Source organism: Microcaecilia unicolor, chromosome 1 (genome assembly GCF_901765095.1).
Source record: "Microcaecilia unicolor chromosome 1, aMicUni1.1, whole genome shotgun sequence".
In the NCBI taxonomy this organism is placed as follows: domain Eukaryota; kingdom Metazoa; phylum Chordata; class Amphibia; order Gymnophiona; family Siphonopidae; genus Microcaecilia; species Microcaecilia unicolor.
The window spans coordinates 760,355,912-760,500,090 of NC_044031.1; the positions used below are offsets into that span (position 1 = coordinate 760,355,912).

The 144,179-nt window shown below is 45.9% G+C and overlaps 2 protein-coding genes across 4 annotated transcripts in view; both read left to right on the forward strand.

Annotated features, from left to right (window-relative positions):
• Window positions 1-9,089: 9,089 nt before the first annotated feature.
• On the forward strand, window positions 9,090-94,529 carry PLEKHO2 (pleckstrin homology domain containing O2). Of its 3 annotated transcripts, XM_030189755.1 has the most exons (7): window positions 9,090-9,223; window positions 36,788-36,937; window positions 44,055-44,171; window positions 71,674-71,778; window positions 75,904-76,002; window positions 92,887-93,279; window positions 93,385-94,529. In XM_030189755.1, the coding sequence occupies exons 1-7, from the start codon at window positions 9,215-9,217 to the stop codon at window positions 94,234-94,236; spliced, it is 1,725 nt and encodes a 574-aa protein (XP_030045615.1). In that variant the 5' UTR covers window positions 9,090-9,214; the 3' UTR covers window positions 94,237-94,529. The 3 variants fall into 3 exon arrangements, with proteins under 3 accessions (XP_030045615.1, XP_030045613.1, XP_030045614.1); XM_030189753.1 differs by having other exon boundaries at window positions 92,887-94,529; XM_030189754.1 differs by lacking the exon at window positions 9,090-9,223 and adding an exon at window positions 36,571-36,653 and having other exon boundaries at window positions 92,887-94,529.
• A 33,709-nt stretch (window positions 94,530-128,238) lies between these two features.
• ANKDD1A (ankyrin repeat and death domain containing 1A) overlaps window positions 128,239-144,179 on the forward strand; it is a 118,832-nt gene continuing 102,891 nt past the window's right edge. The window contains exon 1 of the mRNA XM_030190448.1: window positions 128,239-128,352. Coding sequence (XP_030046308.1) covers window positions 128,313-128,352 — 40 coding nt within the window. The 5' untranslated portion in view covers window positions 128,239-128,312. The remainder of the gene's footprint in view (window positions 128,353-144,179) is intronic.

Below are 144,179 nucleotides of genomic sequence, written 5' to 3' on the forward strand. Positions count from 1 at the left end.
CCATGTAGAAGGCTGCGCAGGCTTCTGTTTCTGTGAGTCTGACGTCCTGCACGTACGTGCAGGACGTCAGACTCACAGAAGCAGAAGCCTGCGCGGCCACATTGGTGATCCGCAAGGGCCGACTTCTACATGGAATGTTGCTAGTGGAATAGCAACATTCCATGTAGAATCTATAGAAATCAAACCAAATAAAACATGGAAAAGAAAATAAGATGATACCTTTTTTATTGGACATAACTTAATACATTTCTTGATTAGCTTTCGAAGGTTGCCCTTCTTCCTCAGATCGGAAATAAGCAAATGTGGTAGCCCTGAAGAGAGGAAGTGGAATTCAAACCCGACTTACCTGGAGAATCTGGGCCTAAGTTCTCCTAAGCATCCTGTTCAGCTTTCAAAGCGTGGTGCTTAATGAAAGGGTCCCTCACCGGATCGCAAAGGAGCCGCAACGGGAACCAAACCCAGCTGTCAACGAGCGACACTTCTTTGAAGCCCGGTACGCCAGGGGGGAATCGTGCATTTCTTTTTTTGTGGGGAAGCAATGTGCATATTAAACAAGACCCCTGATGACACTAAGCATGCCCCACCCTTAGGGCTTCCTGGCCCAATTACGCTAACCATCATCATCAGGGGAGGAAGAGCCCAAAGGAACCAACCCCGTCGGTCCCTCCTGCCCTTGCAGACTGTGCACGCACGAGACCATGCACAAGCAGCTGCTCCGAGTTCACAGAAAGCTGCAGATCTGGGGTTTCAAATCCGAGCCCGGGTCAATCAGAGTCCGGTAGACCACCGCCGTTGAAACCACTGGCAAATACAGCAGTGCGGCAACAGTACTACAGTACACAGCTCCCCTGGGAAAGAGTTTAGATATGAACGGAAAAACCACACACATCTCGACAAACTCAGAGCAAGTTGTGTCCGAGCAGCAGAAAGAATCCTGGTCCTCGGAGGGGGCCATCCTTGTATCGTTGCTGCTAAACCCGCCCCTCACCTCTGGGAGATGCTCCCATTGGCAGGCGACTCCCGTCGGTACAGTTTTAACGTTTCAGCCCCCATAAGGGCTAAGCACATAATCTCACCTGGGCAGCGCCCTGGGGAAGGCTGACCTCCCTTCCTGCCACCGGAAGGCCTGGAGCCCCGGAAAAGGTGGGTTGGCTTATCCCCCATTAAGGTCGGGCTCCGTACAAGCCGTTTGGTGTCAATACTTAGCATCCAGGACTTGTACAAAATTAATGCGGGAGCACTTACAGCATCTAATTTAAGAAGCGCTAACTGCCCGCTTGTCAGCGTTCTCCAGTTTTGCTAATCCGAACATATTACGTAGATAACGCTTCCACGCCATGGCAAACTTCCTCCTGAAAAATGACGACAAAAATAAATACCGAAACGATTAATCTGTACCTACAGGCAAATTACCCCAAAACACTTTCATGTTTTTTTTTCAGAAGCCTTTTTTGGTGCGCTAATCATGTTTTAGGGCTTAACACCCTTTAGTAAAAGGACCACTAAGTTTGGCTATCTGAGGCAATGGGAATTAGGTGACTATGAGGCATATTTTCAAAGCACTTAGCCTTCCAAAGTTCCATAGGTTTCTATGGAACTTTGGAAGGCTAAGTGCTTTGAAAATATGCCTCTAACCTGCTTATTTTCGAAGGAGATCGCCGGCCATCTTCCGACACAAATCGGGAGATGGCCGGCCATCTCCTGAACCCGGCCAAATTGGTATAATGTAAAGCTGATTTTGACTGTCTCCAACTGCTTTCCGTTGCAGAGCCGGCCAAAGTTAAAGGGGGCGTTTCGGAAGGGTATGGAAGGCGGGCGGGGGCGTGGTTATGAGATGGCCAGCTTCGGCCTATAATGGAAAAAAGAAGGCCGGCTCTGACGAGCATTTTGCCGGCTTCACCTGGTCCATTTATTTTTAGGACCAAGCCTCCAAAAAGTGCCCCAATTGACCAGATGACCACCGGAGGGAATCGAGGATCACCTCCCCTCACTCCCCCTGTGGTCACCAACCCCCACCCCCCCCCAAAAAAAAAAATTAAAAAACATTTTTTTGCCAGCCTGAAATGTCATACCCAGCTCCACGACAGCAGTATGCAGGTACCTGGAGCAGTTTTATGTGGGTGCAGTGCACTTCAGGCAGGTGGACCCAGGCCCATCCCCCCTCTACCTGTTACACTTGTGGTGGTAAAGGGGAGCCCTCCAACCCCCCACCAAAACCCACTCTCCACAACTCTAAACCACTACCATAGCCCTAAGGAGTGAAGGGGGGCACCTACATGTGGGTACAGTGGGTTTTTTTTTTTTGGGGGGGGGGGCTCAGCACCCATGGTAAGGGAGCTATGCACCTGGAAGCAATTTTTGAAGTCCATTGCAGTGCCCCCTAGGGTGCCCGGTTGGTGTCCTGGCATGTCAGGGGGACCAGTGCACTACAAATGCTGGCCCCTCCCACAACCAAATACCTTGTATTTGGCCGGGTTTGAGATGGCCGGCATTACTTTCCATTATCGCCGGAAACCGATGCCGGCCATCTCTAAAGCCGGCCCAAATGCTGAGATTTGGCCGGCTCCAACCGTATTATCGAAACAAAAGATAGCCGGCTATCTCTTTTCGATAATACGGTTGGGGCGCTGCTTCACGGCGCTGGCCATATAGATGGCCGGCGCCATTCGATTATGCCCCTCCACATGGCCCTTTCACTACAGTGCATTAAGCTCTTAGGTGCCCTTTTACTAAGCTCTGGTAAAAAGTAGCCTGCGGTAGCGTGGATGCGTGAAATTGGTGCGTACTGGGCCATTTCTTACCGTGGCTGGGAAAAAAGGCTTTTTTCCAAGGGGGCAGTAAATGGCTGTGCGGTAGAATTAAATGAAGCACGCAGCTGTTTACCGCCTGAGCTCTTACCTGTTGACCTAGCGGTACGCACTCGCACTACTCGCACAGTAATCATGCAGCATGTGCAAATGTAGCCTCACTGCTGAGTACCGCCAGGAACGCCCCCCTACTGCAGGAAACAGCGTGTGCCAATGTCAGAATTACTGCCAGGCGCTTGTGCTGAATATATGCGTGCTACCTGTGCGTTAGCCCTACCGTTGCTTAGTAAAAGGGCCCCTTAACCTGCGGTTAATGCGCAGAAACAGAAACCACGTGTTACGGCCGTCGTAACCACTGAGAATGGAAGGCTTGGCCGCCTGGGTGGGGGGCAGAAAGGAACAGAGAGCCATGATTATAGGTTGACAAAGTGAGGAGCCGGCGCCACGAGTGGGGGGTGGATGCCGGAGAGGAGAGGAAGATACAATTTTGTTTTTCAAGGAGGAGGCAGCCAGGGGAAGGTCACGGTTGGGCTAAGCCTCCCCCAAGCCTCTTATACAGGGCACCTATGAGCCCTATGATGGTGCTGGGCAGACTTCTACAGTCTGTGCCCTGAGAATGGCAAGGACAAATCAAACTTGGGTATAAAGCAGTGGTGTGCTGGAGCAGGCTCTCAAGGCTCGCAAGAGCCGGTTGTTAAGTTTTTAAGAATTTTGGGAGCCGGTTGTTAAAGTAGGACCCTCCATGGCTACTTTAACAACTGGCTCCCAAAATGTGGGCTTGGGCCCCCTGCTGAATTCTCTTTTACTTTGCTGGTGGGGATGCTGAGCCCTGCCAGCCAAGTAAATAGACTACTGCTGCTCCCCGCTCCTTGTTTCCAGCTCTGGGCAGCAGGCTGGGACTTCTGGAGCATGTGAGAGAAGTTCCAGCATGCTGCTCAGAGCAAGACGTTGGGAGTGGTGGCAGTCCATTTATTGGCTGCCAGCAAAGGTATGCCTAGCGTGCCCGCACGAAGGGAGGGAGGAGAGAGAGGCAAGTGTTGCTCCCCCCTCCACCCCTGGCCCTTCCAACTGCAGAGCTGGCTACGTCCAGAGAAAGAGCCTGTTGTTAAAAATTTACCAGCACACCCCTGGTATAAAGTATCACATACCATGTAAATAAGTTTATCTTTATTTTCTTGCTCAAACCTTTTTCAGTAGTAGCTCAAGGTGAGTTACATTCAGGAACTCTGGATATTTCTCTGTCCCAGGAGGGCTCAACAATCTAAGTTTGCACCTGAGGAAATGGAGAATTAATTGATTTGCCCAAGATCATAAGGAGCAGCAGTGGGATTTGAACCAGCCACCTCTGGATTACAAGGCTGGTACTCTAACCACTAGGTCACTCCTGTTGGGCAGACTGGATGGACCATTCAAGTCTTTATCTGCCATCATTTACTATGTTACTCTTTGGGGTTCTACATGGAATGTTGCTAATAACTGGGATTCCAGAATCTTGTAACTCTTTATTATTATTATTTATTGCATTTGTATCCCACATTTCCCACATATTTGCAGGCTCAATGTGGCTTACAGAGTGTGGTTATGACATAATCATTTCATGATAACAGGTACAATTATTAATGTTTGAAGGTTAGGTAAGGGAAGATCAACAGAATCATTTCATGATGTTTGAAGGTTAGGTAAGGGAAGATAGACGGATGGTGTTAGGTAGGATAGAGGTGAACTGTAATAACTGTGTGGATTGTTGAGGTAGTTTTGTAGGCTATGTATTTTCTTTGTAGGCCTTTTGGAAGAGATGTGTCTTCAGAGAGTTGCGGAAGTTAGTTATTTCGTCGGTAGCTTTCAGGTCTGTAGGTAGAGCATTCCACAGCTGCGTGCTCAAGTAGGAGAAGGTGGTGGCGTGTATCAGCTTGTATTTTATTCCTTTACAGCTGGGGAAATGTAGATTGAGAAATTTGCGGGATGATCTTACAGCGTTTCTGGGAGGCAAGTCCACAAGGTTTAGCATGTAGATTGGGGCGTCTGCATGAATGATTTTGTGTACAATCGTGCAAATCTTGAACGTAACGTGCTCTTTGAGTGGGAGCCAATGAAGTTTCTCTCTTAGGGGTTTTGCACTTTCATATTTATTTTTTCCAAATATGAGTCTGGCGGCGGTATTCTGGGCTGTTTGGAGTTTTTTGATGGTCTGTTCTTTGCAGCCGGCGTAAAGTGCATTACAGTAGTCCAGGTGACTTATTACCATTGACTGTACCAGGATGCGGAAGATATATCTCGGGAAGAAAGGTTTTACTCTTTTGAGTTTCCACATGGAGTAGAACATTTTCTTTGTTGTATTCTTCACATGAGTATCGAGTGTGAGATTTCGGTCGATGGTCACTCAAAGAATTTTTAGGTTTTGTGCAACGGGAAGAGAACAGTATGGTGTGGTTATTTTGGAGTAGTTGTTTTTGTTGTGTTGTGAGGTTAGTACAAGACATTGTGTTTTCTCTGCGTTGAGTTTCAGTTTGAACGCATCCGCCCAGGAATGCATGGTTTGGAGGCTTTGGTTGATCTCGTTGGTGATTTTGTTTAGATCATGTTTGAATGGGATGTAAATCGTGGCGTCGTCTGCATATATATAGGGATTGAGGTTTTGATTGGCCAGAAGTTTGGCTAGCGGTATCATCATTAGGTTGAAGAGAGTTGGTGATAGGGGGGATCCTTGGGGAACTCCGCATTCAGGTATCCATGGGGGTGATATGTCCGCATTGGTTGTAACTTGGTATGATCTTGTGGTCAGGAATCCTTTGAACCATTTGAGAACTGTGCCTCCTACACCGAAGTATTCTAGTATATGTAATAGTATTTCATGGTTAACCATGTCGAAGGTGCTGGACATGTCGAATTGTAGGAGGAGTATGTTGTTACCGGTTGCAATTGCTTGTTTGAATGAGTTCATTGCAGATACTAGTACCGTTTCGGTGCTGTGATTTGACCGGAATCCTGATTGAGATTCGTGCAGAATTGAGTGTTTAGTTAGGTAGTCAGAGAGTTGTTTCGTCACTATGCCCTCCATGAGTTTAGTTATGAGTGGAATAGATGCTACTGGGCGATAGTTGGTTAGATCCATTGTGCTTTTCTTAGCATCTTTTGGCAATGGAGTAAGTAAGATGTTTCCTTTCTCCATGGGAAAGAGACCGTTTTGAATCCTGTGGTTTATGTGCTTCGTGAGGTCTTTTTTGAATTGTTTGGGGGCAGATCTTATTAGGCTATTGGGGCAAATGCCTAATTTGCATTGTGACTTAGCGTATTTTCCGAGCCATTTTGAGAATTCAGCTGAAGATATCGTGTCAAACTTGGTCCATGATCGATCTGCTGGGCATTCCCCAGGTTTTGAGTCTAGGCATTCAAGGATGCTTGTGTACTCAGTTATGTTAGTAGGTATCATGAGTCGAAGCTTTATAATGTTTTCGTTGAAGTACTTCGCGAGATTGGTTGCAGATGGGTATGCCTGTGGTGTTAGAGGTGACCGGTGTAGTGTTTAGGAGTTTGTTTATGAGTGTGAAGAGTTTGTGTGTGTCCTTGTAGTTTGGTCCTATTGTGGTTTTGTAGTATGTTCTTTTAGTTTGTCTGATAGCGTATTTGTATTTCCTTTGTAGCTTTTTCCAGTCTTTGAGTGTATGTTCGTCTTTTTTTCTTGATCCATGCTCATTCTAATCTTCTGACTTGTGTTTTTAGATCTTTCAATTCTTCGTTAAACCATGGTATTGAGTTTATTCTATGTGAGGTTCTGGTTTGTAGTGGTGCTATGTTGTTTAGTACTGTTCTGCATCTGTTGTCCCATTCTTGGAGAAATTGGGGGGAGTCTGTGGGTATTGTCCATTCGTCTGTATTGAATTGCTGCCAGAATGTTGGCGGGTCTATTTTACCTCTCGTAGTATAGGTTTTTTTCTCTTGTTTTTGTTTTCCATCGGAGGGAGAGGTTTGTTATGTAGTGATCGGACCATGGCGTGGCTGTCAATTTTGTGTCTGTAAGTGTGAGATTGGGTTCTGATAGGAATTTGTGGGTGATAATATCTAATGTGTGTCCTTTGTTGTGGGTGGGTTGCATGTCTGGCCAGTGGAGTTCCCATAGTTGGAGGAATTCTTTGCATTCCAGTACATTGCTTGAGTTGGTATCCTCCAGATGGAGATTGATGTCTCCTGTTATGAGAAGGTCCTGGGTAAAAACGCAAGTGTTCGATATGAAGTCCATAAAGTGCGTTTGTGAGTCTTGCCATTTGCCCGGGGGTCTATAGAATAGGATTAGGTTTAGGTGATCACGTAATTTGGGGTGGTTAATTCTGACTGAGGCTATTTCGAGTTGGGGCAGCATAGATTCTGCTGTTGTTGTAACTGTGAATTGAGATTTATAAATTATTGCTATGCCGCCTCCTCTTTTTCCTTCTCTTGTCCAGTGGGTAATTTTGTAACCTGGAGGACGGAGTGGAGGAGTGGCCTAGTGGTTAGGGTGGTGGACGTTTGGTCCTGGGGAACTGAGGAACTGAGTTTGATTCCCACTTCAGGCACAGGCAGCTCCTTGTGACTCTGGGCAAGTCACTTAACCCTCCATTGCCCCATGTAAGCCGCATTGAGCCTGCCATGAGTGGGAAAGCGCAGGGTACAAATGTAACAAAAAAAAAAAAATCTAAGATTATTGGATCTTTAGAGTCATGGATCCAGGTTTTGCTAATAAGTAGGAAATCGAGGTGTTCATCCGTAATCCAGTTGGTTATAGTTGTGGTTTTATTAACTGCTGATCTGACATTGATGTAGCCTATTTGTATTAGTTGGTGGTGTTCAATTGGGTTCAGGGGTAGTGGAAATTTCTATCAGTTGTTTATCTTCTTGGTATTTGATTTTGTTAAGTTCTTTAGGATTCCAGAATCTTCAGAACCTATAGTACAAGAACAGTACTGGGTAGACGTCTATGGTCTGTGCCCTGAGAATGTCAAGGACAAATCAAACTTGGGTATAAACTAAGTATCACATACCAGGTAAAATGAGTTTTATCTTGATGGGCAGACTGGATGGACCGTTCAGGTCTTTATCTGCTGTCATTTACTATGTTATCTCTGCCAGGGGGTGAAGCGTGGAAGTGTTATCCAGGTAGCGTACTGCACATACCGTACACCAACTGGCTGTTAATGTGGGACCACGTACAGTCCGCAGAGGAGTAAAGGCTCCTGTGTGCTAACGGGAACATGAACCCGTGACCTGAGTACAAAAATACCAGAACCACTAGTTGCTGCTTTAGGATTTGCAACTTTGTCCCATATTAAGCTGCTGTAATTGCAAATCTTTAGCCAAGGAAGTTGCTTCTTCTGAGGCAGCCATAGGAGCCAACTTTTCAAAATGACTGAGGGTGCAAAACCCCAATGAATATTACCCCTGGACACAGTCAAAGAGTTTGCTCTATATTGAGATTATTCACAGAGCTGGCTCCTATGGAAGCAGCCTAATTAGGGATTATCTCTCTCTATAAAACGCACCTTCAACATTCTAATGAAGCCTCAAGTTTCCCAACATTCTAAATGTGTCATGGTGTAGATCGCTTTTTCTCCATGAGTGTCTGCCCCGCCCTCGCGTCACAACATGACCCCTTGGGATCTCCTGCTTCTTTTCAAAAACACCTTGACGGAGGGGGGCCCCCTGCCGCACACTCTCATTCTTTCTCACACTCTCACTCAGGCAGCCTCAAACTATGTCACACACACCTACACTCGCACATTCACTCCGTCTCTCTCTCTCACACACTCTCTCAAACATACACACCCCGCTGAAAACCTTGCTAGCGCCCGTTTCATCGGTCTCAGAAACGGGCCTTCTTTACTAGTGTCCAATAAAAAAAGGTATCATCTTATTTTCTTTTCCATGTTTTATTTTGTTTGATTTTTATTGATAACCTTTAAGAGTGGACTAACACGGCTACCACACCTCTCTACTTAGTTTCTCTACAAATGTCTTTGGCTATCATCGTGTCACTTTGCCCCTTTTTTTTTTTTTTTTACGGTACACGTTTTTAACATTTTCTGAGGTTGTTTTTAGCACTCTTCTTGTCGGCAATCGTCGATTTAGTGACTTTTGCCCATGATCACAAGGAGCCGCAGCGGGATTTGAACCCAGCCTTGTCTGCCCATTCCATTACTCGTCCGCTATGGTTGTTGGGGCTAGGGAGGGGCAGAGAGGAGAGAAGGGGTTGGGCTGATCCTCCTCGCGTATGGGGGCAGATCTTGGGCGGGGAGGGGGCTGGCCCGCTACAGCCGCTTCGGGCTCGGGCTCTGGGGGTGCTGAGCTCCCGCAGGCGCCTCCTCCTCCCCACCCGCCCCGCGTCATGCTGTCCGGAGCCGGGGACTGGCAGCCGGACGGAGCCCGGTCTCATCACCATGGGAGATGTGAGTACAGGGACCGGGACTCGGGGGTGGGGGGCTCCTGAATCCGAATTAATGCAGGATTCGCAGTTCCGGCGTTAGTTTTACCCCGATTAGAGGCGGTGCCAGTGCTGCTGCTGTAGCATCCGGTGCTGCTCCTCCGGACGACTTCAGTCGCAGAAGTTCCGAAAGCGCGTTTCAGGTCGCTTAAGAGCACAAAGTAGCTTGGAACACTGCGAGATCGCACGTTCGTACATAGCGGCCACTTGTCCGTATAGGGAATAGAGCGCTTATCTTTATACGCAGCCTTGTAGGAGAGATGAGCCGTGCCCAGAAGTTGTAAAGGGAGCGGAGAACTAAAGCGGGGTCGTGAAGGGGGGGGGGGGAGAGCTTTAACATCCTGTAATGTTCATAGAGTTCTGTCCCCTAAAGTGCCGGCCGTCGTCCACAACCGGCAAGTGGTTGGGGTCATGTGCCGGTCCCTGACGGCTTCATTTAAGTCCATCAGTAAAATGGCCTGAACAGTGCCTTCCCTCAAGAGCTTACAGTGAGTGAGGAAGATATATCATGCAAAAGGGAGGGAGGGGGGGGGTAGCAGAAGGAGCTTGATGTGCTACTGGGGTGGGGTGGGAAGAATAGGAAGAAGTAAAACAGGGCAGTGAGGAAATGTCAGAGGAAGGAAGATGACAGTGATCTTGACTGGGCCCATGTGGAGGAAAATCAGGTCACATTATAGCAGCATCCCTGCCTTGCTGGGGGGGGGGGGGGGGGGGGGGGGGAGCTCCGTATGCCAGACCAGCATTTATTGCAGCACATTACCAGATCATTAGGGTGTCCCCAACCCGTGAAACTATAGATTTACAGTGAATCAGGAAGGGCCAGATAGACAAGGGACAACTGAGCACCATCACTATGAAAAACTATTAAATCTCAAATTTCCTACCTACTTAATTGAGGGGAGCAGGTAACTCATCTTTTAGGCTGAGCTGGGAAAGGCAGGGGGTAGGGGAGCACATTGCCCCACCAGCCCAGCATTGTCAGTGTGATCTCAATTGTAGTACAGATGTTTGAGGCTACCTGCTCTCTTTAATGGGGCTATACCCAGCTCTCAGCATTTTAAAACGTCCGCACGTGGTCAGCTATCGCTTTTTGTGTGTTTGAGCATCTCCAACAGTCTGACAGGCGTTGTCGACTGGATGGAGTACAGACCAGCTTGTGCAAAGAGCACGCCTCGCATTTTCCTGGGACATCGGTGTGACATGTCCTACAGGTGAACGCTGACAGTGGGCTAAGGAGACTGGCTGTGCACTGCGATTAAACTCTCAAAACCAAGACACTGAAGAACCGGGAGTAGAAAGGAATACAAACAGAAAGATAACCCTAAAGGGAGTGCAGTGGGGGGGTTCTATTATTTTTGGCTGGAAAGGGTTTTTACTCCCTAGATTTCCGATTCTAGTAAGTTGAATAAATAGAGTGTTACACATTTTATTTATTTATTAGGATTTATTTACCGCCTTTTTGAAGGAGTTCACTCAAGGCAGTGTACAGTAAGAATAGATCAAACATGAGCAATAGGCAATTACAGCAGTAAAAATATTTGAACAATAACACAAAGTATGGCATGGTCTACTACTTGCAATGACAACACAATATGTACTAGAACATTATAATTGGTAGTGAAGGATAAGGCAAAGTTGTAACATATAGATGAGTAACACTAAGCGCCATGGAAAGAAAAGATGTGCCGGATCTACCCACACCAAAAGGTGAAAAATATCTCCAATGGTGGATACCCTTCTTGAACACATTAACATCACGAGCACGCAGTAGAGTCTTAAATGGCTAAATAAATAACACGTAGTAATCTGGTATGGAAGAGAGGAGGGAGGGGGGAAGGGAAGGGATGGGAAGAGGGAAGGAAGGGAGGGGAGGAGAGGTTGGGGGGGGGGAATGAAAATACATGATGACGAATATATAATTGTATAGAGTTTAAGAAATGTGAAGAGTTGAATTGGATGTTATATAGATGAGTAAGAGAGTAGGATGAATTAGAAAGTAAGGTGATTGATTTGAAGAAAGTTGCAGGTGAGGTCAGAGAGATGGTTAAATATTATCTCAGTTAGGCTAGGAGTGGAAAAACATGTCCCACTGTAGTATGTGCAGCCCAAGTCAATCCTTGTGTATGTGAGTGAGCCTAACAAGTTAGTTACTTCTTCCATTAAAGGCTTGGTTGAAGAGCCAAGCTTTCACTTGCTTCCTGAAGTAGAGATAGTCTTGTGTTAAGCGGAGCTTTTCAGGCTATGCATTCCAGAGTGTGGGGGCTACTCCGGAGAAGGCTCGCTTGCGGGTATCACACTGTGTAATGTCTTTTGGAGAGGGTGTAGTTAGTGAAAGTCCTTGGGAGGACCTTAGTGTCCTTGGCGGTGTGTGGAGGATCATCCTATTCTTCAGGTACTCGGGGCCATTTCCTTTCAGGGCCTGGACGATCAGACATAGAGTTTTAAATTTAGCCCTGTATTGTACTGGTAGCCAATGAAGTTTTTGCAAAAATGGTGTGATATGGTCACGTTGCTTGCAACCTTCTGTGAGTCTTGCTGCTGCATTCTGGCTCAACTGGAGCTGGTGCAGGCCCTTTGTAGTCAGACCATTGTATAGTGCATTGCAGTAATCCAGTCTTGATGTTACCATGGCATGCACAACTGGGATAAGATTTACTTTCTCGATGTAAGGAGAGAGGCAGTGTAGCTCTTGAAGGTTGCTGGATTTGGGGAATCAGAGTAAGTGTTGAATCTAGCTGTATTCCAAGGTTCCTGACTTGTGATTTGAGGGGGAGTTCATACTTCCCAAAAGAGATTTTGATGTCAGGTATGTACCTACTTGTGTTAGGGACCCAGAGAAGCTTGGTTTTACTTGGGTTCAGGCAAAGTTTGTTGTGTTTAGCCCATTGTTGAATTGATGTTGGACAGGTAATCAGTATATTCAAGGCTGTAGGCAAGTCAGGTTCAATGGGTATGAGTAACTGCACATCAACCGCATAGATGTAGAACTGAGTATCCATTGACTGAATCAGCTCAGCTAGTGGCTTGAATTTGAATCTTGTGATTTCAAATGGCTTCCAAACCCCAGACTCCAGCCTTTACTCGGGTGGTGGGCATGAAGGGGTAGTGCCTAGCATTCTGGGTTTCCAAATCATTTTGTGCTCATTTTATCTCCCCCCCCTCCCTTTCCTTCCCCCCTAGAAGTAGCAGCTGAAAACATTCAGATTTGACAAGGAAGTGTGTGTGTGTGTGTGTTTGGGGAGGGTGTTTTTTGCAGCTTCTATGTTCTGGCACTTGACTAAAGATTCAAATGAGTGTCTTTCCTGTCTGTAGCTTAAAATGGAATAATAAAGCTTTTCATGTTTAATGTGAGCAAGTGCACTGCAAAGTGATGCATGTGGGAAAGAGGAACCTGAGCTATAGCTATGTAATGCAAGGTTCTATATCACCGACCAGGAAAGGGATCTAGGTGTCATTGTTCATGCTGTGCTCAGTGTGTGTTGGCGACTAAGAAAGCAAAATAGAATGTAAGGTATTATTAGGAAAGGAATGGAAAACAAAAAGAGAGGACGTTATAATGCCTTTGTATCGCTCCATGGTGCAGTATAAAATGTTTTGTACTTTTTTGGGATCTTGCCAGGTATTTGTGACCTGGATTGGCCACTGTTGGAAACAGGATGCTGGCTGGGCTTGATGGACCTTTGGTCTGTCCCAGTATGGCAATACTTGTGTATTTATGACCACACCTCAAATACTGTTTGCAATTCTGGTCACTGCATCTCAAAAAAGATATAGTGGAATTAGAAAAGGTAGAGAAGGTCAATGAAAATGATACTGGAGTCTTCCCTATGAGGAAAGGCTAAAGCGGCCAGGGCTCTTCAGCTTGCAGAAAAGATGACTGAGAGGAGATATGATAGAGGTCTATAAAATAATGAGTGAGTTGAATGGGTAGACGTGAATCACTTGTTTACTCTTTGTAAGAATACTAGGACTAGGGGGCATGCATAAAGTTAGAAAGTCGTAAATTTGCAACGAATTGGAGAAAATATTTCTTCAGTCAACGTGTAATTAAACTGTGGAATTCATTGCCAGAGAATGTAGTTAAAGCAGTTAGCTTAGCGGGGTTTAAAAAAGGTTTGGCTAGCTTCCTAAAAGAAAAGTCCATAAAATCCACTGATTATTTCTAGGATAAGCAACATAAAATGTATTTACTGTTTTGGGATCTTGCCAGGTACTTGTAACCTAGATTACCCACTGTTGGAATCAGGATGCTACGGTTTTGGTTGTTGAGAAGAGTCTCTTGTACTGTGGCAACTTGAAAAGAAATATTTAGTTCCCTTTATTAATCCATACTTTCTGTCATTTTAAAATTTCCTATAAGCTTTCACCTAATTTCCATAAATCACACAATTGAGAAGTTGATCATAATCTCCCACCCTCCCAGAGAACAGAGAAAGGTCATTTGCAGTAAAAAAAAAAACAAAAAACCCCAAATCCACTTCCATCTTGTGCGACTCTGGAAGACGTCCCCAGCATATACCACAGCAAAGAGTTCTTTGTTAAGGCAGATTTGCTAATGGCATAAAGAAAAAGGACTTTTCAAATAGAGATCACAAGAGTGGAACTTTTGCCCCTCAGTGGTAAAACCTTGTCTTTTGTCCTTCAATTGAGGTAGCAAAGCACAGAATGTGGGATATTTTTCAAAACCCAATGCAGAACAGAAGAGCGTTTCATTATTCTTTTGGAATTACTTTACTGCTTATTTCACTTGCATGATCTGGTATCTGCCCTCAGTTGCTGAACAGCTGAAGACAGCGAGTACAGCACAACCCCACCCTCCCTTCACACATGACGTGAGAGATTGTTTCCCCGAATTCATTTCCTGTTCTCAGATTGGCTGTGTGTTACTCATTTCTGCCTCTTCAAGGTTCAGTCATTGGATTTAGAGCCTGCCCAGATAAGAAGACAAATTGTTACCCAACATGTTAACACTGTTTACTGTACGGTACATCACTTCTGCAGTGGTGATGCTTGTTCAGGAATTCATTCTACTATTTTAAGGACGTCAAGTTCTGGTAGCTCATAACTGAATAATAGAAACCTACCTGAAGCAAGATTAGCACACATGGGGGCCCATGGGGGGCCCCTTTAAGACGCATAGGCGCCTACATGCGTACAGCACACATCAAATTAGAACTACCGTCCGGCTACCGTGTGCCCCTGGCGGTAATTCTAATTTTTACCTGCGTCCAAAACGCGCAGCAGGAAATAATTTCTGTGTTCTGCCGCGTGGTGCTAACCGGGCGGTAATCATCAGTGTGTGCACGCTGACGATTAGAAACATGACGGCAGGTAAAGGCCGTATGACCCATCCAGTCTGCCCATCCTCTGTAACCCCTAATTCTTCCTGTTCCTAAGCGATCCCACATGCTTATCCCATGCCTTTTTAAATTCTGGAACAGTCCTCGACTCCATCACCTCCACCGGGAGGCCATTCCACACCTCCACCACCCTTTCTGTGAAATAATACTTCCTTAGGTTATTCCTAAACCTATTCCCATTATGACATCACAATATGAGCTCTGGTTACCAGAGACTGAAACTCTTCACACTAAGGGGGGAAAGTAAGCCAAGAATAGGACAATTGAGCCATTGTGACATCACTAATGAGGTTGGCTCAGGCATTGGTGGAATGAGGCATTATGACATCACAATATCAGCTCTGGTTAACAGAGACTGAAACACACTAAGGGGGGAAAGTAAGCCAAGAATAGGACAATTGAGCCATTGTGACATCACTGATGAGGTTGGCTCTTAGGCATTGGTGGAATAGAAACATAGAAACATGACGGCAGATAAAACCCATATGACCCATCCAGTCTGCCCATCCTCTGTAACCCCTAATTCTTCCTGTTCCTAAGCGATCCCACATGCTTATCCCATGCCTTTTAAAATTCTGGAACAGACCTCGACTCCACCACCTCCACCGGGAGGCCATTCCATGCTGTGAAATAATACTTCCTTAGGTTACTCCTAAGCCTATTCCCTCTTAACTGTGTCATATGCCCCCTCGTTCCAGAGCTCTCCTTCATTTCAAAAAGGCTCTCTTCCTGTACATAAATGCCCTTGAGATATTTAAACGTTTCTATCATGTCTCCTCTCTCCCTCCTCTCTTCCAGCGTATACATGTTGAGGTTCATAAGCCTGTCCCTATAATTTTTGCATTCAAGACCGCTTACTAATTTCGTAGCCGCCCTCTGGACCAACTTCATCCTGTTTATATCTTTCCGTAGGTGCGGTCTCCAGAACTGCACGCAGTACTCCAAATGAGGCCTCACCAGAGACTTATACAACGGCACTATCACCTCCTCTTTCCTGCTGGTCATGCCTCTCTTTATGCACCCAAGCATCCTTCTGGCTTTGGCTGTCGCTGTTTCTACCTGTTTGAAAGCTTTAAGGTCGTCCGACACAATCACCCCTAAGTCCCACTCTTCCTTCGCACACTGAAGCACTACACCCCCTATACTGTAGAGTTCCCTCGGATTTGTGCGACCCAAGTGCATGACCCTGCATTTTTTGGGATTAAACCCTAGTTGCCAAATATCGGTCCATTCCTTTAGCTTCGCTAAGTCCTTCCTCATGTCATTCATACCCTCCACGGTGTCCACCCTGTTGCAGAGTTTAGTATCATCCACGAAGAGACAAACCTTACCAGACAGCCCTTCTGCAATATCGCTCACAAAGACGTTAAAAAGAGCTGGTCTTAGGACCGATCCCTGCGGTACTCCACTGACGACCTCCTTTTCCTCAGAGCAAGCTCCATTTACCACCACCCTCTTTCTCCTACCATTCAACCAATTTTTAACCCAATCCGTTACTCTAGGTCCCATACCGAGGGCACTCAATTTATTTATCAGTCGCATGTGCGGAACCGTGTCAAAGGCTAATGCATGAGACCTTACCGTTAAGTCAGTGGGTGACGGTAAGGTCTCAAGCCCAAAATGGATGCGTGCTGGTTTTTTATTTTATATCCATTTTCAGCAACAACAAAAAAAAAGGCCTTTTTTGCAGGTGCGCTGAAAAATTGACCTGCGTGCGTCCAGTACACGCGTCTACACCAGCGCAGGCTATTTTTCAGCACACCTTAGTAAAAGGGCCCCATGGTGTTAGACACTGAGGACTCGATTCTATTTATCATGCCTAAAAAATTGGCGCTGAAAATGAAGTACACCTTCATTTAGGCGCATTTTTTTAGAATAAGCCTAAATTTCCATTTGGTATATAGAATACGGCGAGCGCCAGTCCACGCAACTAAATTTAGTCACGGGCAGTTCCGTAAATCCCAATGCCTAAATTAGGCACGGTCCAGGTTTATTCTATAACAACGCGCATAGATTTTAGAAACACCCATGAACTGCCCATTCCACATCATGGCCAGGTCCCCTTTTCAACTATGCGACTCGCAGCACGTTATAGAATACGCTTAGACAGTGCTTCACGTAAATTCTAAATTAATGTCAATTAGTGTCGATAATTGCTTGTTAATTAGCAATAATCAGCACCGATTGTCTTGTTAACTAATTAAGTTGAGCGTGCAAATACAAAATACGATGTTAGTCGTGCTACATAGAATCCTGGGGAAAGGACAGATTTCTCAGCATTTGCCCCACTTCTCCTTGAAAATAGTAGTAGAATTTCATATACAGATCTAGAGCAAATTTTGCACTGAAGCAAAACAGCAGCCGAAGTTTGCTAAAATTTGCCCCAAATGTACTCATGGTTTACTTTTCAGTGTAATGCACAAATTAGAATTCTCCTGGACCCTCTTGTTTTGTCCAGGGCTCTGTGTTTTCAGTGCAGGGTTATGTATCCACAACACTCTAGACACTGCTGTGGAGTAGAATATTAAAACTCTACTGAACAGGGCTGGAAAACTTCCAGCGCCTGAGTCACAGTGGGAATATCAGAGGGAGAAGCGGAATCTGAATCCTGGCTTCCCTGGTTTTCAGCCTGCTGCTCTATTGAGTAGGCCTCTTCAAGAAAAAGAACTAAAACCCACGGTCGAAGAAAAAAAGAGAAGGTAACCAAAATCAAAAAGTGAAACAAATGAATTTCCTTCACTGCTGAAGAGTTAGTCCAAAACCTACTGTAAGTTTTCTAAATCTTTTCCCACCTCTGCTGCTCAAATCTTGCTAAGCAACAGAAGTGTGGTGGTCTTGTCCTGGGGTCTTTGAAGACTGAGGCCTTTTTTTTTTTTTTAGAACCCAGGAGTTTCTGCTAGTTTACACTTCCAGTTCAGCTAAAACCAGGCCTGGGATTTGACGCTCTTGAGTATTTGCATATATCTGGGGGTTTTTTTTCTCATCTGTTTTATGTCATTCTCCTACACATGTAGTCTGCTCATTGCAGTGACTGTTCTTGGCCAGGGGCCATTCTCTGAATTTGGCCTTTTCCTCAGGGGGTTCTGGAATTCTGCAACATTCCCAGCCGACTCAGGGTGTAGCAGAACTCTCACCCAGGTGGTTCAGCTCTTCCTATTGAACCACCTGGGCAGCCTTTGTGACCCTTTTAAAGGCCTAGATGAGAGGGTTTGTTATTTTCCCCATTTTTAGGACTGGGATGGGAGGATCATTCCTGCCTCTGTTGAGCTTTTGGTTCTAGGGATGTAAACTTCTGTCTAGGAATGTAAACTGCCCTCCTCCACAGTAACTCATTTCAATGCCTGCAGAGCCTTTCCTTCGGCAGGGACCCTGGCCACCTCAATATCTGCAGACTCTTTCCTTCAGCAGGGACATAAGAGTAGCCATACTGGGTCAGACCAATGGTCCATCTAGCCTAGTATCCTGTTTTCCATACAGTGGCCAAGCCAGGTCACAAGTACCTGGCAGAAACCCAAATTGTGGCAACACTCCATACTATAAATCCCAGGGCAAGCAGTTGTTTCCCATGTCTGTCTCAATAACGGACTATGGACTTTTCCTCCAGGAATTTGTCCAAACCTTTTTTAAACTAACCTCCGTTACCACATCCTCCAGCAAAGAGTTCCAGAGCTTAACTATTCGTTGAGTGAAAAAATATTTCCTCCTATTTGTTTTAATAGTATCTAGTCAGTAAAAAATCGATTTATTTCTACTCGTTCTACACCACTCAGGATTTTGTAGACCTCAATCGTATCTCCCCTTGTCTGTCTCTCTTTTCCAAGCTGAAGAGCCCTAACCTCTTTACCCTTTCCTCATATGAGAGGAGTTCCATCCCCTTTATCATTTTGGTCGCTCTTCTTTGAACCTTTTCTAATTCCGCTATATGTTTTTTGAGATACAGCGAACAAAACTGAATGCAATACTCAAGGTGTGGATGCACCATGGAGCGGTACAAAGGTATTATAGTATTTTCAGTCTTATTCGTCTTCCCTTTCCTACTAATTCCTAGCACCCTGTTTGCCTTTTTGGCTGCTGCCGCACACTGAGCAGAATATTTCAGTGTATTAGCTACAACGGCACCTAGATCTTTTACTTGAGTGCTGACCCCCCCCCCCCCCCCCCCCCCAGGTGGACCCCAGCATCAGGTAACTATGATTTGGATTATTCTTTCCAATGTGCATCACCTTGGATTTGTCCACATTAAATTTCATCTGCCATTTGGATGCCCGGTCTTCCTGCAATATTTCACAGTCCGCATGATTTGAATAGTTTTGTATCATCTGCAGACTTAATCACTCATCGTTCCGCTTTCCGTATCATTTATAAATATGTTAAATAGCACTGGGCTCGATATCTGCAGAATCCTTTCCTTGCCTCAGAACCTGTAGAATCCTTTCCTTTGGTAGGGACCCTGGCCATCTCAATACCTGCAGAATCCTTTTCTTCGGCAGGGACCCTGACTACCTCAGTACATAAGTACATAGGTATTGCCACACTGGGACAGACCAAAAGTCCATCAAGCCCAGCATCCTGTTTCCAGCAGTGGCCAATCCAGGTCACAAGTACACAATAGTAGCAACATTCTACGTAGAACCCCAAAGAATAGCAAGATTCTAGAATTCTAAAGAATAACAAGATTCCATGCAGAATTTCAAAGTGTAGCAACATTCCATGTGGAACCCCAAAGAGTAGCAAGATTCCATTCAGAATCCCAAGCACATAAGAACATAAGTGTTGCCACACTGGGACAGACCAAAGGTCCATCAAGCCCAGCATCCTATTTCCAACAGTGGCCAATCCAGGTCACAAATACCTGGCAAGATCCCATAAAAGTTCAATACATTTTATGCTGCTTATCCCAGAAATAAGCAGTGGATTTTCCCCAAGTCATTTTAATAATGGTCCATGGACTTTTCATTTAGGAAGCCATCCACATTCTCTGGCAACAAATTCCAGATTTTGATTACATGTTGAGTGAAGAAAAATTTTCTCCGATTCGTTTTAAATTTACTGCTTTGTAGCTTCATTGCGTGCCCCCTAGTCCTAGTATTTTTGGAAAGAGTAAACAAACGAGTCACGTCTACCCGTTCCACTCTACTCATTATTTTATAGACCTCTATCATATCTCCCCTCAGCCATCTTTTCTGCAAACTGAAGAGCCCTAGCTGCTTCAGCCTTTCCTCATAGGGAAGTCGTCCCATCCCCTTTCTCATTTTCGTCGCCCTTCTCTGTACCCTATATCTTTTTTGAGATGTGTGACAAGAATTGAACACAATATTCGAGGTGCGGTTGCACCATGGTCTGATACAAAGGCATTATATCGTCCTCATTTATGTTTTCAATTCTTTTCATAATAATACCTAACATTCTATTTGCTTGTTAGCCGCTGCCGCACACTGAGCAGAGGGTTTCAACGTTCTTCTGCTTTAGGTTCTTTCGGGTATATCTTTTGTCAGACATATACTACAGAGGCGGTCAAAGGTTATTATATAAACTTTATTCAAGTAAGTAAATCATAAATTGTACATCACCGCTTGAGTTGCAGACAACATCTTCGCCAGCAACTGGGAGGTTCCGGTTGCAGTCAGGCAGAGAGTCTCAGCGGGCACAATGGGCCTGGGCAACACGACTGCTCCCAGTATGAAACCTCTATCTGTCTGACCTTAGCTCCCATCTTTTATATTGACCAATAAACATGATTGATTTATTTGTTACATTTGTATCCCACATTTTCCCACCTATTTGCAGGCTCAATGTGGCTTACATGGTACCGTAAAGGCGATCGCCTTTAATTGACTAAGGCTGATGTGTATTTAAGGATGTGACAGTTTCTTAATGCATCCCCAGGAACTGGCCAGGTTTCCAGAGATTCATGTGAAATGTCATCCTTAGCCCTATTCCATTTAGTACAAATCACTTCATCGTTTAATATGATAATGCTATCAATTCCTGTCCTGGGAGTTCATTATTTACTTTCAAGAGAGCATTAACTATGATAACAATACTTCATTATGTACCTTCAAGGAAACATTAAATATGATAACAATACTTAGGCAGAACTCAATGTCAAGCACAAACGTTTCCATTACAAACGTATCATCAACGACGACACCTAGATCCCTTTCTTGCTCTGTGACTCCTAACGTGGAACCTTGCATGACGTAGCTATAATTCGGGTTCCTCTTTCCCCACATGCATCACTTTGCACTTGCTCACATTAAACGTCATCTGCCATTTAGATGCCCAGTCTCCCAGTCTCGTAAGGTCCTCTTGTAATTTTTCACAATCCTCCCTCGATTTAACGACTTTGAATAACTTTGTGTTATCAGCAAATTTAATTACCTCACTAGTTACTCCCATCTCTAGGTCATTTATAAATATGTTTAAAAAGCAGCGGTCCCAGCACAGACCCCTGGGGAACCCCACTAACTACCCTTCTCCATTGAGAATACTGACCATTTAATCCTACTCTGTTTTCTGTCTTTTAACCATAATCTTTTCCTTCAAAGCAACTATTTCAGAAAGGGCCCCCATAACAAGGGGGGGGGGGGTCTTTGCCAAATTCCAGGGCAACTGGGATCAGTAGTAGGGAATCTTGCTACTCTTTGGGATCCTGCCCAAGGGCTTGTGACCTAGATTGGCCACTGTTGGAAGCAGACATTTGGTCTAACTCTGTATGGCTGGCTATTCTTGTTTTCTTACGTAGCCCCCTTCTTCCTCAGGCCCCGTGCACTTGATTGGAATTTACATCACTGTCCTTACATAAAATGCTTTAAGCTTCTAATTCCACCAAGTCATTCTCTCCTTATTTCTGAACAAGTGCGTTTTAGAAATCGTGTGCTGGCATGTCATTTGTAAACCTTGGTGGCAGAGCACATGATACCTTTTGACCAGCGTGGTGTACACTCAGAAAGCTGCTACGTTCTGGGATTAGGACAGCAGACTCTCGGTACACGTGCTCCTGGATCCTGCAAACAGATTCTCAAGCAGTAGAGCACTGGAGGACTGCAGCCCTCTGTTATGATTGGGGTCTGAACCCCTCTCAAACTTACCTCTTTCCTGGGGGTCAGCTTCTTAGCTGGCTTCTGTTTCTTTTCTCTGTCCTTTCTGAGCTGGCTCTGTCTCTCTGTGCTGGCAGCTTCCAGCAGCAGGGCTCTAATTGTTTCACTATACTGCACCTGTGTGGGTAGTCTGAGTTGCTCTAACTCTCTTTGGGTGTACTGGCTTCAAGTGTTTCACGGTTTTGCATTGGTGTGGGTTGGGCCTCTCTGGGTCAGTATGCTTTTGCCTAGGTCTAGGGAGTGTGACATCATCAGGGAGGGCCTTGATAAGGAAGTGGTGTTGTTTCCTTCAGGGCCTTTGCAACAGTGGTGTTTGCTTTAGGTAGGGTGGTGCAGTGTGCACTTCTGACTTTGTGTCTAGTTTCCCTGCTTGCTTTTGCTAAGGTCCAGGTTAGTGTTAGTGCAGTGTGCACTGGTGTTTGTGTGTTTAGCTTTCCTGCTTTTTCCTCTTGGTTTTGGAAGCATTGCTATGTGTAGGGCTTTAGAAGCTCTGTTGCTGATAGAAGTACTTCAGGGCAGGGGCGTATCTGCGTGGGGCCTCAGGGGCCTGGGCCCCCGCAGATTTCGCCCTGGACCCCCCTACCGCTGCCAACCCTCCCCCTCCGTTGCTCGCCTACCTTCGCTGGCGGGGGACCCCAACCCCCGCCAGCCGAGGTCCGCGTCCTCCTGCCGCTGCCGGCTGCCTTTGGTCCTTTAATTCTTCCATTGAAGCTGGCGCCGACGAAAGTTTCTTTTGAGTCTGACGTCGCTGCACGTTGTACGTGCAGGACGTCAGACTCAGAAATTGTTTCTGAGTCTGACGTCCTGCACGTACAACGTGCAACGTGCAGCGACGTCAGATTCAAAAGAAACTTTTTCGTCGGCGCCAGCTTCAATGGAAGAATGAAAGGACCAAAGGCAGCCGGCAGCGGCAGGAGGACGCGGACCTCGGCTGGCGGGGGTTGGGGTCCCCCGCCAGCGAAGGTAGGCGAGCAACGGAGGGGGAGGGTTAGCAATGGCAGCGGCTGGGGGGAGGGGGATCGGCAATGGCGGCGGCGGCGGCGGCGGGGGGGGGGGGGGCTATAATGTGCCCCCCCTCTCTGGCCCTGGCCCCCCCTACCGCCGCAGTTCAGATACGCCCCTGCTTCAGGGTTTGGTGTTGTTAGGAACACTGCAGAGTTTGCTGTTAGAAATACTTCTGGTGTTTGTGCTATTGGGAGCATTGCAGTCTTTGCTGTTGGTGTTTGGTGATTTAGAATCACTTTTGGCTTATGTGTTAGCTTCCCTGCTTTTTCCTTGTGGCTCCCCTGTCTTCCCTTTTAGTGCTAGGAGCTCTTCTGGTTGCTTGCCAGAGTAGTGCTTAGGAAGCACCTTGTTAGTTGTATCTAGCTTGCTAGAGCAGTGCTTAGGTAGCTGGTTAGCTTTGTGTTTAGCTTATTAATGTAGAGCTCTGCTTGTAGCTTGGTGCTTAGTAGCACCTGTGTTAGCTTTGTGTTTAGTTCCCTGCTCTGTTAGTTTAGGGCTTAGGAAGTCCCTTTCTTGAGCAGGGCTTAGGGGCTCCTGTTTAGTATAGGGCTTAGGAAGTCCTTTTGTCAGTTTACTGTTAGGAACACTCCTGCTGGTTTAGGGCTTGGGAGCACGTAGATCAGTTTAGGTTTAGGAGCACTTCTGTTTCCAGTCCTGGTCCCTGTGTCATCCGGTACCCAGTAAGTCCTGCCGGCTACTCGAACCCAGGAGCTCAACTTCTGGGGGGCTTAGTAGCTAAGCGCAGGTGAAGCTGTGCGGACCAGTCCAGTGTGTTCCGGTCCGGTGTGTCCTCTAGTCCGGGGGATTCCAGTCCAGTGTTCCAGTCCGGGGAATTCCAGTCCAGTGTTCCAGTCCATGTGTTCCGGCTCGCTGGGCGGTGCCTGCAGTCCCTGCCGGTGTCGGTGTGCTTGCCCAGCGTTGGTTGGTGGGTTTTGCCTGCTGCTGTCGCTCCTCGTCAGCAGCCCAAGGGCTCACGTTTGCTCCAGAGCCCAGCCCCGCGGGCTCTGAACCTGAGAACCTGACACCCTCTTCTCCTCGGCTTCCATCTTTCTATTGCTTTTCTTGAGCAGGTGACCTGGAGACCTTTCTGGATTTGGTACTAGGATGTGATATTTATTTGCTACACTTGTATCCCGCACTTTCCCACTCATAGCAGGTTCAATGCGGCTTACATAGTAATAGGAATACAAAGTACAGTGCAGAGAAAACAGGCTAAGCTTAGCATAGTAATGGGGAAGTGTATATAGGTAATATAATAAGGGAGAAGGAGAGGGAGTGGAGGAGGTACAAAGAGGGGCTGGTTTTAGGTTAGATTGAGATAATCAAGGGATAGGGTCAGGGTGAACATAGGGAAAAGAAATTGGAGGAGGCGTAATCTGAATCATTGTCGTAGGATCAGGTGATGAATAGGCGGTTTCGTAGAATTAGGGTATGGCGTTTGGATAAGCGTTCTTGAATAGATGGGTTTTCAGCGATTTTCTGAAGAATAGGTGGTTTTTAATAGAGCGAATGGGTCTGGGTAGGAGGGCGTTCTAGAGTTGACTGCCTTTGAAGGAGAAGTTGGAATCATACAAGGATTTATACTTGAGCCCTTTGCAGCTAGGGTAGCGCAGGTTGAGGTAATTCCAAGAGGATTCCGAAGTGTTTCCGGTGGGTAGGTCGATCAAGTTGGTCATGTAGCTCGGAGGTTCTCCGTGGTTGATCTTGTGAATCAGTGTATGAACCTTGAAGTTTATTCGTCCTTTAATAGGGAGCCAATGAAGCTTATTTAAAAGCACGGGGCCAGATTCATTAAACGACACTGTCCCGGCTGAGTGCCAGTTCCCGCACTCAAATTTGGCCACTAGTGTTTATGTCAGCAGAAACCTGGTGTAAATATCGGTGCCCAACTTGTGGCTTTTGGGTGTATAAATTGCGCTATTCTATCACACTGCATGCAAATGATCAGAATGCCCCTGAACTGCCCATGTCCCTCCCATGGCCACACCCCCTTTCATTTAGTAGACCATACGAGGATTTGGGAGTTGCTGGTAATGTGTTAAGTGGTTACATTTACCCAAGGATTTATCTTTTAATTGAATTAATATGTGTGGAATCCCGCAGGACTTTCTCCTTTCTCTGGTATTATTCAATGTTTTTCTGCAATCTTTAAGTTCTTTGTTAGATAAAAAAATGGTTAACTAAGGCTGTTTGCATGGAATGGGAAAAGTTTCCATTTGTTCTTCCTGCCTTGTGATGACGTTTTGTTAATTAGCTGAGAAATGCATCATGGTGGCAGGAACAATGTACTCAATAGAAAACAAAGAAAGAAAACAGCAAGAAATGTGAAGAGATGACCTCGGCAGGGAAGCAAAGTGGATACAGAGCTTCTTAGCAGTGGAAAAAGTCATTCCAGAGGAGTTTTTAGAGGTGAGCCAAAATCTTTGGTTTTTGTCATAACTAAAGGGAAATTTTCCTACCTCACACATTGCACTTAATGTTAGCATAGCTCTCCCACCTAGCTGATTTAGGATGAACTATTTTCTTAAGACTATTCAGTAATTTTCTCTGTAATTTGGGGTTTGGTGTGTATGTAGCGTGTCTGTGTTGGCAGCCATAGGCCTTCTGGAGGGAGTGGCAAAAAAGAAAAAAAAGTCAGGATTTTTTGACACATATCTCTGCTGGGTTCTGGTCATGGGCAAGGAATCAGTTGACCTCACTAGTCCTTTCTCCTCGGTCTGGCCACGTCTGTCTGCTGCTTATTGCCTTGTTTGGTAGACTGACCCTAGTGTGTGTCGGAATGCACTGCTAAGGGTCAGGTGCCGCCATGTTGAATAATAACACAGATACTTATTGTTCACTGCTTACCAATAGGCTTAGAGCAAATTACAAAAAAAAAAAAAATATATATATATACAAGGAAAAACCAATAATCATATACATCAAAAATAAACCACATCACTTTCAGGCTCATTTTCGAAAGAGAAGGACGCCCATCTTTCGACACAAATCGCAAGATGGGCGTCCTTCTCACAGGGTCGCCCAAATCGGTATAATCGAAAGCCAATTTTGGGCATCCCCAACTGCTTTCCGTTGCGGGGATGACCAAAGTTCCCGGGGGGCGTGTCGGAGGTGTAGCGAAGGCGGGATTTGGGCGTGCCTAACACATGAGCGTCCTCGACCCATAATGGAAAAAAAAGGGCGTCCCTGATGAACACTGTCCTATTTTTCTTACAACCAAGGCACACTGGAGGGACCAGATGACCACCGGAGGGAATCGGGGATGACCTCCGCGTACTCCCCCAGTGGTCACTAACCCCCTCCCACCCTCAAAAAAGAACTTTAAAAATATTTTTTGCCAGCCTCAAATGCCATACCCAGCTCCCTGACAGCAGTATGCAGGTCCCTGGAGCAGTTTTACTGGGTGCAGTGCACTTCAGACAGGCGGACCCAGGCCCATTCCCCCCCCCCCCCCACCTGTTAATTTTTGTGGTGGTAAATGTGAGCTCTCCAAAACCCACCACAAACCCACTGTACCCACATCTAGGTGCCCCCCCTTCACCCTTAAGGGCTATGGTAGTGGTGTACAGTTGGGGGTTTTGGGGGGGGGGGCTCAGCACACAAGGGAGCTATGTTCCTGGGAGCATTTTATGAAGTCCACTGCAGTGCCCCTTAGGGTGCCTGGTTGGTCTCCTGGCATGTCAGGGGACCAGGGCACTATGAATGTTGGCTCCTCCCACGACCAAAGGGCTTCCATTTGGTCGTTTCTGAGATGGGCGTCCTTGGTTTCCATTATCACTGAAAATCAGAAACGACCAAGTCTAGGGACGACCATCTCTAAGGAAGACCTACATTTCCAAATTTGGGCGTCCCCGACCGTATTATCGAAATGAAAGATGGACACCTATCTTGTTTCGATAATACGGTTTTCCCTGCCCCTTCGCTGGGACGTTTTGAGAGGACGTCCTCAGCAAAACTTGGATATCCCCTTCAATTATGCCCCTCTTTATGTCACAATAAAAATTGCTTAAATAAAAAAGCTTGCATAATCTCTCTAAATTTAAGATAAGAGGGCTCCTGTCAAATCTCAGGTGGTAACGCATTCCAACATTTGACAGCCTGATATGAAAAAGAAGTGAAAACTCTAGTGTATCGAATATTCTTAATGGCAGGAATGTGTTATAGAAGAGAGTTATTACTGCGTAAAGTTTTAAGAGTGTTTGAAGAAAGAACTGGTCTGAGCTTATAACCAGGCACCAGACTATATAGTATTCTGATAACAGTGGTACAGATTTTGAAAAAACATCGAGCGTGGACTGAGAGCCAATGGAGTCTAATTAGAAATGGGGAAGCGCGCTCCATATGATATGCATGGTAATTTAGCTGCTGTGTTCTGCGGAATCTGCAAGCGGGTGAGAGAGATTTTAGTACATCCTAAGTATAGAAGGTTGCAGTTGTCTAAAGAGGATAGGATCAAGGCCTGGGTAAGAAGTTTCAAGTGATCAAAAGAGAGAGAGTTTTTTTTTTTTACAAGCTTCAGTAATTTTAATTTATTAAAAAAAATCCTGAGTAACTTTTTTTTTAAATATCATCTTTATTAAAGATCAGCTCAAGAAACCAACAGATAAACAATATTACAATAAACCCCATCCTCAACACCCCCACCCAACATCCCAACCCAATACAAAATAAATCCAGACCTGGTGTGTTCTTATCCAGGCCTAGAAGTCCAAGTGTACAAAATGAGTGTAATTACCAATCACTTCAACTGTAAATAGTATACAAGTGTCTGCTTATTCATGGTAACCAGTTTAGTACAGAGTTCCTCTTTTTGGAGAGCTAACTCAGAAGAGACCTTTACCAAACCACAGTGGGATTAAGTTCAACAAAAATATTCATGAATCAGTGCCTAAAGACTTGCTTGAATCACTTGCACCTGGAGTGGGCTGCAGGTCTTAAAAGAAAAGGAAGATTCTATTACTGAAGCACATCCTTTCTAGATATTATGAAAAAAAATCAACGTTTGATGCATATACCACAGTCTGGATCCAGAGTAGGTAGGAGCAAACATTACCGAGATGAACAGACCTTTTTCCTACACTGACTGATCTGGTGGCATCTACCTTGATCAACTCCGGTGCCTTCAAATCTTATATCTATATAAATAAAATCCCCCTCAGACATTCTGAATCCCCCTCAGACGTTCTGAAGCTCACCTCTCTCCAACTGTGGCTCCTGACCTAGGCTATTCGGACTCCCGCACTCAGCCACGCCCATCTGCGCCCTAGGCCACGCCCCATCTGGACATAAAAAGCACTCTCAATGTTCCATTGACCACTGACGTCAATGAAGCCAGTTCGTTTGTTCGAAGCTCTGTAGCAGCAGATGTGGGCCCCGCCCTCGCGTCAAACGTAATGACGTTGAGGGCGGAGCACATTCAAGGAGCCAATCAGTAGCCGAAAGCAGGAGAGAGGCCAGGTTCACACTCTCGCACAGGACGAAGAGGGAGGGCGGCAACACGGCGAGCAAATGGCTGCGGCGAGTGTCCAATGTGGAGGAGGCGGGTGAGGGCTCGGGGTCGAGGACCACTGGCGACTCGGAAGCGGGGGGGAGGGGGGGGAGGAAACAGCACTGGCTACGACTCCAGCGCAGCCGTCATCCCATTCACTGAAAACAAAAGAAGCAAACCTATGACATGCTTCAGGACGTTTAATACACAGGAGTGGAAGTGACCCAAGCAAGTGTACGGTAAGGAAGGAAGCCCATTGGTTAATCTCTGTTTCAACTCCCCCACGCAGCCGTCATTGCTATACACTCACAAACAAGCAAACCTAGGAGGTGCTGCTTCACATTGTCGTTTTTAAATTGAGGACAAAAGGAGAGGGGACACAGACAGACCCTGCAACTGGGAGGGGGGACCCTGCAACTGGGAAAAAGGGACGGGGGGAACCCCCCTGGAACTGGGAGGGAGGGGGGAATCCCCCTGCAACTGCAACTGGGAGACAGACCGGGGGGGGGGGGGGGGGACCCTTATATAGATATAAGATTTGAAGGCACCGGAGTTGATCAAGGTAGATGCCACCAGATCAGTCAGTGTAGGAAAAAGGTCTGTTCATCTCGGTAATGTTTGCTCCTACCTACTCTGGATCCAGACTGTGGTATATGCATCAAAAGTTGATTTTTTTTTCATAATATCTAGAAATAAAATCTTCCTTTTCTCATTCTCACACACACACTCGCACCCAGTCTCACTCTCCCTCTGTCACACACGCGCGCACATTCACTCTCTCTCACACACTCACTCTCTCAAACATACACACTCCGAGGAAAACTTTGCTAGCGCCCGTTTCATTTCTGTACGAAACAGGTCTTTTTTACTAGTATAGTATATTTCAAGCAGACACAATACTTTCCCATTTGGATTATCTGATTTCGATGTTGTCTCCATGCTCTTTCCAATGTTACAGGGAAGAGTGGATTACAGTTTCTTGATTTCAGAACCGCTTAGAGACGGTTACATCATGCTCTGAACTGGCGTTTCATGGATGAAAAATGCTGCAGTTGTTATAGAACGAGAGATGACATATAGTATAAAGATGAGAAGGGAACTTTTATTATCTATAATATATAACGTTTACATAATGCTGAAGCTTACCTAAGGAAGGGAATCCTTGTTGACAATGATTCCTGATGAATTAACGAAGATGAAGCAATGGGAGAATTTGGAGATGACCTTTTAAATAAAACTGGTATAAATTGAAAGAATTATTTAAAACCATATGTACAAAGAATTCAAGGTGGACCTGCCCAAAGCTGATTATTTTCTTGGCATTTAACAAATGAGAAATGTACTTTCATAAACAGCTCGAAAAATGGCAGAACAAAACTGATTTAGAAAGTTTGAGTCTGGGGGAACCTTGGATGTAGAAACTTCCTAAAGCTGAACAGCAACGGGAGGAGACCCTGCAAGTACGAGATTGGGACACCTTAGAAATTGATGAAAAGGCCTCCATCCATCTCTCTGTGTGGTCTATTGTAGAATTTATTGCATTCCAGTAAGATCATAAAACATGGAAAGAAAAGAAAATTTGTGTTACAAATATGAAAAGCTTTCTGGAATACATCAACATAACATGGATACATGATAAAATGAACACCACCTGATTTGGTGGGGGACGGATTTCCTCAGTCCTCATAAAATAATGCAAACATCTCTCGAATGTTGTCTATTACAGCCATGAGATTCAATAGCTGACAGATCAAATGAAAGGGTTTCTATATCTGGAATTGTGGATTTTTCCCCAAGTCCATTTAGTAGTGGTTTATGGACTTGTCCTTTAGGAAACCGTCCAACCCCTTTTTAAACTGTGCTTTAATTATGTGTTGGGTGAAGAAAAATTTTCTCCGATTTGTTTTAAATTTACTACACTGTAGTTTAATCGCATGCCCCCTAGTCCTAGTATTTTTGGAAAGTGTGAACAGACGCTTCACATCCACCTGTTCCACTCCATTCATTATTTTATATACCTCTATCATGTCTCACCTCAGCCGTCTCTTCTCCAAGCTGAATAGCCCTAGCCTCCTTAGTCTTTCTTCATAGGGAAGTCGTCCCATCCCCGCTATCATTTTAGTCGCCCTTCGCTGCACCTTTTCCAAATCTACTATATCTTTCTTGAGATGCGGCGACCAGAATTGAACACAATACTCAAGGTGCGGTCACACCATGGAGCGATACAACGGCATTAGAACATCCTCACACCTGTTTTCCATACCTTTCCTAATAATAGCCAACATTCTATTCGCTTTCTTAGCCGCAGCAGCACACTGAGCAGAAGGTTTCAGTGTATTATCGACGACGACACCCAAGTATAAAAGTATAAAAATAGATTTCTAGCGCCGGAAATGGTACGTGGTGGGGGCAGCTCCTGCGGTAGCGCTGAATTGGCGCACGGCAGGCCCACGGTAGGCTTTGCCACGCTTTTGTAAAAGGGCCCCTAAGAGTCATTCATAAGTTTTTCAATTTAACAGTAAACTAGACTATCGTAACTCCATATATATTGGTTGTTCAAAGACGTTGAAGACAAAATTGCAGAGTACAGAATGCTGTGGCAAGAGTTACCCCTCTTCTATTACGATTACATTGGTTACTTGTAGAGGCCAGAACTCAATTCAAGGAAAGTGTTTTAGCCTTTATGGCGATGCATGGTCAACGTACCACTTATTTGATTATATTTTTCTCTTTTCTAAATGGGAGTGCTTTTAGATCGACCAGGAATTAATATTTGCTAAGGTTTCCTTTGGTCCAAAAAATTAAAGCTACACAAATATTTCAAGCTTCTCTTTCATATCAGGCAGCAACTATTTTATTTATTGCATTTGTATCCCACATTTTCCCACCTCTTTGCAGGCTCAATGTGGCTTATGAATAGTGGAAATATATAAAAAAAACAGACATTTAGTATTACAGAACAATCTTGGGTAACATGATAATGAAAAAGCATGATAGTATTACAAGCAAATACTATAGGACAATTCTGGATGTATGTGGAGGAGTTCACATTTGTTGATCTTTGTGGTATGCCTTGTTGAAGAGATGGGTCTTCAGTAGTTTGCGGAAGTTAGATCATTCTGGAATTGTCTTCCTCTTTCTCTTAGACGAATAGCTAATTATTGTAAATTCAGAAGGTTGCTAAAGATGTTTCTTTATAAAAAAAAAAAACTAGTGGAACCCAGCCCTTTTCCTCAACAATGAAACGGGCCCTAGAAAGGCTTTCTTGTAAGCAATTTTTTGTCTCTCCCTGCCCCTCCCCTCCTCTCCATGTCCGGCGATTCTCTTCTCTCCTGTCCTCTCCTCCCATCCCATCCATGTCCATTGATTCTGCTCTGCTCTGCCCTTGATGTGCCGCAATTTTTTCTTCCTTTGTACCTCATCGTTTTCTGGTTGGCCTGGCTGGCTTCCCTTCCGTTGGTAACATCCTGACGTCAGCTCGCCTCCAGCGTTCCCTTCCCTCTCACTGTTCCGCTCTCCGACGTCATTACATTTTCACGCGAGGGTGGGGCAGTGAGAGGAAATGGAACGCTGGAGGCTGGCTGACATCATGAGATGTTACAAACCCAGACAGCGATGGAATGTTGGAGGTGCAAATTATTATATAGGATATTTCATAGGTCTGCGTTAATGATTTTTCATTGTTTTTTGGTTAGAGGTTGTAATGCAGTGTAAATCTTTGAAATATGCTTCAAAGGTTTATTGTTACCCGCATTGAACTTGATGGCTTTTGCAGGATATAAGACCATAAAGTAACGGACCCAAACTGATCAGGCAAACATCCAAACACCAAGCAGAAACAAGTAGAGCAATGAAACCTCTCACAGATGGTGTTCAAAAAAACATTTATTAAAAAGTTCTTCTAAAACAGCAAAGATGACCTGACACGACTAGTGTTTTGGCCTGAATCAGGGGTCTAGGAATCTGTCATTTTTTTTATTTTTGTTACATTTGTACCCCGCGCTTTCCCACTCATGGCAGGCTCAATGCGGCTTACATGGGGCAATGGAGGGTTAAGTGACTTGCCCAGAGTCACAAGGAGCTGCCTGTGCCTGAAGTGGGAATCAAACTCAGTTCCTCAGGACCAAAGTCCACCACCCTAACCACTAGGCCACTCCTCCACTGTTGCTACTATTTGAGATTCTACATGGAATGTTGCTATTCCACTAGAAGTCGGCCCTTGCGGATCACCAATGTGGCCGCGCAGGCTTCTGCTTCTGTGAGTCTGACGTCCTGCACGTATGACTCACAGAAACAGAAGCCTGCGCAGCCTTCTACATGGAATGTTGCTAGTGGAATAGCAACATTCCATGTAGAATCTCCAATAGTATCTATTTTATTTTTGTTACATTTGTACCCTGCGCTTTCCCACTCATGGCAGGCTCAATGCGGCTTACATGGGGCAATGGAGGGTTAAGTGACTTGCCCAGAGTCACAAGGAGCTGCCTGTGCCTGAAGTGGGATTCGAACTCAGTTCCCCAGGACCAAAGTCCACCACCCTAACCACTAGGCCACTCCTCCACTCAATACGTATTCCTAGATTTAGTCGTCAGGGGGTTAAACTTCCACTCGTTCATTCAGAAGAAGATTACAAGGAAACTTTGGACACAAATGCAGTGAAAAATGCTGTATCTGTACTCAAAACATCCAAACACACCACTGCAAGACTACAGTGTGAAGGGAAAGGAAAGGGGGAGGGATTTGATATTCTGTTTTTCTGTGGTACAAAAAGAAAGCGGTTTTCATATTAAATACAGGTATTTTTTTCTGTTCCTATTGGGCTCACAATCCATTTTTTTATTTTTGTACCCGAACGTCTTTGAGTATCTCCCTAGTGTCTAAACAACTATCCTGCTATCTTCCGACACAAATCGGGAGATGGCCGGCCATCTCCTAAACCCGGCCAAATCGGCTTAATCGAAAGCCGAATTTGGCCGACTCCAACTGCTTTCCGTCACAGGGCTGGCCAAAGTTAAAGGGGGCGTTTTGGCAGGGTACGGAAGGCGGGACGTGGGCGTGGTTATGAGATGGCCAGCTTCGGCTGATAATGGAAAAAAGAAGGCCGGCTCTGACGAGCACTTGGCTGGCTTCACTTGGTCCATTTATTTTTAGGACCAAGCCTCCAAAAAGTGCCCCAACTGACTAGATGACCACCGGAGAGAATCGGAGATCACCTCCCCTTACTCTCCCAGTGGTCAGCAACCCCCTCCCACCCAAAAAAAAATTAAAAATCATTTTTTTGCCAGCCTCTATGCCAGCCTGAAATGTCATACCCAACTCCATCACAGCACTATGCAGGTCCCTGGAGCAGTTTTTAGTGGGTGCAGTGCACTTCAGACAGGCGGACCCAGGCCCATCCCCCCCTACCTGTTACACTTGTGGTGGTAAATGGGAGCCCTCCAACCCCCCCCCCAAAACCCACTGTACCCACATCTAGGTGTCCCCCTTCATCCCTAAGTGCTATGGTAGTGGTGTACAGTTGTGGGGAGTGGGTTTGGGGGGGATTTGGGGGGCTCAGCACACAAGGTAAGGGAGGTATGCACCTGGGAGCAATTTTTGAAGTCCACTGCAGTGCCCCCTAGGGTGCCCGGTTGGTGTCCTGGCATTTGAGGGGGACCAGTGCACTATGAATGCTGGCTCCTCCCACGACCAAATGCCTTGGATTTGGCTGGGTTTGAGATGGCCGCCATTAGTTTCCATTATCGCTGAAAACCAATGGCGGCCATCTCTAAAGCCGGCCCAAATGTTGAGATTTGGCCGGCTCCGACCGTATTATAGAAACGAAAGATGGCCGGCCATCTTGTTTCGATAATATGGTCAGGACGCCGCTTTACGTGGCCGGCCATTTAGATGGCCAGCCCCGTTCGATTATGCCCCTCTATGGCACTTATTTTTGAAGCAGATGGACGACTCAAAATTGCTGAACGTGTCCAAATTGCAATTTTCAAAAGGCTTTACACCGCAGTTCGTCCAAACAGCAAGGGGACGTGAAGTAAGTGTATTTTGGGCCGGACTTGGACAGGCCCAAAATTAGGACGTCTTTCAGCAATAATGGAATGGGAAGAAACATCAAAGGCAAAAAAGAAGGGCATTTTGTTTTTTAATCTAAACCTGTTTCAATCATGTCTAGGGTACAAAAAGGTGCCCTGATTGGGCAGCTGACCACTGGAGGGATGAGGGCATGACCCCTCCTTCATTTCCCAGTGGTTATTGACCCCTCTCCCTCCCACCCACCCCTAAGAAGTGAAAGCAACAGTGGATACCAGGCTCTTTGACCGCTTCAGGTATTGTGGCCGTTCCTAATAGAGCAGTAAGGAAGTGTAAGGAGTAGCCTAGTGGTCAGTGCAGTGGATTTTGAATAACGGAACCAGGTGTACAGATATATGAGCCCTCCTGGACCAGAGAAATACCTACTGAATCTAAATTTATAAGACACCTGCAAGTGTGACAGCTGTTGTATTGGTGGACCTTGCTGGTCCTGGAGGGTTCACAATAACATATAAAGGCATTAAGGAAGGATTTGTACCTGGGTCCCACCTCACTGACCACTAGGCTTCCCCTCTGCTCTGCAGGGACGTCTGTGTGGCCAGTTTTGTACAAATGATGTCGTTCAGACGTTTTTTGTGCCCGGTTGTTTGACGTTTCATTTTGAAAAATAGCTGTTCATTTTGGACACTTTCGGCGCAAGAGCGTCCTTCTCATGTATTTTCGAACACGGAATCCCAACATTTTTCCTGTTTAAAAATGGCTGTGAGATGGACGGGTTTTTTTGACCGTCATGAGCAGGGTGTCCCAGTTCTGACATGGACATTCTTTCGAAAATGTTGTGTTCCGTCTCACAGGTAACTATTAGCTCTGGTCACTAGGTGGCAGCCAAGTGTATCCTAGCTGAGAGCATTCTCTTACCTGTCTTTACCTGTACTTGCGGGAAGGTCTTAGCTCCTGAATAGGGTTACCATATGTCCGGTTTTACCCGGACATGTCCTCTTTTTGAGGACATGGCCGGGCAACCGGGCGAGTTTTGCCAGTCTGCCAAGCAGGCTGGTGGGTGGGCCTAATGGTGTCCTATCCTAATCCCCTCTCCTTACCTTACTCTACTGCCTTGGTGGTCTAGTGACCTCTTCGGGGCAGGAAAGAGCCTCCTCTTTCCTGCCCGGAATGCTGCCCTGCATACTGTTCCCCTTGCTGAGGGTGCCAGCGCTGATTCAAAATGGCCGCCGAGAGTTGAAGCAGCCAGAAGTCTCGCAAGGCTGCTTCAATTCTCGGCGGCCATTTTGAATCGGCGCCAGGACCGTCAGCAAGGGGAACAGTATGCAGGCACTCCAGGCAGGAAAGAGGGGGCTCTTTCCTGCCCTGAAGAGGTCATTAGACCACCAGGGCAGTAGAGTAGGGTAAGGGTAGGGGAGGATAGGACATCCTTGGGGGTATGTGAAAGGGGTGGGGCAATGTGATGGGGGTGTGTGAAATGGATGTGTGTGAAATGGGTGGGGTGTGGCAGAGGGTGGGGCATGTGTCCTCTTATTGGGGGGACCGAATACGGTAACCCTACTCCTGAATGAACCAGCAGCACTTTCATACCTTCTGCCCAGGGCCTGATTTAAGATTTTGGACTTTGTAGGCAAGATGAGACAGTAGATCCCAGAGAGTTTGGGGGGGGGGGGGGGGGGAGAGGGTCAGAGATTTCAACGATCGGAGAAGCAGAAGAGGAGCAGAGGAAGGCCATAGCGCATGTACCGGGCCCTAAAGTTAGAAGGACCAGGCTTCCCTTTTGGGCATTTGGCACCTTCAAAATTTGGTACCCTAGACTGTTGCCCTGCCTGAATCTAGGCCTTCCTCTGCCCCCTCCCCCCCCCCCCTTTACTCTTGGCGATGGCACAACAGATTTGTTTCCTTCAGCGGGTGCATCAGTGCCTTGTGGAGGCTCCTGGTGTGGGGAGTAGGCTTAGTTTTGTCCTTCTAGATCATCCTCCCGCGGCCTCAGCAGAGAGCAGGAAGGCACCTGGCCAGGGCGACAGATGGTTTCAGAGGAGGCTGGTTGTGTTCATCTCTTACCTTGCTTTTGGAAGCTTTATATTTGCTAAGGAAAACGTGCGGACCTCATCCCAGGAAAAGTTGCTTTGCTCAAGTAAAAATTGGATCCTTTGATCAGTTTTATTTCCTTAATACTTTAAACAACGTGGGTTGTTCTTTTCTTTCACAAAACTGAAAGTGAATGGGGAGGGCCGGCCGTGCGGTTTCCTGTCTTACTGCAATCCTGTGATCACAAGAGGGGGGAAAAAAAAACGTCTGAAAATGTCTCTCATTGTCACTAGTTGAAGCACTTGCACAGGCTAAGCCTGGATCCCCTCGGGACGAGGACCCGGCAGCACTCACGGGGACCCAGACCAGGAGCCGACTGGAATGGTATTTTAAAACCAACAGATCCTTGTTTAAACTGGTTTCTGGTGTCCAGGGTTCACGAAATGTGCTGGATCGCTTTCGATGTGTTTAGTAATATTTATGGCTTATTCTGTACTGTTGTCATTCTGTCATTTTAGGGTCTACAAGAGGATGGTGAAAAGCCAAAAAGTGCCCACCCTGCAGACAGGGCCGGCTGGCTTAAAAAGAGCGCAGGAGGGCTGCTGGGCTTGTGGAAAGAACGCTACATCCTGCTATGTAAAACCCAGCTGCTAGTGTATGAAAATGAGGTAAGTTCGGCACCAACCTTTGTGGGGACTGGATAGCTTTAGGCAGGGCTTTTTTTGAGGGGGTACTTGGGGGTACTGAGTACCGGCACCTTTTCCATTGTCTGCTAAAATTGACCTATGATCCCCAAGTTTTAATGAAAGAGCTCAGGTTCTACACACCAATTCTGCCTTGTCATAGATTCTGTGACTGGTTGCAGGGGGCCTGGCTATTATGGGGTTGATCCCTCAGTGATCACCCCACCCCTGAAGGGTGACCTTGCACTTGAGTACCGGCACCTTTTTTGCTAGTAAAAACGTACTGGCTTTAGGGAGTCATTACAAGGTTAGTTTTACCTGTTCAAATCCAGTTTAGACCAGTAGGTGGCCTATAGTGAAGTGAGTTATTTTTATTTTTGTTACATTTGTACCCTGCGCTTTCCCACTCATGGCAGGCTCAATGCGGCTTACATGGGGCAATGGAGGGTTAAGTGACTTGCCCAGAGTCACAAGGAGCTGCCTGTGCCTGAAGTGGGAATCGAACTCAGTTCCTCAGGACCAAAGTCCACCACCCTAACCACTAGGCCACTCCTCCACTGTTGCTACTATTTGAGATTCTACATGGAATGTTGCTATTCCACTAGCAACATTCCATGTAGAAGTCGGCCCTTGCAGATCACCAATGTGGCCGCGCAGGCTTCTGCTTCTGTGAGTCTGACGTCCTGCACATACGTGCAGGACGTCAGACTCACAGAAACAGAAGCCTGCGCAGCCTTCTACATGGAATGTTGCTAGTGGAATAGCAACATTCCATGTAGAATCTCCAATAGTAGCAACATTCCATGTAGAATCTCAAATAGTATCTATTTTATTTTTGTTACATTTGTACTCCGCACTTTCCCACTCATGGCAGGCTCAATGCGGCAATGGAGGGTTAAGTGACTTGCCCAGAGTCACAAGGAGCTGCCTGTGCCTGAAGTGGGAATCGAACTCAGTTCCTCAGTTCCCCAGGACCAAAGTCCACCACCCTAACCACTAGGCCACTCCTCCACTTTCCAAGAGTTGGTAGTCTTGGTCTAGTTCTAGGGATCAGAGCATGGGTTTAACTCCGTGTGGCTTCTGGCTACTGGACAGAGAGAGCAGCAGCCTTTGTCTGGTCAGGTGATAGTGTCAAGGCTGGAGACGCCTGTGAAGAGCTGGCATTTGCTGATGCCCGGATGCCAGAAGAGGACGTCCGGGCACCGCCCAGGAGTTTTAAACCCCTTATACTCCCTCCCTTCCCAGCGGGGTGCCTCTGAGGGGCGGGAACGTGCCCGCCGCGCGCCCCGCTCGCACCCCGCTGGCCTTGGGGGAGCATGCCCGTCGGGGCACGGCGCCATGGCGGCTCCGTGCACCTGGTGGGGCACTGCGCCTGCTTTTTTCTGTTCACTCCACAGAGCCACAGGCTGTTTCCCCAGCTGTAGCTTTCGCCATTTAAGCCTGTACCCCTTCTGCTTCCAACAAGGAGCTCCCCCTCCACCCTCCCACAGCTGAACTGTGTCGGTCCAGGTGCTCAAATCAAACCCCCCTATCACTCCGTCCTGTCACAGCATTCCATCTTGTGATTTTCTATAGTATTCTGTGCTTCATCACGTTCATAAGCTGGGCTGAGAGAGCAATTCACAGTCTGCACTTGGCCCTCATTCGTTCTGGTGGGAGAAAGTTGGCCAATTGACAAATGGATGTTTAGGGTTGGGTTTTTTTTTTTTTTAAAGCTCATTTGGAAAATGAACTGTACAAGCCAGGGCAGTTTCACAGCTGTTCTATCTGTTTTGGAATGGGTGGGCTGCAGTTTTTAATGTCCTCTCTGAAGAGGGGGAGATGACGTTTTAACTTTCTCCCCAGGCGTATCCTGTGTACATTCGTGGGGCATCGGATAACATTTGAAAAGAACAGGAAATGTTCTACTAGATAATCTCTGCCAAAAAGGATTTTAAACACCAAAAAACATGTGGCACGAAAGCGCTGAAAATAGTTTGACCCGAGCATTACAGTCCCCTTTTTTGTCCCCAGCCCCGTGGTGTGCGGAGGCAGCGAGGACACGTTTGATGTGAAGGAGAAGTGATTCAGAGCCCAGCTCTGTGAAGCAACCTCAGAGATTCCCTTTTTTTCGTTTCAGCTCTGTTTTGTTTGAGTCTCTTGTTGCTGCTGGCTGGGTGAGGAAGGAGGGAAATGAAATTACCTTAAGGAAGTTCGCTGCTGATCACAGGGGGATGCGTAAATCCACAGGCCCCAGATGTTGCAGCCCTGGCAGATGTGTATCTGCCTATTAGCACATTCTAAAATCTGCACAGCTGGTGGAAACTCAGTGGGCCTGAAACCAAACCCTGGCTTTTCTGGCTAATGCCCACACTTGTACAACAACCTGGTTACTTGCTTGAAGAATACAGTTCTCTATCAAGGACTTGCAAGTATTTCACGCTCAAAACAATTTAGTTAAATGGGGAGGAAAAGACTTCAGATGCTCGGCAACCACATACACCTCTCTTGTTGTGGATACCTCGCTGCTCAGAGTTTACTTTTGAAAATGAGTTTTTTTGGATGTAAACTACTGGCGAGCGTCGTCGTGAGTCAAAAAACCTCTCCGTATGTGCCTCATTTAATTTTTATTTTTTAGATTTTTTTTTTAAAAAGATTAGAGATACAAAAAGGCACTTTATTTATTTATTTATTTGCCTGAACATGTATACCCTGGAGGAAAGGAGAAACAGGGGTGATATGATACAGACGTTCAAATATTTGAAAGGTATTAATCCGCAAACGAATCTTTTCCGGAGATACGAAGGTGGTAGAACGAGAGGGCATGAAATGAGATTGAAGGGGGGCAGACTCAAGAAAAATGTCAGGAAGTATTTTTTCACGGGGAGAGTAGTGGATGCTTGGAATGCCCTCCCGCGGGAGGTGGTGGAGATGAAAATGGTAACGGAATTCAAACATGCGTGGGATAAACATAAAGGAATCCTGTGCAGAAGGAAGGGATCCTCAGGAGCTTAGCCTAGAATGGGTGGCAGAGCTGGTGGTTGGGAGGCAGGGCTAGTGCTGGGCAGACTTATACGGTCTGTGCTGGGGCTGGTGGTTGGGAGGCGGGACTAGTGCTGGGCAGACTTATACGGTCTGTGCCAGAGCCGGTGGTGGGAGGCGGGGATAGTGCTGGGCAGACTTATACGGTCTGTGCCAGAGCTGGTGGTGGGAGGCGGGACTGGTAGTTGGGAGGCGGGGATAGTGCTGGGCAGACTTATAGGGTCTGTGCCAGAGCTGGTGGTGGGAGGCGGGACTGGTAGTTGGGAGGCGGGGATAGTGCTGGGCAGACTTATACGGTCTGTGCCAGAGCTGGTGGTGGGAGGCGGGACTGGTAGTTGGGAGGCGGGGATAGTGCTGGCCAGACTTATACGGTCTGTGCCCTGGAGAGGACAGTACAAATAAAAAAAGTAGCACATATGAATTTATCTTCTTGGGCAGACTGGATGGACCGTGCAGGTCTTTTTCTGCCGTCATCTACTATGTTACTATATTACTATTGCATTTGTATCCCACATTTTCCCACCTATTTGCAAGCTCAATGTGGCTTACATGATGCCGTAATAGCGATCGCCATTTCAGGATTGAAAAATACAGAGTGGTATTGCGTTAAGGATCGTAAGTGACTGGAGTAAATTAAGCAGTCACGTATAAAGAGTTCAGTTTTGGTCAGTCCTGGTATAAGTTTCGTTGTCTGGTGTTTAGGATGGATCATTGTGGTATGCTTTTTTGAACAGATAGGTTTTTAGTGATTTCTGGAAGTTTGCTAGTTCGTGTGTTGTGTTCTTGACGTTTGGTAGTGCATTCCATAGTTGCGTACTTATGTAGGAGAAGCTGGTACTTATCTGGTATGTGGCTCAAACTGCTGGGTACGCTCTGCAGCGAGCCCCTGTTTCACTGATGCTTCATTAGGAGCTTGACCCGTAGCCACTTTGAGTACCCTTTTAATATGTCTGCTTCTGTTCTTTTTGGCAATTTGTACTTTTTTAACTCCTGGCTCTCCCTCCAATAAAACTGGGCTGGGTTAAACATACGAAGCAATAATTATTATTATTGTTTGTTACATTTGTATCCCACATTTTCCCACCTTTTTGCAGGCTCAATGTGGCTTACATATAACCGTTAACGGCGTTAGCCGATTACGGTCTGAACAAATACATGGTATGAATGAATACAAAGTGATATCGTGGTATAATGAGGTACATGTATGATAGGAACAGTTGGGGGGAACTTAGAGAGGGAAAGGGGGAAGAAGAGTCAGGTAATGTCCGTTACAGTCTTTGGTTATATTGTGTCGCAAGTGACCGGTATTTTTATGTTGGGTAAGTGGGGTAGGCTCTTCTGAACAGGTCTGTCTTTAGTGCTTTCTGAAGATTTAGGTGGTCGAGCGTAGTTTTTACTGCTTTTGGCAATGCGTTCCATAGTTGTGCGCTTAGGTAGGAAAAGCTGGTTGCATAGGTGGATTTGTATTTGAGTCCTTTGCTGCTTGGGTAGTGGAGGTTTAGGTATGATTGTGTAGATTTTGTAGTGTTTCTGGTTGGCAGGTCGATGAGGTCTGTCATGTATCCCGGTGTCTCGCCGTAAATAATTTTATGAACAGTCGTGCAGATTTTGAAAGTGATGCGTTCTTTGATTGGTAGCCAGTGCAATTTTTCTCTGAGTGGTTTGGCGCTGTCAAAACGTGTTTTTCCAAATATAAGCCTGGCTGCTGTGTTTTGAGCGGTCTGGAGTTTCTTTATGATTTGATCCTTGCATCCCACATAGATTCCATTACTGTAATCTGCGTGGCTTAGTACCATGGACTGTACCAGGTTACGAAATATTTCACTCGGGAAGAATGGTTTTACGCGTTTGAGTTTCCACATTCAACAGTGTCTTGAACCACAGATGGAAAAGCAAGGCAGAGTCCAAATTCAAGGGAAGCACTTTATTGTAAGACTCGACATGGCCCATGTTTCAGTGAATGCTTGCATCAAGGGTCACATTGAGTTGCAGCTGTAGGGCTGTAAACACTTCGGGAGGGGGCGCATTGTAAGCAGACATTTTGTTGTGTATGGTGCTGTGTACACTAACAACTTTGTTCATAGAAGGCCCTCACGCTCCAGTCACCCTGTGGGGGGAGGAGGGTGGGAATGCCTGAGAGACTCGTTCTGCTCTCTTCCCACCGTGGATGGATAATAATACTAATAACCAATATTAACGTAATCTCCACCATTTACCACTGACCTCGCTAGTTTTAATTTTGGTGCGGAGAGGCCACGTGGGTTTGTCTTGACTAAACTGTAAGCTCTGTGGAGCAGGGACTGCCTCGTGTGTGTGTGTCTGGATACATCTAGTCATGCTTTAGAAATGAGACCTAGTGGCAGGAGAAACCGGATGGAGATTTGAGGATGGGGATAGGAGGCTGAGAGCTGAGAATGGTGGGATGAGCTGCAGAAAGAAAATACTTTCAGGCTGTCTAGTAGTACTTTCTCTCGTCAGATTTTATTAAAAGAAGGTATAAATGATGGGAAGAAAATAAAGGGGTCAACCCCCCTTCCTTTACAGGGAGCATAAAAAGCTGCAGAGGAGGAGTAGCTTAATGGTTAGTGCAGCGGGCTTTGATCCTAGGGACCTTGGGTGTCACTTAACCCTCCATTACCCCAGGTACAAAAAACTTAGATTGTGAGCCCCCTAGGGACAGAGAGAGTAGTTGTATATAATGTGAACAGCACTGTGTACATCTAGTAGTGCTATAGAAATGATTAGTAATAGTAATAAGGTTTAAGCAGAAGCAGTGTGAGGGGTGGAGGCAAAATAAGATGGGTGAAATGACTGGGGGGGGGGGGGGAGGCTAAGGGGAATGAAATTGGATAGGGAAGAGATGATGAGAGGAAAGGGAACGGAGGGGCTGCCTGAAGGCTGAGGAGTGACAGGGGGGCTGAGTTAGTACGTTTAGGTGGGATTCTAGATATTTTTTTTCTTACATTTGTACCCCGCACTTTCCATCTCATGGCAGGTTCAATGCGGCTTACATGGGGCAATGGAGGGTTAAGTGGCTTGCCCAGAGTCACAAGGAGCTGCCTGTGCCTGAAGTGGGAATCCAACTCAGTTCCCCAGGACCAAAGTCCACCACCCTAACCACTAGGCCACTCCTCCACTGTTGCTACTATTTGAGATTCTACATGGAATGTTGCTATTCCACTAGCAACATTCCATGTAGAAGTCGGCCCTTGCAGATCACCAATGTGGCCGCGCAGGCTTCTGCTTCTGTGAGTCTGACGTCCTGCACGTATGTGCAGGACGTCAGACTCACAGAAACAGAAGCCTGCGCAGCCTTCTACATGGAATGTTGCTAGTGGAATAGCAACATTCCATGTAGAATCTCCAACAGTAGCAACATTCCATGTAGAATCTCCAATAGTATCTATTTTATTTTTGTTACATTTGTATCCTGCACTTTCCCACTCATGGTAGGCTCAGTGTGGCTTACAGGTACTTATTTGTACCTGGGGCAATGGAGGGTTAAGTGACTTGCCCAGAGTCACAAGGAGCTGCTTGTGCCTGAAGTGGGAATCGAGCCCAGTTCCCCAGGACCAAAGTCCACCACTCTAACCACCAGGCCACTCCTCCACTGCTTCTGGTCTGTGAAAGAGGAGAGAAAATAATTTGAGTTCTGTTACCTTTGGGCATGTCAGATTTATTTATTTATTAACATTTGTACCCCGCGCTTTCCCACACATTGCAGGCTCAATGCGGCTTACATAGTAAATATAATTACAATTACAAAGTCTTGAAGGAGAATATTATAAGCAGTAAGTGGGGTTTTGAGGATGAAAAAGTTGAACATGTAGAGGCAAACAAAGGAAAGGATAATCAAAAGGAAAAGAGATTGGGAGAGGAGAGGAGGGATGGAGAGGAGAAGATAAAGGGTTAAGGATAGAGAGGGAACGAAAAGGGTATAAGGAGATTGAGGAAGGGTTTAAACGTTAAGTAGGGTTATTCGGGTAAGCTGTCTTGAAAAGCTGGGTCTTCAGCATTTTCCTGAATGGTAGATGGTTGTTGATAGATTGTAAATCTGTTTTTTTTCCCCCCCCTTGCACAGGACGATCAGAAGTGTGTTGAAACTGTAGAGCTAGGGAGTTACGAGGCCTGTCAGGATCTACGATCTGTCTTGATGAAGAAAAACCGCTTCATTTTACTTCGATCCCCGGGGAACAAGGTAGGCTGCTCCGTCTATATGATTCTGAATCTGTGCACTGAAGGGTTGCCACCAGGAGTTTATCTCTCTGCCAGTAGGGGGTAATTGTGGATGGAGTTGGTGGTAGGGAGTCTATTCTGTAATGGAACTTAGACACCCAGGTTCCGTTATCAAATACCAGTGTAACCCAGTATTGACCCATCTAACGTTTACACACTTGTAACTACAGCAGCTGTGGAGCCAGTGTAAGCGGAGGTACCTAAATGGGGCAGGAACGTGCGTGATGCACAATATTCTGTAAATTACACGCACCCCGTACCTATGTCCCACCCATGCTGCGCCCCTGTGCCTGCTCCCTTGCAGACCCACACTGTGTAAGTTGCAGGATAGTGCGTAGACACCCTGCTAGCTTTTTTGTTTGTTTATTTCTTTATATCCCACCTTTATCCAAGGCAGGTAACAACGCAACATATATAATAGCAAAAAAACCGACAACCCCAAAACAAAAATACAGACTCCTAATCGATACAATAACATCAGTCCCGCACAAATACAACAGCAAAGGACACCAGAAGGCATTATTTATTTATTTAATTGTTGCATTTGTATCCCACATTTTCCCATCTATTTGCAGACTCAAAGTGGCTTACAATGATACATCCTGACAATCGCCAATCTAGAGTAGATAAAACAATTGGTTATATAAAGAACAAGTGTAACATAATGGATATAATCAATTCGATAAGTCAGAAAACAGACAGATTATCTAGTAAGTAGTGATGTGTTGGCGTTTCGATTATTGATTATTATGGTAAGTCTTGTTACAAAGGTAGGTCTTTAGTGATTTTCGAAAGTTGATAAGGTCGTGAATATTTTTTAGGTCAAGTGGTAATGTATTCCACAGCTGCGTGGCAATGTAAGAAAAGCAGGACGCGTGAACTAATTTGTATTTTAAACCTTTACAACTAGGGAAGTGGAGTCCCAAGAATGTATTTGCTGATTTTTTTAGCATTTCTGGGAGGTAAATCAATAAGGTCTGATAGCATTTTTTTTCTCGTTTATTGATTTACTAGACTGTCACTTAAATGATGCAGTTATTCTGTTGTGATTTCAAACAAAAAAAGGCAATTTATTCCAGGCCTGAGGTCCAGCCACAGAGAGAGAACCAGTTCTAGTGAGTTGTAATCGCAGATGCCTCAGGTCTGGTATTGCAAGTAAACCAGCATCCGCTGAATGCAATGACCTTGATGGTACATAGCGCTGGAAAGTAGGACGCAAGTAACAGGGAGAGTCATGATATCAACTCTGATGGACCAGTAACAACAATTTGAATTTGATCCACTGCGTCACGTATAGCCAGCGCAGTTGGTGATACATGATCAAACTGTGCAAGGCCAGTTATGTGGGAATCTGCGTACATATGCGCCTAAGTGCTGGTATTCTAAACATTTACATGTACATCTTAACGCTCAGTTTATAGTCTTGAAATGTCTTTTCCAGCTGCAGGGGCATAATCACAGGTGAGCCTGGGTAGGCTTTAGGATCAGGGCCCAGACCAATCAATGGCAGCAGCACAGATGAATGAGGGAGAGGCATCTGCATTCACATTGCCAAGTGCCCACCCAAGAGAACTTGAGGCCCCCACCAAAGACTCAGTCCTGGCTACATCGATGACCTTTTCTCTAAAACTTCTCCTGCTTTTTCAGGATATCCCTAATGATATGCGCGAGAGAAATTTGCAAGCCTGCCACCTCCATTATATGCAAATCTCTCTCATGCATATTCATTAGGGATATCTTGAAAACCCAACCGGCTGGTTGTCCTCCAGGACAGGTTTGAGTATTACTGATGTAGAAGACCCAAGGTCAATTTCTGGGCCAGAACCAGGGGGGTTTGAGGGAGGCAGCTAGAAAGGAGATTGGTGGTTTGGGCCAAACAATATTTAAAACATGTAAAAGTGGCAACTGAGCAAAATGTGACACAAACGTATGAGTTTAGGTGTTTAAAAATGATTAATTATCAAGTGAGTAGAAGATACGACAAGGTTGGCTTTATGAAGTCTTTAGTGTAGGAGACACAAATACAGTGGCGATCCTTGGTCGGCTGCCACCTGGGATGGATCGCTGCTGCGCACCCCCTCCCCCCACTGGGTGCAGCGGCGTCCCCCCTCCACCCCACCCCCGGGGTGCATTCTTACCTGCTGGGAGCAGCCGTGCGGCTGTTGGTTCAGCTGGTTCCCTGCTCCCTCTGCCCCAGAACAGGAAGTAACATGTTCCGGGGCAGAGGGAGCAGGGAACCAGTGGAGCCGACAGCCGCGCAGCTGCTTTCTGCACCCCTCCAGCGGCAGCGGACCGCTCCCACCGCCCCACCCTCAGTATGCCACTGCACAAATAATTTAGGGTCATTTTTACTAAACTGTGATGTAATTTGCAGTTACCGCAGCTTAATGTGGGACTTTACTGTGCGGTAGATGCAACTTTAATGCGTCGCCCATTGGGGCGCTCCCAGCATTTGCCGTTATAGGCGCTGCATTAAATTTGCCAATTGTGCTTGGTACTGCGCTTGAAGTTAGCGCGAGACACTTAGCACCTCCCGCTTAGGAGGCAATAAGTGATCCCACGCTAACTGCAGCGCGCTAATCACAAAACGCCATTCAGCCTATTCTCCGCCCCCTAACACATAAAGCATTTATATCTGGGGGATCCAAGATGGCCAAACCTTTTTAAAACCCCGCTAAGCTAATCACTTTTACTACATTCTCTGCCAACGAATTCCAGAGTTTAATTATTTTCTCTGATTCGTTTTTTAATTTACTACTGTCTAGCTTCATTGTGTGCCCCCCTTGGTCCTAGTATTTTTTGGAAAGAGTAAACAAGTGATTCACGTCTACCTGTTCCACTCTACTCATTATTTTATAGACCTCTTCTCTCCGAGCTGTAGAGCTCTAGCCACTTTAGCCTTTCCTCATAGGGAAGTTGACCCATCCCCTTTATCATTTTCATTGCCATTTCTAATTCCACAATGTCTTTTTTGAGATGCAGTGACCAGAATTGAACGCAATAAGATAAACTCATAGCATAAGTGAATTATCTGGATAATGCAGTGAAAATCATTACTGACTGCCCCAGCACTTTCTGGATAACATCTGGGTAGTACCTGTACCTGGATAACTATTTGAATAAGTGAGGACAGCAACATTTAAAAATAGTCGTTCTATTATAGGCTACTACTAATTATCATTTCTATAGCGCTACAAGGCATGCGCAGCGCTGTACACCATACACAAAAGACAGTCCCTGCTGAAGGCTCTGGCTACAATGGGAGAGGGAGGGCATTGGGTGTGATTAGGGGAAAGGGAGGAAGGTTAACATTTAGTGGAGATGAGAATGACATGTCTGTATTAGGAAAATTTGGTTGTCACTTGGCGGAATATGGAATTTTTGGTTTGTGTTTTTTGGTGATTTATCAATAGTGCAGGCAGGGGCGTAGCCAGACCTTGCCAGGAGCGGGGGCCACAGCCCTAGGTGGGGGGGGCATTGTTTAGCCCCCCTCCCGCCGACGCCCCCACAGCCAATGCCACATTGCACCCCCCTCCCCGACGATCCCCTTGAACCCCCCTCCCGCCACCAACCCTCCCCCGCCGTCGCCGCCTGCCACGCTGCTTCAAATACCTTGTTGTTTGCTGGCCCCGCCAAAAAGAATCTAGTTCTTCAGCGCCGGAGTAGCGCCTTCATTCAATGCAGTTCCTGGCGTGATCAGCTGTTTCTGACGCCATACGTCACGTACGGCGTCAGAAACAGCTGATCACACCAGGAACTGCATTGAATGAAGGCGCTACTCCGGCGCCGAAGAACTAGATTCTCAGCTAGCGGGGCCAGCAAACAGCAAGGTATCTGAAGCGGCGGGGCGGGCGGCGACGGCGGGAGGGGGATTCAAGGGGGATTCAGGCCCCACGTAGCTACGCTACTGAGTGCAGGTGGAAGACAAAGAAGCTATTACTTTTTTTTTTTTAATTTTTATTTTTGCAATTTTACATTTTAATGCAAGATTATAATCTTGATTCAGCAAAGTGTTAAGATAAATCCAAATTTCAAAGAAATAATGTAATAAGCAAAGTTCTAACACTTAAGTCCACTATTAAATAAATCCAAGATTCCAATTACAGGAAATTCAAAAGGAAACAATTACTAAGGTCAATGAGCATATAATACAGGACAGAAAATAATATTTATTTAAACTCCAACTGTTCTTTTAGAGGATATGAATGATGTCAAATGTGAAGGAGCCACAAAAACATACTTAAATGAATTAAGTCGAATAATGCATTTACAGGGGAACCTTTAAGTAAAATACTCCTCCAAGTTGGAGGACGGTGGGTTTTAGTAGCAAAAATTGTTTACACCTTTTCTGGGTCTCCTTTGAAATATCTGGAAACAAGTTTATTCTTACCAAAGGAAAGACTTTTCCCGGTTCCTAAAAAACAATCGTAGAAGCCAATGTTTATCAGGAATTAGGACAACAGTACTACTTACTACTACTACTACTTAGCATTTCTATAGCGCTACAAGGGTTACGCAGCGCTGTACAAGTTAAAACATGGGGAAGGACAGTCCCTGCTCAAGAGAGCTTACAATCTAAAGGTAACAAGCTATGTAGTCAGTGTAGGTATCATGAATGAGGAAGGTGGTTAGGCGCCAAAAGCAAGGGAGAAGAGATGGGCTTTGAGTAAGGACTTGAAGATGGGCAGGGAGGGCGCATGGCGTATGGGCTCGGGGAGTCTGTTCCAGGCATAAGGTGATGCGAGGCAGAAGGGGCGGAGTCTGGAGTTAGCGGTGGTGGAGAAGGGTACAGATAGGAGTGATTTGTCCTGAGAGCGGGGGACATAGGGGGAGAGGAGGGAAGAGAGGTAATGGGGGGCTGCAGATTGAGTGCATTTGAAGGTCATTAGGAGAAGCTTGAACGGTATACGGTAGCGGATCGGGAGCCAGTGAAGCGACTTGAGGAGAGGGGTGATATGAGAGTATCGGTTCGCGTGGTAGATAAGACGTGCGGCGGAATTTTGGACAGATTGAAGGGGGGATAGGTGGCTAAGCGGGAGACCAGCGAGGAGAAGGTTGCAATAGTCAAGACGAGAGGTGACGAGCGAGTGGACGAGGGTTCGGGTGGTCTGTACAGAGAGGAATGGGCGGATTTTGCTAATATTATAGAGGAAGAAGCGACAGGTCTTAGCTGTCTGCTGGATATGGGCAGAGAAGGAGAGGGAGGAGTTGAAAATGACTCCGAGAATGCGGGCTGACGAGACGGGGAGGATGAGGGCGTTGTCAACAGAGACGGAGAGTGGGGGAAGAGGAGAAGAGGGTTTGGGTGGAAAGACAAGGAGCTCAGTCTAAAGTAGCCGCTTGAGCTTGATCTATTTCAGAGGTTTCCAGAAGTCTAAGGATTCTTTTCTCTCTTGTTCAGGCAATTCCTTCTGTGGTGTGTAATACACTAGACCAAAAGGTGGTAAACTTTCTTCAGGAATTTCACGAAGATATCTCTTTAACATATCAATTGGCTTTATCATTTTTATCTTGGGGAAATTTATAAATCTTAGGTTATTATTCCTCATGAAATTATCATATATTTCCATTTTTCTCCTTAAATTAGTAACAGGGGCGTATCTGAGGTTCGGCGGTAGGGGGGGCAGGGGCTAGAGTGAGGAGGCACATCATAATGGCCCCCCCCCTGGCCGCCGCCCCCCTACCGCCGTCAACCCTTTCCCTGCCTACCACCGTCACCTACCCCCGAGGTCCGCTTCCTCCTGCCGGTTTTTTAAAAATATTACTTCAGCTGGCGGGGGACCCCAACCCCCGCCAGCCCAGCCGAGGTCTTGTTTTAAGTTCTTCTTCCTCGTGCTGTTGAAAGCTGCAGCCTGCAGCACGTTGACGTCCTGCACGTACAATGTGCTGCGATGTCAGACTCCGTCCAACTGGAAGGCTGCAGCTTTCACAGCACGAGGATGAAGAACTTAAACAAGACCTCGGCTGGGCTGGCGGGGGTTGGGGTCCCCTGCCAGCTGAAGTAATATTTTAAAAAAACGGCGGGAGGAAGCGGACCTCGGGGGTAGGTGACGGTGGTAGGCGGGGAAAGGGTTGACGGCGGTAGGCGGGGGAGGGTTAACGGCGGTAGGGGGGTCCAGGGCGAAATCTGCGGGGGCCCAGGCCCCTGTGGCCCCACGCAGATACGCCCCTGATTAGTAATATCTTTCAGCTATTACTTTTCATTACTGAGATGGGAAGGGATATGGGGACACAACTTGCTAAAAGTTGAGTGTTTGTGGTTTTTGCACATAATTTGCATATGAAAAAGTTGTATAAATACTCTGCGGATGTATGTGCTTTGAATTATCGTCAATGAAATTGTTGAAACATAAAAATAGTTGTTCTAACTAATCTGGATAGTCATGTGCTCAACAATGCTGAATAGTAACATAGTAGATGACGTAAAAGGTCAACAGCTTTTGTAAGGGCTTATAAGCCGCCCGGAAGGTTTCCCACAGGGCGGGATAATAAAAAAATTAAATGAACTTGAAATTTGACAACATCAGTTCAGAACTACAACAATATAACTCAAAATATAAATTACTATAGTTCCCTAGCAAACATTTTGAGAACAGATATGATTTCAACCAGGGGCGTAGCTACGGGTGGGCCTGGGTGGGCCTAGGTCCATCCAGTCTTTGTTCAGGCCCACCCAGAAGCGCTACACCCAAACCAAAACATTCCCTCCAACCTCACTCCCACATATCCAGCACAGCGCCTCTTCCCTTCCCTCCACCCTCGCATGTCCGACGCCTCTCTCCCCTCCCACAGTTCTGGCACCACCACCTCCATGTCTTCCTTACCCACCCCCATCCTTGCCGTGGCGCTTGCTCGCCTCTATCATCGCCGCCCATCAGGAACTTCAAACAGCGCGTCAGCACTGTGTCAGAGCCTTCCTCTCTGCCGCATCTTACGCAACTTCCTGTTTACGCAGGCTGGGTGGGACGCAGCAGAGAGAAAGGCTCTGACACAGCGCTGACGCGCTGTTTGAAGTTCCTGCTGGGCGGCGATGATAGAGGCGAGCAAGCGCCACGGCAAGGATGGAGGGTGGGTAAGGAAGACACAGAGGTGGCGCCGTGGCGGTGCCGGAACTGTGGGAGGGGAGAGAGACGCTGGACATGGGGGTTGGAGGGGAGGGAAGGGGCCCTGGACATTTTTCATTATTATATACTAGTAAAAAAGGCCCGTTTCTGACACAAATGAAACGGGCGCTAGCAAGGGTTTCCTCGGAGTGTGTATGTTTGGGAGAGTGTATGTGAGAGTGACTGTTTGAGAGTCAGAGTGAAAGTGTGAGTGTGTGTGTGTGTGAGAGAGAGAGTGAGTCTGGGTGTGAGTGTGTTTGTGAGAGAGTGTGTGTGTGAGAATGAGAGTGTGTGCAAGTGTGTATGTGAGACAGTGTGAGAGAGAGTGTGTGTGTGTGGGCGAGAGAGAGAGTGTGTGTGAGACACAGATTCTCTGTGAGAGTGAGTGTATGAGACCAAGCGAGTGTGTGAGTGACTGTGTGGCACATAGAGAGTGAATGTGATACAGTGTGAGACAGAGTGTGTGAGAGTGAGAGTCAGAAAGACATTGTATATGAGAGAGAGAGTGTGAGCCCTGCCCTCCCAATCCATGCCCATCTGTCCCCTGCCCCCTCCATTCATCCTTTTCCAGCAATTCCCCTCTCTCCCTGAGCCCTGCCCTCCCAATCCATACCCATCCATGCTCCTCTGTCACCTGCCCCCTCCATTCATCCCTATGCAGCAATTCCCCTCTCTCCCTGAGCCCTGCCCTGCAATCCATATCCATCCATGCCCATCTGTCCCCTCCATTCATCCCTATCCAGCAATTCCCCTCTCTCCCTGAGCCCTGCCCTCCCAATCCATGCCCATCCATGCTCCTCTGTCCCCTGCCCCCTCCATTCATCCCTTTCCAGCAATTCCTCTCTCTCCCTGAGCCCTGCTCTCCCAATCCATGCCCATCCATGCTCCTCTGTCCCCTGCCCCCTCCATTCATCCTTTTCCAGCAATTCCCCTCTCTCCCTGAGCCCTGCCCTCCCAATCCATGCCCATCCATGCTCCTGTCACCTGCCCCCTCCATTCATCCCTATCCAGCAATTCCCCTCTCTCCCTGAGCCCTGCCCTGCAATCCATATCCATCCATGCCCATCTGTCCCCTCCATTCATCCCTATCCAGCAATTCCCCTCTCCCTGAGCCCTGCTCTCCCAATCCATGCCCATCCATGCTCCTCTGTCACCTGCCCCCTCCATTCATCCCTATCCAGCAATTCCCCTCTCTCCCTGAGCCCTGCCCTGCAATCCATATCCATCCATGCCCATCTGTCCCCTCCATTCATCCCTATCCAGCAATTCCCCTCTCTCCCTGAGCCCTGCCCTCCCAATCCATGCCCATCCATGCTCCTCTGTCCCCTGCCCCCTCCATTCATCCCTTTCCAGCAATTCCCCTCTCTCCCTGAGCCCTGCCCTGCAATCCATATCCATCCATGCCCATCTGTCCCCCTCCATTCATCCCTATCCAGCAATTCCCCTCTCCCTGAGCCCTGCCCTCCCAATCCATGCTCCTCTGTCCCCTGCCCCCTCCATTCATCCCTTTCCAGCAATTCCCCTCTCTCCCTGAGCCCTGCCCTCCCAATCCATGCCCATCCATGCTCCTCTGTCCCCTGCCCCCTCCATTCATCCCTTTCCAGCAATTCCCCTCTCTCCCTGAGCCCTGCCCTGCAATCCATATCCATCCATGCCCATCTGTCTCCTCCATTCATCCCTATCCAGCAATTCCCCTCTCCCCTCTCCCTGCCCTCCCAATCCATGCCCATCCATGCTCCTCTGTCCCCTGCCGCCTCCATTCATCCTTTTCCAGCAAGTCCCCTCTCTCCCTTCCATGACCCCCCCTCGCATCAATGCTCCTCTCTCTCCCATGTCCCAGCCTAGCCCGCCCTCTTCTCCCCCCCCCTTCGCATCCATGCCCCCCCCTTCACATCCATGCTGTCGTTTCTCCCCTGCCCTCCCGATCCCATTGTTCAACTTTACTGCCCACCCTCTTCTCTCCCCCCAACATCCCTTTTTTTTTTTCTTCTTTTTAAAATTACCTCCGTGGTGGTTCCGGCAGCGCAGCGTCAGGGAAGGAGGCGGCGCTCCCGATGTCTAGCCTTCCCTTCGCTGTGTTCCGCCTTCTTCTGACGTCATCCTTGACGTCAGAAGAAGGCGGAACACAGCGAAGGGAAGGCTAGAGACGTCGGGAGCGCCGCCTCCTTCCCTGACGCTGCGCTGCCGGAATTGTTTGGTTTTTTTTTCCGCCCTCGACGTCATGACGTTTGACGCGAGGACGGGGCAGAGACGGCTGGGTGGCGTCACACCATGAATCCACGAACCCTACAGCCAGGGAGTGTTTGAGTGGCTTCAGAACGTTGTCTTCAGAACGTTCACGGTGCGTTTTATTATATTAGATTTTGATATTTCATTTGTTTGGTAGATGTTATAAATGAGAATTAAAGTTTTGATATTTATTAAATCTATCAAACAGTTTTTGGAGGTTTTTCTAGACGGATGATTTATGTTTTTGACCGATCACATTGTGAAGCGGCTACATTCAATTTGAGCCTCAATATTGTTGATCTTTCATGGCGAAGCCCCAGCCTACATGTCAGACCTGATCGACTTACCACCCAGGAATGCTAAAAAAATCATCTCGCACATTCCTTAACCTTCACTTCCCCAACTGTAAAGGTCTAAAATACAAACTAACGCACGCATCAACCTTTCCCTACATGAGTACACAATTCTGGAACGCGCTACTGCGCAACCTAAGAACAATCTATGATCTAACCAACTTCCGCAAACTACTGAAGACCCATCTTTTTAACAAGACAAACCACAAAGATCAACACATGTGAACTCCCCCACATGTATCCAGAATTGTCTCATAATGTTTTCTTGGTATATTACTATCATGTTCAAACATTATCATGTAACCCAAAATCCTTCTGTAATACCAAATGTCTATTCTCTTCTATTTCCACTATTCATGATATATTGTGAGCCACATTGAGCCTGCAAAGAGGTGGGAAAATGTGGGATACAAATGCAATAAATAAATAAAATAAATGAGGTATTTTCCTCCTTATTTTTGAAAATAGTTATTGAGACTCCTGTATTTCCCACATATTTACCATTGTTTGTTTTTATGAAAAATAAGCCTAGCTGTTGTATTCTGAGTCAACCGCATCTCTGTAGTTGCGTTTGAGTAATTCCGGTATATCAGGAATTCCAGTAGTCCAATTGTGATAGAATTAATAACAGCACAAACACTTTGAATTGATTAGGAATAAAGTTGTTTGAACTTAAAAAAAAAAACAGCCTTCTGAAATAAATGTTTAATATGAGCATTCATCATTAAAGCAAAGTCTAGAATAACCCCTCAAACTCTTGAAGTTCTGTTCACTACCAATTGAGTACCATCAGAACAGGTGATATAAGTGGGAATATTATCCATGTTTAAACTGAACCAAAGAACATTTGTCTACTGGAATCAATGTAAAAATATCAGCAGTAAGAGTTTCACACCCAGTGCATTTTTTCTAGCAAAAAAGGTGCCGGTACTCAAATACTAGGCCACTCTTCAGGGGTGGGGTGATCACCGAGGGACCCACCCCACAATAGCCAGGACCCCTGCAACCAGTCACAGAACCTACGACAAGGCTGAATTGGTGTGTACAGCCTGAGCATTTTCATTATAACTTAGGGGTCTATGGGTCAATTTTAGCAGACAATAGAAAAGGTGCCGGTACTCAGTACCCCCTCAAAAAAAGCCCTGTTCACACCAGTCTACAATGTAAGATTTCCAAGTGAGCTCATGTAGATATTATATAGAAGCAGAGAAATAGGAGGCCTCTGTGGAACCCCACAGGGAAATCTCAAAAAAGAAGATACACCATCCTTAACAACAGAATATTGCCTATTAAAAAAAAAACAAAAAAAGAGCTGAAACGTTGAAGCACCGTAGCAGTGAAACCTAGTTCTGATAACTTAACAAATAATTTATTATGATTAACTGTGTCAAAGGTTGCAGATATATCAGACTGTAGATGCACCTTGCCAGTCCTACTCACCTTACTAAAGGCCTACCTGTTTGATGCTGCCTTCGACTCCTGACTTGTCACTTTTATCTTATCCTTGTGTCCGTCTGTCCTTCCCTTATCCTTATTGATCCTGTCTGTTTGTCCTGATTTCGATTGTAAGCTCTTTTGAGCAGGGACTGTCTTTCTTCGTGTTCAATTGTAAAGCGCTGCGTACGACTGGTAGCGCTATAGAAATGATTTATAGTAGTAGTAGTAGAAGCCTGCCCTTGCAGATCAGCAACGCGGCCGCGCAGGCTTCTGTTTCTGTGAGTCTGACGTCCTGCACGTACGTGCAGGACGTCAGACTCACAGAAACAGAAGCCTGCGCGGCCGCGTTGCTGATCTGCAAGGGCAGGCTTCTACATGGAATGCTGCTAGCGGATTAGCAACATTAACATTCCATGTAGAATCTCCAATAGTAGCAACATTCCATTTAGAATCATTCCTATGTGTCCTATCTGTCTGTCCTACCCTTATCCCTTATTGTTCCTGTCCGTCTGTCCTGCTTTCGATTGTAAGCTCTTTTGAGCAGGGACTGTCTTTCTTCGTGTTCAATTGTAAAGCGCTGCGTACGACTGGTAGCGCTATAGAAATGATTTATAGTAGTAGTAGTAGAAGCCTGCCCTTGCAGATCAGCAACGCGGCCGCGCAGGCTTCTGTTTCTGTGAGTCTGACGTCCTGCACGTACGTGCAGGACGTCAGACTCACAGAAACAGAAGCCTGCGCGGCCGCATTGCTGATCTGCAAGGGCAGGCTTCTACATGGAATGCTGCTAGCGGATTAGCAACATTAACATTCCATGTAGAATCTCCAATAGTAGCAACATTCCATTTAGAATCATTCCTATGTGTCCTATCTGTCTGTCCTACCCTTATCCCTTATTGTTCCTGTCCGTCTGTCCTGATTTCGATTGTAAGCTCTTTTGAGCAGGGACTGTCTTTCTTCGTGTTCAATTGTAAAGCGCTGCGTACGACTGGTAGCGCTATAGAAATGATTTATAGTAGTAGTAGTAGAAGCCTGCCCTTGCAGATCAGCAACGCGGCCGCGCAGGCTTCTGTTTCTGTGAGTCTGACGTCCTGCACGTACGTGCAGGACGTCAGACTCACAGAAACAGAAGCCTGCGCGGCCGCATTGCTGATCTGCAAGGGCAGGCTTCTACATGGAATGCTGCTAGCGGATTAGCAACATTAACATTCCATGTAGAATCTCCAATAGTAGCAACATTCCATTTAGAATCATTCCTATGTGTCCTATCTGTCTGTCCTACCCTTATCCCTTATTGTTCCTGTCCGTCTGTCCTGATTTCGATTGTAAGCTCTTTTGAGCAGGGACTGTCTTTCTTCGTGTTCAATTGTAAAGCGCTGCGTACGACTGGTAGTGCTGTAGAAGTGATTTATAGTAGTAGTAGTAGTACTGAGGAGAGGCAGATGGACCTCTCGCATTACTAAGCTGTGCCTTGGTACCTCCTGCTGCTGGACTCTTTCAGACTGGCTCCCTGGCACTCCTTTCCTGAAACTTCAGCATTTAGATGTTTGTAAGTCTATCTGGCTCAGGGATAATGGCATCCCCTGGCGTTGAATGGCCTAGTCAGCCATGAGAAGAGCTGCCCTTCAATGCTCCCTTTGGGCTCCTGCGGCTTTTCCCCTTTTACGGACTCCTTTTATAGGGGCACAGGAAGATGCGTGGCCCCTGGATACAGGGATTTTAATCCTTCCCTCTAAAAGCAGTGAAGGACATTCTCCCCTCCTCCCCTTCTGAGCAGTGACTGGCAGGCAGCCTGTTCCTGTGTTACCTCACTCTGGAGGCAGGTCAGGAGCAGAGACTCCAGAAAGTTGCTTTGTTTAGGGTTACCATATTTGCCCTGACAAAAAAAAAAAAGGACACCAATAGCCACACCTCCACCCCACCATGCCCCTTCCCCTCCACACCCCCACACCACGTGGAGGGGCATAATCAAACACGAACGCCCTTCTCCATGGGCGTCTATCTCCGAGAACGGGTACGTGAAGGGGCGGGACAAACCGTATTTTCGAAAAAATGGGCGTCCATCTTTTTTCCGATAATACGGTTTGTGCCAGCCAAATACATCGGATTTGTGCGGATTTCAGCTGGGTGGTTTCGTTTTTCAGCGATAATGGAAACCAAAGGCGCCCAGCTCAAAAACAACCAAATCCAAGGCATTGGGTTGTGGAAGGGGCCAGGATTCGTAGTGCACTGGTCCCCCTGACATCCCAGGACACCAACCGGGCACCCTAGGGGGCACTTGTAACAATTAAAAAAAAACAAAGCAAGCTACCTCTAAAGTCCATAGCTCCCTTCCCTTGGGTGCTGAGCCCCCCCAATCCCCCCCAAAACCCACTCCCCACAACTCTACACCATTACCATAGCACTTATGGCCAAAGGGGGGCACCTAGATGTGGGTTTTGGGGGCGGTTTGGAGCGCTTCCATTTACCACCACAAGTGTAACAGGTAGGGGGGGGGGGTGGGCCTGGGTCCACCTGGCTGAAGTCCACTGCACCCACTAACAACTGCTCCAGGGACCTGCATACTGCTGTGATGGAGCTGGGTATGACATTTGAGGCTGGCATACAATCTGGGAAAAAAAGTTTTGAAAATTTTTTTTTTTGGGTGGGAGGGGGTTAGTGACCACTGGGGGAGTCAGGGGTGGTCATCCCCGATTCCCTTCGGTGGTCATCTGGTCATTTAGGGCACTTTTTTGGGACTTGTTTGTGAAAAAAAAAGGGTCCAAAAAAAGTGACCCAAATTCGCGCTAAAAACGCCTTTCTTTTTTCGATTATCGGCCGAGGACGCTCATCTCTCCTCGGCTGATAAACATGCCCCAGTCCCGCCTTCACCACGCCTCCGACACGCCCCCGTCAACTTTGGCCATTTCCGCGACAGAGTTTAGTTGAAGACGCCCAAAATTGGCTTTCGATTATACCGATTTGGGCACCCATACGAAAAAGACGCCCATCTCCCGATTTGGGTCGCTTTTTGGACGCCTTTGACTTTCGATTATGAGGCGGATAGTCACCTTGATTTGACCCCCCCCAAAAGAAAGCCACCCCCTTCTATATATTTCCTTCCCCCAAATCTTTACCAGTCTCCCTCCATCCACCTTTTTTTTTTTTTTACAGCTCCCTCACCCCCCTACCCTCTACCCACATTCCACATCCCTATCCCTCCCCTACCTTACCGACTCATTCCCTGGTGGTCTAGTGGCCTCTTCCGGGCAGGAAAGGAGCCCACTCTTTCCTGCCTAGCGATGCCTCTTCAAAATGGCTGCCGATACTTCAAGAGGTGACCTCACAAGACATCTGGAAGTCTTGCGAGGCCGCCACTTGACGTCTAGGCAGCCATTTTGAAGTGGCGCTGGTAGCAAGCGGGAGACTTGTTCTCTTTTTGAGGACACTGTGGGATGTCTGATTCCAGTCTGCCCGATTGTCCACAATAAAATTCAACAGAATTCAAACACGCGTGGGATAAACATAGAGGAATCCTGTTCAGAAGGAATGGATCCTCAGGAGCTTAGCCGAGATTGGGTGGCAGAGCCGGTGGCGGGAGGCGGGGATAGTGCTGGGCAGACTTATACGGTCAGTGCTAGAGCCGGTGGTGGGAGGCGGGGCTGGTGGTTGGAAGGCGGGGATAGTGCTGGGCAGACTTATACGGTCTGTGCCAGAACCGGTAGTGGGAGGCGGGGCTGGTGGTTGGGAGGCGGGGATAGTGCTGGGCAGACTTATACAGTCTGTGCCAGAGCCGGTGGTGGGAGGCGGGGCTGGTGGTTGGGAGGCGGGGATAGTGCTGGGCAGACTTATACGGTCTGTGCCAGTGCCGGTGGTGGGAGGCGGGGCAGACTTATACGGTCTGTACCAGAGCTGGTGGTGGAAGGCGGGGCTGGTGGTTGGGAGGCGGGGATAGTGCTGGGCAGACTTATACAGTCTGTGCTAGAGCTGGTGGTTGGGAGGCGGGGATAGTGCTGGGCAGACTTATACGGTCTGTGTCCTGAAAATGACAGGTACAAATCAAAGTAGGGTATACACAAAAAGTAGCACACATGAGTTTATCTTGTTGGGCAGACTGGATGGACCGTGCAGGTCTTTTTCTGCCGTCATTTACTATGTTACTATGTTACTATGATTGTCCACAAACCCGGACAGACTGAAAAACCCACCCGGACGTCCCACAATTGTCCTCAAAAGGAGGACATGTCAGGGTAAAACCGTACATATGGTAACCCTACATTTGTTTGAACATAAAGGAAATGTTTGCTGCTTCTTCTACATATCAATTGCTGCATTTGATTGGCAATCAGGGTGCCTGTTTTACTAGGAATGGTTAGTGTTATAACCTAGCGCTGGGGATGCAAACTCCGCTTCCCTAAAAGTATCCCAAGCATGCATCAGTTTCCGCAGCGGGTTGCCTCAGCCTCCGAATTGCAACTGTCTCTAGGTGTTGCTTACAGCTGCAGGGTCAGAGCTGTGTTCACAGGACAGATCTAAGCATTCTATCAGATTACAGTTTCCTCTGCTGCTCTAGTTATAAGCTGACAAAGCAGTGGAAAGATGAGGTGATCTCTATTTTTGACAGTCACTTCAACTTTCATGTATCTCACTCAAAAGGAAAACCAATCACCCCATGTCACTGACTACAGCAAGCATACATCCTGGTGTTTGATATCTCTGCCCCCAGTGTGAAGTGGTTAATCTTATTTTATTGTTTTGTTACCTGGTGGTTTCCTCCTGTTGCTTTGGGCTCCAGCTCAGTTGGAGCCAGAGCTGGGATTTGGCACCAGGAGTTTCTTTCACATTTAGCAGGGAAGTTTTACCTGCTTGTATCCTCTCCCAGCATAAACATACAAACATATGTATAGCCATACTGGGTCAGACCAGTGGTCCATCTAGCCCAGTATCCTGTTTTCCAAACAGTGGCCAAGCCAGGTCACAAGTACCTGGCAGAAACCCAATTAGTAGCAACATTCCAGAACCCCAAAGAGTAACAAGATTCTAGAATCCCCAAGAATAGCAAGATTCCATGTAGAACCCCAAAGAGTAGCAACATTCCATGCTACAAATCCCAGGGCAAGGAGTTGTTTCCCCATGTCTGTCTTCTCTTCTCCCTTGCTTTTGGCGCCTAACCACCTTCTCCATTCATGATACCTATACTGACTACATAGCTTGTTACCTTTAGATTGTAAGCTCTCTTGAGCAGGGACTGTCCTTCCCCATGTTTAAACTTGTACAGCGCTGCGTAACCCTGGCAGCGCTATAGAAATGCTAAGTAGTAGTAGTAATAGCAGACTATGGACTTTTCCTCCAGGAACTTGTCCAAACCTTTTTTAAACCCATATACACTAACTGCTGTTATCACATCCTCCGATAGTGAGTTCCAGAGCTTAACTATTCTTTGAGTGAAAAAAATATTTCCTCCTATTTGTCTTTAAAGTATTTCCGTGCAGTTTCATCGAGATTCCCCTGGTCTTTGTACTTTTTGAAAGAGTGAAAAATCGATTCACTTTTACTCGTTCTACACCACTCAGGATTTTATAGACCTACAAATGCACTCGATCTGCAGCCCCTCCTTACCTCTCTACCCTCATTTCCCCTTAAGTCCCTACCCGTAACCTCCGCTCTCAAGATAAATCCCTCCTTTCAGTACCCTTCTCCACCACCGCCAACTCTAGGCTCCGCCCTTTCTGCCTCGCCTCACCCTATGCTTGGAATAAACTCCCTGAGCCCATTCGCCAGGCCCCCTCCCTATCCATCTTCAAATCATTGCTCAAAGCCCACCTCTTCAATGTCGCCTTCGGCACCTAACCACTATCTCTATTCAAGAAATCTAGACTGCCCCAACTTGACATTTCGTCCTTTAGATTGTAAGCTCTTCTGAGCAGGGACCATCCTTAGTTATTAATTTGTACAGCGCCGTGTAACCCTAGTAGCGCTCTAGAAATGTTAAGTAGTAGTAGTAGTAGTAGGATTTTAAAGACCTCAACTATATCCCCCCTCAGCCATCTCTTTTTTTTTTCTTTTCAAGCTGAAGAGCCCTAACCTCTTTAACCTTTCCTCATACGAGAGGAGTTCCATCCCCTTTATCATTTTGGTCGCTCTTCTTTGAACCTTTTCTAATTCTGCTATATCTTTTTTGAGATATGGCGACCAGAATTAAATGCCACAGCCGCATACAGAGCAGAGTTTATTGTCTGCAATGACACCTATATCTTTTTCTTAAGTGCTGACTCCTAAGGTAGACCCTAGAATCAGGTAACTATGATTCGGATTATTCTTTCCAAAGTGCATCACTTTGCATTTGTCCACATTAAATTCATCTGCGATTTGGATGCCCAGTCTTCCAGTTTCCTAAGGTCTTCCTGCAGTTTTTCACAATCTGCGTGTGTTTTGTCAACTTTGAATAGTTTTGTGTCTTCTGCAAATGTAATCACCTCACCAGTGCCGTAGCGAGGGCTAATGGCACCCGGGGCGGGTTGCCGCTGCGCACCCCCCTACCGGGTGCAGCGCAGCACGGCGCAACCCCCCCCCCCGGACCGCATTCTTACCTGCGGGAGGGCCGATCCGGCCCGAGTGCACGTCACTCGGAGATGCGTCGGCCCCGCTGGTTCCCTGTTCCGGGGCAGAGAGAGCAGGGAACCAGCGGGGCTGGCACCCCCCGAGCGTGTGCACCCGGGGCAGACCACCCCTCCTGCCCCCCCCCTTCCTACGCCACTGCACCTCACTCATTGTTCTGTTTTCCAGATCACTTATATATATGTTAAATAGCACTGGTCCCAGTATAGATCCTGCAGCACTCCACTATTCACCCTCCTCCATTGAGAGAAATGACCATTTAGCCCTACACTCTGTTTTCTGTCCAATAACCAGTTCCTACATAAGTACATAAGTAATGCCACACTGGGAAAAGACCAAGGGTCCATTGAGCCCAGCATCCTGTCCACGACAGCGGCCAATCCAGGCCAAGGGCACCTGGCAAGCTTCCCAAACGTACACACATTCTATACATGTTATTCCTGGAATTGTGGATTTTTCCCAAGTCCATTTAGTAGTGGTTTATGGACTTGTCCTTTAAGAAACCGTCCAACCCCTTTTTAAACTCTGCTAAGCTAACCGCCTTCACCACATTCTCCGGCAACGAATTCCAGAGTTTAATTATGCGTTGGGTGAAGAAACATTTTCTCCAATTTGTTTTAAATTTACTACACTGTAGTTTCATCGCATGCCCCCTAGTCCTAGTATTTTTGGGAGACATCAGACTCACCGGTCTATAATTTCCCGGATCTCCTCTGGAACCTTTTTTAAAAATTGGCGTTACAAAGAGAGATTTTGAATGGAAACATTGCGTTGGAGGCAAAAACACATAGTAAAACCTTTTTTTAGGTATGTTAGAAGCAGGAAGCCAGAACAAGAATCGGATGGACCATTAGATGACCGAGGGGTAAAAGGGGCAGTCAGGGAAGAAAAGACCACAGCGGACAGATTAAATTAATTCTTTGCTTCATTGTTCACCGAGGACGATATGGGGGAGATACTAGTGCCTGAAATGGTATTCAATGCTGATGAGTCAGAGAAACTGAATGAAATCTCTGTAAACCTGGAAGATGTAATAGGGTAATTTGACAAATTAAAGAGTAGCAAATTGCCTGGACTGGATGGTATACATCCAAGAGTACTGACAGAATTGAAAAATGAATTTGTAGAGCTATTGGTAATATGTAATTTGTCTTTAAAATCCAGCGTGGTACTGGAAGATTGCAGGGTGGCCAATGTAACACCAGTTTTTAAACAGCGTTCCAAAGGTGACCCAGGAAATTATAGACTGGCGAGCCTGATGCTGGTGCCAGGCAAAATGGTAGAGACTATTTTAAAGAACAAAATTACAAATCATATACATAGGCATGGATTAATGAGACAAAACCAACACGGATTTAGTCAAAGGAAATCTTGCTTCACCAATCTATTAACATTTTTTGAAGGGGCTAGAAAACGTGTGAATAAAGATGAGCCAGTCGATATTGTGTATCAGAGCACCTCACGATCGACTGTTGAGGAAATTAGAAAGTCATGGGATAGGTGGAAATCTCCTATTGTGGATTAAGAACTGGTTAAAAGATAGAAACAGAGAGTAGAGTTAAATGGTCAGTATTCTCAATGGAGAAGGGTAGATAGTAGGGTTCCCCATGGGACTGTGCTGGGAACGCTGCTTTTTAACATATTTGTAAGTGATCTAAAGATGGGAATAACTAGTGAGGTAATTAAATTTGCTGATCATACAAAGTTATTCAAAGACTAGTGAGAAATGACCGTTTCGGATAAAAATGAAACGGGCGCTAGCAAGGTAATCCCCCCCCCCCAGCATCCTCCCTCCCTCCTGAGTTCCAGACCCCCCCTCCGTCCCTCCCTTCCAATTTCCACACACCCTCCCTCTGTCCGTCAGTCACTTGGTTGCGAGTTTGTGATTAAAAGTTCGCAGCGCTCTCCCCGCTGCTGTCACTGAATCTGTGGAACTCGTGCGTTGTGCCTTCCCCGCCCCGCCCTCTGCGTCATCGCGTTTTGACGCGAGGGCGGAGGTACAGTGACTGCAGGCCCACCCCGCCCTCTATGTCATCGCGTTTTGACGCGAGGGCGGAGCTACATTGACTGCAGGCCAAACCGGATATCTCTGGCGCTTGAGGCTTCATTGGAACGTTGGAGGTGCCTTTTATATATATACTAGTAAAAAAGGCCCGTTTCTGAAACAAATGAAACGGGCGCTAGCCAGGTTTTCCTTGTAGTGTGTATGTTTGTGTGTGTGTGATAGTGACTGTGTGAGAGAGAGAGAGTGTGACTGTGGGATTGTGTGTCAGAGAGAGATTGAGAGTTGGTGCTTGTGTATCTGTGAGTGTGTGTGGTTAAGAATGAGAGTGCGCGAGTGCGTATGTGAGACAGTTCTGGGTGCTTCTGTATCTGTGAGTGTGTGTGTGTGTTTCAGAATGAGTGTGTGCGAGTAGGTATGTGCGACACAGCGAGTGTTTTGCCACCGTTCTCCCTTCCCCCACCCCTAGTGTTCCCGTTTGCCCCCATGTCCTGTTCCTCCCTTTCGCCCCCTCTCCCTTCCTCCCCCCACAATTGGCATCCTGCAAAGTTTGTGGCAGATTTGGAACCATGCGACCGTACCATAGCGAAACGTCGCTCAGAGAAAGGGTGACAGCGAGTCCTGACACGTGCAATGTGGCGAACTGTAAGGCTTGTTTGTTAGATGTGTTCACGCTGCACGCAACTTTCTGCCCTCCCTCTGACTGAAAAAGTTGAGAGCAGCCTTACGTCATGCGGGAGCGGGGAATAGCCGCTGCCTGGCGAAGAGGCAAGTGGTGCTATGCCCCGTGGAGCAAGGACAACAGCTATGGCTGCAGCAGTTGCTGACTCGCACGTCCTTGTTTGTGTCAGCGCAGGTACCGGAAATGACGCTCCCAGCTGATGGTGTCGGCACGCACACACACCTCCCATCCGGCGCTCGTGATTGGCCGCCTTTATTTCCCTCAGCTTTCCGCAAAAGCCGCTGCTGCACCTCCTTCGCAACCCTGATGGAGGAGGTCGGGAAGAAAGGGGAAGGGCTAGCAGGAGGAAGAAGGGTTTACTAAGCTCCATGGCTGGGAGGGTTGACGCGCAAACTCAGACGGTGGCGCTTGCGGCGTCTTCGAGTGGTTGGAGGTCGGTCCTGTAGCCAGGCCGCTGCGGCCAGAGCGTGCGGGCACTGAACATCGGGGAGGAGGGTGAGTGAGGGAGGGCTGAGGGCGGGGTGATGTGCAGTGGCGCCGGCGACTTGGGAGAGGAGGGGGCCTGGGGGGAGGGAGAGAGCGTGCTGCGGGTCCAAGGGCAGGGCTGGAAGTTGGAGGGGAGAGAGGGAGGGTGCTCCAGGGAGCGGCAGGAGGCAATCATAGCCAATCGGAGAGGGAGTGTGAGCGCTGCGCCCTCGTCAATGGCGTTTCCTGGAGTGTCAGTATCAGTGCTCTGCCCTCGTCGTCATCACGTTGTGACGCGAGGGCGGGGCACACAGTAATGGGCAAAAAGTGGTCTTGACGCCTCAACTTCCGGTTGGAGGCTTCATTTAGAACGTTGGGGTTGCGAATTATGTCCGGAAGGGGCGTTGCTGAGGGCGGGTCTATGAGTGAGAGTGAGTGGTGCATGAGTGTGAGTGAGTGTTGCTGACAGCCTAGCCTTCAGTGTTTCCCTCCCACAGAGTGAGCTTCAGAATGTTGCAGGTGAGAATTATTTATATAGATATAGATGTTAAATCACAAGAGGATTGTAAAAAATTGCAAGAGGACCTTATGAGACTGGGCATCCAAATGGCAGATGACATTTAATGTGAGCAAGTGCAAAGTGATGCATGCGGGAAAGAGGAACCCAAACTATAGCTACGTGATGCAAGGCTCCACAATAGGAGTCACCGCCCAGGAAAAGAATCTAGGTGTCATCGTTGATGATATGTTGAAACCCTCTGCTCAGTGTGCAGCAGCGGCAAAGAAAGCAAATAGAATGTTAGAAATTATTAGGAAAGGAATGGCAAAGGAAAATGTTATTATACCTTTTTTATCGCTCCACGGCGCAGCTGCAATTCGAATACTGTGTGCTTTCTGGTCACTGCATCTCATAAAAGAATATAGTGGAATTAGAAAAGGTACAGAGAAGGGCAACGAAAATGATAAAGGGGATGGGACGACTTCCCTATGAGGAAAGGCTAAAGCAGCTAGGGCTCTTCGGCTTGGAGAAGAGACGGCTGAGGGGAAATATGACAGAAGTCTATAAAATACTGAGTGGAGTGGAATGGGTAGACGTGAAGTATCTGTTTATTTCTTGTTACATTTGTACCCCGCACTTTTTCCCACTCATGGCAGGCTCAATGCGGCAGGCAATGGAGGGTTAAGTGATTTGCCCAGAGTCACAAGGAGCTGCCTGGGCCGGGAATTGAACTCAGTTCCTCAGGACCAAAGTCCACCACCCTAACCACTAGGCCACTCCTCCACTTTTTCCAAAAACTGGGACTAGGGGGCATGCAATGAAGCTACTAAGAAGTAAATTTAAAAAAAACTAGAGAAAATATTTCTTTACTCAGCAGGTAATTCAATTAAACTCTGGAATTTGTTGCCAGAGAATGTGGTGAAAGCAGTTAGCTTAGCAGGGTTAAAGAAAGGTTTGGATAAGTTCCTAAAAGAAAAGTCAATAAGCCATTATTAAGATAGAGTTGGGAAAATTCACTGCTTATTTCTAGGATAAGCAGTATATAATCTGTTTTACTGATCTGGGATCTTGCCAGGTACTTGTGACTTGGATTGGCCACTGTTGGAAACAGGATACTGGGCTAGATGGACCGTTGGACTGTTCCAGAATGGCAACACTTATGTTCTTACGTTTCTATGTTATGTCTGTACCTAAATGTAACTCACCTTGAGCTACTAGTGAAAAGGCGTGAGCTAAATCCAAATTCCCCCTCCCCCTTCCTTGTGACTCCTCATCTGTTTTTCAGCCTCCTTTCTTTATTGTCACTGACTGGTCCCCGTACTCTGTTTCTCTCTGTCCAGTCTCCTGATGCCTTTTCTTCTTCAATCCCATTCCCATGTCACCATCTGTTTGCAGACTCCTTTCGGTGCCCACAGTGACCCCTTAGTTCTCTCTCCTAGCACTTCTGTAATCACCCCTTTTTTGTGCCTCTCACTTCTCCTTCTCATGGTTCCACTTTCCTTCTGAATCTTACAGCTCGATGCGGGGTGGGCTGCCTGTGTGAAGGACCAGGGTGCAGAATTTAGGACATCGCATTATGATGACATTCACACTCGATACAGTCTCAGGCTGTCCATGATGAGATATCAAACATTTTGTGCAAGCCTGTCCTAAGGGTTGCCATGCTGGCATTGAGAACAGCTGGTCCACTGAGTTGGAACAGGTTACCAGGGCCTTTGCATTTGTGCAGAGATAGGGTACAGTTTAAAAAATGATTAAAAACAACGCTTTTCATGGAATCCTTCCTTTGAAGGAGGTGAACCTTGTTCCGGTTATTAGCTCTGTCCTGAAGCCTGAAATTTTAGGGTAAATGTGGCTATGTTTTGCATGGGTTTTGTGATCTTTTTGATTATGTATAGTAACATAGTAACATAGTAGATGACGGCAGAAAAAGACCTGCACGGTCCATCCAGTCTGCCCAACAAGATAAACTCATATGTGCTACTTTTTGTGTATACCTTACCTTGATTTGTACCTGTCCTTTTCAGGGCACAGACCGTATAAGTCTGCCCAGCATTATCCCCGCCTCCAAACCACCAGTCCCGCCTCCCACCACCGGCTCTGGCACAGACCGTATAAGTCTGCCCAACACCATCTCCGTCTCCCGCCACCAGCTTTGCCACCCAATCTCGTCTAATATCCTTAGGATCCATTCCTTCTGAGCAGGATTCCTTTATGCTTATCCCACGCATGTTTGAATTCCGTTACCATTTTCGTTTCCACCACCTCCCGCGGGAGGGCATTCCAAGCATCCACTACTCTCTCCGTGAAAAAATACTTCCTGAAATTTTTCTTGAGTCTGCCCCCCTTCAATCTCATTTCATGTCCTCTCGTTCTACTGCCTTCGCATCTCCGGAAAAGGTTAGTTTGCAGATTAATACCTTTCAAATATTTGAACGTCTGTATGTTTTATGCAGTGGAGTGGAGGAGTAGCCTAGTGGTTAGTGCAGCGGACTTTGATCCTGGGGAACCAGGGCCAGTCTTAGCAAGTGCGGGGCCCTATGCAGACCAATTTGGTGGAGCCCCATCCTAGCCCCGCCCTAGCCCCACCCCACCCTAGCTCCACCCCATTGAAAAGATGATTCCATTTTTAGAAAATTTTTTATTTATGAAACTTCAAATAAAGACAAATGAAACTAAACTTGTACAAAAAAAACTGATGGACTCCTCGTGCCACAGGGGACCCCAAATTTGCATGAATTAGCAAGGTAGGTGCCCTGGGTCCCAGAATGTCTAACACCAGCCCTGTCCCAAAGAGGGATATAGGGAGAGAGAGGAGAGGTAATGAGTCACAGACTTAAAGATGTTGTAGGTGAGCAAGAAAAGTTTGAAGTGTATCCAGAAATGTGAACAAGCCACTGAAGTGACTTGAGAAGGAGAATTATGTTAATACTAGTAAACAAAGGCCCGTTTCTGAGCGCAATGAAACGGGCGCTAGCAAGGGTTTTCATGGCTGCATGGCTCGTCGCTGTTTTACCTGGTTCGTGGCGCGCACCGCTGCTGTTTCCGTTGTAGCTCTGTGTGGGTGGCGGTTTTCGTGCCCCGCCCTCGACATCATCGCGTTTTGACGCGAGGGCGGAGCAGAGCTACAGTGTGGAAATCCGGAGTTTGTGGCCTGAGTATTACGTTGGAGGTGAGAATGTGCTCCGCCCTCAACGTCATAACGTTTGACGCGAGGGCGGGGCCCAGAGACTGAGATTTTCGTGGCTTCAGAGCTTCGAACATACGAAGCTTGGCTTCAGTGACGTCAGCAGACAATAGAACGTTGAGGGTGAGTTTTATATAGATAGATAGAGAGACTAGTGGAAGATGATTTGCACAACTGAATTTTGAATAGATGGAAGTAGAGAGAGATGGTTCAGTAGGAGACCTGTGAACAGCAGGTTGCAATAGTCTAGTGCTGTTGATCCTGGACTGGGAATATTAGTGTTTCCTCCACAAACCTCTTTTATGCACTTTTTCTCTCACTTAAACTGAAAGCAGCGGGCTATATAACTGTGTATTAATATCATTAGGTCCCTAGCCCCCCTGACCTCAGAGCCCCCTACTTTTGACCCCTCTATGCTACCTGTCGGTACTCCTGCCACTTTTTAGCAGAACAAGGTGAATACACTTTAGTCCTCCTTAATTAGCTCTTCTCCCCTTTCTCATCCCCCCCACTCAACTCCTTCATTCACCCCCCTCTCTCCCCCTCCAGAGAGCGCTGCCCAACTTCAGTCTTCCTGGTGCTCTTTCAGTGCTATCGTCCTCTTCTCCCTCAAAACTCTACACCAGGACATAAGTGGAGGAGTGGCCTAGTGGTTAGGGTGGTGGACTTTGGTCCTGAGGAACTGAGTTTGATTCCCACTTCAGGCACAGGCAGCTCCTTGTGACTCTGGGCAAGTCACTTAACCCTCCATTGCCCCATGTAAGCCGCATTGAGCCTGCCATGAGTGGGAAAGCGCAGGATACAAATGTAACAAAAATAAAATAGATACTATTGGAGATTCTACATGGAATGTTGCTACTATTGGAGATTCTACATGGAATGTTGCTATTCCACTAGCAACATTCCATGTAGAAGGCTGCGCAGGCTTCTGTTTCTGTGAGTCTGACGTCCTGCACGTATGTGCAGGACGTCAGACTCACAGAAGCAGAAGCCTGCGCGGCCACATTGGTGATCTGCAAGGGCCAACTGAGGAACTGAGTTCAATTCCCACTTCAGGCACAGGCAGCTCCTTGTGACTCTGGGCAAGTCACTTAACCCTCCATTGCCCCATGTAAGCCACATTGAGCCTGCCATGAGTGGGAAAGGGCGGGGTACAAATAAAAAAAAAATAAACTCTCCTCTTGATCCCTGGCACACTCACTTATTCAAGCATCTAGCACCTCATGTGTTCCCCTTATTTTTACCCATCCTTCAAATCTCTTTAACCAACAGCAGTGTTCCAAGTGCCTGAAACCCACCCTTGACTCCTCTGACCCTGCAAACCTCTGACCCATCTCAAACCTTCCATTCATTGCCATAATTGTTCACTACCAACTTTGTGACTTCTTGGACTAGACCTTTGTTTTACACCCCTACCAGACCAGTTTTAGGAAGAATGATAGCCTGGAGCATCTAAGACCAGCCCTGGGCACAAATTTGCTCCAGCTCCTCCACTTGACTTTATTTTAAGTCGCACAGCACTTGCACACCAGCGATGGCTCACCTGCACAAATGAACCACCCGATCCATTCTCAAATCAACAAGAGCACTTTGGTTCCTTTATAAGAAAAGCTATCATCATTCATACCTTGCCTTTGAATGGCACTGGCAGTGGCACAAATGTGCTCCAGGCGCTCCACTTGACTTTATTTTTTAAGTCGCACTCGCACTGGCACCAGCGAATCGATGGTAGGCTCACCTCCGACCACGCTCCAGTTCCTTTTCCCTTCCCACTCAATGACTCCTGCCCGCCCTCACGGAAACAGAAAATACCTCATCAGAAGGAGGCGGGACATTGAGCGGGAAGGCGGAAGGGAAAAGCTGGGGTGAGCCATCATGCCTGCAACTGTCTGTTGGGGCCGGGCCGTCGCTGCAACTGTCATTGTCCTGGGACTGGGAGGCGCCGGGAGCTGACGGGGGGGGGGGGATACCGGTGTCGAGAGCGGAGCGATCATGATGCGGTCCGGAGCGAGCGGGATCATGATGATGATGCGGTCTGAGCGAGCGGGGGTCAGAGGGAGAGGCAGAGTTGAGGCGCGCCGCCCCTTAAGCACAGGGCCCTATGCGGCCACCTTGGTCGCCTCTGCCTAAGACCGGCCCTGTGGGGAACTGAGTTCGATTCCCACTGCAGCTCCTTGTGACTCTGGGCAAGTCACTTAACCCTCCATTGCCCTTGGTACAAAATAAGTGCCTGAATATATGTAAACCACTTTGAATGTAGTTGCAAAAACCTCAGAAAGGCAGTATATCAAGTCCCATTTCCCTTTCCCTTATGACATCACAATATCAGAAGTGAGCCAAGTATCGGGCAATCAAGCCATTGTGACATCACTGATGCGGTTGGCTCTTATTGGTGGAATGAGTGGAGGCGTAGCCTAGTGGTTAGTGCAGTGGACTCTGATTCTGGGGAACTGGGTTTGATTCCCACTGCAGCTCCTTGTGACTCTGGGCAAGTCACTTAACCCTCCATTGCCCTTGGTACAAAATAAGTGCCTGAATATATGTAAACCGCTTTGAATGTAGGTTGCAAAAACCACAGAAAGGCGGCATGTCAAGTCCCAGTTCCCTTTCCCTATAAAATTTCCGCTTTAAAGACCAGCCTCGAGGTCCAGCTTAGTTTAGTTGGGTTGTGGGGAGAATTATAGTTAGTACCTTCCACCATCTTTCACTGTGAGGTGATACAAAAATAGAGGAAAATAATTCCCCTCTTAATTGCAGACCAAGTTGTTCTGAGTGAGCTGGAAGCCAATGCATGGATTCCCAAGTGTTTGATTGTAATTTAATATCAAGCTTTCACAGATGGAAAAATGTTGTGCTTATGTGTAACCTTTTCATTTATTCCACTGGAAACACAATTCCCACCTCTCATTGCAGGTACAAAACATAAAATTTCAGGCAAAAAGTCCTGAAGAAAAGGAAGGTTGGATAAAGGCACTCAATGAAGGAATTAGCAAAGGGAAAAACAGAGTCTTTGATGAGGTAAGGAAAACATGTTATTTTAATCTGTGAGGTCTCTGGTGGGTTTGGAAGTGGAGGTGTCCTGACCAAGATTGCTGCTAGGTTCCATCCTTCTCAGGCAGATGGGCATAAGTACATAAGTGTAAAATAATGAGTGGAGTTGAACGGGTAGATGTGAACCGTCTATTCATGCTTTCCAAAAATACTAGGGGGCATGCGATGAAGCTACAATGTAGTAAATTTAAAACGAATCGGAGAAAATGTTTCTTCACTCAACTTGTAATTAAACTCTGGAATTCGTTGCCAGAGAATGTGGTAAAGGCGGTTAGCTTAGCGGAGTTTAAAAAAGAAGGTTTGGACGGCTTCCTAAAGGAAAAGTCCATAGACCGTTATTAAATGGACTTGGGGAAAATCCACTATTTCTGGGATAAGCAGTATAAAATGTTTTGTACATTTTTGGGATCTTGCCGGGTATTTGTGACCTGGATTGGCTACTGTTGGAAACAGGATGCTGGGCTTGATGGACCTTTGGCCTTTCCCAGTATGGCAATTCTTATGTACTTATGTTGCCATACTGGAACAAGACCAAAGGTCCATCAAGCCCAGCATCCTGTTTCCAACAGTGGCCAATCCAGATCCTTTAGGAAGCTGTCCAAACCTTTTTTAAACTCCGCTAAGCTAACCGCCTTTACCACATTCTCTGGCAATGAATTCCAGAGTTTAATTACACGTTGAGTGAAGAAAACTATTCTCTGATTCGTTTTAAATTTACTACATTGTAGCTTCATCGCATGCCCCTAGTCCTAGTATTTTTGGAAAGCGTGAACAGACGCTTCACATCTGCTGCGGCTAGGAAAGCGAATAGAATGTTGGGTATTATTAGGAAAGGTATGGAAAACAGTATTGTGTTCAATTCTGGTCGCCGCATCTCAAGAAAGATATAGTAGAATTGGAAAAGGTGCAGCGAAGGGCGACTAAAATGATAGCGGGGATGGGACGACTTCCCCATGAAGAAAGACTAAGGAGGCTAGGGCTATTCAGCTTGGAGAAGAGACGGCTGAGGGGAGACATGATAGAGGTATATAAAATAATGAGTGGAGTGGAACAGGTGGATGTGAAGCGTCTGTTCACGCTTTCCAAAAATACTAGGACTAGGGGGCATGCGATTAAACTACAGTGTAGTAAATTTAAAACAAATCGGAGAAAATTTTTCTTCACCCAACGTGTAATTAAACTCTGGAATTCATTGCCGGAAAATGTGGTGAAGGTGGTTAGCTTAGCAGAGTTTAAAAAGGGGTTGGACGGTTTCCTAAAGGACAAGTCCATAAACCGCTACTAAACGGACTTGGAAAAATCCAAAATCCCAGGAATAACATGTGTAGAATGTTTGTACGTTTGGGAAGCTTGCCAGGTGCCCTTGGCCTGGATTGGCCGCTGTCGTGGACAAGATGCTGGGCTCGATGGACCCTTGGTCTTTTCCCAGTATGGCATTACTTATGTACTTATGTACCCGTTCAACTCCACTCACTATTTTATTGACCTCTATCATATCTCACCTCAGCCGCCTTTTCTCCAAGCTGAAGAGCCCTAGCCGCTTTAGCCTTTCCTCGTAGGGAAGTTGTCCCATCCCCTTTATCATTTTCGTCGCCCTTCTCTGCACCTTTTCTAATTCGACGCTATGTTTGGTGGTCCTAACCAGTTAAGTGCTGCTGAAAGTTAGTGGTTAGCCCTGAACTGGTAATTTAACTGGGCAGGAGCTGTTTCTGGCTAGTTAATCGCTTTGAATATTGACCCATTTGTATTTACTGCTACCAGAATCAGAACAGTGCCGATGTGACAACAGCTTGCAAAATACAGGTACAGAAACTGTGAGACAGAAACAGTGGTTTCTACTTTACTCAGCTGGAGCTCATGGTCTGACTGAGGTCGGAGTTTCTCTTCCCACATCAGGGAAGAGACAAACTATTGAGTATTTCAAAGTTTAGTGGTGCTGCACAGCAAAAACTGCCCCCCCCCCCCCACACACACCTTTTTATGTTATGCTTAAATTCTTTTATTGCAAACAAACGACACAGACCTCAAACGGCACATTAACGAACTTCACTGCACCCACTTTGTAATGTTTGAAATTTCCCCAGTTCTCCTCCCTGTCAAGGTAATCTGCAAGCGAGTTCTGCAGTATCCACCAGCACCTTGAACCCAGTCTAATACCATTAGCTCCCCATGTACTTATTATACCTTGGGGTCCCATAAAAGGTCAATGGCGCTGACCATTTTGCTTTTAGGTGTAGTACCAATGACATTAGATTCAAAACTACATAAAGAGGAAAAGGTCCCACTGAACTTTCTTTCTGAGAAGTTCTGAGAGAAGAGGACATTTCTCTGGTAAGTGAACACTATTTTGCTTTGTGCTTTGGGAACTTAAAGATTGGGGTTTAAAGGAGGAATTGTAGGTTAGTGTTAGGCAAAATAAAAATATTAAAAAAGCACATTTTATCAACTAATCTCCATAGTCTTTTCCACTTAGTTTTAAAAACTTTGTACCACAGCATTAACAGATAGAATCTAGCAGGCACTGCAGGATCTAGTTCAGTCTTCCTGCCCATGTTGGAAAAGGTGGATTTTTAAACCTGCCTTAAACTTTTCATAAGATTGCTCAGAAGGTGTTGATTTCACAAAGTGGGTGACAGGAAAAAGAAAATACTTTGGTCAAAAGTAAATATTCAGAGTCAGTACCTGGCTCCTTCCTAAGTTTAATCAATCATGATCAACGTTGAAATAATGACTGTCTGACCCTGACACAGCTAGACGAAATGCTAGCGGACGGAGGGCGAAAAGTGTTCAGCTAAGTACAATGAGCTGCTTGAAGTTCTAATTCTCTTTAAAGGAATTGTAAATAATTAATTTTGAGTACTGTTACAGTTTTGTATTCTTATCCAACGGAGGTTTTTTGCCAATGACGAAGCAGCCCTGCTCCCGCGGCATTTAGCCGGGAGCTTCTTGAGGCTTTTTCCTCCGTATTTTTGAATACAATTTATTAACTGCTCAGTAAGCATTATATATATAATCTTGTTGATTTGTGGTTTCGGGTCCACAGTGGTCATGGTGACTGCTGCCAACTGAATATTGCCACAATATGGACACAGTAGATCTACAGAAATCTCCTTCATACGTTAGTCTTTTTTCATTTGTTTTTATTTTATTGTTTTTTCTTGTTTTGTTTCTTTTCTGCAGTGTGGTGTGTATTGATTTGTTTAGCGCAGGGGCGTAGCCAGACAGCCAATTTTGGGTGGGCCTGAGTCCAAGGTGGGTGGGTATGGAATTCATGCCCTCCCCCCCCCCCCCCCCCCGTCCCTAGCCCCTCTCTGCTCTTCAACCATCCCTCCACCTGCAAGCCCACAATATTAAATACCTGAGCAGGAGGAAATCTTCAGCAGGCGGGGTTTGTCATCCCCTCCTGTTCACAGACAGCACTCTTCCAAACAAGCCAGCAGCACTTTCCTTGAGCTGATGCCACGGCCAGCAGGCTGTGCATGCGTGAAAACTAAGCATGTGAAGAGGGGCTGCTGTTGGTTTCAGCTCGAGACAAATGCTGCCTGAGAAGGAGGAAATCTTCAGCTGACGGGGTTTGAGGACCTCTGCAAGCCATAGCAAGAGTGCACAGTTTTGGGTGCGCCAGAGTCCAAATAGGGTGGGCCCTGGCCCACCCATGGCCACGCCACTGGTTTAGCGTGCATGAGATTGGTGAAGGTGTTTTGCATGGATTTGGAATGGGAACAACCCAGCAAAATGACATTGTCACCAGTGTTGTCAGTCTCATTTTAATAACTGCATTTCCCTACTAAAGGCACAGATCTGTGGTTGAGCAGTTCCCTTTCTTTCCCGAGGGTCGCAGCAGCCCCCCCCCCCCTCCCCCCGACGTTCTGACTTTGGATGAAGCGTCCGTTCTTTCTTCCGGCATGTTATCTTTTCATCATTAACTTACACTCCAGGTTTTCCTCTTCTATTTTTTTTTCTTTCTCTTGTTTTCTTGCAGTGTCACGTTTCCTTCATTCATCTTCCCTACCTTTAGTTTATGCTCCTGGGTGGTTTGGAACAAACTGCAGCAGTGAATAGCTAAAAAAAATCCCAACTTTGTATTTACAGGTCACAGTGGACAAGAGTCTTGCTTTGGAACATGTAACCCGTGACAGGGTAAAGGTCGGCCAAGGGCGCAGGCCCCCAACCCGAATTCATCTGAAGGAGGTAAGAGCTTGCCTGTGTGTCTACGTCAGTGTTTAGAATATCTTCCAGCCTCTAAGAATCAGGAAACAGAAAGTGGGTTCTGAGTTTTCAAAGCTCCTGATTTTTTTTCCAACTCTTTTTATTACGTTTTGGAAATTTAACCATCATAATCAGAGATAAATAATATTTCCCAACCATAGAAATCTTTAACAACATTCATACTTTTTGATCCTGGCTCTGCCACAGACTCTCTGTGTGTCTCTGGGGAGTCATTTTATCTGCTAGGCCTAGTTCCAACTCTGCCATGGACTCTCTGTGTGTCCCTGAGGAGTCATTTTATTTGCCTGGGCCTCAGATCTAGTTCCAGCTCTCCCACAAACTCTCTGTGTGGCTCTGGGGAGTTGTTTTATGTGCTGGGCCTCAGATCTAGTTCCAGCTCTCCCACAAACTCTCTGTGTGGCTCTGGGGAGTTGTTTTATGTGCTGGGCCTCAGTTCTAGTTCCAGCTCTGCTACAGACTCTCTGAGTGTCCCTGGGGAGTCATTGTATTTGCCTGGTCCTCAGATCTAGTTCCAGCTCTGTCCGGGACTCTCTGTGTGTCTCTGAGGAGTCGTTTTATCTGCCCGGGCTCATTTCTAGTTCCAGCTCTACCACAGAGAGCATGTATGAAAGGGCAGGTCACTTTGGAGGTAGTTTGGAATGTATGGAACTGGCTGGTACAGTCCTTAAGTGGATTACTTTATTTTCAACTGGAAGGAGACAGGCCAAGGTATCGGCCTGTTTATCCGACATTGCGGCATGGATGTCCACCTGAAGCTGAACATGTCCAAGACCGAGCTCCTCGTCTTTCCTCCTAAACCCACCTCTCCTCTTCCTCCACTCTCTATCTCTGTTGATAACACCCTCATCCTCCCCGTCCCATCTGCCCGCAACCTCGGAGTCATCTTCGACTCCTCCCTCTCCTTCTCTGCGCATATCCAACAGACTGCCAAGACCTGTCGCTTCTTCCTCTTCAACATCAGCAAAATTCGCCCTTTCCTCTGAGCATACCACCAGAACTCTCGTCCACGCTCTCATTACCTCTCGCCTTGATTACTGCAACTTACTCCTCACCGGCCTCCCACTCGGCCACCTATCCCCCCCTTCAATCCGTTCAGAACGCTGCTGCACGTCTTATATTCCGCCAAAACCGATATACTCATATCACCCCTCTCCTCAAATCACTTCTTTGGCTTCCGATCAGATATCGCATACAATTCAAGCTCCTCCTCCTTACCTACAAATGCACTCAGTCTGCGGCTCCTCACTACCTCTCCACCCTCATCTCCCCCTATGTTCCCTCCCGCAACCTCCGCTCACAGGACAAAGCCCTTCTCTCAGTACCCTTCTCCACTACTGCCAACTCCAGGCTCCGCTCATTCTGCCTTGCCTCACCCTATGCCTGGAACAATCTTCCTTTACCCATACGCCATGCCCCCTCCCTACCCATCTTCAAATCTCTGCTTAAAACTCACCTTTTCAATGCTGCCTTCGGCGCCTAACCGCTCTAGAAATATGAAATGGCCCAATCTATCCACCCTATCAGATTAACTGTTCACTCGTCCTCTAGATTGTTCACTTGTCTTTAAATTGTTCTCTTGTCTTTTAGATTGTAAGCTCTTTGAGCAGGGACTGTCCTTCTATGTTTAAATTGTACAGCGCTGCGTAACCCTAGTAGCGCTTTAGAAATGTTAGTTAGCTTTGAGTAAGAGTCTTTATCTACCAGCTGTCCTCTTTAAACCGTGGCTCTCCTTGGCTTGGCACTCTGCTTTTCAACTTATGTTTGTCTTCCATTTGAAGCTTGCTACCTAGTGTGGGTGGTTTTGAAAATCAGTTTTATGCTGATACATTCAGCTTTTTCCCAGTTATGGATTTTGTAGAAGAGGTGTAGATTAATGTTCCCAAATACATATCTATAATAGCAGAAGATAGATACAGTGTCAATACATTGGCTATGAAGGAGTTGCCTAGTGGTTAAAGCACTAAGCTTGACATCCAGGAGCTCCCAGTTGAAATCCCACTGCTGCTCCTTGTGATCTGGGGCAAGTCATCTAGCCCTCCAAGAACAGGGAAATACCCTGTGTACCTGAATGTAACTCAGATTGAGCTACTACTGAAAAAAGTGTGAGTAAAATCCAAATAAATAAATATGAATAAAATAGGCTGCAGTAGGTCGAAGGTTTGTAATTTTCCTAGGCAGATAAAGACGGGTTGGGGGGTCTGGGTGTGAACAGAAGAACAGCCATACTGGGTCAGACCAATGGCCAATCTAGTCCAGTATCCTGTTTCCAGCAGTGGCCAATCCAGGTCACAAGTACCTGGCAGAAACCCAAAGAGTAGCAACATTCCATGCTACAAATCTCAGGGCAAGCAGTGGCTTCCCCAATGTCCATCTCAATAATAGACTATGGATTTTTCCTCCAGGAACGTTTTAAAACCCAGATACGCTAACCACTGATACTATAGGCTAAAAAGGTTAGGGCTATTCAGCTTGAAAAAGAGATGGATGAGGGAAGGTATGATTGAGCGCTTCAAAATCCTGAATGGTGTAGTACAACTAAAAGTAAATCGATTTTTCACTTGTTCCAAAAGTATAAAGACTAGGGGACACTCAAGGAAGTTACATGGAAATACTTTTAAAACAAATAGGAGGAAATACTTTTTCACTCAGTGAATAGTTAATCTCTGGAACTCTTTGCTGGAAGAGGTGGTTAACGCGGTTAGCGTATCTGGGTTTAAAAAAGGTTTGGACAAGGGGAAGGGTAAAAGTTTAATAAAAACTGAAGTTTTGGAATGTTTATTCTTGCATAGTTAAAGCAGTAAACCTGTAGAATATGCTGGGTCCAATTAGTCCGTCATGGGAGGTTCATAGTGTTTTTTGTTGATCAAACTGTTAACTGTGACTTGTGTTAGGATGCTGTGAGCCGGATTGTGAGGCTCAATATGTCTTGAGCTATTGGACAAATGTGTCCTCTGTTAATAAAGACTTCATGCAAATAAAAAAAAAAGGTTTGGACAAATTCCTGGGGGAAAAGTTCATAGTCTGTTATTGAGACAGCCATGGGGAAGCCACTGCTTGCCCTGGGATTTGTAGTCTGGAGTGTTGCAACGATTTGGGTTTCTGCCAGGTACTTGTGACCTGGCTTGGCCACTGCTGGAAACAGGATACTGGACTAGATTGGCCATTGGTCTGACCCAGTATGGCTACTCTTATGTTCTTATGTACATCCTCCAGCAAAGAGTTCCAGAGCTTAACTATTCATTGAGTGAAAACATATTTTCTTCTATTTGTTGTAAAAGTAATGCCATGAAACTTCCTTGAGTGTCCCTTAGTCTTTGTACTTTTGGAATGAGTAAAACAATTGATTTACTTCTGGTCGTTCTACACCACTCAGGATTTTATAGACCTCATCCTTCTCTTTTCTAAGCTGAAGAGCCCTAACCTCTTTAGCCTTTCCTCATACGAGAGGAGTTCCATCCCCTTTATCATTTTGGTCGCTCTTATTTGAACCTTTTCTGATTCTGCTATATCTTTTTTGAGATACAGCGACCAGAACTGAACGCAATACTGAGGAAGCTAGAAGAATGGTCTGAGGTTTGGCAATTAAAATTCAATGCGAAGAAATGCAAAGTGATGCACTTAGGGAATAGAAACCCTCGGGAGATGTATGTGTTAGGCGGGGAGAATCTGATAGGTACGGACGGGGAGAGGGATCTTGGGGTGATAGTATCTGAGGATCTGAAGGCGACGAAACAGTGTGACAAGGCGGTGGCCATAGCTAGAAGGTTGTTAGGCTGTATAGAGAGAGGAGTGACCAGCAGAAGAAAGGGGGTTTTAATGCCCCTGTATAAGACGTTGGTGAGGCCCCACCTGGAGTATTGTGTTCAGTTTTGGAGGCCGAACCTTGCGAAGGATGTAAAAAGAATTGAAGCGGTGCAAAGAAAAGCTATGAGAATGGTAAGGGATTTGCGTTACAAGACGTATGAGGAGAGACTTGATGACCTGAACATGTATACTCTGGAAGAAAGGAGAAACAGGGGTGATATGATACAGACGTTCAAATATTTGAAAAGTATTAATCCGCAAACGAACCTTTTCCGGAGGTGGGAAGGCGGTAGAACGAGAGGACAAGAAATGAGATTGAAGGGGGGCAGACTCAGAAAAATGTCAGGAAGTATTTTTTCACGGAGAGAGTAGTGGATGCTTGGAATGCCCTCCCGCGGGAGGTGGTGGAAATGAAAACGGTAACAGAATTCAAACACGCGTGGGATAAACATAAAGGAATCCTGTTCAGAAGGAATGGATCCTAAGGAGCTTAGCCGAGATTGGGTGGCAGAGCCGGAGATGGTGCTGAGCAGACTTATACGGTCTGTGCCAGAGCCAGTGGTGGGAGGCGGGGCTGGTGGTTGGGAGGCGGGGATAGTGCTGGGCAGACTTATACGGTCTGTGCCCTGAAGAGGACAGGTACAAATCAAAGTAGGGTATACACAAAAAGTAGCACATATGAGTTTGTCTTGTTGGGCAGACTGGATGGACCATGCAGGTCTTTTTCTGCTGTCATTTACTATGTTACTATGTAAGGTGCGGTTGCACCATGGAGCGATATAGAGGCATTATAGAATTTTCGGTCTTATTCACCATCCCTTTCCTAATAATTCCTAGCTTTTTTGACCACTGCCACACACTGAGCAGAAGATTTCAGTGTATTATTTACAACACTACTTAGTTTTATCTTGAGTGCTGACCCCCAAGGTGGACCCTAGCATCAGGTAACTATGATTTGGATTATTCTTTCCAATGTGCATCACCAGGAGCAGTGTGTTTTTTCTAGCAAAAAAGATGCCGGTACTCAAATGCTAGGCCACCCTTCAGAGGCGGGGTGATCACTGAGTGACCCACCCCACAATAGCCAGGCCCCCTGCAATCAGTCACAGAATCTATGACAAGGCAGAATTGGTGTTTAGAGCCTGAGATCGTTCATTAAAACTTGGGGACCATGGGTCAATTTTAGCAGACAATGGAAAAGGTGCCGGTACTCAGTACCCCCGAGTCCCCCCTCAAAAAAAGCCCTGGCCAGGAGGTATGCTGCAGTGACTGCCAGGTGCTTGGTGTATTAAGTAGTTGATTCTGGTATATTGTGCATTGTGATGGTGATTTTTAAACTAGTTTGATGTCTTCTGGTAGAAGAGACTTGTGCATTGCATATTCCATCAAGTAAGGCAAAGCTGTAATGGATCTTTTTCGGTAGCAGCACTAGCTGAACGAAACAGACTGCAAATAGAGACAAGGTTAATGGAAACATTTACACTTTTAGGGAACAAATGAAAACATTATTTTTAGCCCAGGCTTTTACATCCTGCTGAGTGAATATAGCCACAAAAAAAACCCAGCAACTAATAGCAAATTACTCTGTTCTATCCAGACCTCAGCAGTGACTGTTTTCAAACCAAGACATAGCCTATTGAATAAGCTTTACACATTTCTATTATGTTATATAATATAGTTTATTAAAAAAGGAAAAATTTAAAAAGTTTTAATAAAATGATTAAAGGGAAAGACCAATGACGATTTCAGTGAATCACCGTTTTGAAGGAGTTCACTCAAGACGGTGTACAACAACAATAAGTCAAACATGAGAAACAGACAATTACAGCAGTAATTCAGACAACGATGCAAAGTATGGCACAGCGTACTGCTTACAATTTCAACACAATATGTAATAGAACATTTTCATAGACGGCGTAGGGTATAAGCAAAGATGGAACATATGGATAGATAAGATAGAGTAACAGGAGTAAGAAGATAAGGGACTAGTTAAAGAGAGTTGCAAATGAGGTCAGAAAGGTGCTTGAACATTATCTCGGCTAGGGTAGGAGTGGATAAACATGTCCTGTTATAATATGTGCAGCTGGTGTCATTTACTTTTTTTTTTTTGTTACATTTGTACCCTGCGCTTTCCCACTCATGGCAGGCTCAATGCGGCTTACATGGGGCAATGGAGGGTTAAGTGACTTGCCCAGAGTCACAAGGAGCTGCCTGTGCCTGAAGCGGGAATCCAACTCAGTTCCTCAAGACCAAAGTCCACCACCCTAACCACTAGGCCACTCCTCCACTGTTGCTACTATTTGAGATTCTACATGGAATGTTGCTATTCCACTAGCAACATTCCATGTAGAAGTCGGCCCTTGCAGATCACCAATATGGCGTACGTGCAGGACGTCAGACTCACAGAAACAGAAGCCTGCACAGCCTTCTACATGGAATGTTGCTAGTGGAATAGCAACATTCCATGTAGAATCTCCAATAGTAGCAACATTCCATGTAGAATCTCCAATAGTATCTATTTTATTTTTGTTACATTTATACAATGCACTTTCCCACTCATGGCAGGCTCAATGTGGCAATGGAGGGTTAAGTGACTTGCCCAGAGTCTGTGCCTGAAGTGGGAATCAAACTCAGTTCCTCAGTTCCCCAGGACCAAAGTCCACCACCCTAACCACTAGGCCACTCCTCCAGCTTCTTCCATTAAAGGCTTGGTTGAAGAGCCAAGCTTTCACCTGCTTCTTGAAGTAGAAATAGTCTTGTGATAAGCAAAGCCTTTCAGGGAGTCCATTCCAGAGCTTTGGGGCTACTCCAGAGAAGGCTCGCTTGCAGGTATCACATCGTGTAATGTCTTTTGGAGAGGGTGTAGTTAGTGAAAGACCTTGGGAGGACCTTAGTGTCCTTGGCGGTATGTGGAGGATCATCCTGTTCTTCAGATACTCGGGGCCATTTCCTTTCAGGGCCTTGAAGATCAGACATAGAGTTTTAAATTTAGCCCTGTATTGTACTGATAGCCAGTGAAGTTTTTGCAAAAACGGTGTGATGTGGTCACGTCGCTTGCAACCTTCTATGAGTCTTGCTGCAGTATTCTGAATCAAGTGGAGCTGGTGCAGGCCCTTTGTAGTCAGACAAGTGTAGAGTGTAGGCTATGTGAAATAATTACCCCCACCTTGAGATTAATTGGACTGTTTAAAGGGGAGTGAATATGACATAGTAAAAATATGCATTCTGAGGGTAAAGACAGATGAAGAGGAGGTTAATTTAAAAACAAACAAATGATGGGGGGTTAGGGCGATGTTATAGTACTGGCCAAAGGTATCTGAGATGCTACATCCTTATTTTTTTTTAATCTTATGGTGTAGTAAGTTTTTTGGCTTGCAGTACTTTCCGGTTGTTTTTGAGTTTGGGGAGGTGGGATGAGAGGGGGGTTTGGGGAGAAATGTTAAAACTTGATGATCTTTTTTGTGGTATACTGTGATGGTTGGTCGTTGTTTATATTGAATCATCAATAAAATTGTTGAAACATTAAAAAAAACAAAAAAAAACCTATAGCACGTCAATTGTTCTTATTCTTACAGGGCAGATAAAGTTTGAACTTCAATTCTCTTTTAATGTCAAGTATTCATATTAGGTTCAATATTAAAAGAACATATCTGGGTTTAAGTCCTGCTGTGACAGATGCTCAGTGGCAGTATCTCGCCACTGAATATCATTGCAAACCACGGAAGCACTATCCGACCACTGAATATCATTGCAAACCACGGAAGCACTATCCGACCACTGAATATCATTACAAACCACGGAAGCACTATCCGACCACTGAATATCATTACAAACCACTGAAGCACTATCCGACCACTGAATATCATTGCAAACCACGGAAGCACTATCCGACCACTGAATATCATTTGCAAAACCATCACACCAGTATCAGGATAGTGCCACTGAGAATCATTTCAATCGTCCGTAGCACTATCCGAATAGCACCAGGGTGGGGCAGGGGCTCAGAACAGAGTTATCCAGGTAGCAGCACTTTTCAGTGCTTCTATCCGGATAATTTATAACAGTACTAAAGCTGTGTTAAGTGCTATCCATTCCAAACAAGTTCTCCGGATAGTGGCTGAATATTGCCTCTACCGAGTGGTGCTGGCATCTCATCACTCTAACCAGATATTCAATAGCAGCCACTATCCGGATACTGTCTTGGTTCTAATCCTGGCTGTGCCTCAGTTCTGCGCCTAGCTTTGCCACAATGTCACCCTGGACAAGACGCTGACTTCTTTGTGCTCATTAGATCACTTAAAATGTAATTTTTGGAAGTAAAAATTCTGAAATATGGAAGTCAAATTCTTTAAAAAAAAGAGTGATTTTTAGAATTCAGTTGCTTTTAAACTTTGAGGGTTTTTGGAAACAAAAACTCTGCTTACAGATAGAAGTGAATTGTAAATTTATGGCCATCTTCATTTAATCTCTCTCCTCTGAAAACATCTATGTGGAATGAAATGTTGCTCGCTAATATTTCACTCCCGGACATGGCTGCATGTAGGTCCAGTGTAAGTTTTGGATTTTCACCTGTCTTTCCAAATGATGTTCAAAGCAGCTTTCAGCCTTTTTGGTTTTTAGATAGCTTGAGTCCCTGCCCCCATGAGTTTCCAATCAGAGCAGGTACCTGAAGAAATGGGAGACAAAGCGACTTTCCCAAAGTCACATAAAGCCCCAGCTGCTTCTTAGTTTCGAGCCCACCTCTCTTAATGATTGGGCCACTCCTTTTCTAAATGATAAGGCTGTAGGCTTCCTGGGTCTGCAGGCACATTAGGAAATTCAGATTTTGCAGGAACTGTGCTAAGAAAGTAATGGAATGCTGAAAAGAACTGTTAATCCATCTGTGAGCCCTTGAGCCTAGGCCGAGGCTTAGGAAGGATCTTGGCCAAGGCCTAGGGTGGACCAAACAGGCGCTACGCAAACCCACAGCCACAAAGCTCCGCACACTCAGGACACTCAACCAGCACCAGCAGAAAAGGGAGATAGACCACTCAGGCGGGCCTCACGGCCGAACGGGAACCCACTTGTACAGATTCCAAGCGTATGGGCCTCATGGCCAATCTGGAACCGAGTCACACACTAGGGAAGGGAAAAAGAACAATGAGGGGTCCCAGGAGGGGCTGGAGCACATGCAACACACACAGCGCTAGCTAGACACAAGGGAAGGGTGACAGACAAGAAGCTGGCAGGTACAGGCTATGACCAGGGGAAGAGAAAGCCAAGGACAGATGGGACACAGACTTTATAGGAGCGAAGCTCCATAGGAACACACTAGGCTGTACCATACAGCACACAAATACACTAGGCTGTGCCACACAACACCCAAAGGAAAAGGGAAGCCACCTATAGGAATACACAAGGCTGTCCTACACAGCACTAGGATTAATGGAAACCACTTAGGAATACACAGGACTGTGCCACTCAGCATTCAAGGGTCAAGGGAAACCACCCACAGAGTCAAATAACAGACACTAGAGACAAAGGGGTAATTCCATGCCAAGTAGTCTAAACCTTCCCACCATCATGTCTCCAATTTTGTTCAAATTTTATCTGTTGCACGAGTCAGGTGTTAAACGAAGTTTCCCAAAATTTGAGGTCTCTAACTGCAATAGTTGAAGATCTAGACCCCTTTTTCTGAAAGGTTGTCAGTCCATGAGTGTGCGACATTTACCAAAATGCCATTTTTGGGGTCTAATAAAATCCAAACACATTTATAAGAATGGCTAAAAAATTCAAATCCTGTACAGTTTTTGATGCTAATTCCGATGAAATACATTTTAACATTATGGATGCAAAATCCAGTCAAACAAGTTGACTCAAAGTGTGCATCAAAATTGGTCGCGACTCATCGGAACATATTTGGACTAATATTCAGACCGCAACAACTTCCATGCAAACAAAAATACGGACTTGAAATTTTGAACAAGCATTATGCTTGTGCTGGACATAATACTGCCAGATTTGCAACTAACCAGCTTCTATAACCGCCATGCAGGATCTCTTCAAAGTTGGCACTGTCAGCGCAAATGGTAAAATGTACCAAAGTTCAAAGCCAATTATTAAAAAAGTGTCTGCCTGAATCAGCTTGTGAACAGTATCATCTGAAAGAGAAAATTGTGCTCTACAACACTGATATGTTTTTGTTTTGCAATGCCACCATTAAGTACTGCTTCAGAAAAGGGGGTCTACATCTGCAACTATTGCAGTTAGAGACCTCAAATTTGGGGAAACTTATAACAAGAACGTAACTCACAGTGACCATCAACCTAATGAAAGCCTGTGGCTGCTGCCCAGCACAGACATGTGTCATTAATGTAGATATAGTAGAATTGGAAAAGGTGCAGCGAAGGGCGACTAAAATGATAGCGGGGATGGGACGACTTCCCTATGAAGAAAGACTAAGGAGGCTAGGGCTATTCAGCTTGGAGAAGAGACGGCTGAGGGGAGACATGATAGAGGTATATAAAATAATGAGTGGAGTGGAACAGGTGGATGTGAAGCGTCTGTTCACGCTTTCCAAAAATACTAGGACTAGGGGGCATGCGATGAAACTACAGTGTAGTAAATGTAAAACAAATCGGAGAAAATGTTTCTTCACCCAACGTGTAATTAAACTCTGGAATTCATTGCCGGAAAATGTGGTGAAGGCGGTTAGCTTAGCAGAATTTAAAAAGGGGTTGGACGGTTTCCTAAAGGACAAGTCCATAAACCGCTACTAAACGGACTTGGAAAAATCCAAAATTCCAGGAATAACATGTATAGAATGTTTGTACGTTTGGGTAGCTTGCCAGGTGCCCTTGGCCTGGATTGGCCGCTGTCGTGGACAAGATGCTGGGCTCGATGGACCGTTGGTCTTTTCCCAGTATGGCATTACTTATGTACTTATGTACTTAACTGACAGATTAGAGGCTTAGATCCAAGGTTTGGACAGTGAAGGCTCCTGTTGTCCCTTCAGATATTTTTAGAATTTACTTAACCAGCCAGATCATTAGAAGGCTGCATCTAAGTCTGACATTCGTTCGGCTTCTAACAATGGTGAGAGGACATTCTCCAACATCTCCTGCCCTCGGGAGAGGTGGTGACGGAGAGACCCTCACGTGTAGACACATCGGTGCCCATCTAGAGAAATCTGAAATCTTGTCTGCTGGAGGGGGGTGTGGGGGGGAACCATAGCTAAAGATCCACAGAAGAAATTTTCAGATCTTTCAAGAGACCCAACGCTGCACATTGCTAACATCTGTCAATGTGATGAAATATCAATCCGCCAATCGCCCCCCAACCCCCCCCCCCCCCGCCCCCCAGTGAAACTGAAGCAGAAGGTTGGTGAGAAATACAGTTTGAGTTGCTGAAGTGCCCAGTTCCAGGAGTCAAAATTTAGGCCAGTCCTGGATTTTCAGGCAACCCCCATCCTGGTGCATTGTGGGACCTGCAGTACTGATTTCAATGTGTAGACTTAGGGGCTACAAATCCCACAATGCTTTAGGAAGTAAACTTAAAACCAAGATTGGCCTAAAAGTCTCTGTCCTAGAACTTGGGTGCCTTGGCAGCTCTGAACAACTGAGGTTTTCATGCTTTTATGTACACCTCTCACACGACCTTACCTAATACCTTCCATCTAAATCCTCTTTCACCTCTGCTTATGATCGACTGTTTTTAAATCAATTAACGACGTTATCATGTCTGTACTCTGTAAGCCACATTGAGCCTGCAAAAAGGTGGGAAAATGTGGGGTATAAATAGATAAATAAATAAAGCTTAATATCAGCTAATGCCAAAGCCCTAAAAAAGCCCCTAGATAGCTCTTGGGTATATTTTGAGGAAGAGCTTGATAAAAACAAAATTATCTAACCTTGTACCTTAATATTGGTCTTATTCTAGCGGTTCATAGCACTCAAATGGAAATGTTTGTCAATCCTATGATATCCAGGGTTGAATTGGTCTTGTTTGATATGGCCTCATTGCCTGCACATCTGTGTGATCTAGTGAATATAAAATTTGTCCCAGATTAAAACAGATTTGAATGGTGGGTTGCACGAATTAAGGACTATATCCTATTCACATTTAAATCTTGTCTTCAAACTATTCAGAAGATACTTCCACAGCTGGGAATTGGTCCAAGGCCTTCCGTTCAGGGTTGCTGTTGATCCGTTTAGAAACCCTAAACGCGGACCAGTCTGTAATTCGATTGGGCACCCCATAAATCTGTATTCTGGCTCTGCAACTCCACTGTGTTTCTGGTTCCCTTTCAAATCAAATCAATTCTTTTATACCACTAGTATCCCCTTTCCAGGGTTCAGTGCAGTTTACATTCTTGGTGAGACAAAAGCCGATAGTGCAGTGGCGTAGCTACGTGGGGCCTGAGGGGGCCGGGGCCCCCGCAGATTCACCCCAGGACCCCCCCTCCCGGCGAACCCGCCCCCGCCGCCGCCTACCTTTACTTTTGCTGGCAGGGGGATCCCACTCCCCGCCAGCCGACGTCTTCTCAGTCCTTCCTGCACTTCAATTTGTTTGCTGACGTCCTGTTCTCTGAGTCTGACGTCCTGCACGTACAACGTGCAGGACGTCAGCAAACAAATTGAAGAGCGGGAAGCGACTAAGAAGAAGACGTCGGCTGGCGGGGAGTGGGATCCCCCGCCAGCAAAAGTAAAGGTAGGCGGCAGCGGCGGCGGGAGGGGGGGGCGGCAATGTTGGCGGTGGGGGGGCGGCGCCGGGGGGAGGGCTAAAATGTGCCCCCTCCCCCCGGGCTCTGGACCCCTCTCCCACCGAAGGCTGGCTACGCCCCTGCGATAGTGTGAGGTATGAGAACAATTAGAGACCATTGGTGTAATGCATGAGACCAAACCATTATAGGAAAGGATAATGGATGATACTAGGAGATAGAAGTCAATGGATTATTATGAAGCAATCTTGGGGAAGAGAAAGGTTTTTAGCCTCTTCCTGAAGTTGGGGTAGCTGTTTTCTGTTCTGATGGGAATAAGTAGAGAGAGTGGCTGGCAGGGATCCCCAAGCCCCACTAGCCGAAAACTCCCAACAACTGTCCTGCCTGCATACCTTTTAAGTAGCAGATCTTAGCCTGCAGTGAGCAGCGGCTGATACATACTGCCTGCACTGGCCCCACAGCCTTCCCTCTGATGTATTCCCACCTATGCGGAAACAGGAAGTTGCATCACAGGGAAGGCTGTGGGGCAAACATGAGCAGTGTGCATTAGTTACTGCACGCGAGGGAGGGAGGATGTTTGCGAGACCAAAATAGCATGCAGGCAAGAGAGGGAGAGACCAAATCACTTGTGGGACAGGGCAAAGTTCTTCTGCCCACCCATTCTGGGCCCAGGCCCACAAAAAATTGGGTGTCTGGCTACGCCGAAGTTCCTGCCTATGCGGAAACAGGAAGTTGCATCACAGGGAAGGCTGTGGGGCCAACATGAGCAGTGTGTATTAGCTGCTGCTCGCTGCAGGTGAAAATCTGCTATTTACAAGGTATGCAGGGGAGGGGGATATTTCAGAGACCATATGGCATGCAGGCGAGCGAGGGAGAGACCAAATCACTTGTTGGACAAGGCAGAGTTCTTCTGCCCACCCATCTTGGGCCCAGGCCCACCCAAAATTGGGTGTCTGGCTTTGCCCCTGAGTAGAGAGTTCCATATTTTGACTCCAAGAATGGGGAATAGAGAGCTGAAAATCTTCTGATTTTGAATTGTCTTTCGAAACGGTGGCGCTAGCAAGCAGTCGTAGTCAGCAGTTCAGAGGTGAAACCATGTACTAAACATCCTCGGACCCAGCAGTGACCTCTGGGATTGGTACTCTTCAGCAGAAAGCCGATCCTCTCAGTCCTGCTCAGGTCCAGATGCACTAAACGTTTTCATCGTTAAATGAGCCCTCAAGGAAGAATTTCCTATCCTTTCCATGCACTAAAGCCTATTTTCCGACGACAGTAGCAGCTAACGAAAACTGAATGCAGATGAGCAATTCTTCTACAAATCCCATTGAAATGACATGCACTAACCTTTTCCGATTCATTTAACGCAGGAAAACACCGTGAAATCTCGTACCTCTCGTTAGGGCTGTCTGTCTGCTAGAAGTTTACAAAAGTCCATTAAAAAAAAATAACTGGGGGGGGGGGGGGGCGAAAACACGTCAGGGGCGTTCTTTATTGACGCCCCAGGTCGCCGCTGCTCCCCTCTCCCTCAGAACCAAAAATGAAAAAAAAAAAAGGATCGGGAGGGGGCAAAGGCACTCGTCATGAGCGTCCTGTATGGACGCCTTGCCCCCCCCCCCCCCCCCCCCGCTCCCCCCCCCCCCCCCCCCCCGCACGAAAAAACTCAAATTTTAGCAGCCCCAGCCCCGGGCCGGCCCTCCTCCCTTCCTGTGTATTCTCCCACACTAGCTCCGCCTCCTGCCATGCTCCGGTCCCGCCCCCGCCGCCCCCCCCCCCCTTTGCCTTACCGGCCCGTGCAGCGCCTCTCACCTCTGCTGCACGGGCAAGAACAGCTGATCGGCGAGTCAGAAGGCCTCCTCAGACGTCCCTTCTTTCTTCCTGGGCCCGCCCTCCTCTGACGTGGGGCTGCTAAAATTTGAGTTTTTTCGTGCGGGGGGGGGGGAAGCAGGGAGCAGCGTGGGGGGGGGGGGGCAAGGCGTCCATACAGGACGCTCATGACGAGCACCCTTGCCCCCTCCCGAAACACAAGTGTTTGTGGGGGGTTTTTTTTGTTTGTTTTGACAGCTGGGCCTTTGTGGCATGTGCAGAGCAGCCAGCATAACGCTTGGCTGCTCTGCGCATGCTTTAGGCGCTGATTAACGAGGGGTTTAACGATTCTGTGATACATCCTACTTTGCAATACCGATCCGAACATTTCTGGAGTGTTTTTGTAGTGCATTCCTCATTTTTTAAAAATCGTTAAGCACTTTTACGTTTCTTATTTTTTAACGTTTGGTTGATGCATCTGGGCCTCAGTGTCTGGGACTGGGGACCCTGCCTAAATTCATTGTTACTGCCTGTGCTGGGTGATTAGTAAAAGCCTGTCAGACTGCCTCTCCCAGTTCTCCTGCTTCATTTTAGCTGACATCACCCTGAAGGCAGGATCTTGGAAAGCAGATACAGTCTCGTGTTTTGAGCCTTTAGCAGAGTTCAGCCAACGGGGAAACTCTGGCCTCAGGAGACTTGTAATTTGGCAGCTCTGACATAACAACGCAGAAAGCTAAGAACTGGCAGAAAGTGTGCGAGACAAAATATTTTAGCCTAATGGTTTTGTAAAGTTACGTAGGTAAAGTGGCAGGGTAACCGTGTTAGTATACATTTTGATTAGCTTTCGAAGGTAACCCTTCTTCAGGTCAGAAATTCAGAAATGAGCAAATCATGACATATATCAGAATATATCAGTGAAACATAAAAGTATTCCAGTTAGTCTCACTTGGAAATTTGGGGGAGGGGGTTGTGAGAAACAGGGAGAGATGGATGGGTGATCAGACGGTGACATAGCAGTAGAATTTTATGGTTTGAAATGTGATAGGAAACCAAGACCTTTGTTAAGTACCATCTGATGGGTGTCAAAATATTTTATAATTTTAACTTCAAAGGATTTATGTTCTTGGATAGTTTTTAAATTTCCTTTTATTTTTTTCAAGTCATTGATGTAGTGCTCTGGTCTAGCAAAATGCTGTCCTACAGAGTTGTCACCCTGGTTAAGTACGTAAGTGTTGTCATACTGGGACAGACCGAAGGTCCATCAAGCCCAGAATCCTGTTTACAACACTGGCTAATCCAGGTTACAAGTACCTGGCAAGAACCCAAAACAGTACAATACATTTTATGCTGGTTATCCTATAAATAAGCAGTGGATTTAACCCAAATCCATCTTAATAATGACTTATGGACTTTTCTTTTAGGAAGTTATCCAAACCTTTTTGTAAACCCCGCTAAGCTAACTACTTTTCCCACATTCTGTGGCAATGAATTCCAGAGTTTAATTACATGTTGAGTGAAGAACTATTTTCGCTGATTTGTTTTAAATTTACTGCTTTGTAGCTTCATTATGGTTGGGGATGGGCAATTATAGGGGGAATAAAAATTTGGATTTTAGATGCTGTGTGTCTGTGTCGTGTGGGGGGGGGGGGGGCATAATTATTAGAGAGAATCCAGTAGTAATAAACATAAACATGATGCATTGAAGTATTTCATTAGTTGGATGATTTTTTAAAATTTTTTTATTTGTTGCATTTGTATCCCACATTTTCCCACCAGTTTGCAGGCTTAATGTGGCTTACATTATACCGTAATGGCGATCGCCATTTCCGGAAAGAAATTACAAGTAGTATTGCATTAAAGGGAAGACACATACATAGTGGTGTTAAATTGACGTTCCTGAATTATATCCGCTCCATGGATAAATCCTTCTTATCTGTTCCCTTCTCCACTACTGCCAACTCCAGACTTCGTGCCTTCTGTCTCGCTGCACCCTACGCCTGGAATAAACTTCCTGAGCCCCTACGTCTTGCCCCATCCTTGGCCACCTTTAAATCTAGACTGAAAGCCCACCTCTTTAACATTGCTTTTGACTCATAACCACTTGTAACCACTCGCCTCCACCTACCCTCCTCTCCTCCTTCCTGTACACATTAATTGATTTGATTACTTTATTTTTTGTCTATTAGATTGTAAGCTCTTTGAGCAGGGACTGTCTTTCTTCTATGTTTGTGCAGCGCTGCGTATGCCTTGTAGCGCTATAGAAATGCTAAATAGTAGTAGTAATAACAATAGGTTAATTAGCTGTGTCAAGTTCGTATCCGGTATTAGAGATGAGGTAGTAGAGCAAGGATTGCATGCTTTCATTCGTAGCGTTGGGAACAGTTGATTGTGAGCGTTCTGATTTGTTTAGTTCATGTAGAGTTTTAATTGTCTAGTGTTTGGGATTAATGCTCTAAGTAATTAGAAGAGGTTTATTGTACTGTTTTCCTATTAAAAAACGTTCTTCTACATGCTGGTAATATTGTTCTTTTCTGTTTTAGGTGGCCAATACTGCTTCAGATGGGATAATGAGACTAGATCTTGATCTGGTGGATACCGGTGCTGTAAACTTTGCCCCCGTTGCCAATGAAATTGCAGATGTTTTACCTAAGGAAGCTCCAAAGCCTCCAATGCCCCCTGTAAAGCCAAATGATTCACCTGCTTTGGAGTCATCGCACTTGGGCAATGGTAGTATATCTGAAGTCCATCCTCAAGCTCCAGCTCCTCCATCTAAAGCTCTTAAAGAGAACGCTTGGAAAGACAAATTTGGCTCCAAGGAAGATGTTGAGAAAGTTGATGAAGAATGTGCAGGTTCGAGTAACAGAAGCAGCAAGGAAGACCTTACAGAGGCAAATACCAAGAACAGTGATGGAACTCCAGCTCCTCCCCCAAAGATCTTATCAGACAAACTCAAAGTGAAGTGGGAGGAGACGTCTTCAGAGCCTGAGCTCATGGAAGAACTGAAAGCCGGTGATGGGACTCCAGTTCCTCCCCCAAAGATCTTATCAGACAAACTCAAAGTGAAGTGGGAGGAGTCGTCTTCGGAGCCTGAGCTCATCAAAGAACCGAAAGCCTCGGTAATCAGCACCGGTGATACCCCTGCCAAAGATGCAACAAAACCTCCTGCCCCTCCACCAAAAATTTTATCAGAGAGATTGAAAATCCAGGCCGATGGAGTCCATTCCAGCCAGAGTTATCTAGAAGTCACAGATCAGGTCTCAAGTGCCCAGGTTGCTGCAACAGAAGATGAAACTGCAGATCACAGCAAAGAGAGCACTTCTCTTAAGGATCAGCTACAAACCAAGGAAGACAATAGAAAGGAGGCTGACCGGGAAAAGGAGATAGAGTTAGCTAGCGAGGAGCAACAGGTACTGTCTTCTGGCAATAAAGACGATAAAGAGAAAACAAGCAAATCGTGCAAACAGACAGGAAAGTTCTCGGCATCAAATGTAATCCATTCTGACTTTCCCAAACCTCGACGTTCCTCTATAGGAGACCTTCTTTCTGAATCCAGTAACACCAAGGAAGGAAAGCAAGGGCAGCTTTTAGACCTGAGAAAACACCACCTGCACAGGGTGGAAATTAAACTAGCCAGTGGGCAGGAGAAAACAGAGCTGCTACTGCAGAAGGTCTTGGACGGAGGACTGGTGCAGAACCAGGAGGGGAAGGGATCGGAGGGAAACGCTGGACTGCTGCTGAGGGAAGCCGTGCAGGAGCTCAGGCAAGCTACCGATGCCCTGCAGGAAATAAAAAGTCTGGGAGAACTGGAGAAGAAATCTGAGGTGCCAACAGAGGAGCCAGAAGAAAAGCAGAAGGGCCTAGTGAGTTTTCACAGGAGAAGCTTTCCATAAAGTGCAGCCAAGGGGCCTGTCTGGGATTTCTCCATGCAAGTTGGTCAAGATGTCTCCTCTGTGAGCTTGGCAATTGGATTTACTAGGGGACCTGCTCCAAGTTCTATGGGAGCCGTCATTATTAAACATCATATAAGAAGTAATCAACAGACAAGTTGGGTAGAGAGGATCCTTTCGAAGATCTCAGGGCAAAGAACAGGGCCGTAGAAAGTCTAGACCATCTTCTGAAGCTGGCAAATGCTTTGCAGCTGCTGATGCACGAAATAACACGTGAAAGAGATACTGCAAGGCCAGATCATGAAATTCATCCTGACACACTGGCCCAACCCAAAGTCCACTTCAACCCAGTTTGAATTATTTGGTATAAACACATTTTCACTGTGAAAACGGTGACATGTTCTAACACTTCAGTCATGTTTCCACTGTTGATGTCTCTTGGTGGGAGGCGGGGGGGGGGGGGGGGCGGGGTTGGAAGAATGTTGACACCCTGCATAATGATTTCCATTAATCACAGCTGGGCCATCAGGATTATTTTGTCTGCTGTAAAATTGTGAACATAGAAGGGAAGTGTCGCTGGTAACCTACTGCTATGTAGAAAACCAGTTTGAAAGGGATGGAAAATTTTATTTTCTGGATTTGTGTTTAAAATATCTGAACCTGAGGATGACATCTTGGGATCCTGGGTGACTCCAAGCTAAGTTACATCCTCTTCTGAAAACACACACTGATCTTGAAAGCTGTTCATATCTCACCAGGGCCGTCCCGGGGAGATGGGGGTACAGAAATCACTCCCCGCCCATGATCTGTGTCCTGCAGTGAGCAGAGTAGGGCACGAGCGGTCGGTCGGGTGCGATTGAGCACTCCTGTATCTCACACCTTCCTGGGGTCTCATTAAGTCTTTGAACCAGAGGATTGCAGTGTCCAGCCCTTAGACTGTCAGTGTTGGCTAGATCTAGAAACCCACAAAAGGTTCTCCCCAGGCGACCCAAATAGCCTTGGCAGGGCATTTGCTTTCAGGCTGAACCTGTTCAGATTAGGGCTTTCTATTTGGTGTCCAGAATCTTGAGTTTTGGACTAGGTTTCACAGAAAAAACTTGCGCAGTTCTGTTTATTCGTTTGATATACCGGCTTTTGGCGCCATATCCATATTGTAAGATGTTATCAGGGGCCCTCCACTAGGATAAACAAGTAGATCCCAACACAATCATATTGACAGACTTTCCCCAAACTCTCAGCTCTGTGTGTGTCCTGTTTAGATCAGAGGCAACTGCACAAAAGTAGGTTTATTTTGCATTCTGGTGTCCCGTTGTTTTTATCGGAGTTCTTCAATGCTGCCACTGGCTTGGAAACTATACAGAGGGCCTTTTCCCAGCAGTACGAAATTAAAGCAGCCCTTTTTGTAAATGAACTGTCTATAATTTAGGTCAGTAGCAGCAGGACATCTATTTTCCGCAGCTGAGTTCCATCAACTCTTTTTGCTGGAAACCAAGGCACTATTTGTACCAAAACTCAAAGTGGATACCTCACATTAGGATATTTAACTGAGAAGCCGTTCCAGTTTCAAACTCCATCATGTCATTTTTAGTAAAAAAAAAAAAAAATTGTTTTTATTAGCAAGAGAATACTGCAACTGAACCTTACATACACATGAGGACTCAAATTGAGAAAAGAAAGATGAAAAACTCAGCTTAAAGCAGAAGTTCCCAACCCAGTCCTCTGGTCACACCAAGCCATTCTGGTTTTCAAGATATCCATAATAAATATGCATGAGATAAATGTGTATGTACTCCCTCCATTGTATGCAAATCTAATGCATATTTAGTGTGGGCTTCCTGAAAAACCTGACTGACTGGATGTCCCGAGGTCTGGCCTTAGAGTGAACAGGGTTTGGCCAAGTTGATGTCCCGTCCCCTCTTCCCTAGACTGGCACAGTAACAGTCACGGAAGCATTTTCCTCTGTCCTAAAGAAGGTGGCCTTCAATGCCAGGAGATCCAGTGCCTTTTTGTGTCTATTAAATAACAAGGTTAGTACTTGACCGCCATTGTAACGTACAGGTCAGCTTTCAGTAAAGATTCTTGGGAAGAGCTGGAAACATTTCAAATTATTCCTAGTGTAAGTCCTCATCCAGGTGGCTAACGCTAGGCACAAGCGCTTATGTCAGCTCAAAAGCTGGCGCAAACATGCACGCCCAATTGTAGACAGGTGCATAAATGATAATGTTCTGTAACCTACATGCCCCTGACTTGCCCATGCCCCTCCCATATCACGCCCCCTTGAAGTTATGCACTCTGGGATTTGGAAACGCAATTTATATAATAGCGACTAAGGGAAGTTGCATGCATAACTACTAGTTAAAACCAATTAAGGTGAATTATAGCCAATAATTGACTCCAATTAACAGCTAATTATTGAATTAAGTTGTTCATAACTGACCTTATTCTGTTAATTTTTGCGCACAATTTTATAGAATTTGAAGACACAGCAAGCACTTAGCTGCGCAAGTGGACACATCCAGTTTACAGTTTATTCTGGCAGAGCAGTTTACAAAATATAAAATGCTAGTATTCTATAAATTTACCTGCGCAAGAGACGTATAAACGGGTACTCAGTTATAACCCTTGATATGTATAAGGGCCTCGGAATTAGCTTGGCGCAAAAATTACGACAACCATTTCAATGGTAACCTCATGGTTTTGTTGTTTGATTAGTTTTACTGCTGTAACTGCTTATTGCTCATGTTTGATCTATCCTTACTGTACATCATCGCCTTGAGTGAATTCCTTAAAAAAGGCGGTAAATAAATCCTAATAAATAAAATAAAACGGTACTTGAGAAAAGATCCGTTTGGCCCACCCAGTCTGCCCAGGTAGAATATTTCCACTTTAAAAAAAAAAAAAAAAGGTCTGAATTTTGGATTAGTTTATTACTTTTGATAGCTCACCTTATCAGACTAGGTCAAGATAAGTTACATTTACAAGTTTAAAAAAATGAATCCTTTATAAAACATCATTATTATTAGATTCTTGGTATACCTCCTTTCTATGGTATAACTAAACCCTGACACTCCCCACGGAAAGAATTCCAAGCAATTATACTGTGTCGTGAAAGCCAAATATATCAAAAACTGATCCAAGCCATACCCCACCCTGGAAAGTATTAGACCACAGGGGGGTTCTCCAGTCTTCTCGGAGTTCTTTGAGTTCTGATACCGGGACGCCGCTTGCTCTCAGTGGCTGGGGTTGAGCTCTGTACTACTGCCTCCACACCCTCTCCCTGGGCCTGGCCTGAGATACGGTGCAAGGAGAGACCCGAGTAGCCAAACCTTGTACGTAATTCACTATCGTAAGTGCCTTGAAGTGATGTAGTGAAAGAAGCCCCTCTCTCTCTCCATGTCTTTAACACAGAAGGTGCAGCTCTTGTCCTAAACCTTTCGGCCTGGGCTGAATGTTAACACGGCTGCCGGACTGTGAATGTATCGTCATAGTAGTGGATTTGGTGGATTCTGCTTTTTTTTCAGGCTTCCTTTGACCTTTAGGTGTCTTGCTCAGATTCAGCTGCCTAATGCACTTATTAAAATTGCACAAATAATGAAGTAAATATATGCAAACATGTCTGCGGTCTTATAAATATCGGGGGTCGATATTCGGATTGCTTTAAACGGGGTAGGCCACCGATATTCAGCTGCACTTAACAGAACAGGGCCACTGAATATCGGCTCTGACCACTGCCCGGCTGGATTCGGGGAGGAGCTGGCATTTCTGCGATACTCGGTTCTGATGCCCCGCATAGCTAATGGGGACAGATAGGACTTCCTTTTGTATGTCCTGTCTTTGCCCAAATAGCTATGCAGGTGCAGGGGTTCTGAACGTCAGCTAGCGCCTGCTTAACTTCCGGGTCACCGCCTGACCCCCAGATGTTCAGTGCCTGGACATGGCCCTGCTTTGAATATTTGGGCTTCAATTGTCCACGGCTGTCAAATCGCTGACCTCTGCGGGCAGAATATCGGCCCCTTTTGGTGTTAAACTGCACTAGAAGCTGGCATGAAAATATGTGGCGATGTACTAAGAATGACTGAGCTTTTTACTAACTCTGTTTTCCAATGTTTAATGCTCTGTGGGGGGAAAAAAAAACGTAGAAAGGCACATTAATGCAAAACAAACTGAAATCCTTCCTGTGTGAGAATTTAGTTGTCAGGGGCCAGAGATTGTAATAAGCTTTACAGTGGCTTCTGAGCGTTTCATGTAATATGGATTGTAATCCAGCTAAGTTTGTGTGTTCTGCTATGTAAATAAGGATAACTTATGCCAACTTATCTCGATGTCGCTAGTTTGTGCCGTTGTTGTGTGTAACAGGAAGAGGTCAGACAGCTGGTGGTCTTCCCTTCAGAGCAACAACAGCAAGTCAAGGTTCCTGTTTATGTCCCTTCTGAGAAGAATTGCCAGCTTTTGTCAAGAAGAGACTAGGGTGAAGTTCTCTGCTGTTCTGTACTGATGAAAGGGAAATGGGACTTGATATACCGCCTTTCTGAGGTTTTTGCAACTACATTCAAAGTGGTTTATATATATTCAGGTGCTTATTTTGTACCAGGGGCAATGGAGAGTCTCAAGGAGCTGCAGTGGGAATCAAACTCAGTTCCCCAGGATCAAAGTCCGCTGCACTAACCACTAGGCTACTCCTCCACTAGCAACATTCCATGGAGAAGCCTGCCCTTGCAGATCAGCAATGTGGCCGTGCAGGCTTCTGTTTCTGTGAGCAGGACGTCAGACTCACAGAAACAGAAGCCTGCGCGGCCACGTTGCTGATCTGCAAGGGCAGGCTTCTCCATGGAATGTTGCTAGTGGAATAGCAACATTCCATGTAGAATCTCCAATAGTAGCAACAGAATCTGAATAGTAGCAACATTCCATGTAGAATCTCCAATAGTAGCAACAGAATCTGAATAGTAGCAACATTCCATCTAGAATCTCCAATAGTAGCAACAGAATCTCAATAGCAGCAACATTCTATCTAGATAGTAGCAACATTCCATGTAGAATCTCAAATAGGGAAAGTGAAATGGGACTTGATATACCGCCTTTCTGAGGATTTTGCAACTACATTCAAAGCGGTTTACATATATTTAGGTACTTAATTTGTACCAGGGAGCAACTGCTCCCGCAAATGGACTTCCAACGGTGCCTATTTTTCACTCAATCTGTTGCGTTTTAAGATAGATACTGGCGCCGTTGGCAGTTCGCTCTCCGTTCCCGCCAACACCCTCAACCTGGCTACACTACTGGAAGGGGTCATCGAAAAGGTGCTCAGTTCATGTTCCAGAGATGCCAGGCTGGAGATTTTGGGACACTCCTGCATTTCTGACCACCCCATCCTGGTGCATTATAGGACTTGCAACATTGATTTCAATGGGTAGGATCAGGCACTACAAATCCTACACTGCTTTGGGGATGTAAGTTCAAAACCAGGATTGGCCCCAAAATCTCCATCCTGGACCTAGGAAACAGCATCTCAGATGTCCCTGTGGACTGATGGCTTTAATTAAATGGCATACATGCAAACATCTAATTCAAGCCCTTTGTGACATAGAAAACAACTGGATGTGCTGCACAGAACACAAATTACTCTTCCCATTCTCAATATTGGGAACGTTCGCACTGCACCCATAGAGCTGCCACCTGTGCCCTGCGAGGTGAGGCCGCTGAGTGTCGGGTGCATCGGGCAACTGACATACTCAAGCTGTAGCAGGGAGGGAGAGAGGGAAAGCTGCAGCCTCCTCAGGAGTGCCCCCCCCCTACTGGCATTGAAGATGTCTATTCCATTAATTGAAACTGGTCAAATGGCGTAGACACCACGGGGAGGGGGGAGGGAGTATATAGAAAATGGGGAAAAGACAGCAAGGAAAAATATAAGAAGTGGGGACCTGGTTACTAGCTTGGTGCCCTTTACCTCATACTTCCACACCATGGCAGCATACAGCCTGGGCAAAGGCAGGTGAGGGTCCTCAACCCCCTTTCCTCTCTCACTAGAGCTCACGAACATTCCATTTGGCTGCTCTTTGCTCTGAGACGCCTGTTCTCCCCGAAGGCAGCTGAGTGTCTGTTTGCAGGGAATGCAAGGTGCTGCCAGCTCTGCTTCCCCCCTGTGTTTAGACAGCAGTTTGTGTAATATAAACACAGCAAGTCACTAAGAATTTGCTAAGTGGGATGTGACTCCAGAGCAAAGCATTTCTGCTGTGCAGGAGCCTTCAATCCAGCTTCCATCCTTTCTGGTATTGCCTTGTGTTTTAGCACAAAATCAAGGGTCAGTGGGTGGGAAACCTACAGGTCTCAGATGACCAAGAACTGGATTTATACCAAGACCTACATTTTCAGAGGCAGTAGAGTACCTGAACGGGTTAGTGAATGTAGGGTTATAAGCACATAACTTTAGAATTAAATCATGATGTAGATTACTAAAGGAGATTCAGAGCTGACAAAGATCAAAACTGTAAGATGAATACCTACCTGTTTAATTTTAACTGCATTAAAATGATAATACCATAATATGACATTTTTCTACTTAAATATGAGAATTCAAGAAGTAACTTCAGAAGTCCAACCAAAAGCCCTGGTCATGGAAGACACACAGTCTTAACAAGAACATAAGAGTAGCCCAACTGAGTCAGACTGATGGTCCATCTAATGTAGCCCAGTATCCTGCTTCCAACAGTGGCCAATGCAGGTCACAAGTACCTGACAGAATTCCAAAAAGAAGCAAGATTCTATGGATCCCAGGGAACAGCAATGGCTTCCCCATTTGTGTCTCAATAGTAGACTATGGACTTTTCCTCCAGGAACTTTTTCAAACCTTTTTTTAAACCCAGATATGCTAATCTGCTATAACCATGTCCTCCAGCAATGAGTTCCAGAGTTTAACTATTCATTGAGTGAAAAAAAAATATTTCCTATTTGTTTTAAAAGTATTTCCGTGTAACGTCATTGAGTGCCCCCTGGTCTTTGTACTTTTTGAAAGGGTAAAACATTGATTCACTTCTCGTTGTACAGCACTCAGGATTTTCTAGACCTCAATCATATCTCCCCTCACCTGTCTCTTTTCCAAGCTGAAGAGCCCTAACCTCTTTAGCTTTTCCTCATATGAGAGTTCCATCCCTTTTATCATTTTGGTTGCCCTTTAGGACAAAAAACCCCCCACACAAAACGGACCATCTTCAAAATCTGCACCTTGGTACACAAAATCATCTACGGCGTAGTACCAGGATATACGGCAGACCTAATAGATCTACCAAGCAGAAACAGAATCAGATCATCACGTTCATACCTAAACCTACATTATCCAAATTGTAAAGGACTAAAATACAAAACAACTTACGCATCCAGCTTCTCCCACATAAGCACACAACTATGGAACGGACTCCCAAATGCTGTGAGATCAATCCGTGACCACTTAAACTTGAGGAAATCACTTAAAACACACCTCTTCAAAAAGGCCTATCCCACCGATCCAACATAAATCCCAGCAACACAGCATAACTAATGATCGTACTGGACAATTTATAATCTTCACTTCCTTCGACCCCTTGATGCCTGATCCACACCTACCTCATCTGACCACACTATAACTTTGTATCTGTTATCAACGCCTCTACGGTACTATGTAAGCCACATTGAGCCTGCAAATAGGTGGGAAAATGTGGGGTACAAATGTAACAAATAATAATAATGTTCAGACATGTTCCCTTCAATATCTTCAGATCTAGAGCAGTTCTATTGATCTTGTTCCACTCAAAAAAAATAGACCATTTCTTTATGAACTACTAGTAAAAAAGGCCCGTTTCCGAAACCAATGAAACGGGCGCTAGCATGTGGCTTTTTGTTTGTGTGTGTGTATGTCACAGAGTTATTTTGTGTGAGTGTGTGAGGGTGTGGTGTGTGTGCAGGTTGTTGATGTGTGTCTTTTTTTGTTTTGTTTTTTGCTTGGGGGTTGGGGGATGTGCTGTGCTGTCCTTGGTCGCTGTTTGCTGCTGGCTGGGTCGCGGGTAATCCTTCCAGCTGGGCCGCAGCTTGTCCTGTTCGCCCACGTCCCAGATGGTGACGGGCACGTTGTTTTCCGGTTCCTCTGACTCCATGTCAAGCGATCCCAAATATAGTCTGTGCTATAGGTCCTCTGGCACTCTTCAGTACTGGCATTAGGCATTTAAAAATTTCCCCCCCCCCTCCCCTGGTCTATTTTTGCACATACCCACAGCAGGAATATTCTTCTCTCGTTCCAGCGGTGGTTCTGTGCTCTCCGTGCTGCACAGATAATGAGCCATTCTGCTGGGGAATGCTCCTCCCTTATTGTCACGTAGTTTCCTCTGATTGGTCCGTCTTATGTTGCCTAGTGTTGCCTGGGAACGGTGTTGTGATGGTCCTTTGTGTTTCAGAATGTTGAGGGTGTTTTTTCTGATTGGTCCGTCATGCGAGGGCGGGGCAGAGAGACATGGTCAGTGTTGTGGCTTCACCACCATGAATCCATGAACCCTTCAGGGAGTGACTGAGTGACTTCAGAACGCTGAGGGTGAGTTTTATTATAGTAGATTTGTATCCCACATTATCCCACCTTTTTGCAGGCTCAATGTGGCTTACAGAGTGTTGTTATGATGCTGTCATTACATGATCTTAGATACATGATTTACATTTTGTACGCATGCCTGCCTATCATAGGTTGCTTTAGGGCTTTTTTTTTCTTTTAAATCTGCAATGACCTCAATGGATCTAAAATACAGTAGGGCAGTGATATCCACAAATGGTATTCAAGGCTTGCAAATAGTGTAAAAATTGCTAATAATGTTAACTCCGTTATTTCATCAATGCAAAGAATTCATTTAGTCAAGGCCGTAGTGGAAAGACTACAGGGTCGATATTCAGCTGGTAAAGTTCAGTGTTTTGCCGACCGCCACCAGCGTTAAGCCTGGAAATTCAGTGCCAGAACATGTCTGGACTTCGGCATTGAATTTGAGTTTCGGGAGCCAGGTACACCATAGCTGGTTGTGCGACTTTCAGCACTTAATCGGCTATTTATTCATATCATTTATACCCCACAATTTCCCACCACTGGCAGGCTCAATGTGGCTTACAACAGTTAGTTAACAAACAGGAAATTACAATAAATGGAAAGTGATACGAGGGGCGGAAAGGTACAGGGTTAAGAGAAAGCAGTTAAGTCCACAAGATCTTTAGAGGAGTTGGAGTCCAGGAATCACAGAGGCAGGACGGGATCTTTAGGCTAAGCTTGCCCGAATTAAGTAGGTCTTGAGAGACTTCCTGAAAGTCAGATGATCTTGAACTGTTTTCACAGATTTAGGTAATTAATTCCACAAATGAGTGCTGATATAGGAAAAGGTGGAAGCATATGTGGTTTTATACTTGAGACCAGAACACGCAGGGTAATGGAGGTTTAAGTATGAACGAGAAGATCGAAGCGAATTCCTTGGTGGTAAGTTGACAAGGGCATCCATATATGCTGGAGCTGCTCCGTAGAGGATCTTATGGACTAGGGTGCAAATTTTAAAAGTTATTCGCTCCTGTACAGGAAGCCAGTGTAATCGCACCACAAAGATAGGACTGACTTTTATACAGTCCTATTTATGCGGTTAACCTGTCCGGTTAAGTGCTGAATATCGGCACTTAATCAGCCAAGTGCAAACTCCACCCCCAGAGCACCCCCAAAATAGGCGGGTTTGCTTTAAGCACTAACCAGTCATTTTCAACAGTACCTACTGGTTAGGTGCTGACGAATGGGACCAGTTAGCTCTAAATAAGCAATTTAATTGGCCAAGAATCTTTTCTGGCCAGTTAAATCTTTTTGAATATTGACCCCTAAATTAATTCTTTGCTTGATCTTCACTGAGGAAGATGTGAGGTTTAAAGGCAACAGTTCAGCAAAACTGAAGCAAACCTCAGAGAACCTGGAGGCAGTAATAGAGCAAATGAACAAATTAAAGAGTAGCAAATCACCTGGAGCAGATGGTATACATCACAGAGTGTGTAAAGAACTGAAAAGTAAAATTTCAAACATACTAAAAGTTTACAAATTGCTATCATTAAAATTGTCTATTGTGCCTGAAGAATTGAGGGTAGCCAATGAATCAGGATTAAGGGTTCTAGGGGTGGTGCAGGACACCACAGAATGGTGAGGCTGATAGTACTGAGCAAAATGGCAAAGTATTATAAAGAATAAAATTATTGAACACATAAACATGGTTAAACAGGACAAAGCCAACACAGATTTAGCGAAGGGGAGTCATGCCTTACTAATCTGCTATGTTTTAAAGGTGTGAATAAACATGGATAAAGGTGAGCCAGTTGAAATAGTGTTCTGGATTTTCAGAAAGTTTTGTCAAAGTACCTCATGAGAGATTCCTGAGAAAATGGCAAGGTCCTTTTGAGGATTGGGAACTGGTTAAAAGAGAAAAAAACAGACAGTAGGACTAAATGGTGAATGGTGGAGAAGGGAACAGATAAGAAGGATTTATCCGTGCACTCCGCTCCATGGATAAATCCTTCTTATCTGTTCCCTTCTCCACTACTGCCAACTCCAGACTTCGCGCCTTCTGTCTCGCTGCACCCTACGCCTGGAATAAACTTCCTGAGCCCCTACGCCTTGCCCTATCCTTGGCCACCTTTAAATCTAGACTGAAAGCCCACCTCTTTAACATTGCTTTGACTTGTAACCACTTGTAACCACTCGCCTCCACCTACCCTCCTCTCTTCCTTCCCATTCACATTAATTGATTTGATTTGCTTACTTTATTTTTTGTCTATTAGATTGTAAGCTCTTTGAGCAGGGACTGTCTTTCTTCTATGTTTGTGCAGCGCTGCGTATGCCTTGTAGCGCTATAGAAATGCTAAATAGTAGTAGTAGTAGTAGTTCTACAGGGATCTATACTGGGACCACTGATTTTTAACATATAAATAATCAGGAACTGGGAACAAGTGAGGTGGTCAAATATGCAGATGACACAAAATTATAGAAAAGGTGTTAAATCAGAAGAGGATTGTGAGAAATTGCAAAGTGGGAGACTGGGCATCCAAATGGCAGATGAAATTCAATGTTGCTAAGCAAAGTGATTCGCATATTCGTGTCACGGTTGTGCCCATGTTTCATGCTCTCCTTCTTCTCGCCACCTGGTGGCGAGACCTGGTGGCTGCAATGGACTGTCTGGTTACTGTCACCCGTTCCAGATTTCTGCCCAGTCCGGTCCGGATCTTCCGGGCTGCCAGACTTGCTTGTTTTGTTTGAACCTTCACAGCTCCCGTAGTTGCCTGGTGATTGCTGCAGCTGAGCCTCAGCTGCTGCTGGGCTTATTAGCCATTCTGAAATCTTTCTGCTTTGCCTTTGCATCACCTAAGGCCCTGAGGTTTGTCGGTGTGCTGTGTGCACGTCTGCCTAGTCTGTTTTTATTGTATTGATTCTTGTCTGTTTCTAGTTGTCTGTGTGTAGTTTAGTTTAGGGTCTGTCTGTTTGTTTCTTAGTCTTGTTCCTTGGTTGTAGTTCTTTGTGTGGTTCTTAGGTTGTCTGTGTTGTCTGTCTTCAGTGGCTGCTTGCAGCTTTCAGTTCTGTCTTTTGTCTGTCTGTGTTTGTTCCCTGATTCAGTGGCTGCTTGCAGCTTCTAGTCTTTGTCCCCTAGCTTGTCCACTCCCTGCCTTGTGTTGTATTGTCTGTGAGTCCTACCCAGTTTCCTGCCTTTTTGCCCTTGTTCATTCCTTTCCCCTCTGACCCTTAGTCCCAGTGCTGCCTAGCTGATATCCAGTCCCGGCCCTGTCCAGTAAGTCCTGCCGGCCGTCTACAGCCAGGGGCTCAACTCCTGGGGAAGAGCGGCTAAGTGCAGGTGAAGTCTCACTGTTTATTAGAGTTCTGCCTTGCCTCCAGTGTGGGGTGGTTTTGCCTGCCACTGCCGCTCCTCGGCATTGGTCCAAGGGCTCACAAACCTAGTTCCAGCTTTGGAAAACGTGACAATTCAACGGTAACTCAGACTACAGCTATCTGAATTAAGGTTCTAAATTAGGAGACACCACACAGGAAAAGGATCGAGGTATCATCATTGACAATACTTTGAAATACTCTACTCAGTGGGTGGTAGAAGCCAAGAATGCAAATAGAATGTTAGGGATTTAGAAAGGAATAGAGAATAAAACAAACAAACAAAAAAAATCATAATGCCTCTGTATAACTCCATGCTGTGGTGGCACCTTGCGTATTGTGCCAAATTCTGAACACCGCCTCTGAAAAAAGATGCAGTAGAATTAGAAAAGGAGCAGAGAACATAGTAACATAGTAGATGATGGCAGAAAAAAGACCTGCATGGTCCATCCAGTCTGCCCAACAAGACAACTCATGTGTGCTACTTTTTGTGTATACCCTACTTTGATTTGTACCTGTGCTCTTCAGGGCACAGACCGTATAAGTCTAACCAGCACTATCCTTGCCTCCCAACCACCAGCCCCGCCTCCCAACCACCGGCTCTGGCACAGACCGTATAAGTCTGCCCAGCACTATCCCCGCCTCCCAACCACCAGCCCCGCCTCCCACCACCGGTTCTGGCACAGACCGTATAAGTCTGCCCAGCACTATCCCCGCCTCCCAACCACCAGCCCTGCCTCCCAACCACCGGCTCTGGCACAGACCGTATAAGTCTGCCCAGCACTAGCCCCGCCTCCCAACCACCAGCCCCGCCTCCCAACCACCGGCTCTGGCACAGACCGTATAAGTCTGCCCAGCACTATCCCCGCCTCCCAACCACCAGCCCTGCCTCCCAACCACCGGCTCTGGCACAGACTGTATAAGTCTGCCCAGCACTATCCCCGCCTCCCAACCACTATCCCCGCCTCCCACCACCGGCTCTGGCACAGACTGTATAAGTCTGCCCAGCACTATCCCCGCCTCCCAACCACCAGCCCCGCCTCCCAACCACCGGCTCTGGCACAGACCGTATAAGTCTGCCCAGCACTATCCCCGCCTCCCACCACCAGCTCTGGCACAGACCGTATAAGTCTGCCCAGAACTATCCCCGCCGAGCAGAGAAGGATAACCAAAGTGTTATAAGAGGAAAGGCTAAAGAGGTGAAGACTTTTCATCAAGAAGCAGAGAAAATGAAGGTAGATAAAGACCATATGGTCTATCCAGTCTGCCCATCCATGCCATCCTAGCCCTTCCTGTCCCTTAAGAGATTCTATGTGCTTATCCCAAGGTTTCTTGGATTAAGATACAGTCTTCACCTCTACCTGGAGGCCATTCCATATATTCACCACCCTTTCAGTGAAGAGATTTCTCTAGGCTACTCTTGAATCTGTCCCCTTTTAATCTTCCTCAGCTTAGAGAAGAGACAACTGAGGGAAGATGACAGAAATCTATAAAAGGAGTGGAGCGGAGTAAGTAGACATGAATCGCTTGTTTCCTCTTTCAAAACAAATAGGAAAAGCTATTTGTGTCAGTAAGCAAAAGCTCCAGAAAGCATCGCCAGAGGATGCGGTAAAAGCCATTAGCGTAACTGGATTTTAAAAAGGTTTGAACAAATTTCTAGAAGAAAAGGCCACAAACCATTACTGTAAGGTAAGCCTGGGGAAAGCCAATGCTTATCCCTGGGGGTTGGGAGCATGATCATAGGGGTACTTCTGCGGGAGGATTGTGCCTGGGCATGTGCGCATGGCAAAATCTTCCTGCAGAAGTTGTTTGACAGGTCCAGGCTGTCAAAAAAAAAAAAAAAGCGAGACTTGTCAAACAGCAGAAGTTTGACCTGGTGGTCCAGTGGGACCGCTAGCCCCCACCCCTAACACTAACAAGAACCCTGGTAGTCCAGTGAGACTGCCAGTCCTCCACACCCACTCTGGCACTGCCCCCCCCCCCCACTCCACGGTGGCTTACCTTGAAGTTGGAGGAGAGAGGGACTAGCACTCCCTCCTCTGTGGGTGACTCCTCAAAATGGCGCTCTGCCCGGTTCATCCTGGGATGTGCTGGGTGGGGCTTAAAGGATGCACTGGGCAGGGAACGGTGCCGCCATTTTGAGGAGGCACCTGCAGAGGATGGAGGGAGTGCTAGTCCCTCCCTCCTTCAACTTTGAGGTGGGGGAGGGGTGCTAGAGCACGTGGGAAGGGCTAGTGGTCCCACTGGACCACTAGAGTCTTGTTAGTGTTGGGGGGGGGGGCTAGCAGTCCCACTGGACCACCAGGTCTTTTTAGTGTTTGGGGGGGGCCTGGAGGTTTGGAGGCTTAGGTTTGACAAGTCTGGGAGAAGCCTCTTCTGTGGGTCTCCCCCGTTCCTCTCGCTGGCAAATCCTAACACCAGCTCGAGCTGGCATAGGGTTTGCAGTGGGGAGCAGCTCCCCCTTGTTTGGTGCTCTCCCACTATGGGAGGAATGCGGGAGATTCTCATTTGCATACATTTGCGTGCAATTAATGAGTCAGAGCCAGCGAGTGCGTTGTTTTTCATACGCTTGCCAGCTCTGATCCTGGGGCACAGGGAAACACGGCCCTGTAGCAACCACATTTGCTTTTGATCATCTGAGCATCAGTGCTGTTAGCCAAACCTTGCAGAACAGATGATTCAAATACCAACCGTGTGAATACCTGCGCCCACAAATGGTGCTCAGTGAGGGTTAAGTAGATATCAATTTCATGAAATAACGGTGATCAGAGTGAAGTGCTCTCTGACAAACCTGATGGGGACATTCACTGGAAAACATTTTCATCCTTTCTTTGGGGTCAGGTCCCCCCCCCCCCCCCCCCCCCCATTGCTGAGGGTTCACCGATCTTCCTGACTCAATGTGTCTGCCAGCACAGCAGCACTGGCTGCCCCTTAAAAAGCTCTCTGAACACACATCTTAGTAACTGCAGAAGGCAGGGCATAAAGCCTGGGACAAAGAGAGGCTTTGACCAGATTTCACCATGGGATTCCTTCATCTTGCTACAATGTTGCACAGCTTTCCAAGTGTACAGCACTGTCTGGTACAGCGGCTTTCATGAGCCCCTGCCTCTGCTAAACATCCACCTAACTCCAGCTTTTAATTGGTTTCCAAGCCCAGTATTAGAAAGGGAAGCTAGTTTATATTCACAAGTGGCTGCTGGAACACACAAGTACTCTTTAATAACTCCTAAGCAGGCTAATTTGGCCTCTGATCCTCTCCTCCAGGATGAGATTGGCAGGGAAGTCCTTTTCTGTTTTAAAGCTCTGTTTATTCCGGTTATTAGAGAGACAGCAAGAGGGAGTTTATGAGAAGAGGCAGAAAGGGAAAGGAGAGGCGGTTTACAGGGAAAAAAAGAGAGTGTAAGGGAAAAAGGAGGCCAGCGATCTAATTACGGAGCAGCCGAACCTAACATGGCGGCTGCCTCGTGTTAGCTCCCGGCTTGAATCATGCCCGCTTCCAGCTTCCCCGCTCTCTTAGGTGATGCAGCGTCATTGGCGGGGAGACCGGAAGTGGGCGGGCTCCGTGCGCTGCTTAAATGTTCGCCGGCAAGACGGAGAGAGTCTCTCGGCGGCAGGCGGGCAGTGCACGGATTGAGAAGCAGGCTCTCTAGCTGGAAGGCATGGCGGAGAGCGGGATCATCGGCAATTCCAGGTCCAGGGCTTGGGTGCTTCCTAGGGATTGTTAATGTGCTCTGATGTGTTTACAATAAAGCTGTGGCCATTTATTCCCAAAGAAAATCCTGTTTCACGCTTGGTCTGTGGGCATGACGGGTTAAGATGAGGGAGGGGGGCGTGAGCGAGTGCAGCCTGCCCATGTTAGAATAGTAGGGAGACAGACTGAAGCCAGAGAGACGGATAGAAGGGTGAGGAGGAAAGAGACAAGAGGGAGATGAAACTGATAGGTACTGCACACAGAAAGCAATGGAGAGAGATGGCTCACACATTCTCAGAATAAAAAAGGGTGGGGCATTTTTTTTTCAGCAGAAACAAACACGAGCATCTTATGTCCCTGTAGCAGTGCTTCAGGATGTGGTGCCTATTTTCAGATTATATATATATATATATATTATTTTTTTAGCATTTCCTGCAAGACATAAAAATAGGCCAGAGGCCAGATGCAGCATTGTAACAGTTTGGCTACGATTCATTTTTGTGCATTATTTTGTACAAGCTTGAAAGCAGTGTAACATTGTAGCGAGCTGAAGGAATCCCATGATGGAAGCCAGGAAAAGCCTCCTTTTGCCCAGCACTTGCCCTGCGTTCTGCAGATACAAACCTATGGTTCAGCCGTGGTTAGATGTGGTGTTATAACGGTTAAGAAAATGGGTTGAAACTGAACTCTGCTGAAAGTGACAGGTTCTGCAATTGGAAGAGGTGTAGTGGAGACTGGGAAACTGGTGTAGGATGGAGTACAGGGATGTAGGAAGCAGAGGATTAAGAATGTAAGAGTGATATTATCTGAATGGTGAGACCAAGGCATGGTTAAAGCATAGAAACAGAAAAAAATGAAGGCAGATAAAGACCTTGAGGGGCATAATCAAACGGGGCGCCCAAGTTTTCCTGAGGGCGTCCCCGCAGGACGGCCCTGTGAAGGGGCGGGGAAACCGCTAATATCGAAACAAGATGGGCGTCCATCTTTCATTTCGATAATACGGTCGGGGATGCCCAAATCTCAACACTTAGGTCGAACTTCGAGATGGTCGTCCCCGGTTTTCAGTGATAATGGAAACCGAGGACGCTCATCTCAAAAACAACCAAATCCAAGCCATTTGGTCGTGGGAGGAGCCAGCATTCATAGTGCACTGGTCCCCCTCACATGCCAGGACACCAATTGGGCACTGGACTTCACAAATTGTTCCCAGGTGCTAGCTCCCTTACCATCGGTGCTGAGCCCCCCCAAACCAACCCCCAAACCCACTCCCCACAACTGTACACCACTACCATAGCCCTAAGGGGTGAAGGGGAGCACCTAGATGTGGGTACAGTGGGTTTTGAAGGGCTCACATTTACTAGCACAAGTGTAACAGGTGGGGGGGGGGGATGGGCCTGGGTCTGCCTGCCTGAAGTGCACTGCACCCAGTAAAACTGCTCCATGGACCTGCATACTGCTGTCATGGAGCTGGGTATGACATTTGAGACTGGCAAAAAAACTTTTTAGGATGGGAGGGGGTTGGTGACCACTGGGGAAGGGGAGGTCAACCCCGATTCCCTCCAGTGGTCATCTGGTCAGTTTAGGCACCTTTTTGAGGCTTGGTCGTGAAAAAAATGGACCAAGTCAACCAAATGCTCGTCAGGGACACCCTTCTTTTTTCTATTATCGGCCGAGGATGCCCATCTCTTAAGCACGCCCCAGTCCTGCCTTCACTACACCTCTGACACACCCCCATGAACTATGGTCGTCCCCACGACGGACTGCAGTTGAGGGCGCCCAAAATCGGCTTTCGATTATGCCGACTTGGGCGACCCTGAGAGAAGGACGCCCATCTCCCGATTTGTGTTGGAAGATGGGCACCCTTCTCTTTCAAAAATGCCCCTGCATCTGGCCTATCCAGTCTGCCCATCCATGCAATCTACTCTCCCTTAGAGATCCGGTATGTACCTGTCCTAAGCTTTCTTAGATAGTTTTCATCCCCACCACATCCACTGGGAGGCTGTTCCATGAATTCACCACTCTTTCCATTGAATAAAGATTTCTTCAGGTTTGACCTGAGCCCCTGCATTCCAAAGCTGCCTTTCCATTGAAAGACACTGACCTTCTCACCTTCAAATGTGAAAGGTGTCAGATCTGGTTTAGGTTATAATGTCCTAGAGCCTACAAGGTTGCTAAGTTTCCCATTTAGATTACTGCAATGCACTTGCATTTGCCTAAGTACTTGAAAGGCAGGCTTCAAATGATTCAACATGCCATTTGCCAGTGTCCCCTAGTCAAAATGATGAAATACAGATAATGAAAACGCAAGTGAATGCTCACATTGGACCATTCATATTGGTTTCACATTAGATGCATGCTGGGGGAGCATCCTGGTTCTTTTATAATAGTTCTGCTTTAAGTTATATAGATACAGCAAAGAGCCAAATATATTCTCAGGAGGAAATCACTTCTGAACATTGAGGAGGTTCAGCAAGATCCATTTTCATTCTATAATCTTGCAAATTTGCACGTGTAGGTTAATAGAATAGTATTATTATTATTACATTACATTTGTATCCCACATTATCCCACCTTTTTGCAGCCTCAATGTGGCTTACAATTCATCGTGGTTACTGGAAATAGAAAAGAATGTACATTTGGTTTTACGGCAAGTTTTGGGTACATGATGGTGAAATACATAATATTGGAAATAGAAAAGAGTATACATTTGTTTTAGCAGAAGTTTTGGTTACATGATGGTAAAATACATGATAGTGTTAAAAGCCATAGATATTAGGTGCATGATAGTGTGAAAACAGAAGACATTAAAGAACATTCTTGGATATCTTAAGGAAAGTAGAGTTACGCGTGTTGTTCTTTATGATATATTTTGTCGAAGAGATAAGTTTTCAGGAGTTTACGGAAACTGGTCATTTCGTAGACCGATTTCAGGTTATGTGGCAGTGAATTCCAGAGCTGTGTGCTTGTGTAGGAAAAGGTTGATGAATGCATTGATTAATAGGTTAATAGAATAGTAGCAATTACATGTGTACGTTCCTGCCTAATAAATTTATTACTAGCCAGTAATTGGCACTGATTTGCAGTTAATGCTCCTAACTGCACTTAGGCGGTAGTCTATAGTATTTAACACCTAAATTCTACAGCACATAACTGTAGTGTGAGCATGGGAGGGGCAAGGGCAGGATAAGGGAGTGCTAAGCTTTAGAATACTGTCCATTAATGTGCATAACATGTTACCTCAGTCCTAAAGTGCGGACATAGGCTAGTAATTCTACAGCAGTAATTTCATGTGGAGACGGGATGGTGATAGAACTAGAGGACATGAATTGAGGTTGAAGGGGGGAGACTCAGGAGTAATGTCAGGAAGTATTTTTTCACGGAAAGGGTGGTAGATACGTGGAATGCCCTCCCACAGGAGGTGGTGGAGCTGAAACGGTAATGGAATTCAAACATGCGTGGGATAAACACAAAGGAAATCTGTTGAAGGAATGGATCTACGGAATCTTAGCGGAGATTGGGTGGCAATGCTGGTAATTGGGAAGCAAAACTGGTGCTAGACGGACTTCTACGGTCTGTGCCCTGATCATAACAGAATAGGTATGGATGGGCTGGAGTGTAAATTTTAAGGGGCTTCAACATTGTTTTCAGAACTTTTAGTACAAGAAGAGTGCTGGGCAGACTTCTACGGTCTGTGCCCTGAGAATGGCAAGGACAAATCAAACTCGGGTATACATATAAAGTATCACATACCATGTAAAATGAGTTTATCTTGTTGGGCAGACTGGATGGACCGTTCAGGTCTTTATCTGCCATCATTTACTATGTTAATGGGCATTTCCCCTCAGAATTCAATTCAAGGTACTGATTACGACATTCAAAGCATAAAATGTAGTAAACTTAAATACAGTACTTAGCATGGATGTTACAGGGGTGTGTCCCAAGCTCTTTATTATTATTAAAAATTGTATATAATGCAAAATATAACCAAATCAGCATGAGTTACAATATAAAACATTCATTAAATCATTAATCACCATTGAACAGAAAACAAAGCCACATTAAAAACAAATCTGTCTGCCCATTGAACCCACCCAGTTTTCCTCTGCCTGAGCCTATATCCTCCTCAGAAAGCAGAAAGCTCTTAACTAACTTTCGCAATTTCTTAAAGTCCCTACACTCTCCAATCTCTCTGGGAAATTTATTCCACCATGTAGGGGCAAGTACTGAAAAACATCCTATTTCTTAGGTCTGGCCTCCTCAAACACCTGCTTTTTAAAGCTATTTTTCTGCTCCATTGTAAAGTTCTAGTGAGACGCCGTGACTGAAAAAAATGGGTAAACCCTACCAGTGCACCAACATACCATGTCACCTCTCAGCCTGGAAACAAGCTCTGTGCCCCTAATAAAAAGTGATAATCCTTGGTGGGCTGGGGCAGTTCAAGGTCATCCATAGACTGCCTCTGAAGGAGGGAGGAAGAGGAGAGAGTTAATAATGTCTAAGTGGAGAGTGGCAAAAGTAATACCTTTAAATGTCTCTTTCCTTGCCTCTTCTCCTCCTGACACTTTACCTCATTGCTTTTGACTCTTAACCACTTGTATCCACTCGCCTCCACCTACCCTCCTCTCCTCTTTCCTCTACACATTAATTGATTTGTTTGCTTTATTTTTTGTCTACTAGATTGTAAGCGCTTTGAGCAGGGACTGTTTTTCTTCTATGTTTGTGCAGCGCTGCGTACGCTTTGTAGCGCTATAGAAATGCTAAATAATAGTAGTAGTACCTCTTCTTCTCCTTTGTGCCCCCACCACATACAGATCTAGTCCTCCTTATCTGCCAGAAAACTGTCCCCATCCACTGATTTTCCTTAGCTAGACTTGCAGCCACATTAAAATTGGAGATCCTGTTTGGTGTGTGTTTAGTCAGAACCTTGAGGATCCACTCTCTGGTTCTGAGGAGCACTGTGAGGGTGGAGATCTCCCTCTGCCCACACTGGTTGGCTAACAGCACCATGAGGATCCTCTGCCCAGTTCTGAGGAGCACTGTGAGGGTGCAGATCTCCCTTTGCCCATGTTGGTTGGTTGACAGCATCATGGAGATCGTCTGCTCCTCAGAACTAGGCTGAAGATCTCCATGGTGCTGTCAACTGACCATAAGAACATAATAGCCATACTGGGTCAGACCAATGGTCCATCTAGCCCAGTATCCTGTTTCCAACAGTGGCCAAGCCAGGTCACAAGTATCTGGCAGAAACCCAAATAGTGGCAACATTCCATGCTACCAATCCCAGGGCAAGCAGTTGCTTCCCCATGTCTGTCTCAATAGAAGACTATGGACTCCTCCAGGAACTTGTTAAAACCTTTTTTAAACCCAGATTTGCTAATTCGGTACAACCTCGTCCTCCAGCAATGAGTTCCACAGCTTAACTATGTATTTCCATGTAACTTCCTTGAGTGTCCCCTAGTCTTTGTACTTTTGGAATGAGTAAAAATTCGACTCGCTTCTACTCGTTCTACACCATTCAGGATTTTGTAATCTCCCCTCATCCATCTCTTTTCTAAGCTGAAGAGCCCTAACCTCTTTAACCTTTCCTCGTATGAGAGGACTTCCATCCCCTTTATCATGTTTGTCACTCTTCTTTGAACCTTTTCTAATTCCACTATATCTGTTTTAAGATATGATGACCAGAACTGAACACATGGGCAGAGGGAGATCTGCACCCTCACAGTGCTCCTCAGGACCAGGTAGAAGATCCTCAAAGTTCTGTCAACCAGCCAACATGAGTAGAGGGAAATCAGCCTAGTTCTGAGAAGTGAGGGTGCAAATCTCCCTCTGCTCATGTTGGTTGGTTGACAGCACCACAGCGAACTTCTGCCCAGTTCTGAGGAGCAGCGACTGTGTTGATGATGTTGGTTGGTTGGTTGGTTGACAGCGCCAGGAGCATAGCCAGATGGACAATTTTGGGTGGGCATGGAATTTGCTCTTCTCTCCACCCCTCCCTACCCACAAACCCCAAATATTAAATACTTGAGCTGGTGGGGATCCCTAAACTCTGCCAGCTGAAGATTTCCTCCTCCTCAAGCAGCCAGCACTCTTCCAAACGGCAGCCAACAGCACTTGCCTCAAACTGATGCTGTTACCGACAGGCTGTGCATGCTCAGTGCTTTTGCATGTGCATCGGCTCAAGGTAAGTGCTGCTGGCTGACATTTGGAAGAGCGCTGGCTGCCCAAGGACAGAAAATCTTCAGCTGGCAAGGTTTGGGGATCCCCACCCGCCACAGCAAGAGTGGCACAATTTTGAGTGGGCCTGAGTCCAAAGTGGGTGGGCCCTGGCCCACCTGTGGCTACGCCACTGGACAGCACTGTGAGGATCTGCTGCCTGGCTTGCAGGAGCACTGTGAGGGTGTAGATCTTTCTGTGCCCACATTGGTTGGTTGACAACACTATGGGAGCCTCTGCCCACCACTGGGATCTGTTGCCTGTTTCTGAGGAACTGAAGAAAACTGGACTTTATTATATAAGAGCAAAACTGTATTTTTCAGTTGTGTATCCTCTGTGATCTATCATCATGCTCATGGCCGAGATAGATCCCAGCCCAGTAAGACTTTGGTGCTACTGCTACAATGATGTTATTTTATAAGGAAGAAAGAACATGAGTAATGGACCACTTCTCTAGATGACAAGACCCTTTAAACTCAAAAGGGGCGGCCGATATATACAAGGCCTTAGTCCACGGGGGCGAAGTTTGCTCCTCAATCTATTGTGAGTTCTTAGCAGTACACATGGTCTGAATGTTTAAATCCATTATCCCCAATATTGTTTGACACACAGAAGTAAGGGGGGGAGGGAGGGGGAATAGAAAGTAGGGGGAGGGGAGGGGGGAAGTATACAAAAAACTTGATGATGGTCTGTTCAATACTTATATGTGAAGTTCCACTGTACTGTCGAAGTTTTATATTTTATGGTATCTGTTATACCATATTTATTTCATCATCAATACAAACATTGAAACAAACTCAAAAGGGGCAGAAAGATTCAGGAATGTGTATTTTGCCCAAAGCTATGAGTGATGTAAAACCCATAATCGTCAGAAGCAATAACAAGAGAAATTATAAAATGCACCATTAAAGATGGGCTAGAACCCTGGACATGTGAATGTGGGGTTTATATTTCCAAAGAATCCAGTTCTGCTTCTCAGTAAGTGGAGTTTTTTTCTTTTCATTTTTTTTCTTCTTGACAGATTGATAAAAGACATAAAGGGAAAACCAGGTGAGACCACCAACGGTAAAATACGTGTAATCCAGCCTTCAGGGGGCAAACGCAAGAGGAAACTCAAAGAATTTATGAACATCAATAAAAGGTTTTCTGGTGGTTGGGGGGGGGGGGGGGGGAGATGCCTCAAGGCCCTGAGTACCTGAACACAATGGGTAAACTCATTTAAAAGTACTCAAGTCCAGTCGATTTTTTTCTTAAAAACACTCATTAGGTGTATCCTCAAAGAGGAAGGTCGAACAGTATAGCAGCAAGAATGACAAACTGGCAAAATGGCTGACAGAAGTTAGTAGCAAGTTTCTTTATGAATCCACTGGTAAATGCTTCCTGCCTTCTTAGTGTAGGGCCCTTCTTCTGGTATTTCTGCTTTCTTTGATCCTAGGAAGAAATTCACTTCTAGCTCTGGAAAACACAGTTCAAAAAGAATATTTTTTTCTCAAAATATCAAAGCTTTTCTATACTTATGTTCAATAACCTGGACTCTGTAGAAAAATCCAAAATCCACTCTCAGAAATTGTGCCTTTGGAGAAGATTAAAAAAAGGAAAAAATATATCCACTACAGCTGTACCAAATAGAATATTTTACTATTCGGCAGAATATGAATAATGAAAAATAGTATTTGGCTGAATATGAATAATGGGGTCTGAGCTTTAACATAAATAACAAAAGAAGTAACGTGACATCAGAGATCAATTGTTTATTTCAGTAGGATTTAACACAGTACAGCTCTGGATTATTCACGTTCAAATTTAATCACTCTTCGGCCGAATATGAATAATGTATTCAAGGCCAAATCAAATTGAATACGAATATTTGGTATAGCCCTATAAAAAAAAAAATCTTACAACGCTTTTTGCACCAGTATGCAAACCTTCACATTGCAGACTGTATTTCCCAGTAGGCAAGGTAGGGATATTAGGGTTCCTAACTTTTTGAAATAGAGAACCCTGCCCCGCCCTTTGCTTCACCCATCTCCAGCCCCACTCCGGACCACCTTTTCCACAGGCAAGCGAAAGAATGCATTGAACTCCATTCATACTCTGACCAACAGTCTGGGCAATAATCACTACTACTACTATTTAGCATTTCTATAGAGCTACAAGGCATATGCAGTGCTGCACATAGAAGATAGACAGTCCCTGCTCAAAGAGCTTACAATCTAATAGACAAAAAATAAATAAAGTAAGCAAATCAAATCAATTAATGTGAACGGGAAGGAAGAGAGGAGGGTAGGTGGAGGCGAGTGGTTACGAGTCAAAAGCAATGTTAAAGAGGTGGGCTTTCAGTCTAGATTTAAAGGTGGCCAAGGAAGGGGCAAGACGTAGGGGCTCAGGAAGTTTATTCCAGGCGTAGGGTGCAGCGAGACAGAAGGCGCGAAGTCTGGAGTTGGCAGTAGTGGAGAAGGGAACAGATAAGAAGGATTTATCCATGGAGCGGAGTGCACGGGAAGGGGTGTAGGGAAGGACGAGTGTGGAGAGATACTGGGGAGCAGCAGAGTGAGTACATTTTCACCTGTTTCACCTGATGAAAAAACTTTCATTTTTATCTTCTAAACCCCCCCCCCTCCCCCCGTTTACCAAGCTGTGCTAGCAGCTGCCGTGTGCTAACGCTGACACAGCCCATTCACTTTGAACGAGCTGTTTCGGCATTGCCGCTCAGCAGCCGCTAGCACAACTTAGTAAACAGGAGAGGAAATGTTTATGTTATTTATTTATTCCAGCTGATCATCCCATACCTCTTACTACTACTACTTATCACTTCTATATCGCTACAAGGCATACGCAGCGCTGTACACCATACATGAAAAGACAGTCCCTGCTCAAAGAGCTCACTATCTAATTATGGAATGTTGCTAGTGGAATAGCAACATTCCATGTAGAATCTGAAATAGTAACAACATTCCATGTAGAATCTCAAGTAATAGCAACATTCCAGAATCTCAAATAGTAACAACATCCCATGTTCCACTGCACTAACCACTAGGCTACTCCTCCACTAGCAACATTCCATCTAGAAGCCTGCCCTTGCAGATCAGCAACGCAGCTGTGCGGCCGTATTGCTGATCTGCAAGGGCAGGCTTCTACATTACTACTACTAATCATCACTTCTATAGCACTACAAGGCATACGCAGCGCTGTACACCATACATGAAAAGACAGTCCCTGCTCAAAGAGCTTACAATCTAAATATGGAATGTTGCTAGTGGAATAGCACCATTCCATGTAGAATCTCAAGTAATAGCAACATTCCATGTTCCACTGCACTAACCACTAGGCTACTCCTCTACTAGCAACATTCCATCTAGAAGCCTGCCCTTGCAGATCAGCAATGCGGCTGCGCAGGCTTCTGTTTCTGTGAGCCTGACATCCTGTGCAGGACGTCAGACTCACAGAAACAGAAGCCTGCGCGGCCGCGTTGCTGATCTGCAAGGGCAGGCTTCTACATTACTACTACTACTTACCACTTCTATAGCGCTACAAGGCATATGCAGTGCTGTACACCATACATGAAAAGACAGTCCCTGCTCAAAGAGCTCACAATCTAAACAGGACAGGCAAACAGACAGAACAACTAAGAGGTAAGGGAATTAAAGAGGTGGGGATAAAAGGGTACAGGGCAAGTGGTTAGGAGTCAAAAGCAGCGTTAAAGAGGTGGGCTTTTAGCCTGGATTTGAAAACGGCCAAAGACGGGGCTAGACGTACAGGCTCGGGAAGTCTATTCCAGGCGTGAGGTGGAGCGAGATAAAAACCTCTCCCACAATTTAACACATCCCCCAGAGCTACCCACATACATGACGAATCTTTACAATTCGCCCCAAATGATAATCCAAATGGAGCCCTTTCTCTTTTTCCACCAGCTTGTCCTCACTAGTCCCTGTCTTATGGAATCACTTACCCATTTCCATCCTAGTGGAAATAAGGAATTTAAGGGCTTTGTTAAAGTCCTATTTATTTTTTTTTATTAGCCATTGGACTGGTGTTGGGGTGGGGGTGGAGGGCAGAGACTTAGATAGATCTTTTCAGACTTTTTGAGGTACTCGATTGTGCCTCTGAGGAAATACTACTACTACTTAACATTTCTAGAGCGCTACTAGGGTTACGCAGCGCTGTACAATTTAACAAAGAGAGACAGTCCCTGCTCAAAGAGCTTACAATCTAATAGATAAGAGTGAGACAAATATAGGACAATCAAGCCATTGTGACATCACTGATGAGGCTGGCTCTTAGGCATTGGTGGAATGAGGCATTATGACATCACAATCTCAGCTCTGGTTAAATCACTGCTATATGTAATACTACTACTAAACATTTCTAGAGCGCTACTAGGGTTACGCAGCGCTGTACAATTTAACAAAGACAGACAGTCCCTGCTCAAAGAGCTTACAATCTAATAGACAAGGGAAATACTGGTGATCTTTGGATTGATATATGCTTGGTATTGAGTGTCTGTGTTGGAGTTCTTTTGTATCAATTGTTAATTTTTTTATTATTGTAAACTGCTGTGATCTGTTTGGGCCTAGCAGTATAAAAAATTTTTAATAACCCAGAAACCATAGTCTATCCTGTGCGCCCAGCACTCTCCCTCTGCCACATCCTAGCCAGTCTCCACCAATCTTCGTGCCAGTAGCAGAATGGATTTAGGAAGGGAGGGGGAGCCAAGCACAGAATAATGTTTACTAGTACAAACTAAGTACAGAATCAACCAGATTCTGAAAATTGTACATCCCAATTAACCTGCTCTAGATGCAAATGTGTCCGAGTAAGAGTAAGTATCTACCAGGGGCAGACTGACAGTGACCTGGGACCTTGGGAACTAAAGGTCATTGGAGCCCCCTGGCCGCTGCCCCCTCCCGCAGCTGCCACCCCCTCCTCTACACTACAGTGGGCCCTCCCTGCCCTAGTGGCTTCTTTGGGGTTAGGAAAGAACTCCACTCATTCCTGCCCACCGCTGCCACTCTGCCTGGCACCGCCATCTTTTCAAAATGGCTGTAGTTTTGTAGGTCGACTGCAAAGGAAGTCTCAGCAGCCATTTTTAAAACACACAGTGGGCAGGAAAAAGTGGGGTTCTTGCCTGCCCCTGCAGAGACCACTAGACCACAAGGAACCTTCAAGGTGGGACTGGGGAGGGCCCAGTAAGGCTTGGGGACTGTAGTGTGTGTGTGTGGGGGGGGGGGGGGGGGGGGGGAGCCCCTGGCATCTACAGTGTTTAATAGCCAATTCTCTCTCTTTCTTCACTCCAGACCCTCCATGCATCTATCAACCCTAACCAAATGAAGGGAGAGAATATGTGGAACCCCTCTGGCCTAGAACATGAGAGAGGACATGTCCCTTGCTGCTGCCTTAGCAGCTCTTGAGCATTCCTGGGCTTCCTCTAGCATCCTTACTATGCTTACATTGTCTCCCCTTCTCATATCAACAAGGTCTCTTAGTTCCCTCCAAAACTCTAGAAGGATATATCTGCTGCCAGTGATGGATCTAAGCCCATCCACCATTTCATCACCCTAAGCACACAAACTCTAGAAAATCTAAAAACTAAAATATTGCAGGAAGACCTTAGGAAATTGGAAGACTGGACATCCAAATGGCAGATGAAATTTAATGTGGACAAATGCAAGGTGATGCACATTGAAAAGAAATAAGCTGAATCAGTTATCTGATGCTAGGGACCACCTTGGGGGTCAGCTACCATGAAAAAGATCTAGGTGTCGTCGTAGATAATACACTGAACTTTTCTGCTCAATATGCGGCAACGGCCAAAAAAAGCAAACATGATGCTAGGAATTATTAGGAAGAGGATGGTGAATAAGACTGAAAATACTATAATGCCTTTGTATCGCTCCATGGTGTGACCTCACCTTGAGTATTGCGTTCAGTTCTGGTTCCCGTATCTCACAAAAAGATATAGTGGATTTAGAAAAGGTTCAAAGAAGAGCGACCAAAATGATAAAGGGGATGGAACTCCTCTCATATGAGGAAAGGCTAAAGAGGTTAGGGCTCTTCAGCTTGGCACATTTAACACAACCAAACAAAATAAAAGCACTTCATTAAACCAACGAGACAAGTAAAGCCCATGAAAACCACCCCACCCCCAAATGCAGCAGTTAACTGATACACTATCAGAGATCCACAATAAATCCCCATCAACTCTCCTCAAAAACCAGCCAGGGATTTACCTCCTGGTGATATCCAGAGAATGCAGGCAGCACAGGAAGCCAGTGGCATGGAGACTAAGATGGCACCAGCTCTTTAAAATGGACTTAGAACTGAAAAAAGGCTCAGCATAACAGAGAAGTGTCTGTCATTCTCTGAACAAATCTGACTGGATTATTTTTCAGTTTCTTAGAATTATGCTCTGTGCTAAAAATAGTATTATATTGCACCATGTTTGGGTATATGGCACGTGCACCATTTCCCTACTTCAGTTAATTGTTCTTTCCGCTCAGCTCCTGTTTTGTAAATTTGTGCTATACTGCCACCCTCTGTCATGCAGTTGTATTAGATGACCTAGATAAGCTTTGTTTGCAATCTTATTTATGTTATTTATTAGGATTTTTTTACCGCCTTTTTGAAGGAATTCACTCAAGGCAATGTACAGTAACAATAGATCAAACATGAGCAATAGGCAGTTACAACAGTAAAAATATTCAAATAACAAAACAAGGTATGGCAAAGTAGGCTACTTACAATGTCAACACAATCCATAATAGAAACGTGGATCCTACAGGGCAGAAACCCCATTTATGATTAGTTTCCTCTCTAAGCAGAATTTGCTCAGATTTTGAAGACTTCAATATACAATCAGAAGCATTAAGCAAAAGATTCCTCAACAGCTTTTGACACGGTTCCCCACAGGAGGCTCTTGAATAAACTGGACAGGCTGAAGATAGGACCCAACGTGGTGAACTGGATTAGGAACTGGTTGACGGACAGAAACCAGAGGGTGGTGGTGAATGGAATTCGCTCGGAGGAGGGGAAGGTGAGTAATGGAGTACCTCAGGGATCGGTGCTGGGACCGATTCTGTTCAATATATTTGTGAGTGACATTGCCGAAGGGTTAGAAGGTAAAGTTTGCCTATTTGCGGATGATACTAAGATCTGTAATAGAGTGGACACCCGGGAGGGAGTGGAAAACATGAAAACGGATTTGCGGAAACTAGAAGAATGGTCTAAGGTTTGGCAATTAAAATTCAATGCGAAGAAATGCAAAGTGATGCACTTAGGGAGTAGAAATCCACGGGAGATGTATGTGTTAGGCGGGGAGAGTCTGATAGGTACGGATGGGGAGAGGGATCTTGGGGTGATAGTATCTGAGGATTTGAAGGCGACGAAACAGTGTGACAAGGCGATGGCCTTAGCCAGAAGGTTGCTAGGCTGTATAGAGAGAGGTGTGACCAGCAAAAGAAAAAAAGTGTTGATGCCCCTGTATAAGTCGTTGGTGAGGCCCCACCTGGAGTATTGTGTTCAGTTCTGGAGGCCGTATCTTGCTAAGGATGTAAAAAAAATGGAAGCGGTGCAAAGAAAAGCTATGAGAATGGTACAGGATTTGCGTTACAAGACGTATGAGGAGAGACTTGCTGACCTGAACATGTATACCCTGGAGGAAAGGAGAAACAGGGGTGACATGATACAGATGTTCAAATATTTGAAAGGTATTAATCCGCAAACGAACCTTTTCCGGAGATGGGAGGGCGGTAGAACGAGAGGACATGATATGAGAGTGAAGGGGGCAGACTCAATAAAAATGTCAGGAAGTATTTTTTCATGGAGAGAGTGGTAGATACTTGGAATGCCCTCCCGCGGGAGGTGGTGATGAAAACGGTAGCGGAATTCAAGCATGCGTGGGATAAACATAAAGGAATCCAGTGCAGAAGGAATGGATACTCAGAAGCTGCACGTCTTATATTCTGCCAGAACCGATATACTCATATCACCCCTCTCCTCAGGTCACTTCATTGGCTTCCAATCAGATACCGCATTCAATTCGAGCTTCTCCTTCTTACCTACAAATGCACTCAGTCTGCTGCCCCTCACTACCCTCATCTCCCCTTACGTTCCCGCCCGAAACCTCCATTCACAGGACAAATCCCTCCTCTCAGTACCCTACTCCACCACCGCCAACTCCAGGCTCCGCTCATTCTGCCTCGCTTCACCCTATGCTTGGAACAACCTTCCTGAGCCCTTACGCCAAGCCTCCTCCCTGCCCATCTTCAAGTCTTTGCTTAAAGCCCACCTCTTCAATGCTGCATTCGGCACCTAACTCTTACCGTTCAGGAAATCCAGACTGCCCCAATTTGACTGCCCCTATCAGACTGACTGTTCACTTGTCTTTTAGATTGTAAGCTCTTTGAGCAGGGACTGTCCCTCTATGTTAAATTGTACAGCGCTGCGTAACCCTAGTAGCGCTTTAGAAATGTTAAGTAGTAGTAGTAGTAGAAGCTTAGCTGAGATTGGGATGCGGGGCTGGTGTTTGGGTGGTGGGGCTAGTTCTGGGCAAGACTTCTACGGTCTGTGTCCTGAAAAAGGCAGATACAAATCAAGGTAAGGTATACACAAGAAGTAGCACATATGAGTTTATCTTGTTGGGCAGACTAGATGGACCGTGCAGGCCTTTTTCTGCCGTCATCTACTATGTTATCCTACTAGATGTATTCAAGATGGATACAAGAAAGCATTCTCAAAAGATAGATCTTCTTATTACAACCTGCGGAACAACGTGATGCCAGATATTGTATACATCCTCAGGTATTCACATCTCGCTCAACCCATATATATACGCCGATGATGTGACAATATACATCCCATTCAAAGAAGACACCAATGAAATCTCCAACGAAATCAAAGTCTACACATCATGAACACATGGGCAGATGCATTCCGCCTGAAATTAAACGCAGAAAAAACCCAATGCCTGATACTCACCTCCCAATACAACACAAATGAATTCAACGCGATAAACACACCAACCCTAAACCTCCCAGTCTCAGAAACGCTAAAAATCCTTGGAGTCACTATCGACCGCCACCTAACACAACAACCAAGAAGATGTTCTACTGCATGTGGAAATTGAAAAGGATAAGACCATTCTTCCCAAGATTCATCTTCCGCAGCCTAGTGCAATCCCTCGTCCTCAGCCACCTGGATTACTGCAACTCACTATACGCGGGCTGCAAAGAGCAAATACTGAGGAAACTTCAAACAGCCCAAAACACAGCAGCCAGGCTCATCTTCGGAAAACCAAAATATGAAAGGGCAAAACCACTACGAGAGAAATTACATTGGCTTCCACTTAAGGAACGCGTTACTTTTAAAGTTTGCACACTAGTCCATAAGATCATTTACGGCGAAGCCCCAGCGTACATGTCTGATTTAATAGACCTACCACCCAGAAACGCTAAAAGATCATCCCGAACACACCTCAACCTCCACTTCCCCACTTGCAAGGGCCTGAAATACAAGACGCTACACGCGTCAACCTTTTCCCACATGAGCACGCAGGCTTGGAATACACTACCGCGCAACCTAAGAGTGATTAACGAACAAGCCTCCTTCCGTAAACTACTGAAGACTCACCTGTTTGAACAAACTTACGGAAAGAGCCAAAACACAGATTCCATACTCACTGTTCATCAATGCAATATACACCCACTTCTGATCCCTCATCCCGCAATCCAGTCAATCATACACTTACTCACGAAACTATGTACACCATATGTCTTTGTCTAACATTGCCCTTTAGCTTCCCATTGTCTCCTTCCAATGTTTCTATGTTGATGTCCCATTGTCATATTCCTAATTGATATTCGAATGTCTCGCACAACTCTCCACAATGTAATCCATAACCAAGTTGTAACAAATGTATTTCTATTATTCAAATCCTATTGTAAGCCACACTGAGCCCGCAAAAAGGTGGGAAAATGTGGGATACAAAGGCAATAAATAAATAAATACAAAAAACGATCAGAAAATATTGGCATATCTTGAATGGCCTTGAGTGTTTTAGGGAGAAAAACTAAAAAGTGGCATATTCCAGGGATAAGAATTTGAAAGAACGTTTAGTACCCTCTTTACTACCAGAATTAGAAACGTGCCAAAATAACCTAGGCCACCGACACTGTGGAAAGTGCAGCGTTTCAAGTCACTCCATTGACACATCTATCTTTGAACACCCCCATGACTTCGAAAAAATATTTTTTGAACCATACTTCTGACTGCAATACTTCTTGTGTGGTTTATCTCATTCAGTGCCCGTGCCCCAAATTGTACATAGGAAAAACTATAAGAGCAATCAAAACCAGAGTAATAGAACACAGAAGTTGTATTAATAGAAAAATTGAAAGCGCTCCTCTTGTCAATCATTGGTTGTCAGCAAATCATAGCATTTCAGATTTAAAATTTTTGGTTATCAAGATGTTTAAGAATAATAAAAGAAGGGGTAATATAGACAGCCAGTTATTAAGAGAGGAACAGAGCCTTATCTTTGAAATGGATATTTTAGAACCAATGGGGCTCAATAATGACAGATTTTACAGTATTTTTATGAATCACAAGTATTTAAATGATACACTGGAGTTTTTTTTTCAAGAACCCAATTTCTAAATGATACATTTCTAAAAAAAAAAAAAAAAAACTTCTCACATCACATTTCCCCCTGTTATAATAAAAAATTCTTTTATAATAACAATTTTTATTTAAAAAATACATATTCTGTCATCTTCCACATTTGCTTATTTCCGATCTGAGGAAGAAGGGCAACCTTCGAAAGCTAATCAAGAAATGTATTAAGTTATGTCCAATAAAAAAGGTATCATCTTATTTTCTTTTCCATGTTTTATTTTGTTTGATTTCTATTGATTACCTCTTTTTAGGCGAAATGAACCTTGTTACAAACAATATATATATATTTTTTGTTACATTTGTACCCTGCACTTTTCCCACTCATGGCGGGCTCAATGCGGCAGGCAATGGAGGGTTAAGTGACTTGCCCAGAGTCACAGGGAGCTGCCTGTGCCTGAGGTGGGAATTGAGCTCGGTTCCCCAGGATCAAAGTCCACTGCACTAACCACTAGGCCACTCCCCCCCCCCCCCCCCCAAAAGACGTTTTGCTTTTTAAAAAAATGGCTCTCCTTGCTATTTGGATTCTATACGTTTTGAGCCAAAGTCGGACATATGTCATACCAGAAATGCTCTTCCACGCATTACTTTTATTGTTACTTGAATAATTTTTTCTGCTATAATTGTCTGCTGCTTATGTTTGACTTATTCTTGATTTACAGCGCCTTGTGTGAATTCCTTCAAAAAAGGTTGTAAATATAAATCCTAATAAATAAAATTAAAAAACTAGATACCATGCCTAGTACTAGGGTAGAGTATGGGCTCCACACTGGTCCCTGCGTTTGATTCCAAGTCATTGGCACCACACAAGCCACCTCAATCTCCCGCTGAGGAACGGGCCAGAGGCAACAAAATAACCACGAACCAGAAGAAGGGGCCGAATCGGACCAGGTGCCCCAACACACGCTTCTCCCATCCATCCTCCTTCTTTCTTCCAGCGCGACGGCCACGCCCTCCTTTTTTACCCTCTCCACCTGCCTCGCGCGACGGACACGCCCTCCTTTTTTTTTTTTTTACCCTCTCCACCTGCCTCGCGCGACGGACACGCCCTCCTTTTTTTTAACCCTCTCCACCTGCTTCGCGCGACGGACACGCCCTCCTTTTTTAACCCTCTCCACCTGCTTGGCGCGACGGACACGCTCTCCTTTTTTTTTTACCCTCTCCACCTGCCTCGCGCGACGGACACGCCCTCCTTTTCTTTTCCTCTCCACCTGCTTGGCGCGACGGCCACGCCCTCCTTTTTTTTTTACCCTCTCCACCTGCCTCGCGCGACGGATACGCCCTCCTTTTTTTTTCCTCTCCACCTGCCTCGCGCGACGGACACGCCCTCCTTTTCTTTTCCTCTCCACCTGCCTCGCGCGACGGACACGCCTTCCTTTCCCCCCCCCCCCCCTCTCTCTCCACCTGCCTTGCGCGACGGACACGCCCTCCTCCCCTCTCTCTGTTACCTGCATGACGCGCGCCTTCTTTACCGTCAGGCGGTCTATTAAACCTCCTCGGTCAGGCCCGCCCCCCTCGCGCGCGCGCCCTCACACTACTGTCACGCCACGCCCTGCTCGCCGCGCGTGCCGGAACCAGCGCGCCGGGTATGAGGCGGCCGCAGCGAGGATGGAGGAGGAGGATGAGCTGGTGTCCGGGGATGACACACGTAAGTGGCGGCGGAGGCAGGTGCGCTGGCGTTCGTCATGCGTTTCTTCTTGCTGCTGGCCGGGGTGCGGTCTGCCGTTTGCTTCCCTGCCTGCGGTGAAGTGGAGTCACCGCTTAATGCAGGGAGGGAACGGGGTCGTTTTACGTGCGATGAAGGAGCCCCATCAAGAGCCCGTTATGGCAGAGCCGTGGGACGTGCGCTAAGGTGTAGGGCAGTGCTTCCCAAACCTGGTCCTCCTGGAGGCAGAGGCACCCCAGCCACTCAGGTTTTCAAGGTGTCCACAATGAATATTCATGGCAGAGATTTGCATGCAGTGGAGGCGGTATATACCAGGGTGCGTAGCTAGGTGGGCTCCTGCAGATTTAGCCAGTGGCATTCCTAGCGTGGATGGCACCTGGGGCGGATCACCGATGCCCCCCCCGGGTGCAGCGCGCCCCCCCCCCGCCTGCGAAATGACACCGTCCCCCCTCCCTGGCAGAATGACCCCCCCCCGGGTGCACGCCGCTGGGGGGGGGGGTGCCGCGGCACGCGTGTGCGCCTGTGGGCTCTGACTTTGCGAACTTCGCTCATTCGCTGCAGCTCCCTTTGCCCCGGAACAGGAAGTAACCGCCCCCACCGCCCCCCTTGGTACGCCACTGGATTTAACCCTGTCCCCCTTGCCTTCACCGCCGCCAACCCTCCCCCGCTGTCAGGTACCCTTGCTGGCAGGGGTCCCCAACCCCCGCCAGCCGAAGTCCTCTTCAGCGCCGGTCTCCAGTGCGTTGCTGATCTGGATTGTGTTTCTGTGAGTCCTGCACATCAGGATGGGGGTCGGGAGTCGGCGGTGCCGGGGGAGGCTAAAATGTGCCCCCCCCCCCACCTCGGGCTCTGGACCCCCCTCCCGCCAAAGTCTGGCTATGCCCCTGGTACATGCAAATCACTCTCATGAATATTCATTGTGGATATTCTGAAAACCTGACTGGCTGAGGTGTCTCCAGGATCAGGTTTGGGAACCAAAGCATGTTAGTAACACTAGCTGGACATGGAGGATTAGTGACGACCGGAGCCAACATGGTTGTAATTAGTGGTGGGTTTCCCTTAACAATATGTACTACATCCTTTGTGAAGATGAGTGTACCTGGGCTTTCAGAAAACGTTTGGTAAAGTCCCGAACGGGAAACGGGCTGTGGAAATGAAAAAAGTTATGAGAGATGGTAGTGCAGTGCCTTATTGTGGATTTGGGAACTGGGCTGATGTTGCCTCAGGGAGCTGTGCTGTGACTGGTTCTTATTAAAATGTTTATAAAAGATTTGGAAACGACAACAGTGAGTGACGTGATCAGGTTAACAAATAAAAATTATTGGAGGTTGTTAAAGCTTGAGCAGATGGTGAATATTTGCTGGAGAAGCATGTGAGACTGGGTGCCTGTTTCATTTGCCATTTACAAATGCAAAGTAACATGTCTATAAGGAAGAATAATCCTAATGATAGGTGCGTGGGTTTCCTAGTTGGAGCCCCCCTTCCTGCCTGGGAAATAGATTTGGGCATCATTGTGGACAGTGCATTGAAATCTTCTGTTTAGTGTGTAACAGCAAAATAAAAAAACAAAACAACAAAAAATAACGGTCTGGAATTAATAGGAAAGGATTGAAAATTAGAGATTTACATAAGACCTGTGGATAGATTTGTGGTGCATCTGCATTATTGTACTGTACTGTTCTGTATTGTCTGGTTAGATTGGAACATGTGTAGTGAGGGATAACCAGCACAATAAAGGGGATGAAGTGCCATCCTCGATCCGCTCCAATCCGGCTTTCGCCCCCTACACTCAACAGAAACGGCACTATCTAAAGTCTGCAATGACCTATTCCTCGCCAAATCCAAAGGTCACTACTCCATCCTCATCCTCCTCGACCTTTCCGCCGCTTTTTGTCAATCACAACCTACTTCTCGACACACTGTCCTCCCTTGGGTTCCAGGGCTCTGTCCTCTCCTCTTATCTCTCCCATCGTACCTTCAGAGTATACTCTAATGGTTCGTCCTCCTCCCCTATCCCGCTCTCTGTTGGAGTTCCTCAGGGATCTGTCCTTGGGCCCCTTCTTTTTTCAATCTACACCTCTTCCTTAGGCTCCCTGATTTCTTCTCATGGTTTCCACTATCATCTTTATGCCGACAACACCCAGCTTTATCTCTCCACACCAGAAATCACTGCGGATATCCAGGCCAAAGTCTCGGCCTGCTTATCCGACATTGCTGCCTGGATGTCCAACTGCCACCTGAAACTGAATATGTCTAAGACTGAACTTATTGTCTTCCCACCCAAACCCACTTCCCCTCTCCCTTCACTCTCTATCTCAGTTGAGAACACCCTCATCGTCCCCGTCTCATCTGCCCGCAACCTCGGTGTTATCTTCGACTCCTCCCTCTCCTTTTCTGCGCACATCCAGCAGATAGCCAAGACCTGTCGCTTCTTCCTCTATAACATCAGCAAAATTCGCCCCTTCCTCTCCGAGCACACCACCCGAACTCTCATCCACTCTCTCATTACCTCTCGCCTTGACTACTGCAACCTACTCCTGACCGGCCTCCCATGTAGCCATCTACTCCCCCTTCAGTCCATCCAGAACTCTGCCGCACATCTTATCTTCCGCCTAAACCGATATACTCGTATCACCCCTCTCCTCAAGTCACTTCACTGGCTCCCAATCAGATACCGCATACAGTTCAAGCTTCTCTTACTCACCTACAAATGCACTCGATCTGCGGCCCCTCCCTACCTCTCTACCCTCATCTCCCCTTACGTCCCTACCCGTAACCTCCGCTCTCAAGACAAATCCCTCCTTTCAGTACCCTTCTCCACCACCGCCAACTCCAGGCTCCGCCCTTTCTGCCTTGCCTCACTCCATGCGTGGAACAAACTCCCTGAGCCCATACGCCAGGCCCCCTCCCTACCCATCTTCAAATCATTGCTCAAAGCCCACCTCTTCAATGTCGCCTTCGGCACCTAATCACTACATCTCTTCTCAGGAAATCTCATCTACCCCAACTTGACATTTCGTCCTTTAGATTGTAAGCTCTTCTGAGCAGGGACTGTCCTTATTTGTTAATTTGTACAGCGCTGCGTAACCCTAGTAGCGCTCTAGAAATGTTAAGAAGTAGTAGTAGTAGTAGGACTGGTTACACAGGTTAGGCCTCTCAGCTTGCAGACATATAGGGGTAGGATAAAGCTCTGTGGAATCATGGGTGATGTAGAAGGGGTAAATAGAGAATTGTTACTCAGATTTTCTGACAGAAAAGGTACACGTGGGGTATATATCCCAGAAATAAGCAGTGGATTTTCCCAAGTCCATCTTAATAATGGTTTATGGACTTTTCTTTTAGGAAGATATCCAAACCTTTTTTTTAAACCCGCTAAGGTAACTGCTTTTACCGCATTCTGTGGCAACGAATTCCAGAGTTTAATGGTGAGTGAAGAAATATTTTCTCCGATTTATTTTGTGTGGACATTAACCCTTCACAAAACCTTGCATTAAACACTAGTGCACTGCATCTTAAAATGAATGGTAATCGGGCTATTAGTTTTTCGGCGCACACCTCTGCAGTGGGGCTGAAGACATTAAGGTGAGTACAATGCAAGAACTTGAACACCAGGTCTGTGAAGGCATAGAACGCTTAGTTCTTAAGTACGTAAGTATTGCCATACTGTGAAAGAGCGAAGGTCCATCAAGCCCAGCATCCTGTTTCCAACAGTGCACAATCCAGATCATAAATACCTGGTAAGGTCCCAAAAAGTACAAAACATTTTATACTGCTTATCCCAGAAAGAAATAGTGGATTTTCTCCAAGTCCATTTAATAACAGTCTATGGACTTTTCCTTTAGGAAGCTGGCCAAACCTTTTTAAAACTCTGCTAAGCTAACCGCCTTTACCACATTCTCTGGCAACGAATTCCAGAGCTTATGTGAAGATTTATGCTCACAACAAAAAGAAAAAAAAAGTGTCATTAACAGTACCTGGAACTTCATTAGATAAAAAGGGAGGTGACAGTTCTACGCACAGGTCTGAGCTATAAAGAAATTGTATCTGTGCATGCACTAGAACATTATTTTGCTCATAAGTATCGGCATCACAAAAAGTTTATGCACAAGAAATTTGTGATGCTGGCTAACGGTAAGGTCTCAGACCCAAAATGGATGCGTGATAATTTTCATTTTGCTGCGTGTCCATTTTGAGCAAAAATTTTACAAAAGGCATTTTTTTTGCAGGTGCACTGAAAAATGATTCTGCGCGTACCCTAAAGGCACGTCTACATTACTGCAGGCCAGGACCCCTATGAGGCATATTTTCAAAGCACTTAAACTTCCAAAGTTCCATAGGTTTCTATGGAACTTTGGAAGGCTAAGTGCTTTGAAAATATGCCTCTAAGTGTCTTTCAAAAATTTAAAGTGTAAACATTTAAGCGCAGAAAAACAGGTGCAGGTGTGTGCTTTAACTTTCAGTTTTGATCAGACTTGCACATACGTTTTTTTCTCACTGTCTGCAATTCAGAGTTCCACGGGCTTCCTTTTGGCTTGTGAAACAAGTCAAAACCGGCAGTGTAGTGCGAGACTTTGTCAAGAAATCCTGGCCTCAAAACTTTCTATGTGACTTCTGGCAGTAAGGTTTTGGCGTTGCAGGCCATCATTTGCTTCTGCGCAGTGCAGCATGTCTTTCTGCGCTTTGGGAGGGAGTACCTACTGACCTCGGCATCCATTTAAATACATTTGAATGCAGTTTGCAGCCATCTTTGAGTATTTGGCACTGTATAACGTGCGCAGAAATCAAGCGCTTTTCCCTTTTTTTCTGGCATTGGTTTTGAGCGTTGGCCCCAGGGAGAGCTGTATTGTGTCCCCAGACTCAGGGGCTAATGCAGAAAGCTTGCACAGGGATTGGCATGGGGTTTGCTTGACATCTGTGGGCTATTTATGGCTTTGCAATGCAGAGAGGTGTTTCCTGCAGAAAATAGTCCAGGGAAAGTAGAGTCTGATGCGCATGATCACCAGCCACAGGGAAGGTACAAAGCACTTCTTTATTCCAAAGCACCAGGCTTAGGAACCCGACACATGCTTCAGGGGTTACAAATAAGGCTGTGTAAAATATAGAATGTGTGTATATATATATATATATATATATATATCTATATATATACATACACACACACATATACATACACACACAGGAAAACAGGATACTGGGCTACATTGACCCAGTATGGCTACTCTTATGTTCTTATGGTCTGCGCTGTAGTCTAAACAAAAGACCGAGCATAGAACTATGTTGTAACAACTATGGAAGTGAAAAAACAAACATCAACAAAAGCCATAAGGTATGCTCACATCAACCACAAAATTGTCAGAAAAAAAATAAATGGCTGTGATAAAACTGGGCTCGAAGTGCCATAATGTAGTGTAGGAGTGGCCTAGAGGTTAGGGTGGTGGACTTTGGTCCTGGGGAACTGGGTTCAATTCCCACTTCAGGCACAGGCAGCTGCTTGTGACCAGGGGCGTAGCCAGACACCCAATTTTGGGTGGGCCTGGGCCCAAGATGGGTGGGCAGAAACATTCTACCCTGTCCTACAAGTTTGATCTCTCCCTCTCTCACCTGCATGCCATATGGACTCTCTAACAACCCCCTCCCCCACATACCTTTTTAAATAGCCGATTTTCACTGGCAGCAAGCAGCAACTAATACATACTGCTCATGTTGGCCCCACAGCCTTCCCTCTGATGCAACTTCCTGTTTACGCTTAGGCGGAAATACATCAGAGGGAAGGCTCTGGGGCTGGTGCGAGCAGTATGTATCAGTTGCTGCTCGCTGTAGGTGAAGATCTGCTATTTACAAGGTATGCAGGAGGTACAGTTGTTGACAGTTTACGGCTGGTGGGGCTTGGGGATCTCTGCCAGCCACATCACAGGTGTGCTGCTACTGGGTGGGCCTGGGCCCACCTGGGCCCACCCTTGGCTACGCCATTGCTTGTGACTCTGGGCAAGTCACTTAACCCTCCATTGCCCCAGGTACAAATAAGTACCCGTATATAATATGTAAGCCACATTGAGCCTGCCATGAGTGGGAAAACGCGGGATACAAATGTAACAAAAAATAAAAATAAAAAATGTAAAATACTGAAGCCAAACAAAACAGATGTTCCAGAACTTGGTGTCTTTTTTTATTTTAATATGCATCTGTGACGTCACTTTTATATACGCATGACTGTCTCATGCAGTGGTTCACAAACATGATCCTGGAGGCTTCCCAGCCAGTTAGATTTTTGGGATAGCCACAATGAATATTCATGAGAGATTTGCATGCAAATATCTCATGAATATTCATCATGACTAATACATCTTTACTAAGTAATTGCTCACTGAAATATTCTTTATTCACATGTCAAAATTATACTCTGAATAAAATCCACAGTTACTTACATAATACAATCATTTTACATGTTGAGAAAAGATAATTGCCATAACCACCCTTGCTGTCTAAACAACCTATGCTCACATCTAAATACAAATTATACCAGTCCTCTTATATTTATCATGTGTGCTGTTAACCTTTGAAGATTTCTGAAATTTTCTCTTCTCAATAAAGGGTTAATAGGCTTAGCCTTTGACCAAGTAAAAGTCTTTTCCTCTGTGTCAAGACTGATTATGCAAAATGCTGGATGTCACTCTCTTGAGGACAATGTATTCCAGCTTTTGTTGAAAACAGTTCTGCCTGCTTATACAGCTCAGGCATGAATGAATGAATTAATATTTATTGTGGGTATCCTAAAAAACTGACTGACTGGGGTGCCTCCAGAACCAGGTTTGGGACCCACTGATCTGATGCATAATGTATTTAAATATGGCGATCGTATGGCAGCCTGCTTGCTTGTATATTGCGAGCGGTGCCTCTGTATCCTGGATTTTAGAAGCACTTCACTTTGGTAAGGACCTCTCATTTTGTATTCTTCTTAAGATCTTTTATTGTAATGTTAGTGCTCTATGTGTCTTTTAAAGTTGACCAGTTTTTTTTTTAGTTAACTGGTTTTGACAGGAGAATGACCAGTTATCGGGTCTTTGTACAGTTTTGAAGCGAAAATAACCGGCAATTATGCATTGTCTGGCTTCAGTATTTTACATTTTTTTATGGCATTTTGAGGCTGGTTTTGTTATCTCAGCCATTTATCTTTTTCTGACAATTTTGTGATTGATGTGAGCATACCTTGTGGCTTTTGCTGATTGTTTTTTTCACTTGCATAGTTGTTACAACATAGCTCTCTGCTCTCTCTTTTGTTTAGTCTACAACGCAGACACGTTCTGCTTTTGCTCTTTGCATTAGTTTTTGTACCCTGGGAGAACGATTAAGAGGTATGTGTGTTGTATTACACTATGATCACTCTAGGCTCTATGGTGGCTCATTTGTTGTATAAAGATATATATGTATATGCATGTTTTATAAATATTTTAGCATATGTATATTATCTATTTTTAATATGTTCTATTACTTTTGTTTGTCGCTTAACGTATCAGTACATTTGTGTATGTATATGGATTAGTCAGTTTAATGGATCACTTATAAAATGGAGGTTTTAAGTTACTACTACTACTACTACTTAACATTTCTAGAGTGCTACTAGAGTTACGCAGCGCTGTACAGTTTAACAAAGAAGGACAGTCCCTGCTCAAAGGAGCTTACAATCTAAAGGACAAAATGTCAAGTTGGGGCAGTCTAGATTTCCTGAATAGAGGTATAGTGGTTAGGTGCCAAAGGCGACATTGAAGAGATGGGCTTTGAGTAAGGATTTGAAGATGGGCAGGGAGGGGGCCTGGCGAATGGTCACAGGGAGTTTATTCCAAGCATGGGGTGAGGCGAGGCAGAAAGGGCAGAGCCTGGAGTTGGCGGTGGTGAAGAAGGGTACTGAAAGGAGGGATTTGTCTTGAGAGCGGAGGTTACAGGTAGGAATGTAGGGGGAGATGAGGGTAGAGAGGTAGGGAGGGGCTGCAGATTGAGTGCATTTGTAGGTTAGTAGGAGAAGCTTGAACTGTATGCGGTACCTGATGGGAAGCCAGTGAAGTGACTTGAGGAGAGGGGTGATATGAGCATATCGGTCTAGGCGGAAGATAAGACGTGCAGCAGAGTTCTGAATGGATTGAAGGGGGGATAGATGGTTAAGTGGGAGGCCAGTGAGGAGTAGGTTGCAGTAGTCAAAGCGAGAGGTAATGAGAGAGTGGATGAGAGTTCGGGTGGTGTGCTCAGAGAGGAAAGGGCGAATTTTGCTGATGTTATAGAGAAAGAAGCGACAGGTCTTGGCTATCTGCTGGATATGCGCAGAGAAGGCGAGGGAGGAGTTGAAGATGACTCCGAGGTTGTGGGCAGATGAGACGGGGAGGATGAGGGTATTATCAACTGAGATAGAGAGTGGAGGGAGAGGAGAAGTGGGTTTGGGTGGGAAGACAATAAGCTCAGTCTTGGCCATGTTCAGTTTCAGGTTGTATTACATGGAATTTTTTTTTTAGCTTGGACTTGTATTTGCTTTCTATATATACAGTGGGGGAAATAAGTATTTGATCCCTTGCTGATTTTGTAAGTTTGCCCACTGACAAAGACATGAGCAGCCCATAATTGAAGGGTAGGTTATTGGTAACAGTGAGAGATAGCACATCACAAATTAAATCCGGAAAATCACATTGTGGAAAGTATATGAATTTATTTGCATTCTGCAGAGGGAAATAAGTATTTAATCCCTCTGGCAAACAAGACCTAATACTTGGTGGCAAAACCCTTGTTGGCAAGCACAGCGGTCAGACGTCTTCTGTAGTTGATGATGAGGTTTGCACACATGTCAGGAGGAATTTTGGTCCACTCCTCTTTGCAGATCATCTCTAAATCATTAAGAGTTCTGGGCTGTCGCTTGGCAACTCGCAGCTTCAGCTCCCTCCATAAGTTTTCAATGGGATTAAGGTCTGGTGACTGGCTAGGCCACTCCATGACCCTAATGTGCTTCTTCCTGAGCCACTCCTTTGTTGCCTTGGCTGTATGTTTTGGGTCATTGTCGTGCTGGAAGACCCAGCCACGACCCATTTTTAAGGCCCTGGCGGAGGGAAGGAGGTTGTCACTCAGAATTGTACGGTACATGGCCCCATCCATTCTCCCATTGATGCGGTGAAGTAGGTCCTGTGCCCTTAGCAGAGAAACACCCCCAAAACATAACATTTCCACCTCCATGCTTGACAGTGGGGACGGTGTTCTTTGGGTCATAGGCAGCATTTCTCTTCCTCCAACACGGCGAGTTGAGTTCATGCCAAAGAGCTCAATTTTTGTCTCATCTGACCACAGCACCTTCTCCCAATCACTCTCGGCATCATCCAGGTGTTCACTGGCAAACTTCAGACGGGCCGTCACATGTGCCTTCCGGAGCAGGGGGGACCTTGCGGGCACTGCAGGATTGCAATCCGTTATGTCGTAATGTGTTACCAATGTGTTTTCGTGGTGACAGTGGTCCCAGCTGCCTTGAGATCATTGACAAGTTCCCCCCTTGTAGTTGTAGGCTGATTTCTAACCTTCCTCATGATCAAGGATACCCCACGAGGTGAGATTTTGCGTGGAGCCCCAGATCTTTGTCGATTGCAGTCATTTTGTACTTCTTCCATTTTCTTACTATGGCACCAACAGTTGTCTCCTTCTCGCCCAGCGTCTTACTGATGGTTTTGTAGCCCATTCCAGCCTTGTGCAGGTGTATGATCTTGTCCCTGACATCCTTAGACAGCTCCTTGCTCTTGGCCATTTTGTAGAGGTTAGAGTCTGACTGATTCACTGAGTCTGTGGACAGGTGTCTTTCATACAGGTGACCATTGCCGACAGCTGTCTGTCATGCAGGTAACGAGTTGATTTGGAGCATCTACCTGGTCTGTAGGGGCCAGATCTCTTACTGGTTGGTGGGGGATCAAATACTTATTTCCCTCTGCAGAATGCAAATAAATTCATATACTTTCCACAATGTGATTTTCCGGATTTAATTTGTGATGTGCTATCTCTCACTGTTACCAATAACCTACCCTTCAATTATGGGCTGCTCATGTCTTTGTCAGTGGGCAAACTTACAAAATCAGCAAGGGATCAAATACTTATTTCCCCCACTGTATATATATATATATATATATATATATATATATATATGTCTATATATATTTTATTTATTTGTTTGTTGCATTTGTATCCCACATTATCCCACCTCTTTGCAGGCTCAATGTGGCTTACAATACATCATGAATAGTGAGAATACATGAGAAAGTATACATTTAGTATAACAGAAGGATTTTGGGTAACATGAATGGTAGAACATGATAGTACATTAGCAAGCAATCATAGTAAGACATATTTAAGAATTGTATAAGAATTATATAGAAAATGTGCATTTAGTAATAGTGAAAAAAACATGATAGTGGTTTGGCAGTGAGATATTGTAAGGGCAGTTCTGGGTATGTGTACAGGAGTTCATATTTGTTGATCCTTGTATGCCTTGTTAAAGAGATGGGTCTTCAATAGACTTCGGAAGTTGGTTTGTTCATAAGTTGTTTTTAGGTTCCGCGGCAACGCATTCCAGAATTCAAGCAAAGATACTCCAGATATCTTTAAACTGTATCAAAAATATTTATTATATGAAAATAATATAAAAATAATATCACTCCTATTACACTTCACACTCACAACTCACATTCATACATACTACTAACACCCTGACATAGTGGTCACACTGTTGCATTGAATATTGTCAAACGTGATATACAGTTCGTTAACTTATATTCCAGAAAGGTTCACCCATCAGGAAGAAGATAAATCCAGCTCCGCTCTTGCTGTCTTTCTTCTATAACCAAGAGCGTATAGCTGTTATACAGAACTCCTGGATATAATAATGTCTCGTTATCAAACCAATGTCACTCTCTCAAAAACGAAAAACAGCAACATGCTGATGGCATTACATACGTTGTCCGACTCGTTCCAAATCAAGATTATCCGTTACAACAGGTCAGTCATTGACAGCAACGAAAGTGATCACCGGTCAGGCTGATAAGCACAAGATTCAAATGCTCGACTGCTCCTCGATGTGAGACCGCATTTCGTAGTTCATAATCCTAACCAATACCTCTTACCCAAATCTATTAAAGGGTCATTCCATGCCAAGTGGTCTAAAATTAAAAAAGGTTCCCACCATCATGTTCTCCAATTTTGTTCAAATTTTATCTGTTGCGCGAGTCAGGTGTTAAACGAAGTTTCCCAAAATTTGAGGTCTCTAACTGCAATAGTTGCAGATCTAGACCCCCTTTTCTGAAAGGTTGTCAGTCCACGAGCACGCGACATTTACCAAAATGCCATTTTTGGGGTCTAATAAAATCCAAACACATTTATAAGAATGGCTAAAAAATTCAAATCCTGTACAGTTTTTGATGCTAATTCCGATGAAATACATTTTAACATTATGGATGCAAAATCCAGTCAAACAAGTTGACTCAAAGTCCATCAAAATTGGTCGCGACTCATCGGAACATATTTGGACTAATATTCAGACCGCAACAACTTCCATGCAAACAAAAATACAGACTTGAAATTTTGAACAAGCATTATGCTTGTGCTGGACATAATACTGCCAGATTTGCAACTAACCAGCATCTATAACCGCCCTGCAGGATCTCTTCAAAGTTGGCACTGTCAGCGCAAATGGTAAAATGTACCAAAGTTCAAAGCCAATTATTAAAAAAGTCTGCCTGAATCAGCTTGTGAACAATATCATCTGAAAGAGAAAATTGTGCTCTACAACACTGATATGTTTTTGTTTTGCAATGCCACCATTAAGTAGCCATTTACTCAGGTCAAAGTATGTTATATTTTGTGTGCGCGATGTATTGTGTTGGTCCATGATGGCTGAGCCATTACTGGTTATCACATTGAAACCAGCATCCCCATCGCCATAGGGGCCATGCCTGATAGCCATGCAGTAACAGCCACGGGTGGGTATCTTCAGTTACTTCACTGCAGGTTCCCAAGCCTGCCTTCTTCAGTTACTTCATCATTCTGAAAGCATAATTGATCTGCAAGAGAAACAGTTTCAGGGAAACTATATTGCCGACCAGATGATGTCACTGATGGAGCTGGAATAACAGCAATGATAAGTTGTTCTGGAATCCAGCAAGTATTGCGTCTTACCGGCCAATAAAATGAAGTAGCAGGACCACGAGGATGCATAAAGCTTATGAAAGCATCTTTCTGTTCAACTGACGTTTCACAAACATTTCCAATCCACCATAAATGCAAGCAACATACTGCCCAGGCTGACGATTTGTGACTTTATCTATTTGTTCAGCATCACTAATTTATTAAGCTGGAATATTCACCTGAGATGGCACAACCAAACTGATAACAGCGCACAATAAACGACTGGACAATCAACGAATAAAATACGAATGAATAAATAAATAATTAATTATATCAATACTTTTAAGCGACTATTAAGACTCAATTTCCTAGAAATGAAGAAAAATTAGCGCATCAAGCGTACTAAATATAACATACTTTGACCTGAGTAAATGGCTACTTAATGGTGGCATTGCAAAACAAAAACATATCAGTGTTGTAGAGCACAATTTTCTCTTTCAGATGATACTGTTCACAAGCTGATTCAGGCAGACTCTTTTTTAATAATTGGCTTTGAACTTTGGTATATTTTACCATTTGCGCTGACAGTGCCAACTTTGAAGAGATCCTTCAGGGCGGTTATAGATGCTGGTTAGTTGCAAATCTGGCAGTATTATGTCCAGCACAAGCATAATGCTTGTTCAAAATTTCAAGTCCGTATCTTTGTTTGCATGGAAGTTGTTGCGGTCTGAATATTAGTCCAAATATGTTCCGATGAGTCGCGACCAATTTTGATGCACACTTTGAGTCAACTTGTTTGACTGGATTTTGCATCCATAATGTTAAAATGTATTTCATCGGAATTAGCATCAAAAACTGTACAGGATTTGAATTTTTTAGCCACTCTTATAAATGTGTTTGGATTTTATTAGACCCCAAAAATGGCATTTTGGTAAATGTCGCGCGCTCATGGACTGACAACCTTTCAGAAAAGGGGTCTAGATCTGCAACTATTGCAGTTAGAGACCTCAAATTTTGGGAAACTTCGTTTAACACTTGACTCGCGCAACAGATAAAATTTGAACAAAAATTGGAGAACATGATGGTGGGAAGGTTTAGACCACTTGGCATGGAATGACCCTAAACTTAATCTCAAATGTAAAGAACAAACATGAATATAAGGCTGTTTATTGCGGGGACACCTTCCAAACCATCTGCCACTCAGGTGGAAATGCCCTTATAATCTATTTTCAGATTTAAATAGAACCCGTATCTCAATGTTTACAATAACGATTATCATTAAAGTAGTTAAATCACCATTCCACCTCCAAATTGAATCCCCCCCAGGAGTCACTGTGATCCACTGAAAGATAAATCTTTGTTCCAAATTCAACAAGGCATTACCAACATCACCACTACGCTGCAGAACCACCTGTGATAGTACCACAAAACATAATTCATTGATCAAATGGCCCTTGGATGCCCAATGGGCCACCAAAGGTGCCTTCATTCTCAAATTTTTAATATTGCCGATATGCTCAGCCACTCACAATTTCAACTTTCTTCTCGTTTGACCAATTTAATACAGGTGTCAAGGACACATCTAATATAATAAAACGCACCATGAACGTTCTGAAGACAACGTTCTGAAGTCACTCAAACACTTCCTGAAGGGTTCGTGGATTCGTGGTGTGAAGCCACCCAGCCGTCTCTGCCCCGCCCTTGCGTCAAACGTCATGACGTCGAGGGCGTGGAAAAGAAAACGGATCGCGAGGCCAGAAAAAAAAACAAACAAACTGATCGCACCCACGCACGGTGCATTTTAGTATATTAGATTTACCTCCGTGGTGGCGGTTCCGGCAGCGCAGCGTCAGGGAAGGAGGCGGCGCTCCCGACGTCTCTAGCCTTCCCTTCGCTGTGTTCCGCCTTCTTCTGACATCAAGGATGACGTCAGAAGAAGGCGGAACAAAACGAAGGGAAGGCTAGACGTCGGGGAGCGCCGCCTCCTTCCCTGACGCTGCGCTGCCAGAACCGCCACCACGGAGGTAAATTTAAAAAGAAAAACAAAAGAAAAGGGATGTTGGGGGGAGAGAAGAGGGTGGGCAGTAAAGTTGAACAATGGGAGCAGGAGGGCAGGGGAAAAACGACAGCATGGATGCGAAAGGGGGGGGAGGGAAGAAGAGGGCGGGCCAGGCTGGGACATGGGAGAGAGAGGAGCATGGATGCGAGGGGGGGTCATGGAAGGAAGAGAGGGGAATTGCAGGAAAAGGAAGAATGGAGGGGGCAGGGGACAGAGGAGCATGGATGGGCATGGATTGGGAGGGCAGCCCTCAGGGAGAGAGGGGAATTGCTGGAAAGGGATGAATGGAGGGGGCAGGGGACAGAGGAGCATGGATGGGCATGGATTGGGAGGGCAGGGCTCAGGGAGAGAGGGGAATTGCTGGATAGGGATGAATGGAGGGGACAGATGGGCATGGATGGATATGGATTGCAGGGCAGGGCAGGGCTCAGGGAGAGAGGGGAATTGCTGAATACGGATGAATGGAGGGGGCAGGGGACAGAGGAGCATGGATGGGCATGGATTGGGAGGGCAGGGCTCAGGGAGAGAGGGAAATTGCTGGAAAGGGAAGAATGGAGGGGCAGGGGACAGAGGAGCATGGATGGGCATGGATTGGGAGGGCAGGGCTCAGGGAGAGAGGGGAATTGCTGAATAGGGATGAATGGAGGGGGCAGGTGACAGAGGAGCATGGATGGGCATGGATTGGGAGGGCAGGCTCAGGGAGAGAGGGGAATTGCTGGAAAGGGATGAATGGAGGGGGCAGGGGACAGAGGAGCATGGATGGGCATGGATTGGGAGGGCAGGGCTTCAGGGAGAGAGGGGAATTGCTGGATAGGGATGAATGGAGGGGACAGATGGGCATGGATGGATATGGATTGCAGGGCAGGGCTCAGGGAGAGAGGGGAATTGCTGAATACGGATGAATGGAGGGGCAGGGGGACAGAGGAGCATGGATGGGCATGGATTGGGAGGGCAGGGCTCAGGGAGAGAGGAGAATTGCTGGAAAAGGATGAATGGAGGGGGCAGGGGACAGATGGGCATGGATTGGGAGGGCAGGGCTCACACTCTCTCATATACAATGTCTTTCTGACTCTCACTCTCACACAACTCTGTCTCACACTGTATCACATTCACTCTCTATGTGCCACACAGTCACTCACACACTCGCTTGGTCTCATACACTCACTCTCACAGAGAATCTGTGTCTCACACACACTCTCTCTCTCGCACACACACACACACACACTCTCTCTCACACTGTCTCACATACACACTTGCACACACTCTCATTCTCACACACACACTCTCTCACAAACACACTCACACCCAGACTCACTCTCTCTCTCTCACACACACACACTCACACTTTCACTCTGTCTCTCACACAGTCACTCTCACATACACTCTCCCAAACATACACACTCCGAGGAAACCCTTGCTAGCGCCCATTTCATTTGTGTCAGAAACGGGCCTTTTTTACTAGTTATACAATAAACCACTTGTGGGCTATTGCAAGTGGTTCTGCTTCTAAGATAGAACTTCTTAGTGGTTCCTGGAATGAGCAGATTAGTGGTGGACATAGTAACATAGTAAATGACGGCAGATAAAGACCTGTACGGTCCATCCAGTTTGCCCA

What these genes read in the sequence shown, in the direction of transcription:
- PLEKHO2 (XM_030189753.1), top strand. An exon ending in TGCTAGTGTATGAAAATGAG is followed by an intron (nt 36,938 to 44,054) that starts GTAAGTTCGGCA and finishes CCCCTTGCACAG; the next exon opens with GACGATCAGAAGTGTGTTGA. An exon ending in CCCGAATTCATCTGAAGGAG is followed by an intron (nt 76,003 to 92,886) that starts GTAAGAGCTTGC and finishes TTTCTGTTTTAG; the next exon opens with GTGGCCAATACTGCTTCAGA.